This window comes from Phyllostomus discolor, chromosome 12 (genome assembly GCF_004126475.2).
Source record: "Phyllostomus discolor isolate MPI-MPIP mPhyDis1 chromosome 12, mPhyDis1.pri.v3, whole genome shotgun sequence".
Lineage (NCBI taxonomy): Eukaryota > Metazoa > Chordata > Mammalia > Chiroptera > Phyllostomidae > Phyllostomus > Phyllostomus discolor.
Genome location: NC_040914.2, coordinates 45,541,408 through 45,651,353, shown reverse-complemented (window position 1 = coordinate 45,651,353; position 109,946 = coordinate 45,541,408). Strand labels below are relative to the sequence as shown.

At 56.8% G+C, this 109,946-nt stretch overlaps 3 protein-coding genes and 1 non-coding gene across 6 annotated transcripts; 1 reads left to right on the top strand and 3 right to left on the bottom strand.

Moving 5' to 3' along the window:
• Nucleotides 1-6,859: 6,859 nt before the first annotated feature.
• MORF4L1 (mortality factor 4 like 1) lies at nt 6,860-27,322 on the bottom strand. 2 transcript variants are annotated; one of them, XM_028502319.1, is made up of 13 exons: nt 27,094-27,299; nt 23,258-23,304; nt 21,596-21,663; nt 18,886-19,002; nt 17,557-17,643; nt 16,538-16,618; nt 14,036-14,061; nt 13,473-13,561; nt 12,162-12,263; nt 10,720-10,808; nt 9,843-10,015; nt 9,228-9,312; nt 6,860-7,595 (listed from the first exon to the last, which is right to left on the bottom strand). In XM_028502319.1, the coding sequence occupies exons 1-13, from the start codon at nt 27,131-27,133 to the stop codon at nt 7,511-7,513; spliced, it is 1,089 nt and encodes a 362-aa protein (XP_028358120.1). In that variant the 5' UTR covers nt 27,134-27,299; the 3' UTR covers nt 6,860-7,510. The 2 variants fall into 2 exon arrangements, with proteins under 2 accessions (XP_028358120.1, XP_028358121.1); XM_028502320.2 differs by lacking the exon at nt 18,886-19,002 and having other exon boundaries at nt 7,096-7,595; nt 27,094-27,322.
• Nucleotides 27,323-30,569: 3,247 nt separating this feature from the next.
• TRNAK-CUU lies at nt 30,570-30,642 on the bottom strand. Its single transcript has one exon. It is a non-coding gene; the product is annotated as a tRNA-Lys (tRNA).
• A 3,091-nt stretch (nt 30,643-33,733) lies between these two features.
• ADAMTS7 (ADAM metallopeptidase with thrombospondin type 1 motif 7) lies at nt 33,734-58,912 on the top strand. The gene is made up of 24 exons (XM_028502458.2): nt 33,734-34,052; nt 38,372-38,727; nt 39,426-39,591; nt 40,604-40,800; nt 41,442-41,525; nt 41,758-41,882; nt 42,469-42,618; nt 43,684-43,827; nt 46,777-46,921; nt 47,344-47,436; nt 47,767-47,912; nt 48,880-49,049; nt 49,248-49,387; nt 50,306-50,429; nt 51,826-52,070; nt 52,300-52,441; nt 52,925-53,051; nt 53,359-53,572; nt 53,737-54,966; nt 55,715-55,867; nt 56,196-56,369; nt 56,462-56,608; nt 56,935-57,097; nt 58,577-58,912. The coding sequence occupies exons 1-24, from the start codon at nt 33,950-33,952 to the stop codon at nt 58,720-58,722; spliced, it is 4,884 nt and encodes a 1,627-aa protein (XP_028358259.1). The 5' UTR covers nt 33,734-33,949; the 3' UTR covers nt 58,723-58,912.
• A 16,568-nt stretch (nt 58,913-75,480) lies between these two features.
• On the bottom strand, nt 75,481-105,423 carry TBC1D2B (TBC1 domain family member 2B). 2 transcript variants are annotated; one of them, XM_028502457.2, is made up of 13 exons: nt 105,064-105,423; nt 91,520-91,673; nt 90,014-90,179; nt 88,201-88,361; nt 86,353-86,591; nt 85,435-85,830; nt 84,772-84,882; nt 83,612-83,805; nt 81,982-82,476; nt 80,783-80,900; nt 79,490-79,675; nt 78,080-78,201; nt 75,481-76,666 (listed from the first exon to the last, which is right to left on the bottom strand). In XM_028502457.2, exons 1-13 carry the CDS (start codon nt 105,385-105,387, stop codon nt 76,471-76,473), a joined length of 2,862 nt encoding a protein of 953 aa, XP_028358258.1. In that variant the 5' UTR covers nt 105,388-105,423; the 3' UTR covers nt 75,481-76,470. The 2 variants fall into 2 exon arrangements, with proteins under 2 accessions (XP_028358258.1, XP_035869176.1); XM_036013283.1 differs by having other exon boundaries at nt 86,353-86,540.
• Nucleotides 105,424-109,946: the final 4,523 nt, after the last annotated feature.

The following is a 109,946-nucleotide window of genomic DNA, read 5'->3' as shown; positions in this document are numbered from 1 at the left end:
TCCGTTTTTTCACGACTGCACTATTCAGATCTTAACAAGTTAGCTTCCATAAACTTACCATTTATAAAGGCTGGATACTACTCCACGATGGGAATGTGCTCCGGCTGGGCTGGTCCCTGAGGGGCAGGAGAAAGCCCCCCGGAGGCCCCAGCAAGGGGAAGATCCTATTCCCGGCTGTCAGCTTCCAGCCTCCCTGTAGTGCCCCCTACTGGCAGGACCTCACAAGAAGCCCAGAAAGGAGACAGAATTGGGAGCCCCAGCCCCAGCATCTGAAAGCCGGGTCCAGAGCCCAAGTCCACCTCGCCCTCCCGGAGGGTGCTCAGCATCCACACCCCACTGCCGCCGTCAGAGCCAGCACCGCGGTTTCACTGCCACGGAGCCTGCCCTTCACACCAAGGACAGCACGCACGCCCGCCCACCAGAGGGGAGAGGCACCCCGACCCCAGGTGCCCTGAGAAAAGGAACCTCGTGGTCACAGTCCCCGTCTCTCTAGTCCTCACAGGCGTCGGCTGGCCTTTGAAAACTTCCTTCTAGTCCGATTCCTTCGCTCCCAGCCAGCACCTCAGCTGTTGTCTTTTTTTTTTTTTTTTCAAAGAGCCTCAGCCTTCAGTGGTCTCATCTGCCCCTTCATTTTTATAGTTTCCTATTAAGTGTTTCCTAGGGGTGTGTAAGCACTGAGAGAGTCCCAGACAGGGGTCCCACGACCCCTCGTTCTCCAGTCACAGGCCCCACAGCACGGCAGCTCCCCTCCCCCAGCGCCACAGTGGGTGCCCAGTCCTGGGGGAACAATGTGTCCCTGGAGAGGGCATGTCTCCTTGGGAACCAGCAGAATCCGAAGCTGAAGGAACAGGGAGCAAACCCGGTGAACGCGGTGGGAGACGCCACACCTGTGCATTCTGGGGTCTCCAGCGCGCACGGCTCTCCAGTGGATGCACAGCCCACATCCCCCCAAGGGCAGACCCTCAGCCGTCCAGAGCTCACCCGGCACCGGCAGCACGCCTGCATCTGCAGGGGCCCATCCCACCCGCCTCGGGCTGGCAAGGCAGGTCGGGAGCGACACCCTGTGCAGGACACCCTGACAGCAAGCGCGAGTTCCTGAGCCCACGGGCGACAACGCTGACAAAGGGACTGCAGAGAAGGCAAGTCCATACCGAGATTCCTAGACACGGATCTACTCCCTGAGTGAGGACAGACTGGTCGCCCTCCATGATGGCAGACATCCAAAGTGATCAGCCTGACCCCCGGTGACCGGATGGTAACCCCGGAACACGGCGCCTCATCAGGGTCATTGGGGGTGGCAGACGGAGCGATCGGTACCGGCAAGCAGCCGGGCGTTCAGGTTACCGGGTGTTGCCTAACCAACCACACTGAACCTCGGTCACTCGCAACAGGGGCACTCGCTCTGCTCACACCTGGGAGGCGGACATGGGAACTCGGAGGGGCAGCTTGTCTCCGTCCCGCCCAGCACCGGCCGGGAAGGGGCAGCAGGGGTTACTTGCATTGTAAGGCTCGCTGACACTGGCAGCACTGAGACCCCCGCGGGCTGAGACCAGTGTCCCCTTCCTGGGGTGACACAGGGGGCCCGTCCGTCACAGGTGCGCTGTTCACTCTGGGTCCATCCAGGGAGGCCCGACTACTCAGCTCTCGCCCACAAACGCTTGCACCAGACTTCCCCATTGTGTCAAGAGCTGGCAACATCGGGCAGGTTTGGGAAACTCGGTGAAGCCGTGTCTCCAAGAACACCAAGCACCGTGTCCACTCGAAGACTGAGCAATGTCTACATAGTGAGGGCAAAAAAAGTCCCTGCGGCTTCCCACTGCAGCTCACCTTCAAGGAAGTGAGGACGGACCCACCTGTTCAGCTCTGGTGCGGGCTCCAAGAGTGTCCGCGACGATCTGAGACAGCTACCCCGAGACGCCTCTCCTGTGCGAGGCTGGGTCTTCTCCGTGCAGAACAGCCAGGACAGCCCTCGGCGGCGGCACACCGAACTTGGGGCCCAGGAGGGTGAGTTAGCTGCTTACTACTCGCAAAGTGTAGAACAATGCCCCTTCACTCAACTTCTTTTGGAAAATAATTCTTAATGATAAATATGTTCCTCATGGTAATGTGTTTCTCATGAATTTTTAAATTTTTCTCCATTTTTATATGGTAGGTGTTGATATGTATACATATAATCCACATGAATAAAAGCTTTTCAGAGTCCCCAGTGGGGACCCCTGCTTCAGGCAGCCCCCTGGGTCCCTCAGTCGATGCAGCACAAACACTCAAATGGCCTGAGACGCCTCAAAACCCCAGGAGGCCCCCCCACTGTCCCAGCCCGTCTCGGGCGCCTCGGCAAGCAGCACAAGCCAGCACTGACCTCCACGGGAACACTCCCACTCGCCCCAGACCACTGCACCCCCAGAGAACACTGTCCAGGTGGCAGCGATCCCTGAATTCTCACGGGTTCACCTCCCACCCCACCCCACCCCCTCTCACAAGGGACCCCATCGGGGCACAGCAGAGTGGCCCTAGGGCCCTTGGTGATGTACCAGTGCGTTCAGCCAACTACATTTTGAGGTGATAACACAGCACAGAGAGTCAAGTAACTGAGACAACCTCCCCCTTGTGTTTTAAAGGTTCACCAGTTTGACAATCTTTTAATTGAAGCATTTGGCCATCTGCATTTAATTATTAATACATTTAGGTTTCAAATACACCATATCTTACTATTTGTTCTACCTTTTGGGGATGTTTTTTCATTCATTCATTCTTCTCAGGTTACTGTTCTTTTAGTGGCTACCCCAGATGTTTCTGCACACTTCACCATTCCCATCTTCCCGGACGAGGGAAAAGGCTTTGTCACGGTTATTCTCTCGATCTGTAAACTCAACACGACAGCACCACACACTTCACACAGCAACACGAGTTCAGCCTCCCAGGCGTCCGTCTCATTTTCTCCGAGCTGCACTTCGTCTTCACCCCCCAGGCCTTCGGTGCCCGATGGTCTACTGGTGTCTTTCCCCAGGGTGGGTTGCTTGTGAATTTCGGCCCATTTTTCCAGCTTTGTGGGAAAGTTATATTCCCTGGTAAGGATGTTCACTGGGTTTAGAATCCGGAGGCTTCTTGAACCTGCAGACTCCGCGTTCCCTCGCCTGTCCTGCAGAGCCGCCAGTGTCCACCGCTGCCCTTCTCCTCCCGCCTCTCCCTCGGCCCCTGTGCCTGCCACCTCAGAGGTCACCACGCCGGTTTCTCCCGGCATCTTCTTTCTGTGTCCTTCGCCACACGCTGCTTTTCCATCTGTTCATCTCTGCCCCCCAAAACACACTCCTTCCCGGCCCACCTTACAATGCATTCTCTCTGCCTGTGTCTAATCTGTAAACCTATTAAATTCCTATTTTAGCTAGCCCATGTTTCGGTTGTATAACACCCCTTTGGTTCTTCTTCAGTTTCAAGTTGCCTGCTTACATTTGGCACCGCAACCCCTCCTGGACACCACTGTCACTCTAAAGCGTCCTGTAGCTCCGACGTCCGCATGGCTGTCATCAGAGAATGACTCATGCTCACTCGCCGACTGAGCCTGCTTCTGAGAGACACGCTTTACTCTGTCCTGCCTCACCCGCCGGCCTGGTGTTCAGTGCCAACCACCACACGTGAACATCTTTTGAAACAGTGACTCATCTCACTCACCCAGATCCCTAAGCTCTAGCCTGGTGGGGACCCCACTCCTTGGCAGGCCCCCCGCCCCACGTCCTGTAGCCCCCGTGAGGCTGTCAAAAGCACCAGTCAGTCTGCCAGGCGCACAATGACCGCGACAAACACCTGCAAGACGCGAGCAGCACAAACCCGGGCTTCTATCCTGGGGCTGTCCCCTCAGAGTCTGGCCTCCCACGCCTTCAGGTGCACCCTGTGCCGGCTGCTGCTCTGCAAAATGGCCCCCCAAAGGGGCTGGTCTGAACCACTGCGGGTGCTGTTACTGCGCCCTGCTGCACCTGAGCCGTCTCTCTCGTTCCCTTTCTCATGTTTACGATTGTTGTTCTCTTTAAATATTTTAAAAATACTTTATATGCAATATCCCTATGTTATCCAGGTTTATGGTAGAGAGACTTTGGGGGTTTTAAACTTTTTAGTCTCTCCTTTTTGTGCTGATCTACGTATTTCCAAGACATGTTTAATGTTTCATGTCTAGGCATTCTGTAGTGGGGGCAGTTTCCAATTAAATATTTGCAACTACTACACTGCTATGAAACAGGTCTCCAGGCCTTTAAAAAAAAACATGCACAAAAGCCCTGAAACACATTATCTTTAACACACTGCAACAGCGTTATCCCCTTGCGTTTTTCAATCAACATGTGAAAGCAAGCCTATAGGCAAACAAACAAAACAAAACTCAAACCCCCACCACCCCACGCACAGGAGGGTGAGGACAGGGGAAGCTGTGTTACCGAGGAGTTTGGCCCTAGCCTAACCTGCCTTCACGCCCACAGTTCACACGCTACCAAAGAGAAAACCAATTGTTTCAAGGAGGGAAGCAGCACGACTGTTGTGAATAAATGCTGGTGACAGCAGAAGAATGAACGAACAGGGGAAAGTAGGAAAATATAATAATGTTAGGGCTTGAACACTATTAAAATAAACATTCCATGATAATCACGAGAGAGAGAGAGAAAGAAAAGACAGAAAACATTTAAGAGTTAGTAAGACTTGGTGACGGAGAAGGGATGGGTGTCCGTGGGGCCGGGAAGTGGGGGTGTGGGGTCAGAGGGGCAGTGTGACTTCCTGTCCCTAACGTGCATCTGCAGAAACGGGGCGGCCGTTACTTACAAATGCCTACGAGACCCACAGCAGCTAAGGGCTGCAAAAAACCACGCTCGGCTAACGCCAAAAAAGGACAGAAGGGGACAGACAAGAGCGAAGTGTCTCAATTTCGAGGAAATGATTTCCAAACCTCAGAAATATCACCACTGATTGAACAAGACAGAAATGTCTCCTGGTGCCTAAGAAGCGAACAAAGTCCCAGAACACTGACACCCACTGATGTGCTGGACGTGCCAGTGGCCAATGCTGACCTCACCCCTCACCCCTCGTATGGCACGAGCGCCCACAGCTTAACACGCCTGCGTCTCCGTCCACGGGGGCCGAAAGCACCCCCAAGACAGAGCTAAAGCATCAGAGCGCGCCATTCCACCAATGACTTGAAAAGTTAACTTTAAGAAAACGGCATTATGAACATAAATGTCGAATCACTGCACTGTACACCTGAAACTGTCAACTACACTATGTGGGACAAATGCAGGCTTACAGAGGTCAGTACGTGGAACAGTTTATTTCTGCGTTGTTATTTATTAACTACTGTGTAATTTTCCCTACGAACAACTGTAAACCTATCTTGGCCGACCCTGTATGTCCATGCACCAACAAAGCAGCGCCCCACCGGGAACAGCCCTGACCCTTCCGACGACGCACAGCAGGAGCGACATGGAGAGCAAACTGCACTCGGCCTCCCCGTCAGCAAGGCCCCTCCCCGCCCTTCCAGTCCACCACGCCCGTGACTTGGATGGGTCACCAGGGCAAGGAATGAAACCAGACTACACTTCTAGACCACAGGTGGCAAACACAAGGCCTGCGGACTGAATCCGGCCCAGCTCCTTGTTTCTACCTGGCGGCAGTGCCGAGCTCTCAACTGTTAAGGAGCAGCTACATTTTGTGATGTAATTTTGTGTTCTTACACAGTCCTGAAATTACACCCAGCCCGTGGAAGGCGACCGCGAGGCTGATGTGACCCCCAGTGAAGATGAGTTTGACGCCCCTGGCTGAGGTCACAGCACGTGAGGAAGCTGAAGCAGAAAGTCTCAAACACGGCTGTGATTCCAACTGCACTGGCTGGTTTCATACATACTGGAAGTGCAAATATTCAGAAATAAAGACCTATGTTTTTAAAAAGTATTAGCACAAAGTGGTTCAAAAACTTTTAATAATTGATTAAAAATGAATGTATGGTAATGGATATTAGACTTTTTGATCATTTCACAAGCTGTGAATATCAAATCACACTGTACACCTGAAATTAAACTGTGAACACCCGAATAAAAAATGGTCTTAGCATTAATCGGTTTCAGTTTCTGGTAAGCAACGTCAGCTCGGAACCACCTTGACCTATATTTAACTCCACCTATTGTTACTGCACATGTTATTTGGGAGCAACATTTAAAATTAGTAGGAAATAAAATAATACTGCCCCGCTGGTGTGGCTCAGTGGATTGAGCACCAGCCTGCAAACCAAAGGGTCACCGGTTCCATTACACGCCTGGGTTGCAGGCCAGGTCCCAGCAGGTGGTGCTAGAGGCAATCACCCATTGCAGTTTCTCTCCCTCCTCCCTCCCTTCCCCTCTAAAAATAAATTATTTTTAAAAACAAAACCAAAATACTAAAAAATACTTTATAAATTTAATGTCCATGGGAGACATTGCCTTTGTTAGTATCAGGGAGCAAACCTACCATTATTCTATTCTTTTGCTATATTTAAATGGGGAGGAGCCTTAATGAATAATTCAAACGCAGAATTTCAGGCATTCTGAATGTCAATAAACACCCTAAGTAAATAATTACTGACAGCAAGCTGTCACACAGGTAAAAATTCCCTTAATTCTCAAAGTTAGCAACAGTTTAGAATAAACAGGTTCAGAGTCATGCAAACCCGACTTCTTGGCCAGAACGCCAACAGAACTTGAGAGCAAACCGCCCAAGCCACGGTGGGTCAGAGGCAGGTCCTCCACCCGAGCTTCTCGTTCCAGAAAGCAGGACTGAACACCCCCTGAGGGGCCAGACTCACACAGGGAGGGCACACCCCACACAACGCATCCACACAGGCACAGTGTTCTTTGAAATTTAAAGAAAAAATTTATTGAAGATCTGAAAAACAATTCCTAAAAGATTGGCTTTTCCAGAAAACTGTAGCTACACAAGGCATTGCGTCTATCATGTTAAAACGTGCATTAGACACAAATACAAAAACCATGAACAAGCCACCACTCTTCCACAATCTGAGCGAAGATAAAATGCCTAAGGAACAATGTGGGTGACTTGCAAAGGATAAGCTCTTTACTTTAAGCACCAATAAAAAATAAAAAAAGCACAAACGGGTGAGTGTGATCAGTTATATACACTGAATCAAACCTTTGGCACTAGATCAGAGCATCTGTCATACAGCATCAACACGTATTACAAAAGTGCGTAGTGTCAAAGGAAGAGGACCACCAGCATTCAAAGCAGCTTTGTCAACTAGGCAACAGAACACTCTACAGTATATCTCTCCGCTGTCCATCAATACACTGGTAGCAACTTTAAAATGATAAAAAAAAAAGAAAGAAAAAAGGAGCTGTAACCCCTTTTATTTTCTCTGTTTAAGATCAAACAGAAAACAAACATCAAGTCAGTTATACACTAACATTTCGAAGTACAGCTTGTGTACAAGAGGAGGACTAAGAACAGGAACGTGTCACAGAGACCCACGCCAGGCGAAGTGGGCGCCTCACACGGCCTTCCGGTGGTACTCGGGAGGGGCCACTTCGTAATCGCTGGCACTGAACAGAGTCGCAGAGTTCTTCGCCAGGTACCTGAAAATAAAATGTTATTCGTCACAAATGAAAAACAAAGATATACTGATCCAGGCCTCTTCTCACTTATTACGTGCACAAGCCACACAAAACACTTCCTGACACACACTGTACTGAAACAATCACATCTCAGGTGGCAGCTCACACACCAGGTCACACGCGTAAGGGGGTCCAGCCCACGACGCCTCTCACTTCACATCAGGAATGACAGTCACCTTCAGAACACCAACCTGAGAGCTTCAACTGTCATCTTTTAGAAAACAGGTGGTGTTGGTGTTTCGTTTAGGTCTTTAAAACTCAATTATGATAAATATATTCAGAAACTATTAAATGTATTCTGAAATTGACAAACTTGAAGAGAACACAAAAACCAAAGCAACGGAAATGTCAAGGAGTAGGGCCATTTCATGTCATAAAGAAATTGAGGTAAATCTGTCACTGGTAGAGTGAACAATAAGACCTGTTTAGATTCCCAGGCTCATGCTGCAATTTTGAACTCATTATAAAATATTGTGTTATTGTTAAAAACCTCAATTACAGAAATCTGTAAAGCGGAAATGGAAAACTCCGCTTTTCCTCCCAGGATTATGCCCAAGAAATGACCCCCGTTAAGTATGAGCCACACTCCTCCTCTTTCCCAAACACTGAACACACTTCTCTGCACACGAGTTTATCCTCACACACTCTCCACCGCAACCTGCCTGGAAATCTGTCTGCACTTCAGCAGGAAGAATCTCCAGAAGCCCAACTCTCTAGTGGAAGATTAAGGGAACTGACTGACAAAATCCATGCCCCCGCCCCCAAAACCGTGTGGGAGCCCCTCCCTGCTGGCCAGCCGGACACGAGGCACTCTGCCGAGATGCTGACCATTTCTCTGTGTTTCCACGCCACTGGATCCCCAGTGCCCTACCCGTCACCACTTTGCTCACGCCCTCTACCTGCAAGGCCTCTTCTTTGTGTGTCAAAGGTACCGGGTCCTTTATTGTGCACACACCATCTAGCCCCTTCATCTTCATCACATGGGATCTTAAGTATCTGTAGCCAAGCCGTAGCCAGGTGGCTCAGTTGGCTGGAGCATTGTCTCATGCTCCAAAATGCTGCAGGTTCGATACCCCGCCAGAACACATACAAGACTCAACCAATGAATTTGTGAGGAAGTAGAACAAATCTCTCTCTCCAAAATCAATAAATTTATTTTTAATATTTAGTCAAATTTACCAATCATTTCCTGTATTAATTGAGTCCAATTTTCAAAAAGACCGTTCTCACTACAAAAACCATAAAAATATTTCCCTACATTTCCCTTCATTATTTTAATAGCTTTTAGTTTTAAACTTGATTCCTCTAGAATCTTGGTGTGTGGCACAGTGTGCATCCAGCTTGGTCTCCTTCCAAAGACGAGCCACTGTTCCCACCTCCCAGAACTGCATCGCTCTCCCATCACTGATAAGCCACCCCAACGTGTGTGATGCACTCACACTTCACTTGTTCCGTTAACACACCTCCTCCTACACCAACACCATTGATGGACTTCAGTTTTATACTTTAATGCCTAGTGTCAATCTATCAGAGTAATTTTTAGCATACTGTACTGATTAATGTTTTTGATTTCAAGCATACCCTTAGACTTACTTTAGGAAATCATGAAGATAATTCAGTAATAAAGCAAGGCTCTTCTCATCCAGAGGTGTGTAGGCCAGCATCGCTCCAATTCGCACTGGGTAGACAAGATAAGGTAGTCCAAGTCACATCCAAGGCACCGCTAGAGGCGTACTTACTTTCATTAGGTGAGCAAATGCCACCATCACCAAGTCCTTCCAACTGCATGACTTTAAAAACTGGACTTTTAGCTCTGGCTGGTGTGGCTCAGTGGATTCAGCACCAGCCCGCAAACTGAAATGTTGCTGGTTCGATTCCCAGTCAGGGCACATGCCTAGACTGCAGGCCAGGTCTCCAGCTTGGAGCATGCAAGAGGCAAGCAATCAATGTACCTCTCACACATCCATGTTTCTCTTTCTCCCTCCCTTTCCCTCTCTCTAAAACTAAATAAAGTCTTAAAAAAAAAAAAAAAGAAACGACTTTAAAAAAAACTTTTAATATTTGTCAATTTTAGATTAAAATTCAAATTGGAATCTTTTAGAATGTTATTTTTATAAAGTGACCCCTTGATATCAGTGAGGAAAGATAAAAATATTAAAGGCCCAAAGGAAAAAAGTAAAATTTTGTTTTCTAACTGACATATATTACCAAACAATCTCAGTAGATGTGGCGCTCCATACACCTGGGACATGGGTGCATCAGGGTGGTCCGCGAGGATCTCAGCGTACTGCGGCCTCTCGAATTTGTAGAGCAGCTGAGTGCCCAGCATCACGTTAAAGTACTCCTTTATCCCTGCCACGACTTCATTGACAGCGTACTCCCTGGCAAATGAGCAAAAATAATTTACTTCCGAAACAGGTCACTGAAAAGAATGCAGAGATGGGGATTAATTCAACTAACAGGAGCATAAGGGATTACGTTCAAGGCTGAACTAATGAGAATAAACCTTCACTGAACAGGTCTTTTTAAAAAGGGATTTAACAAGACCCCCAAAAACCAATTTCACAAATCAAAGATGAGGCAAACAACAGCCCTGGGGCTAAAAGTGCCTTTTACATTTTAAAAGAATTGTTTCTTAAGTGGTTTACGTGTACATATACATAATAGCTTTGATTTTTAGCTACATAATGCACTATTTGTAAGAAAAAGTTTACAGGCCAAATAAATCTGTGTCAAATCAATGAAATTCTATTTTGATAGTGTTTGATGGTATTGTTTTAAAGTAGGTATATGTTTCGATAATTTATTTGGAAATAATATTCAAGGGAAAACGTCTTTAAATATACTTCAGCCCTGGCTGGTGTGCCTCAGTGGGTTAAGTGCCAGCCAGCAAAATGAAAGGTCAAGGGTTCGATTCCCAGTCAGGGCACATGCCTGGGTTGTGGGCCAGGTAGGTCCCCGGTAGGGGGTGCACAAGAATCAACCACACGTTGATCTTTCTCTCTCTCCCCTCCCTTCTCTCTAAAAATAAACAAAATCTTTACAAACTAAATAAATTATATTCCAAACACGTGTATATGCCTACTTATTATCTGTGTTTCCTCGAGATTTCTTGTAATTTGCATAATCCTCCAGAATGGAATCCACGTTCTTCTTGGCAGGAAGATAAAAGAGCTATGAAAACAGAAATGCACACGAATACTAGTATTCTCTTTTTTAAAGAAAAAGTACTCTGGTAAAGTTTTAATACTTTAATGTAACTTTTCTAAAGCCGTGATGATAAAAGATCACTCATTACTATTACAAAAAGGGAAATGCACTGTTCAGCACTGGAAACATCTAATGTGGCCAAGGAACTGAAATTTTAAGTTTACGTAATTTCAACTAAGCAGCCACAGATGGCTGGCGACTGCTGTGCTGGACAGCACGGGCAGGACACTGCTGACCTACTGCACACACACCGCCACCACTGCATGTGGGACACACCCCACACACACGTGCCTCCGTGTTATCAGCCATCACTGTGTGCACCGCATGCACGACACCGTCTGAAGCACTGGCACTTACTTTTCATCCTCATGTCGGCTATGAGGTAGGTGCCATTACACCACCACGTGTGAGCCCCTCACACTGTAAACGGCAGAGCCAAGCTTCCAGCCCCCAGCAGGTCGGCCAAACCCGAACTGGGCTCCACACCGAGCCCACGTCTGCACAGGACCGACGTCTCTCAGTCTCACGAACCTCAAGCAGTCCCTGCCCTTCCATGACCCTGCCCGTGCGCTTTCTTGTAAGAAACAGGCTCACCTGTCCTACGAGTGCCTCATTCTGGCGTTTGATGACTGCCCGCATGGTGTTACACATGTACCTCACGATGTCCCCGTGTCCTGTACATCAGTGGGGTGTCCAACCTGCGGTCCTCGGGCCACATGCAGCCCAGGATGGCTATGAATGTGGCCCAACACAAAATTGTACATTTACTTAAAACATTACAAAATGTTTTTCTGATTACGTGTCGCAATGTATTTAATGTGTGGCCCAAGACAACTCTTCTTCCAATGTGGCCCAGAGATAACAAGAGGTTGGACACCCCTGGTGAGGCTGAGGAGCTCGAACAGGCTCCAGCTCTGTTGGAGGTCACGAACACCCAGCAGGTGGCACTGGGCGCTTCCTGTCACACTGCACTAGTAGGGACATGTGTGAGGATGTTCCATTTTTTAGTAACAGTGAGACAGGAAATACATGCTTGTCTTTACCAATTTTCAGAATAATGATTCCTGTTCTGGCAACCCCCCAAAAATGAGTTATTTCCACCTTTTAAAAAAATCCTTATAAACTTTCATGCATGTACTTTGTTTTATTCTTCTCCGAGTCGCTCCTTCTGATGACCGAACTGTCAGTCAGTCTCTGCAGTGAAGCACTCATCAACCACACCTCAGTATTCCAATCTACACGGCTTTCTCCTTTGAAAGTCTTTTCCAAACTAGAAGGAACGCACACAGATCGTCACCAGTGCCACTCTCCAGATACCTGTTTCTGCCGGGTAATGAGGTCCCAGTCGTCCACAAGCCATGGTTTCAGTTCCTCAGGGATCTTCACTTTGACTTCAACTCTGTTCATGAATGTTTCCTCCTATGTGGGAAAATAAAAAGTACTTAAAGATGGCTCTTCCTGCTGAACTAGCTACTCTAAAACACAGGGCTCCTCCCGCCCTTTAGAAGCACTGGGTATAAATTCTCTGAAGTGCACAGACAGGCTGCCGTAGTGTCATCCCACAAAGCAGAAACAGAAAGACTGTGAAGCCGGCTGGTGGGAAACAGGAATCTTAGTGCGATTCACGGCTGTTTCGTGTGAAGGCAAAAACTCCTTAGCAAATCTCATTTTCTTCTGTAAATGAGCACTATTTTAGTGTTTGTTGTACTTTTAGTGTTTTCGTTTTTACTGTTGATATTCAGTGACCGTCCCAAACACATCAAGTTACATCTTTAATATGCACAAAACTAAATGTACTAACTACTAATGAAATCTTCATTAGCCATTCAAAGGTACCTGATCTCAGAACACACCACTTTGTAAGCACACCACTGCTTTATAACCCAAGCATCAAAAATGTAAAATGTCAGCTAAAAATTGTAACCGTGCTTTCAGGGTTATAATTCCTAACTTTGGAAGCTGTAAATATAATAAATTAGAAGACTTTTCACCACACAGCAAGACTTCAACTCAACTCTATTATTAAACCTCCACGGCATCGAATAGGTTTTCACATTATGTTTATGGGCTTAGTGGTCATCCTGGGACACACTAAGCCATTTACTGTGAACTAACACGTCTACAGAGTAAGCCCTCATTCAACGTTGTCAGTCAACATATTCTCTGACTTGAAGCAAAACAAAGTACAACACAACCGATGTGACCAGAGACTGACTGACGTAAGTTCCTCTGACATCTCGGCAACACCCTAACAAAACAACGGTGAAGGAAAAAGATGGTATTTGAGGCGCTCCTACATGGTTCAATACCAAAAAACCATGTGTTCGTGTGCATCTTGTACACGAGCAGACACGGGACGACCAGCTGGGGTCAGGGGTGTGGGATTGAGCAAGGACACAGCAACAGTCCCAAGTCATGTATCTGTGTGTGTACATATAACTTGTATATACATTATGTACATTTATACACACGTTTCCTGTATCCAAAAAATGGGGGAACACTTCCATTTCAGTAGTTAACCATGTTAGCAAAGCTTTGGAGACTCACAGTTCTGACCATTTCAATGTGCTATAACATGAGTGAGACCGAAACTTCTAACACGCTACTCACATGTAAGGAAAAACTCACGTTTTCAACAGTGGGATCTACTCGAGCTCTCTTCTTGCGAGGAGGCTGAGGGGTCTCACTGGTACTGCCGCCATCTCCATTCCCAGGTGCTACAAAAATTTGAGGGTGAGGGAGATTCTTAACTTACTAAAAGAGAAATCCTTAAGAAAAATAATCTCTCGTGACACAACCTTCTTTTCGTTTGTCCATGATATAGGTGTTACTGAATCAATGTTACAGAATCATATTCCAACCAAAATTTTATCAGTTTTTATGAACTCTACATAATACTTACTATGAAGCAAAATTTAGTATTGCCATCTTACATTTCTGAAAAAAAAAGTGATCTTTGGGGTTAGTCACTATGAATGAAGAACATTAAAATAAATAAATGCTTCCAAGTTTCTCCATGGTAAAAAAAAATAGAGTTAGGCTGGTACCACTACGTACTTATAATAATGATGTGATTCATGAAACCATCAATAAACATAGGCTTACTCTAAAAGCTTTGTAACTTTTAAATTTTAAGTCAATGCAAAATTCAGCGTTATAAAGGTAAAATAATTTTAACAAAAGATGCTTACTTTTCTGTTTGTTCTTTTTTGTTTTCCTGAAAAGGGGAGGAAAAGGAGAAAGATAAATAATTACTGCTGGTAAAATTGCCTCTGTTTCAACTCCCTTTTATCACAGATACGTTCCTAGAGAAATAAGGCCTTGAATGATAAAAATCAGGCAATTAATAGTTTCCTGCTCAGACACAAGATTTTTATTGATAATTATTTAAATTCACACCTCCCTCCACATAATACAAAAATCAACCAAGAATATATCCAGAGATTTCCATCCAAGGTTATACTATGAAGTTATAAGGTTACTATAGTAAGTCACACATACAATTTATAAAAATTTATACTAGTTCTACCTAAGATAAAGTTCCAATTAAAATATGTTCCCCAATTACTTTAATACCAGCATAATTTGACTAGATTTCTAGGTTTGAAGACCTAGAATCCAATCTAGGTCTTATCTGTTCATTACTAAACTCACACTGATCCAAATTATGATTCTCTCCTTTTCAACACCAAATACTCGCATCACTCACATGCAGAACAGGGCGGCATCTCCTGCTTGGTTGTCATCTCTCATAGCAATTTATGTCCATTTATATACTGCCAGCAATGAATTGCTAATTTTTATTTTATTCACATTTATTCCTAGAATTCAGATTTGCAAACCCCATGATGATGAATTACATCTAAGTATTCTCATTTTTCTATAGCTTTAAATAATATGTGTATAAATGTTTTTAACTTATGTCTGATTATACACACAAAAATCTGGCCATCTGCAAGTGCACAGGTTTTCCTTTTCTCTGGGGCTAACTTCTGTGACACAGACAGCACTGGTTTCACAGTAAACCATGGACATTTACTTGTCAACACTGGGAACCAAGGGAAACAAAGAGTATTAACGTGCATTCCTTATCTACTCACCCACAGCACAAAATTAAAGAAACATCGACAGCTGATCCCAACTCTACAGAAGAGACATGCACACTCTATTTCGGCAAACCCCAGCAGTAAGGACGCCTGGACATTCGTCCTCCTGCTTGTACTCATGAAATCTGCAGGCTAGTGGTTTGCACTGCGCACCAGATTTCATGCAAGCTGCTGGTGTTCTGTTTGTATTTCTGTTTCTAAGCCCTACGACTAGATAGTACAGTCAAATTATAAGCTCTGAGAATCAATTTACTCTAAAGCAGAACTGAAGCCCTAAGTCATTCTTAAGAAAAATCGTTTACTAAATAATTAACCAGAAACAGGCAAAATGATAACAAAATTCACATGTATTCATCACTGTTCCTTTAGAAAAAATAAGCATCCAAGCTGAAGGACCTAGAGGTCAACAAAGTAAAGGCAGGCCAAGGATTTCCGAGAATGGCTGACCCTGACCAACAGGAGGGGGGGGGTTGGAGGCACCAACCCCCCAGCACAGCCAAGAGTCCTCGGAGAACTTTTGGCCCCCAGAACTTCACTCCAGTCATCTCTCGGTTTCAGAGGGGGACTGCTTCCAGGCCCCCCCACCAGATACCAAAACTCAGCATGCTCACATCCCTTACGTCTTTTAGTTTGTCACTTCTGATCCTTTAACAAGGAGCACATGACCAATAATCATTAACATTACCTGGTCGTAAATAAAAATACTCAAAATGGTAAGTGGTAAGAATTAAAACAATCTTTCAATGCTTTCTTTTTTTCTTCTGTGAGTTACTATTCCTACGCTGGCCTTAAAGCACAGGTGCTGTATACGTGCCCCAGTGTGCGAATGCACAGGACTTCCACACCACAGCTTCCCACCCAGGTGACCTGATCTTAAGATGAACAAGAAATGACTTTCCTTTTCTATGGGAGAGGGAGGTAACTGGAAACTTTAACACTGAGTTTCAAGAGATGAATTAAACTAACTTTTTTAGCACTGCTGACAAAACAATCTACTCCCTCTAAAACCGCAAAATGTTCTAATAATTCAATCTACGTTTTCAAAAGAAAACATATTACACAAACTTAAAAGGGTTGTGAATATACTTCATACCACTGAATGGTTCACATGAGTAAGTGGTAAGTGTTGACTATTCTACAGCAATTAAAGAGGGGATTAAAAAACCTGCTAAGGAAAATTACAGACTATACATTTTTCAAATACAGTTTAAACAACTCGACATTCAAGAATGGAATTCCCATTAGCATTTTCCAAGCCACAACAGCATTCCAGTTTCTGTTTTGTTTTCTTTTTTTAAAGATTTTAGTTATTTGTTTTTAGAGAGAGGACAAGAGAGGAAGAGAAACACTGATGTGTCGTTGCCTCTCACATGCCCCCTACTGGGGACCTGGCCAGCAAGGCTCACATGTGCCCTGACTGGGAATTGAACCAGTGACCTTTCAGTTCACAAGCCAGTGCTCAACCCACTGAGCCACACCAGCCGGGACCCATTTTCCACTTTCAATAAATCCTAATACAAGGTAACAGGTATCAAGTTTGAATCTCACTTATAAAACAGTACACAAAATTAAAACAGAGTTTCTTACACTTCAACGCTTTTCTGTTGCAGACCCGCTGTCTTCTTTCCTGGGGCAGCCCCTCTCATCTTCCCCTCTGCATACTGCTCCCTTCAAAAATAATTTCAATTAAGTCATCACAAAGTAAGTACTTATGTAGAAAAATAAATTCTGACAACTTGATTCCATTTTGAAATTTATATTCAAATTGAGGTCCCAAGCCTATTTCAATCCCCATCCACGGCCCTGCGCTTCTTCAGAGTGCAGGAGAGAGAAACACTGATCAGTCCCCGGCACACATGCCCGGAACAGGGATGGAGCCTGCTACCTAGGCAAGTGCCCCAACTGGGAGTCAAACCCTCAACCTCTCGCTTTACAGGGTGATGCTCCAACCAACTGAGCCACACCGGTCAGGGAGCAAGTCTATGCATACTCTGATACAAACTTTTTAACAACTTAAGAAGAGAAACGTCCACGATTTTGCTCTATCTACCAAAATTACAATAAATGTAGTAAAAATAACTACAATGACTTTTTCACATAATTGAAAATTCCATTTCTGTTTTGGAATTCAATAACCCCAATGTTTTCTCTTATTTAGTCTTTTTTATCATTTCAATGTTGACACACATTTCAGCTTTGAAATCCAAACAAAAGGAAACGATCCCCCTACAGACCACCTTCTCCTCCTCCTCTCCACGTGCTTCCGAAGATGACGAACAATGGGGATGCCCTTCTCCTTGTTCCCCCCACCACTGCAACTCTCAGAGCCCGAAGGAGGAGATCATAGTGCGTTTGCCAGCTACAGACGTTTCCAACAGCATCCTGCCCTTTCCTGCCCACATCTAAGGACAGACTTGAGAAAAAGCACGGGCACTCCCTGTTCTCCTGGGAAAGCATCTCTGAGACAAAGCCACAGCCCAGTGGATCACAAGTACCAAGAACCATTTTACAGCCAGGCAGCCCACATGATTTCCACTGTTCATTCCATTCCCCAAAATTAATTTGCAGGCATTTCTTCTTACAGTCTTGTTGCAAAACAAACTTACTGATTGGCTTTTTGAAGTTCTCGCTGTTTCTGCAGATTGGTGTCCACGTATTTGAGTACTCTGCTTTCTGGGACCCATTCATCCCAACTGGAAAAGAAAAGTTAAAACGTCACTCAAAAATATTTTCATTTTTATTCAAATTCTGTTCCCCCATTATTTTTTAGAGATCCATGAGGCAAGACTTTGGATTTTTCTTAAATAATCCAATGAATGGGGACTACAAATCCATTATCAACTGAAGTGAAAAATCTCTGTTCTGTACAGTACATCAACTTCATATTCCCAAAAGCAGCATTCCAACTCGGAACTGTAAGGGTCCAAAAGCAAATCATTCCAATCATTTTTCAAAAGAGCAGGAGAGCCCAGGCTGGTGTGGCTCAGTTGGCTGGAGTGCCACCCTGCAAAATGAAAGGTCACTGGTTCGAATCCCAATCAGAGCACACGCCTGGGTTGCTGCTGGTTCAGTTCCTGGTCAGGACAAAGTACCAAAGGCAACTGATAGATGTTTCTCTCTCACATTGATGTTTCTCTCCCTCTTCCCCTCTCTAAATAAAGTTTGAAAAAACAGCAAAAGAGTCCCTCAACAATTATCCTTGTAGAATAAAATCACCTTAACAATTTTTAATTTCAAAAAAAGCAGCACTGGAGACCATAATAAGCTGACTTTTGAATAACTAGAACTAACTGGTTACTCAGCTACGTATAGCAGCAAAGTCACAGAGCTCTCTGTGCCTTGGTTTTATCACCTGTGAAATGGGGAACAGTACTGATGCCACAGGACTGTTATGAGAACTATGTAATCCACATAAAACACTTGAGAACGTGACACAAAAAAACACACACTCGAGGCATGTCAGAAACATGAGGCGGTCCACACTGCTCACGTCCCATCTAGACAGACTCAGCTGTGACTGCAGATCGAAGCCTCACAGTGGCTGATCAGACTACACCATTCGTAACCCTCACCAACGCACAAATGAGTACATCAACTTCCACGCGAAACAAGATGGCTTTCCGAACATCCAAAGCACCCACTCTCTTAAAACATGTAATTGCTAAGGCATTGTGGCACTTAGAAACAGCGCCCTGAAAACACGGTTTCTGATGTTTTCCAGGGGGGGAAACAAAACAAGGCACTTCTCAGGGAACGCTCCACTTCCCGTGCCAGGGCCCCTTTCCTCCTGCTGACGGAGCTCCTCTAGTGACACAACGAGGTATGTCCTGAATTTCCCACCTTCGACCTCGTATATATGATAGCTGAGAGGTGAATCAAATAAAAAGAAATCCTCACAATGATTTCCTAGAGAAAACTTTAAAACATGCATTTACCTAGAGGTCAGGAGGGGGTGGTGTACTGAGGGAGCTCCTTCAGGAACAGGAAAAAGGGCTACAATATCCTCACGTGTCTTCAAAGCTTTTTCAGAGCGCCTGGGCCTCACAGCACTTCTGATACAGACAGCACAAAGTGATCTCAGTAACCAGGTGCAGAATTTAGCTCAAGTGTTAAGATTTAGTCACAAATGAATTATTTAAATGTCTGTGTCAACAAATTCCAGTAAGGCTGTAGAAAATTTAGAAACATCTTACCTATCGTGCTTTTAAAAAACTGTAATATTTACTGAAATTTTAGAAAAATTTCAATTTTCAGATTGGACTTTTGTTGTGTATTTCTTAAAAGTTAGGAAATTATTGTCGAACCTTCAAACCATTGTCAAAACAAAGATTTTATTTTTATTTATATATCTACTTACATCTAGTTCAATTCTCTCTCAATTCAAGGGAGCTGGTCAATTTTTACTTATCACAAAGTTCTATTTTAGAGCCTCGCAAATCCCTCCCCTCAATATAAAAGGCATCTAAACAGGTACTTTGAGCTAAAACCCAAACCCATTCTAGAGTTTCTTCATATGTCAGGAGCTGAAAGCCCTTGCTACACCACAGGGACATGGAATGACATCTTTTACTCTGAGGAACATCACTTCTAGGGTAGTAACTATAGGCCAGACATGCAGAAATGTTTACATGGAGATTAACCATAAAGGAACTGCACGACTTTCTAAAGGTGACGAACTCCCAAGCCCACAGATCCACAGCACTTCTTATACAGCACTAAATGAAAACACAGCGCACACACACTGGGTAATTTTTTTTTAGTAACTCCTCCCCCTTTCAAAATGGGTTTATTTAGTTTCTTAAATACTAAAGATGAATTATTTTCAAAATTACATGCATTTATCTACATACCAAATCAATAAATCATACATCTTGATATATTAATATTTCTCAGTATAGCTACAAAGATATTAATAAAGCACTGTAATATTTAATGCCATTTTTTTCTAAGAACCAAATGAATATTTAAAATTAGCTGAAACAAAACAAATTCTATGTTGCCTACCATTTATCTATCTTACTGGACTATAATATAACAAAGGGAAAATTATTAATTTATTTTGAAGCAGTGAAATGAGAAACTAAGAAGAATGTGGTTTTTCACAATTTCTTTTAAACTACAAATGCCACTTAAAACCCAGTCTTTAAGCTATACACATCACCGTGTAATTTTATGTAAAATATCTATTACACACCAAAGAGTTAAGCCCAAAAGCTACGTTCGCAGCTAGTAGGTACTGTGTCACTAGCATTACCTACCTATCATATTAGAAATATTTCGACTGTCACTAACTGGGGGGAAAATTCCTAGGTTGTCAGAACACGCTTTTTACACATTTAGATTTCTATCTTTGTACAATTATACTAATGAAGGAAATGTTAAGGGTCTGGTATTTCTTTTTAGCTAAAAGCGTTAGTTTGTGAAAACTTTTTTCTCAGACTGGATGAACTGTGTGAAGCAAGCCCAGGCAGCGGTCGCCCCAAAAAGAACCCATTCCGGAGCAAGCAGCACGCCAGCCTCAGGCTCGGCTCCAGGTACACGGAGCAGCAGAAACAACGCCTGAGGAACTACACTCTTTCTGGCAGCACAATCTTACAAAAATAAAATACCACTACTAAAAGTAATTTTTAAAAAACCTCTCACGGTGAAAACCACAGGCTGTTCAGTTACAAGCCTGGACAAATGAGTGAATCATCACACGTGGTGTTTGTGGCCAGATGCTGTCAGACCTGTCCCCGAAAACAGAGCCCCACTGGCCGGACTTGCTAGAAAGTGTCCAGTCTGTGCCTTGTCCACATCCGGCGCAGGTCAGTGCACCACCGCTTCAGAAACGGTCTAACTCTTCAGAGTGGAAAACTAAGTTTTGTAATTAAATTCCCGTTATCCGTATTAAACCGTACAGTAAAAACTTAATCACATGAAACCACTTTGTCAACATTAAATTATTTTCCCAAAGTTCAAAACATAAGCTGGTCATTACTTCCAAATCAGACAACCTTTACCTTTTTCTCTCCTCTATGTAGAAAAATTCAACTAATGCCCTGGCCAGTCAGTGGTCTCAGTTGGTTGGAGTGTCATCCCGTAAACCAAAAGGTCTCGGGTTCAATTCCCTGTCAGAGCACATGCCCACATGGTGAGTTCAGTCCCCGGTCAGGGTGTGCAAGAGGGGCAACCAAAGCAGTCAACGTCTCTCTCCCTCTCTCACCCTCCCTTCCCCTCTCTCTGAAGTCAGTGGGCATGTCCTCAGGTAAGGATTACAAAAATAAATTTAAAAAAAGAAAGAAAAATAAACTACCTTTGAGTATAACTGCATAGAATAATGTACATAGTTAATGAGTTTGTGCTAAAGCAAAAAAAAAAAAAAAAAAAAAGGAAGAAGAAGAAAAGAGAAGAAAAGAAATAGGAGCTGGCTGGCTGATGGTTACCAGGCACTACGCTGGGACACAGAAACACTGGGCAGACATCCAGGGGGAGCGGCCGCACACCCTGAGGCCTGTCGCAGCCCCACCGCACTCAGAAGGCCCACCCGTGCTGCAAATGCCCAACATTACAGCTACACAAGAAACAGGAGGCACTTTTATGCCTGTCTATGACACAACTTACTTTGTCAGTTATAAAAGATTTCTTTTAAGATTGAATACTCACTTTTTATTCCAGCCACTGTAATGTATAAAGTATTTCACTTGTTTGTCCTTTATGGCCACCTTTACACACTGAAATAAAAAATAGAGATTTTCACTTAGAAATGTTAAAGAAGACAGAAGAGAGACTACCTGAATGATTTTGAACTATCCAATCTTTCAACGACACTCTCTACACTTAAACTCTTTGGTAGCCAAAATGATCCTCCAAAAAAGCGATTCTCCACAAGAACGTTATTTAAACTTTTGTAAGTACTGAGTTATAAAACTGAATTGTCACAATTTGTTGGAGTCGGTCCAACAAGTCAGAGAACCGTAAGCATGATGGGGCACCACCCACCTGAAAGCAACAGGCTGGACAGGCCCTCCAAGCAGAGCAAGTGCATGCTGCTTCGTGCTTTCTCAAGGTCTAACTAGTCAGAAGCTATAATTTCAGAAACAAATTCGACCAAAGAAAAATATTTACAACATATCTGAAAGTTTTATTAGCTATGAAAGGCAATACACTGTTTTGCTGCAGAGTGCCAGCAACTAGCAAAGACACAAATTAAAAACGTTTTCTGTTCTTAACAGCAGCCAAACAAATCAGTACGGGCAGCGGAGGTCGTAAGCTATGATAAGTGATAACTATCGTTTTACATTCTGAAATCTTTACCAAGAGAACCACAAAAATTTAAGCTATTCCAACAGCCATTTAAAATTTGCTCACTGGAGTGTTTCTGCTGCCAGGAGAAAAACCTGCCAGTTTAGTAGTCTGCTGGAAGCAGCCACAACAGAAAAAGGATCTGGGGACACAAATGACCAGCAGGGTTCACAACGTACTTATGAGCCGTGCAAGCACTGCAGCGCTGAGATGTGTGCACACACGGGAAGTTCCTGGCCATCTCCACAAATCCAAAGTCAGTCATTTTAGAGCTTTAAAAACATCCATCCATGTTTACAAAACAGGTAAAAAGTAGTGAAAATGGTTATTATGTACTCATACACTATGACACTTGCACAGACACAAACTATTCACCAAGAATGTATGTAGAAATTGTTTATAAGAAAATTAGTTTTGTATAAATTCGTTTTGTTAAAAAACTATAACTGTTAAAAACAGTCACACCCTAGTATTTGTCCTAAAAAAGTCAACAGAAAGAAAATACTACAAACAATTCTGAGTTTGGAATGTATTATCCCATTCATCTTTGGCTAAATATAAAATGTTTTTTTTTTTTTTTAAATGACCTGAGCACACACCCAGAGAGGAAAGGGAGCCTCCAGTATCCAAACTCTGGCAAATAAACCAACAAATAAAAGTAAGTATACTCATTTTTAATAGTAACCTGTATCTGTAACATAATCAGCTCAGCACTTACTCGGCATACTGCAATTGCACTTTGTAAAATTGACCTTGGTAGTGTTTTCTCACAAGTCATTCGTTACACAGTGCGATTTTTCCCATCGATAATCAATCTTTTCCCCCTCACATGCTACTTCCAAGTAATGGATGAAAGGGGCCAAATAAACGCCAAGTCAAGAACGCTATATTCGATCGACTACGCAAGCATAAAACTCCCAGTAAGAGAAGGTGAGGAACCCCACAAACCCATGAAAAGGTAACTTACAAAGTCAGATCTAACCAGCAGTTTCAGGTAACTTCCCAAAGAAAACGGTTTCATACCTTTGCTTCATAAAGAAGAGGCCCATGGAAGCACAGCACTCGCTCTCCTGCAAAAGTGACAAAGGCATGGGTTAGCTGCAAAGTTTCTTCCCACAGAAGACTCACACCTGAGAGCCGTCACACGTGTCTGGTGGCACTCCTCAGTCAGGAAGGTGGGAAAGGCCACGCGTGGATGGACGCTTCAGATCAGACTTCAACAGGGCCCTACAGTGAAACCCCTCAGTGTCTCAAGTAAACAACAGAAACGAATAATTATCATGTCAAACCACTTAGATCATCAAACCGGCTACTACCTGCCAAGCAAGTAAAATGTACTGTCCACCTACTGGCAGGGTTGATGTTGTTTTTCAGTGCACATCTGCAAAAACAGTGTTCAAGTTACGTCCCAAGTTTAGAAGCATATGCTCTATCTATAGCTCTGCTCCCAACTCTTACTCAGTAAACTAAGTAACATAACATATACATTAAAATTTCAATGTGCATCAGAAATGGCTGAACTTTTTAATTACTGCTGATTTGAAAACAGTTTTCAAAACTGACAACTTACAAACCTTCAACACGAAATACTGCTATCACACAGCAAGTCTGTATATTCACTTTCGACATATTTACCCAGTGTCTTTCATGTGCCTGCCTGTGCTGAGCACTGTGAAATTAATGGACGGCACTGATATGTAAGCAGTTTTGTACAATCCCCTGGATTTCACATTTTAAAAGTGACCAATGAGCTGCTGTGCAGGTCACGGGGCAGGAACGACTGCGGGGAAAGAACTGGTACAAAAGCAGAAACACATGCTAGGGTGACATTCCTGTTTACATATACACAGTGCTCAACCCCTGGAGCACAGGGGAAACATATAAAGGTAGAAGTGCAAATCACAGATCACAGAATGCTTTATATGTCATGTTATGAAATCTGGACATTTTATTCTGCACAGGAAGATTCCAAAAGGTGACCAAGAATCTCTAGGAGCGGTTTTTAACACCACAGATTTCAAGCCTCACCAGGGAACTGCATTAGAATCACTTCAAGTAGACCCAGGAACTTGATCCTCCAATTAGAGTCCTTCCCCGAGGAACCACTGCCTGAGGGTGAGGGCCAACGCAGAGCCTGGAGACTGAAACTAGGGAGACTGGTCAAAGACTTCTATCAACAACCAGGGGTGAGCTAACAAGGCCCAAACCAAATTTAAGTAAAAGACAGCTAAGCAAAAGTACAAAGTGTTCAGACTGGCTTCTGGGAGCATTGAGCAGGAACAGGAAAAGGAGGGAGGGGGCTCAGATCCATCTTGGAACATGTTGGTGATTACAGCACATAAAACGGAGCCATCTCGGAAGCAGCCGAGTACCCATCTGGAGGCAAGAGAGACCTGGGCTAGAGCCAGAGCTGAATGCTGTGGGCAGAGAGACCCTGGGGACAGACTTGAAGCAGAGGTGATCAACAGCAGCACCAAAGGTCAGACCCACATCTCTTATTTCTCTCCAGGTAAACTTTAAAGGAACCCTGAAATGGCCTTACTCCCCCTCCTTTTGGCTGCTGTCACTGCAGACCACTGCAAGGAGGCGAAGGGGCCCTCCCTTCTAGCTGCATGGCCCTAGCCTGTTGTTGGGAAAAGGTAAGCCAGGGTAACAGATGCCTAATTTCCATGGCAGGGGAAAGACTGGCAATTGGGGACAGAGCAAACCACTGTTTAGATGTTTTCTTAAAAGCTTTCTCCACTCTTAGTTCTTTCTCACATGAAACTACAAAGGTAATTCCGCCCAATGCTCTCAAATCCTCCCTTACTTGGAATATCACTCAAAGGCCAGCATCAGCCAGGCTCCCCATCCCCAGCAAGGCAAAGGGCCCTCCCTCTGACAATGGAGTGCAGGCCCAAGTTTTCTCTGTACTAGGTTTTAACAGAATGTCAGGTAGAAGGCCAAGTGCAGTGTGGAATAGTCACTGTGATTCAAACTGCTTATATATAGCATATGAGGTACAAATGCCAAATGATAAAAACTTTCAAGTTTAAAAAATTATCAAAAAAAAAAATACTTCTGATCATTCATATCTCCACCACTACACAAGCTCAATTATTCTGCAGTGTTTTATTACAATTCTGTTAAAATACTCCTCTCTCCTTACAAGGTACTCTCTACACATGTCATGTAAATAACTCTCATTTGTTAATGACTTTACTCTTGTTCGGCTTTGCCGCAAGAGCAGAAAGCACATTTGGAGAGTGCTCTCATCGTGGCTCTAAGGAAGGACACCTGGCTCCCAGTCTCCTCTAGTTCACCACCACACCCCACGAGGCTCCACCCACCACCTTCCCGTTAGGGATTAAAGCGCTGTCTCCAGAAAGCTGTCCCAAACCTGTGACTTTCCTCCGCTGAGGACCTGCAGGAGGGATTAACTTTTCCAGTCACCCTGACAGTCTCCGGAAGCCTACAGGCCTTTTCCTAGAATGCTTTCATAAATGGTAAAACAATGGAAACCAACTGTATTCAAATACTTAGCGAAGCATTTTAAAGACCATGTTTTATGACATAAAGTGAGTTCAGACTCAAACATTCAGCTGCTGACCCAGTAGCTACCACAATTATGGAGTAATGAGGAGCACGTTCCCTCCACGACTGTAATGCTGGAAGATGAAAACATACGGCTAATAGCACTTGGGGCTTTTCTTCACGGTGGGCAGGTGCTACATAAAATTTTTTCCACAAGTTCATGAATCTTGTGACTCTAGTTGAAGAATCCCTGCTCAAAAACGCCTAGTTAAAAAAAATTAATCCACACTAAGTAGTCACCGCTTCTCGAGACGGAAGATATCATCAAAAATACCCTTTAAAACAAAATCTACAAAGCACTTGGGTTTCAGAGGTATGACTCCCCAAGGAATTCTAAAGCACAAAATGCGAAAATCCCTACCACAAAAATTTCCTGCAGCCGTCTGGACATCTACAGTTAAGTAGCACGTAAACTCCCAGCAACGAAGGAATTTTAAAGCGTTGGTTCCAGGGTTCTGCGTCCATTTTAGCCGACGACCGGACCTCCCCTTTAATACCCGGTGACGGATGCGTTCATTGTGACATTAAAAAACTGTCTCCCACTGGGGGCCAGGCTCTACCGTCGGCCAAAAGCCTTGTCCGCCAAAACCACAAATCAACAGAAGCTTGCTGAGCTTCCAAACCTCTGTTAACAAAACGTTACCGCAATGAGTCCATCAACGGCGGCATTTAAAGGATGGCGTTGGAAACCACGAGACTTGTAAACCGAGGGCTTCTAACACTGCTTTCACGCGGCTTTATTCGTCTTTTTACGAGCGGCCGCACAGCGAGCGCGCGCTCGGCGTCTGGAGCGCTGAGCGGTGCCCGCAGGCAGCACAAAGCCGCCGCCGCCGCCCGCGAGGCTGAGATGGGCGCGGGGAGCCGCCGGCGGCCATCTTGCGGCGGCCATTTCACGCCGCGGCTCGCCCGCCCGGGCCCCGCGCCCGTCCCGCCGCGGCTCGGCGCCCCCACCCCCTGCCGCCGCCCCAGGCTCGCGGCAGCCTCGAGCGCTAGCTGTTGTCCACCCACGGCAGGCCCGCGCCGCTCCCCGCCGCCCCAGCGCCGCCATGGCGCCCGGCCCTCCCACCACCGCTCCCTCGCCCGCGCCGCCGCCTCAGAACAACAAACGCTGAGGGAGGCTCGCCGCGCCCTCGCCGCCTGGCCCCCGCCGCCGCCCAGCGCCCTCGCCGCACAAAGCGGTCTCCCGGGCCGCGCCCAGACCTGAGCCGCAATGCGCTTCTACACAAAGCGCCGCCCGCCCGTCCGCCTCCCCGCCGTTAGCTGCCTCGCCCAAAGCCCAGACTCACCCTCCTGGAATTTAGGCTTCGGGTCCTGCTTCGGCGCCATTTATAGGGATTCGCCGCCGCCTCCTCCTTCTCCCACCACCCCGACTACCGCCCCCCACTCGCCACCCCACCCAGCTCCGCGTCAGACGCCGTGGGCAGCACTAGCTCTACATCCCGGGCGCGATTTGCCGGCGTCCAAACAACTCACGGCACCGCGACTGCGCAACCGCAACGGCCAACCGTCCCCCACGCCGCGCACGCGCCCTGCGCCACGCCTCCCAGGGCACGCCGGGAGCGGTAGTTCCAAACCGCTCCGGGGAGGAGACCCGTGCCACTCTCTCCTCCCCGCTGATCCCTTCCCATCCCCCATCTCTTGGGGTCGGTGAAGCCCGGATTGATCCTAGGAGGCTTAGGGGCGCGGGAGGGAGGCGGTAAAAAAAAAACGAGAAAGGCCCAGTGGACACCACAGGCCACCATGGTGTGGCGAGAGGCGGCCTGCAAGGACTGGTCCGCGTGGGGCCGGGTTAGGCCCCGCGGCCTGGCTACACATGTGCGCGCGCCCTGCGAGGCCACGTGGCCCGCCGACCCCCAGGGGTGAGAGCGGACCCTCAGGATGCAGGAGCGAGCTGGGCCTTGGAGCTCAGGGAGCGCTCGACCAGCCACTGAAGGAGGTTTAGGAGAACCCCGCCACGTACCACCCAGTCCGGGGCCCCGCCACCTTGCGCGTGCATGCAGCCTTTGTCGCCCGTCTCCACAAGCTGTTACCTAATGTACACCCAGCGTGAACGGTTGTCCTCACAGCATTCTCCTGTTCGAAAGGCCTTTTTTGCTCAGCTGCAAAACCGGTGTACTGCGAGAATCGCCCGGAAAGGCGGTGAATACGTGCTCCGCAGCGTGATGGAGAATAAAAGCCCTTGGACAGAAGAAAGGGGCCACTTACCCTGACCAGCTCTGGGCCGGCCTCACAAACTCAGGGGCCCAAAGTAACCACACGGGATAGTCTGCAAGTAAAACTTTCTAGTAAAAGCGAGCCATGGCGGGTAGTCCCGTCTTGGGAAGGTGTCTTCCCTGATTCAGGTCAACCTTTACCTTCTTTTTCATCTATAACATGCCTCCGGGGGAGATGTCCGGGTAATTTCCTTTTTCCAGACCCCCCAGGGCACAATCACTGCACCAGAGCAGAGGCTACAGATGCCCTCATTGTTATTATCCTGTTAAGTGTTAACTGTCCTATGCTCACCAATTTAAAAGAAATGTGTATCTATTCGTTTTTACTTTTTGTCCAACCCTGGAGATTCCCCCTTTGCTTTCTTCCACCTCCCTAATCTATCACCAATGGATTTCGTGTAACCCCCTTAAGCCTCCTTTGATTCTGATGTTTAAAATAAAATGCAAAACTGCCGTTCTCTGGAGGATTATTTTTCCATCTAAAACGGAGTTTTTGTGTCTGGCTGGGTAGCTCAGTTGGCTAGAGCATTGTCCTGCTATGCCAAGGTTGTGGGTGCTATCCCCTTTGGGGGCATCCGTTGTATTACCCAGTTTTCTGCATGTGAGTGTGTGTGTGTGTGTCCAAGTGTCCCCTTTCTATAAAGACACCAGGCACAATGGATTAAGAGCCCATTCCTCTCCAGTATGACCACATCTTAACAAATTACATGTATAACAACCTTAGTTTCAAAGAAGGTCTCATTCTGAGGCCCTAGAAGTGAGGACTTCTACCTATGAATTTTACGGAAACAATTCCACCCCTGACACCAATCTTTGATTTGAAATGAATGTATGATATCTCCATTGACTTCTCATTAATTTACCAGGTTGCTTTTCTTGGCTGGGCTCTGCCTTTTGAAAGCTGCTCCCTTCACCTCCCATCACCTAGAGATTCAGTGCTCATCTCTAATATGAGTACTTCAAAAGGGGGCATTTAGAGACCTTCATTTCTGATCCTGGAAATTTCCAGGTGTTTCTTCCAAAGTCTGAAACTGTGGGTTGAACTGATGATAAAAACATATGGTAATTGTGAATGATGCTTGAGAATCACTGGGAAGGATGGAAAATATGCAAAACAAGAAAGGAATTTGCAGATGTCAACACAAAAAGTGTTGCCCGCAGACATTGAGTTATTTTAGGAAAATATAATTGTTTGCTTTGAGATATGCTTGGAGACTAAAATGGCCAAAGGAAAATTTTCAGCTTGAATCACTAGTTTAGGGAAGACAAAGGATAAAAAGGTCCTAAGGGAGTGTTCACAAGATCCACCTGATTAACTAAAATCCCTAAGCCAAGCCTTACAATGTTTTTTAGGGGGTGTTGGGTCCTCAGTCCTACCGGCTTTCAGGGATAGAGGTTTTCTGGGAGGTGCCCTGAGAAGATCTAGAGGAAATTCATCAGCTCTCCAGGTGGGCACTTTCAGAGTCGTGTTCTCCACTGATTGGTCAGTGCCAGGCCAGGGGTCACTCGCTGGTCAGTGTGCTACCCTGGAGCACACTGATGTCAGCCTTGGTGTGGCATGTCTGGTTTTGCTGCTTTTCTGGCCCTGGAGCAGAAACACGATGGGGGCCTAGGTGTACTGAATATTTGATGTAGGTCAGAACCTCATTGTCCTAGGGGCTTAATGTTTAAAGGGATATCCTTCGGCCCCCTTCTTCCTTTCCCCTCTAAGGGGGGCTAACCTGCAAGACTAGCAACAAAGCACCCGGGGAGGAAATATCAGCCTGCGGGAGGTCGTTGTTTTGCAAGATTTGCCCGTTGCTAGGCACCCGGGGCTTTCCTGCCCCATCATTGCTCTGCCCGTGTGTAACTGCCCACCACAGTTTAAACAGCCCACGACAATCACGAGCCCTTCCCACAGGCAGAAAGTACATGAATTTAAAGGAATTCACAGATATTTACAGATATGCTTGGCTCGGGTGGTTGAGTGTCATCCGGCAAAGCAAAAGGTTGACGGGTCGGTTCAGGTCAGGGCACATTCCTGGGTTGCAGTCCTGGTCCCCAGCTGGGGGCGAACGAGAGGCCGACGATCCATCCATGTCTCTCTCCCTCGTTCTCTCTACCTCCCCTGTGTCTAAACACTGCCGGTTAATTAATAAATAAATAAATACCTTTTAAATATATATATATAAGCATAGTACACCCTGTGAAGCAGAGCTGATCTCCAAACTAATCTTGAATATCACACAGCATTAAGTTAAAAACATACATTTCAAAAGTTTGGACAAAGATCACCTCAGCAATATTTATGAATTCCACAATTTCATAAATTTTCATGTCTTCGTATTCTCTTTGGCTTTAACACTGCCCTTCAATACGTCACTCGTAACAAATATTTTTCCATACCAGATATCTTATTGTGTATTCATAAGGCAAAGTTGCTCCTTAGTTTCACGTTTCCCTGTTGGAACCAGTTTAGTGTTCATAGTTTTTACGTCCTGAATTGTTTCAAAATGAGAAACTCTGAATGACACCTGAGGTTGAACTTGAGGAAGAATTAAAAGTCAAGCCGCCCAACGTGGGGCTCGAACCCACGACCCTGGGATTAAGAGTCCCATGCTCTACCGACTGAGCTAGCCGGGCAGTTGGAAATCAGCTTCTCATCTAGGTCCCTTCAAAGGAAACAGACTATTTTCACTTCCGCTGGGCCGGATGTTCTGCATTACATTATTTTTTCCCTAATGTTTGGGTGGGTAAAGTTTTTTCACTACTTTCAAATGTCTGTCTCATGACTGGTTCTGTTACGAACTTAACTGTTCCGCAAAGCCCACAAGCGGCCCTCTAGCGGTCAGCGGGCGAGCGGTGGGTGCAGGTGGCCTCGGCCCCCTGCGGAGCCCCGAGGTGCGGGTGCACGCTGAGATCCGGGCGCGGCGCGCACCCGCGGCGGGGACCGGGGGTGCCCGGTGCACAACCGGGAAAGTCCGTCGTCGTGGCTCCCGAAAAGGCCGGAGTCCAGAGCGTGGCTACGGAGCTGGCCTCTCTGCCCTGTGTGTGTGACTTTGAGGTTCCCGGGGTTTTTCTAGGACCCCCGCCCCAACCCCCATCCCCCGGTGGTTCACCTCATCCATGCCCTACGGTTCACACAAGAGAAGAGGATTTATAAACCAACGCAGCCTCTGAAATCATTGAAAATATCATATAGCGTTTGCTTACACGCAAAACTGAAAGGGAAGATGTTTATCCCGCCGACTGTTAGCACCTCGGTGTGGGCAGGGACATTATTAAAAGTCTCTCCCCGCTAAAACGGAAAACCAGAGATTTATTCTGTGTTTCTAAGAGGCTCTGTCGTTCCCAATCACCAAATAGCCCCAGTTCATGAGGGAGCACTCTACTTCGGAGGGGGAAAAAGATAAAAACAAAGACATGTAGGACTGGCAAAAGCATAACCCTTATAAGTGAAGACTATCAACTCTTCAGTGAAGTTTTATGAAGTGCACGAAATCTATTATTTTATTCTAGACAAAAAATGTTTCACAGGAAGTAGAGAGGGATGAGGAAGTGGATGAATGACCAAATCAGGAGAGAAATTTTGTAGGATGATGGGCCTAGTGTCTTAAATAAGGACTGTCTTTTTATTTGTGTTTGTTTCTTTACAAGTATTCTCTTTTTCAGAAATGATTTTTGCCATAATAACCAGATGCAATAGGTGATTCTGGATTGGATTTTATTCTGAGTAAACCAGATATAAAAGAGATTTTGGAGTAAAGTGGGGAAATCTGAATATAGTTTGAATATTTGATGAGATGAAGATTTACTACAATGAAAAAGGGGAGGTGAGGCCCTGGTGGGGTAGCTCGGCTGATTAGGGCAGTGTCCCAATATACCAAGGTTGTGGGTTCGATCCCCAGTGAGGACACATACAAGGAGCAACCAATAAGTGCATATAAAGTGGAACAACAAAGTTGATGTTTCTCTCTCTCTCTAAAATTTCCCCAAAAATTTACAAAAAAGCAGAGATAATTGGAAAAAGCAGATTGCAGATCCAAGTAATCTCTCACTTAGCAAAAATAAGACCATCTACTAAGGTAATAATGTTTGATACTTTGAAAATGTTTGCTTGTCTTGATTTTCTAACTTCCTATAATACATGTGAATACTTGCATAATCATAAAAAAGGTTATTTTTAAAAACACATGAAAAAGGAAAAATAAAGTAAATCAAGGGTTGGACTTTAAGATGAGACCTACATGTACATACCGCTTTACAATGAGGCTGACAGAAATGAGACAGAGTGAGTGACAAGTCAGGAAGCTCAAGGAAGAGGGGGTCGGTTGAAGGGTGTGAGGGTCCAGGGGAGGAAGAGACTACAGTCCCCTTTTCGTCCCTTCCCAGCTGTGTGGACTGGGGCTGATCGACTGAGGAAGATAATGCTAACCTGTGATAACAGGGTCCCAGGGGGGAATTCACCAAGTAACGAGGGGGAGCCCTCAGCTCTGCCTGCCCTGGAGACTTGCTGCTGCTTCTCCTTCCTCTCCTTCTTCCTCTTCTCCTCTGCCTCCTCCTCCCCCTTCTTTCTTTTTGTTCTTATTACTGTTGCTATTATTGAGAGGCCAGGCTGAGCCCGGTTTTGCTGAAGGGCCAGGGATGGAGCCATGGATGCAACCGGGGAGGGAAGTGGGTGCAGAGCAGATAAAGGGGACAAGGAACTGGAGGGAGAAAAATACGCAGAGTGACTGTCAGCGCTCTGGGGGAAAGACAACCGGCTCTGGTCAGAGATCAGGCATCTGATCTTCAGTTGTCAGAAGTCCGGCAGCGGCATCAGGCACCACCTAGGCCATGGCCCTGAGAGCTGGTGGCTGAGGTGGAGTGAAAGGCCACCCTGGAGGAGGTCAAGGAACCAAGTGGCAGGCTGCTCCACAGGCCCCCCGGGAGGGCAGAGGGGCTCTGGGTGGAGCTTGGCAGAGTGACGGTTAGTCTGTGGGCCTCAGAGGGCAGAAGCTCCACAGAGGCTGGCCAAGGTGAAGAACAGGAGGGGAGGTCCCAGGAGGTGGAGGGTGAGCGCCCTAGGAGCAGAGCGGAGAGGGAGCAGGCAGCCAGAGCCCTGGCAGGGGCAACCACAGGACAGATGGCAGAGGGGTGGAGGCAGAGGCAGGCCTGGGATGTCAGGCTGGGGTTGGTGGGACTCCAGGCTCCCAGAGGGCCCCTGCTGAGAGGCTGGGGGCACCGGCCTAGCCACATGCAGACATACACTTGGAGTCGAGGAACTGGGGACCCCACTTCGCGTGGGAAAAGGCTGCCCACTGGAGGCAGCCAAGGCCTCTCTCCTGAGTTGGCCTTGAAGCAGAATCACCTTGGGACCCCAGGGACCCTGCTGCCTCCCTGTGAGCCCCCCAGACTCCCAGGAGTCCTCCGTGTCCTCTTCCTAGGAGGGGTAGGGCTGCTTGGCCGGGACACACACCGAGGGGCGCCTACTCGAGCACAGCTTGGGGACCAGGCAGGAATTCCAGAAATTCCAGATTCTTTGGGGGTCTCTGAGTGCCCAGGCTGGGAGAGCCGGCTCAGCTCCACCAGCAGAGGGCGCCCTCGGCTCACGGGCGGTGGGTGTAAGTCTGTGGTGCTGACCCCGCGTTGCCCCTGGGTAGGCCGGTGGGGAGGAACGGGGCGGGGGCAGGAGCCCAGAGCGGGGCGGGGGCCAGCGGCTGCCCCTCCCTACCGCCCTGCCTCCCTCCCACCTCCTTTCTTTTCTTTCTTTCTTTCTTCTCTTTCTTCCTTCTGTCGCCCCTTCTGCTCCCTTGTCTTTTCTTCGCCTCCGCGGAGGGCGGGTCCTGAAGCCTTTGTTGCACGCGGGCGGACGCGAGCTGCAGGAGCGCGGCCGGTGGTGCGTGTCCTGAGCCGGACGGGACCCGCAGGAGCAGAGCGAACGCGCGGAGGAGCCTGAGGGGAGGCCGGCATGCCCCGCCCGGGCCCCCGCGCCCCCTACAGCTCCACGCCCCTACGTGCCCTCCTCCTGCTGCTGTACGCGCTGGCGCCCAGCGCGCCCGGACCCACACCAGGTGGGTGGGCGCCCGGATCCCCGCCTCGACCCGGCCCCTCTCTCCTCCACCGACTCCTGGCTCGCCCCTCGCCGCCCCCGGGTACGAGGAGGGACACCGTAGGGTGGGGGCCTTCCAGATCCGACTCCGCCAGCGGCCCTGCCTGTGCGGGAAGAAGTCTCTCTGCCCCTCGGGCTCCAGCGTCCCCAGCTTGGGTGCTGCAGCGTGCGTCTCTCCTGGAGTCTCTCGTCCGAGGGGCTGCACGGAGCACGGTCTACACGCAAAAGAGTCGGTTTCTCACCTTCCTCTGTGCGCCTGAGTGAAAAGCGGGCTGCAAGGCGCTGCGGTCCTCCGATCCTCTGGCTCCCCGGCCCCCCCCCCCGCCCCCCCCCCCCCCCCCCCGGCCTCAGGACGGCCGCCGCCCTCGGTGGGGTCCGGTCTTGCACCACCCTGCACTTCCTGCCTCCGACGAGCCTGGCCGGCCTCCGACGAGCCTCTGGACGTGGAGCGCCTGGCGCGTCCGGAGCAGCCGAGGAGCTGGCCTGGGGATTTAGGAGCCTGGGGCATGGGATCCCCTGGTCCCGCTTGCCTGGGGAGCTTCTCGTCTGATGGGGCAGGGCAGTGGGGAGAGCTGAGCAGGAGAGGCCTGAGGACGATGATCTTTGGGTGGGGACTGGAAAGGTGTCCAGGGGTAGGGGCTGGTTTAGGCCTGCATGCTGGAGGTAGGGAGACCTGCTCCCTACTAGGGAGGCGGTGCTTTGGGGAGCCGGTGAGGGAGCGGAGTAGCTGAGGGGAGCAGTGTGGTAGGGGTTTTGTGGGCAGCAGAGTGTGGGACGTGGAGGAGGAGCAAGCAATCACTGGGCGTTTACTGGGTGCCACCCCGCCTGGCAGGTGCTGGAATGTCCTTTATGGATGAGGGGGCAGGCTCATTAAGAGTGACCTGCTAGCCCGCTCCTGGGCAGCCGAGGGCTGGCTGAGGGTGAAACAGGTGGTGGGGTGCCGGAGCAGGAACATGGTGAACCTAAACTTGGGTCCAGCTCCAGCAGCAGCTGTGGGAAGAATGCGAAGGAGGGGTCCCCTGTGGTTAGGGCCTTCCCCACATCCACTGCAGGCTAGCTGACCTTGGGTGAGCATGGCCACCCTGCTGCCTACAGGGGCTGCCATTCGCCCATTTGTCCAATGAGGGTCATAGGTCTCTGGTGAGGATTGAGTGACAGCCTGAATGACCTCCACGTGGTGGCCGTTATTTGTATGAATCCACCAGGCAGACCCAGGAAGATTAGGGAGTCCTTGGGAGCTGCCATTTGGGGGAGCAGGCAGGGCAGGAAGCCCCCCATGGTAGAGTGTATGTAGTGGGGTGGGGGGGCCCTCCCGTTCTGCTCACATTCAGGACCCCTGACCCTGAGGCCCTGAGCTCTCTGCTACTGTCTTTGCAGATGCCACAGGAGACCTGTCCAGGGCTCTGCCCACTGAATGCAAAGACTTCTTTGGGGCCAAAGCACACAACTTGGGGTCACTTTTAGGGACATGTGACAGTCAGAGGGACTTGGAGCTGCCAGGGCTGGTGCCCAGCCATGTCCCCACCAAAAGGCTGAAGCCCACACAGGAGCCCTGTGGGCCTCACACCCGCGCCCACACACAAACACACACGCACACTCACCCTGGTTATTTTTTCTCTTTGGCAGGAGCTCTGGGTCGTTTGAAGGGCTGGACCATGCGTACTGCAGGTTCTTGATGGTGGGGGGGGTTACACACCCGGTTGGTATTTCCCTGGTAGAAGCTCCAACATGACAATTCTGTCACCTAAGGGTGATAGTCAAAGTATTTAACACCCGCCAATCAGAGCAGCTGTGGCCACAGGCCACTGGCAGTCCCACTGAGTGGCCCCTGCTCTCATCAGCCTTGCCCGCCCCTCAGATACACCGAGTGCCAATCTAAAACAGGTCTTTAGAAAAATGGCCAAGTGTGCTGGAGAACTTCTCTTGCTAACTTTCTGTCATACTTAGCTCACTCTTGCTCTGGGCCACCTGCTGTTCTCATCCCTTACGTATTAACTCCTTTAATTTCCACAGCCTCAGAGAGTGGGTATGGGTATCACACCCATTGTATAGCTGGAGAAACTGAGACTGTGAGCACTGGGTATCCCAGCTGGTGGACTGGCTCCCCCACGCAGTCATCTGAATGCCTTGGACCTGCAGCTTCTCTGTCCTTGGCCTCTGACACATTTCTGAACCTAACTGGCTGCCTCCGTATAGCTCACCTTGAATCTGTCCGGCAGTGTTGGCCCAGGGCCTAGAGCAGGAATTTTCAATGGGAATGTATGTCCCCAGGGACATGGGTCCTTCCCCAGGGACACTTTTTTTGCAGTTCTGGGGCCCATTTTTCCCCGGTGATTCAGATTCTCCAGTGGCAAATGGACCTCCCTGCCCCACCAACGTGCATTCGGGGACACGGCTGTTACCTGCAGTGTGTCACGTAGCTCCTGCCCCCTCAGGACACTGAGAGCTGCAGGCCCGATGGCATCTGTCCCCCACCCCTGGGACTGTCCTCAGCCTCCAGGCCACACACTGTTGAGTGGCTGAGTTGGGGCCCAGCCAGGTCTTCCTCTGTTCAAAGCTCACATCTTTGACAAGACGCTGTCCCTCCGGCCTCTCATTTTCCAGGACATGTGTGTGGCCCACACTTACCTTCTGGCCCCTCGTACCTGTACTGCTGTTTTTTTTGTCTTTTCTAGGGGTCTACCACCAAGGCGTCCTCCTTGTTTTCGTGGTTAAACATGCCAAGAGACACCTCCCACGTCTCTGCGAGGTGTCTGTGATGAAGCTTTTCTCCCACCTGTCTATCTGTGGGTGTTCCCTCCGCTCACTTGCACCTTCTCAGCACCGTGCCGGGGGTGATGTTGCCAAGGGCTCTGCACCCTCTGTTTTGAGGGCAAGGATGGTGCCTCGTACATTTTCCTGGGTGTTGGGGCACCTCACACTCCTTCACAACCCAAATGCCATGACTAGGCAAGTAACAAGTGTAGACAAAGACAAGACTAGTAGGGAGACATTTTTCTTGAAATAGGGGGTCTCTTGACCCACCTCTTGTTTTCTCATTGTTGTTAGAGATTCAGTTCTTCACTGAATGAAATACAAGTGTGAAGCCAGAGGGTGACCTGTACTCAGCTGCAGTGTCGTGGGAATACAACAGGGACTGGTGGGGACTGAGGCAGCAGGGGGAACAGCAGCCTGAACTATGGAAATGCTTCTGAGAAGTGGGCATGGAGGCCTAACTGGGAGAGATGAGTATTGTCAAGGAGATTTTGGATGTATAAGGACATGCAATTTAAAAAATAAAATACCCTCTCCTGAAAATAGGTTTATTGATTTTAGAAAGATAGGACAGGCGGCAGGGGAGGGAATCATTGATCACACCCCCATACATGCCTGACTGGGAATCAAACTCAAAACTTTTTGGTGTATAAGGCAACACTCCGAATAACTGAACCACCTGGCCAGGGTGAGAACATGGGATTTTTTAACATTGATGACTGATTAAATATTTTCCAATATTTGTGTCAGCCAAAACAAACACCCCCGCAAAAAAAAAAAAAAAAAAAATCAATGAACTGACAGAAAACAAGCCTGCAGGCAGCTGTTGTAGGATTCAATTCTAAGTGCCCTCAGGACATCCGAGCTACAGTTTCCTTAGATTATCCAGCCCAGTGGCTTCCAAATGCCAAGCTCCCACACAGTTACATCAGGACCCCCTGAGGCCTTGGGAAAGTACCCGAAACACCATTCTGGAGAGCCCTGGGCACCTACAGGCTTGCAGAGCTCTCCAGGTGTTACTTATGTTCAGCGGATAAACTTCTAGTGGGGATTTCCCAACTTCCCTGAGGCTCTTGGTCAAAACACAGCTTCCTACAGGGTTTCCTGGAGATGCTGATTCAGTCCGTTCCTCTGGGACAGGGCATGGAAATTTGTTTGTTGGGAATTCTTATCTGAGAAGTCTGGAAAATCCTTGCACTGCTGTCCTGAAATCAGAGATAGGGGTGGTGGTTCAATCACTCAGTAAGTCAGTCACCAAAACCAACCCTGCCTCCTGTGTCCAGGGCCGTTCTCTTGGAGCAGTGTACCAGAGGGCTGGCCTGGGGTCGTGGTAGGCAACGGGGTAGGGGGGTGTCCTCAGCAGGGGCACCCCACCGGTATGTCCAGGGCATTGGGCAGGAGGTCTGGCAGGACGCAGACTGCAGGCCAGCTGCGTTTCTGCAGCCTGGCCTAGATGGGGCTTTGGGCTGGGCTGTGAGCACAGGGTGGTTTCTGGTCCCTGGAGACTTCACGGTTTTCTCCCCGCAGGGCTGGCGGCCGAGGGCCTGGAGGCGCTGGACATTGTGCACCCGGTACGCGTGGATGCGCAGGGTGTCTTCCTGTCCTATGAGCTGTGGCCACGTGTACTGCGCAAGCGCGCCCTGTCCGCGCAGCCGACCGTGCACGCCTTCTATGAGCTGCAGTTCCGCGGGCGCGCGCTGCGCTTCCAGCTGGCCGCCAACACGCGCCTGCTGGCACCCGGCTTCGTGAGCGAGACACGCCGGCGTGGCGGCCTGGGGCGCACGCACATCCGCACGCGCATGCCCACCTGCCACCTGCTTGGTGAAGTGCAGGACCCTGAGCTGGAGGGTGGCATGGCAGCCATCAGCGCCTGCGACGGCCTGGTGAGTGCCCCCCGCCTTGCCTCGGGCTCAACTGGTGGCTTTGGCCGATTCACTTCCCGTCCCCAAGCCTCAGTAGCCACCTTGAGAGTGAGAGCGCAGGTCTCTTTGTTCCAAGAGGATTGGGTCCTAAACTTTAGTCAGAATCACCCGTGGGCCATCTTGAAACAATGTCCCACAGGCTAGGACTGTGGGACATTTGTGACAGCCTTCCAAAGGGTGCTGGCGATGCAGGCCCAGGGACCCACTTTCAGAACCGCAACATGTGGTTCATGCAGACGAGGAAGCTCAGAAAGCAGCAGAGCTCCTCTTCCTTTGGAGTGTGGCTTTCCCTCCTCTGGCAGGCCCTGGGACCAGGGAAGAGCATGTCCGGCTGGCCATGAGCATCTCCAGAGGAGGTTCCTGGCTGCCCAGCCAGCACGGCTGCCTGGGACTGCGTGGGAGACACCGTGTTGCTCCATTGGGACCAGACCTAACGCTAACCTAACCCTCCAAACGGGGTGAGGGGCGGGCGGGCGGGCGGGTTCGTGGAGAGCAGCTTCAGCCCAAAGCCTCTAGCTGCTTGACAGGGCAAGAAGGACATTCCAGGCAGAGGGCACAGAGTGAACACAGGCCCAGCGCATCCGCGGCCAGCCGGGAGTGGGGACAGGGAAGAGCAGCCAGGGCCGGCTCTCCCTGTGTGACCGGGAACTTCTCCCCAGAAAGGTGTGTTCCAGCTCTCCAACGAGGACTACTTCATCGAGCCCCTGGAAGGTGTCTCGGCCCGGCCCAACCGCGCCCAGCCCCACGTGGTGTACAAACGTCAAGCTCCCAGGGGGCAGGCAGAGCAGGGCAACCCCGGGGCTCCAAGCACCTGCGGGGTACAAGGTACGGTGCTTGTGGCTGCAGGGCAGGCGCATGGAGGGCCTTTGCAGAAGCCTCTGTGCCCATCCTAATGCCTGGCTCCCCTGGGGCCAAAGGGACACAGAGGGACCGACAGACACAACTTACAAGCATGTTCCCTCCAAGTGTGCCCCTGGCCTGAGGCCTCTGCCTCTCAGGCCTACTCAGTTCAGCTCCTACACCAACCCCTCTCACTATGGCCTCCCTGGCCCCGCCCAGCTTGGGGGCGTGGTCTCTCTGTGCCCCGCCCCTCACTGCCCGCCATTATTCCTGGAGTCCCCAAGCCAGGCCAGGCTCGGCCACACGCACCCCAGCAGGGCACCTAGCCAGGAGCCTCCTCCCTCCCCTCCCCATATGGGTCCCACCCGAGAATAACTGACCTCTGGTACTGGGGACCCAGTGCAAGGGCCAGGGCGGGTACGGAGCTGCCCGCCAAGGGCTCCCAGGGCTTGGAGGCCACTTGCCAGCGCGCCGACCTCAGAAGCTGCCACAGCTCAGGGGTTCTGCTGGAACAGATAAACGCTTCTTGGCCTTGGTTTCCCCAGCTACACAGAGTGATTCCTCCCTGATCCTCAGCCTGGTGCAGAGAGGCAGGTCTGGGGGCGGGGGGTAGCTGGGGGATAGGCCCGGGCCTGCATGTACTAGGATGCACTGACCCCCAGAGGGTGGCCACGTGGGGAGACAAGCCCAGGACCTCCTGTCTCCTGGGCACAGTGCTTTACTGTGTTATGTCCACCATGTCACTGGCCCCTGGGCTCACCTTCTGAGGCTGATTGGAGTATTCCTATGTCCAGTTAGTTACCCCCAGGGTCCCAGACCAGAAGTAACAAAGTCATGGTCACATGGTACAGCTCAGGGGCAGAGCCACCCTGGGCGTCCAGGCCTCTTGCTTCTGACCCCAGTGCTGTCCCTGAGAGGGGCTCACTTAGCAGAGGCCCTGGTGCCCTGGGCGCTGGCCTGCCGGACAGCTTCCCCTGCGCTGCTCGTGGCCCTGCAGAGTCCCTGGAGCAGGCGTCCTGGTGGCAGTGGCGGGAGCACTCAGAGCAGCAGCGGCGCCGGCGGCTCAGGCATCTGCACCAGCCCTCAGTCAGCAAAGAGAAGTGGGTGGAGACCCTGGTGGTGGCCGATGCCAAGATGGTGGAGTACCACGGACAGCCTCAGGTGGAGAGCTACGTGCTGACCATTATGAACATAGTGAGTGGCGGTGGGCGTGGCCATGCGGAGGGGTGGCGCTGGCGGGTGTAAATAGTGGGGGGGGGGCGGTGGCAGGAAGGCTGGCAGGCTGGTCCCCAGGCCCAGGCCCCCAGCAAGGAGGGGGACAGTCTCCAACCTCTTGGGTCCAGGGAGTCCCTGGGAGGGAGCTGGGCACTAGTGAGGCTTTGAGAGGCTGCTGGCATTTGGGAAGCAGTGTTGACCTGTCATCCCCATTATCAGGGGCTCTCGTGTCCTTGGAACAGAGTGTGTTTGGGTCACTCCTATTGGAACTGTGTGCGTGTGGATGGAATCCCTAGAAGCCAGGTCACAGCTGGCCTAGCCTGCCCTCCCTGTCCCCGGGAAGCCTGAGGCCTGTCCCCAGCTGTGGGCTGGCTGTTCTTGCTCTGAGGGAGCTTTAAAAGAGCAGAGTGCTTTCCCTGGCCTGTTCCCGGCACCTTGCACCTCTTCTGTCTTTGGGGGTAGCCTTCTGTCCTAGGCTGAGCCAAACCCCCCCGGGGAAATGGGGGAGGCCCATGTGCACTGGGGAGCTCCCCACCCTGTGAGCCTGGTTGTGGGCCAGGAGTGGGGAGCAGCTGCCCATGTCCTAGGACCAGGGTGACAGCCTGACCGCTCTCGGGCAGGTGGCTGGCATCTTCCACGACCCCAGCATCGGGAACCCGATCCACCTCACCGTGGTGCGTTTGGTCCTCCTGGAAGACGACGAGGTGAGAGGCTGCGCATGCGCACGCACACTGCCTGAGTGCAGAAGGCAGAGTGAGGGTCTCCATGGCCCCGGGAGGTGTCACCTGTCCCCCGGTCCCTGCTGGAGGAAGGGGTGCCATGCTGTCCTCCCACTGCCCTCTCTGGGCGTCGAAGTCCTGCCTCTGCGAGGAGGAGACTGGGCCGGGCCTTCGGAGCGCAGGGGCAGGCATGAGTGGCCTCGCTGTCCACCCACAGGAGGACCTAAAGGTCACACACCATGCAGACAACACCCTGAGGAGCTTCTGCAAGTGGCAGAAAAGCATCAACATGAAGGGGGACTCCCACCCACTGCACCACGACACCGCCATCCTGCTCACCAGGTGCCGCCAGCTGGGGGCGCCGCCGCTCAGGGAGCCCAGCCCTGCTCCCTGGGGCTCGTTCTGCCGGAGTCCGCTGGTCAGCGTGCGGGCCGGTCTTTCTGTTCGGAAACAATTGCGGATTCTCGTGCCGGTGTCAGAAACGATACAGCGAGACACGTTGTAGCGTCTGGCGTCTCCGTGGTGCGCTGGCCCAGCCAGGAATGGGCACGGAGCCGGGCACAGGTCTCACTCGGATTTCACCAGGGTTGCGCGCACCCACGTGTGTGTTTAATTCCAGGCGGTTCTGCCCCGGGTGTTCGGCTGCCAGCCTGTGCAGAGGCAGCGTTTGTGGTTTCCACACGGGGCTCTTTTCCCTCAGCCAGGCTGTGGCAGACCTGTGCAGGGTCCATTCCCCGGGCCCACAGGGTGTTCAGTGGGGCCTCGGTGAACGAGGGCACCCACGTCCCCATGGCTGCCGTGCAGGCCCAGTGCCTCGGAGTGGCGGGCAGGCGTCCCTCTCACTCCCTCCCTGGGGCCCCTGGCTCACGTGGGCCTGGCGCCAGGCCAGGCCAGGTCATCCTGAGTGCCCTTCTCTCTGCCCGTGCAGGAAAGACCTGTGCGCCTCCATGAACCAGCCCTGTGAGACCCTGGGCCTGTCCCACGTGGGGGGCATGTGCCAGCCCTTCCGCAGCTGCAGCGTCAACGAGGACACGGGCCTGCCGCTGGCCTTCACCGTGGCCCACGAGCTCGGGCACAGGTACCCACAGCCCCTCGGCCAGCTCCCGACTCGGGGGCACTGGGCAGCCGGGCCCACAGGCGTCAGAATGTTAAGGAAGGGGTGCCCTGGCCATCCCTTGTCCCCTCGTGTCCCCATCCACAACCCGGCTACTTCCCTGGGGAACAGGAGAGAGGCCCTCGGGCAGCTGGAACAGGTCTCCTTTGACCTGTGGGTCAGAGACACTGGCCACCCCTCCCCCTTGCCCTCCGGTGCCACATATTTGGCTCGAGGGTCTCCCCACACATCTGTACTTCCTGCTGTGTGGCCCGAGGCCAGCACTCTGCCCCCTCTGGCCCTGTGGGTTGAGTGGTGGTGACTAAGGCTCCTCCATGTGACAGGTCTGCTTGAGGCTCATGCCTAAACGTGGCCTGTGCCGTCCGCTTAGTGGGTGAATGTGGCAGCATCTCTGACTATTTGGGCCCAGTTGGTCCCACTGGTCAAGGAGTGGGGGTCACCACCCAGACGCTGTGGGCTCCCCGGCTCACGGCCACACAGGCAGGGCCTTGAAAAGCTGCCCCTGATGGTAGAGAGGATGCTTGCCCCCAAATCCGCCTCCTCCTGGCTGTGTGGCCTCAGCCTACGGGGCCTTTTGAGGACTGAATGAGGTAGGGGTCCTGAAAGTCCTCCATAGGATGCCCGGCGCATAGTAGGTTCTCCTCACGTCTTTCCTAAGGACGGTCTCTGGAGGAGACCCCTTTTCTGTGAGGCAGCCGCTCAGATGCCCTTAACTCAGGGGCACAGCCTTGGGACGAGGCCCTGGGAGTGGGAGGACGCGTCACACTGTTCCTGGCAGCAGGGGCCACGGTCGGCAGCCACTGCTGGGCTGCTGCGCCTGGGGGCCACGTGGGAGAATAGCCCCATCACGTCCACTTTCTAGACTAAGGAAATGGAGACTCCGAGAGGGAAAGTGCCTTTCCCAGGGCCACACAGCTGTTGGGAGGATGAGCCAGCCCCGGGAAGGGAGCAGGCACCTTGCGGGCCTGGGGGATGGGTGCCTCCAGCGCGCTCCCGCTCACTGGCCCGGGGGCCTGTGCTCTCACGCAGCTTTGGCATTCAGCACGACGGAAGCGGCAATGACTGCGAGGCGGTTGGGAAACGGCCTTTCATCATGTCTCCACAGCTCCTGTACGACACCGTGCCCCTCACCTGGTCCCGCTGCAGCCGCGAGTACATCACCAGGTTTCTCGAGTGAGCACCCCTCCCCCACCCCACCCCCCTGCCCTGACCGGGACAGCCCGATAGGGGGCGCGCAGGAGGCAGCAGGCTTCCCACTGCACTGCGACCTCCACGGGAGCAGTGTCTTCTCTCGCCTTCCCGAGATTGTTACTTACACGGAGTTTCTTCCCTGCTCCCCACGGGGTCTCTCTTTCACCTGTTCCCCTGTCGCCTCTTCCTTGCCCTTGGTCCTCGTGGATTTTTGCCTTCACTGCCAGCATGGCGGGGTTCCGGAAGGCGGTGGGGAGAAATCTCACAGCGCCATGCTTTTCTAGAGGTCGGCCCCTTGTGGGGTTTGGCCCTCCGACAGCCGGGCGGGGGGCTGGGCTGAGAGCGGGACTGGACGCAGAGGAGGCCTGAGCCGCGTGGTTCAGAACCTGGCTCTGGCCCAGAATTCCAGCCCTGTGAGCAGACGAGTTACCAGTGCCCAGGCGCCTCAAGCACGGGATCGTGCCCTCCCCGGCTCTCGGGGGAATGTCAGGATTCACTGAGTAAACGTGTGACGCGAGTTAGGCAATGCCGACCGCGTGCGGTTATCGCCGCTAAAGGCCAGCGATGAGAGGAACTGAGCCGGGGATGGGCCCGGGCAGGGAGCTAGCAGGCCTGAAAATCCCCAGGGAGCGTGGGCCGCCTTCCCCCATGGGGGCAGAGCGGGAGCTGCAGAGGGGAACAGCGGCGCCCCAGGGCTGCTTCCAGTTTCCACCCAGGGCGCCGCCCAGCACCCTGGGTCCTGGACAGACAGACAGACGAGTCTCTGTCTCCCTTCAGCAGCAGGAATGTGTGAGGCACTTGGCTGGGGGCCTGGGCGAGGGTGGGAGGAGAGGGTGGACGCCCGAGCCCCCTGGCATCCCAGGGCCTTGGCCAACGATACAGACACGTGCGGCCAGTGGAGGGGGAGCCTCACCCACCTCGGCCGGCCCACGCCCTCCTCACCATCCAGAGGGCCAGGCAGGCAGGGGAGAGTCACAAGGCCCAGGACAGGGGGAAGGAGTGGGGTGTGTGGACAGAGATCGTGACACTAGCCTCCCCTTAGGCCCTGTGCCCTCTGTCTTTCAGCTGGGGGTGGGATGGCAGGCAGAGGACCCACCCCACCCCACCCAAATGGGTCGGGGGCAGAATGAGCGAGATTTGGACGGTGCCGAGTGGAGTCAGGCAGGCAGTGTTCCTGGGTCTCCAGGGAGGCTCTGAGGCACTGGGACAAGGCGGCCCGCCATGGCCATCCCTACTGGACTCTCCTCGGAGCCTGCACGTAGCTGGTTACCGGCCTTGTAGCTGCTGGTGTGAGCGATGCCCACATGATCTCAGAGTCACTCCCTGTGCTCCGGGAACAGCAGTAAAGGATACAGAGGAGGCCCGTCCCACCCGGGGGGCAAACGGGGGCAGATGGCCCCGCGGGTGTGGAGGAACCTGGAGAAGGGCGCCAACCCCTCCTGGGGTCAGAGAGGTCGTCTCTGAGAAGGAGCCTCGAAGCCGCCCTCCACACTTACGACTCATCCGGAGGAAGAGGGCACTCCAGGCAGAGCTCGGGGCGTGGCCAGGGAGTATGTGGGGACAGGCCTGCTCTCTCCCGCCCTCGGAGCCAGGGTTCCTCAGGAGTGAGTATCCCATCCCGTCCTCTGCTGCGTCCCGTGTCCTCACTGACCGTCAGCTAGCTGACCGGGACTAAAAGCAGCAGGGGGAGGCCCCTCCTCAGGTGGTGGGCAGCTCTGTGCTGCGTCCTCAAGGCCGGAGCCAAGCCCTGCCTGCTCTGTCCCCTTGGGGGCCCACCGGCCTGCTATAATTAGAGCAAGAAGGGGCCTGAGGGGAAGGGCTGACAGGCCTGGGGTTCCGGGCGTGTGGGTCCCCCACAAGGAGCCATCCTGGCTGGCGGGGAGCCGACCAGAGGAAGGAAGTGCTGGCCGCCGGCCGCCAGTGCGCCTCTCCCCAGGAGATGCTGCTGTTTCCACCTCTGTGGCTGGAGGTCCTGCAGGCAGCATCAGCCCCGTGTGTGCGAGGGCACAAAGGCCCAGAGAGGGAGAGGGATGGCCAAATGCCACACAGCATCCACAGTCGGGGTCAGCCTTCAGAGTGAGAATCAGCCTTCTGACCCCCGGCCAGCTCTGGGTCCCAGCCAGGAAAGGGGCTACCTGTGGCCTGGGAGCCCCCAGGCTGGGTCTGAGTTGGAGGTGGGGGAGCCCACAAGCCCCCTTCTTGAAGAAAAGAAGGAACCCCAGGACAAGCCGACCCACCAACCCCCCAGCTGACACTCTGTCCCAGCATGCAGGCCAGGGAACCCCCAGAACCCTTGTTTCTCCCTGCCAGGCCTCAGTGCCATGGCCCTGAACTTACATTTGGGGTGAAGCATTTGAGGTTGGGCTCTCAGCAGGGTGGGGGGAGTGGCACTGGGGACAGCCCAGTGAGTAGACACGTAGGAGCACCAGCAACCTGGACCTGGCCTCCGACCCTGCCCATCATGGCCCCCACGGCTCCAGGCCTTGTTGCAGGAGGAGCAGGCTCTCCATGGCCTGGGCCTTCACCCAGGACAACCCTCCTGGGGCATTGGCTGTGCCGTGACGCTGCCCAGATGCCCGTGGGACCTGCAGGCCCTCATGCAGGGCTCAGCGGGCACAGGTTTCTGGGGAGGAGCCTTTGGGCTGGATCTGGAGGAGAGGAGCTGCAGGTGGAGAGAGAGGAGTGCTGTAGGGGACGGAACTGCTGTGCCGAGGCCTGGCCCTGCGGAGTGGGTGCAGGTTGTGCGGCTGGGGGGCCGGTGGGCTGCGCTGGGGTCGCAGGACAGGCCGGGGTGGGCGAGGATGCTGAGTGCTCCTGCAAGCATGGGCTTCTTGCCCTTCCTGTCTCCCCTCCTCTCCAGCCTGCAGGGGGCCTCCCGGGTTGGTCCCTCAGGCTGTTCCCCTCACCCATCCTCCTGTCCCATCTCTGCAGCCGGGGGTGGGGCCACTGCCTGGATGACCCACCCCCCAAGGACGTCATCGAGCTCCCCTCGGTGCTGCCCGGTGTCCTCTATGACATGGACCACCAGTGCCGCCTCCAGTACGGGGCCTCCTCCGTGTTCTGCAAGGACATGGACGTGAGTGTGGGGCACCGGGGTGGGAACGGGGCGAGCCAGCCTGCAGACCCCCTGGAAGAGGCCGCGGGTTGGGCCGTCCCGGGCTCCGAGCTGAATGCTGGCGGGACTGTCAGCCACTGGGGGACTGTGGGCAAGCCCCGCTCGACAGAGCTGATTCTAAAAGATTAAACCAAACGACGCTTCTGGGTCCTGGGGAAGGTCGCTTGAAGCGATGGCCCCGGGCTTGTCACCCAGACCTTGTGTCATCCTACACGGGCCGGAGGCTGTTCCTGCCAGCAGAGCTGAGCCTTGGGGCCCCTGCAGCACCGCCCGGTGCAGAGGGTGCAGAGAAGGCAGACGGGGCCCCGGGGACTCGTGGGGTGGCAAGCAGGCGCTGGCGAGGGTGACAGTGTGGCCTGCGTCCTTCTCCCACATTCCCACAGAATGTCTGTCACACGCTGTGGTGCTCTGTGGGGCTCACCTGTCACTCCAAGCTGGACGCGGCTGTGGACGGCACCACCTGTGGAGAGAGCAAGGTACGGGGGCCACGGCCGGCCATGCCGGTGGGAGGGGCCGACTTCCCGCAGTGTCTGGGCTGGGGGTCGACCTGTAGCAGACCCCCAGCCCTCTCCAGCCCTCCTGCCCATCTGCAGAATGGAGGCATAGGGGCCTCATTCCGTGACTCTCCCCAGCGTCTCCAGCTCAGAGTCAGCCCCTGGGTCCCGTGTTCCTGGGAGGGGACCTCCTACCCCTTCCATCCTACCCCTCTCTGCCTTTCCAGACCTCCCACCCACGCCCGTTTCTTACTAGGGTGAGCATGACTGATTCGTTTGGGGTGGCTGCCCTACCTCCCTCTGTCTCGGCAGTGGTGCCTGAATGGGGAGTGTGTTCCCGTGAGCTTCCAGCCCAAGGCAGTGGACGGTGGCTGGTCCGGCTGGAGCGCCTGGTCCACCTGCTCGCGGAGCTGCGGGGTGGGCGTGCAGAGCACAGAGCGGCAGTGCACCCAGCCCGTGTGAGTGTGGGGCCCGGCTCGGGGGCCAGGGAGTCAAGGGTGCTGAGCAGAGGCAGTTGACTGAGGGAGCCTGGCTCTGTCCCTGTCTCCAGCTGCTGGAAGGGTCCCCACAGAGGCCATGCTTGAGTGTCCAGCCACCCCGGGCCAAGCCCAGAGACTGGAGGGACTCAGCAGAGCACCCAGGACAAAGCAACAGCTGGCTGGAGGGGGTCAGGAGGGGACAGGGGCCAAGAACTTAGACCCTGGCCTTCAATGGAGCAGGGTTCCAGCCTCCCCTCCATGGCTCACCCCTTCTCGGGGCCTCAGTTTCGGGGGAAGCCTCATGACAGGGTGCCAGTGGAGCCGTGGGTGGGGTCAACACAGGTAGTCCACCTCGCACTCAGAACACAGGAGCCGCTTGGTTGTATCACAGTGGATCTGAGAGGAAAGCAGGGGCAGCTGAGAGGAGTGGCCAGCAGGAGGGTGACCTGGGCCTCAGGCTCCCCATCAAAGACAGTCACGTGAAGATTCTGTGGCCTCCCCTTGGGGCTGCCCCCAGGCGCGGGGTTCAGAGCTGGCCCCATCCAGGGCCCTGTGTGTGTCACGGACTGTGGCCGGGACCCCTGCCTCACCTCGGCCCCCCAGTCTGAGCTGGGTGGGTGTGCTCACCAGCACATGGGCCACCCAGGACCCGGGGTCCCATCAGCGGGAGACTCAAGCAGCCAGTGCTGGTCAGGTCTGCAGCGTCTCAATAGCCCTCCGCAGAGGCAGCCCCAACCCCGTGTTGTAGGATGTAGATGAAGAAGCCAGTCCAGAGAAGTCAGCTGTTTGCCCAGGGTCACACAGCAGGTTGGGGGCAGGGCCAGGCTCCCTGCTGGCACCGACGCTTAAACAGCCAGAGGGGCGGGCGGCCAGCAGGGGGCAGCGTCCACAGAGGTGGGGGCAGGTATCTGCGCCCGCACTCAGCCCCACCCGGCTCTGCCCACAGGCCCAAGTACAAGGGCAAATACTGTGTGGGCGAACGGAAGCGCCTGCGTCTCTGCAACCTGAAGAAATGCCCGGCTGGCCAGCCCTCCTTCCGCCACATCCAGTGCAGCCACTTCGACACCAAGTTCTACAAGGGCCAGCTGCACACGTGGGTGCCCGTGGTCAACGACGGTGAGTGCTGCAGGCTCCCCGGGACTCAGGCCGGGGCTGCTGCGCCCTGGCCACTAGGGGGCCCCCCTTGCTGCGCCTGCGGCATTTCTGTGCTGCTCGCCCCAGGCGGCCCTCCCTGCCCGTCCTGGAGGTGGGCTTCGTGCTGGCCTGTGACTCCTTGCCCATTGTCCTTCATGGCTCCTGCACTTGGGCCCCCAGAGAGCCCCTGTGAGCTGCACTGCCGGCCCGAGAACGAGTCCTTTGCCGAGAAGCTGCGGGACGCTGTGGTGGACGGCACACCCTGCTACCAGGGCCGCGCCAGGGCCAGCCGCGACCTGTGCATCAATGGCATCTGCAAGGTGAGCTGCAGGAAGGCTTTTCCATCTGCCCCGCCCCCTGGGAGGGGCTCCTCTGCAAGCCCCGCCCCAGGCCATATTATGCCACGCCCCCGGGAGGGGCTTATCCTGCGCCGCCTACAGCAGCTCCGCTTGTCTCTCCTGGTCCCCTGGGCATTCTCCCCAGGCCCCACCGTTGGGTTTCCCAGCTGTGCTGGCGACACCTCTGCTGGTCCCCCCTCACTTCTCAGCGAGGCCCCTCACTCCCGGCGCCCTCGGGATCAGGCCACACCCGCTACCTCTGCCTTCGAGCCTCAGCCTCCTGGTCCCCTCTGCCTGCCCTGGGTTCTGATGAAGGCACCTCACTCACCTCGTTGTGGCACATCCCCGCCAGGACATGACAGCCCAGGCGGGGGCTGGACCTCCTCCTGGCTGGATGGCCCCCAGGCAAGGTTTCCTGTGAAACGGAAAGGGGGCCGTGTCCACATCAGCAGGTCACATGAGGTCACTCACAGGTGGTTACCATCTGGGACAGTCAGGGCTCGGCGCCTGGCACTGGGCGCCAGCATCTGCTGGTGGCTCTTAGTCACTTCCAGCAAGAGCCGCGGCCTCACCTCCATGACATGTTCCAGCTGCTTCCGGGAGGGGAAGCCACGGAGGCCTTGAGGCCTGGGCTCCGAGGCAGGGAAACAGGAGGGCCTGGGACGCTGATTCCTGTCCACACCAGTCACCCACAGAGTGCCAGCTCCCCTGCCCACCGCCCCTTCCGTGGAACCTGTCCCCTGTCTGTCTCATGCAATCTCACCATGCGCCTGTGCCGCTGGGGTCCGCCTCCCGCTTCACAGCCCAGGAAACCGGGGCAGGGAGAGGCAGCGGGGTGGACCTGGGTGCCCTCTGGAGCTCCACACCCCAGCACCAGGGCCTCCCCTCTGTGCGTTACAGAACGTGGGCTGTGACTTCGAGATCGACTCGGGTGCCCTGGAGGACCGCTGTGGCGTGTGTCACGGTGACGGCTCCACCTGTCACACTGTGAGAGAGACCTTCCGGGAGGCTGACGGTGACAAGGGTACGGGGCGGGACCCCTGGTGGGGGGACCACTGGCCGTTCCTCATGTCCCCAACTAGGCTGGAGAGGGGGAGCAGGGAAGCCGCCGGGCTTGGCTCAGGATCCAAACAGGAATCAGGACACTTGGCCCTGGGGCGTGGCCTGCCCTCACCAGGCGTCTTCCTGCCCCAGGGAGCCCAGGTTGAGCCCATCAGGTTCAGAGGACCCTCAGCTCCACCCCCTTACCCCAGGATGTTTTGCATACATTATTTAAGTGCCAATTATATATCAAGAGGAGGGACAGGAGGTGATGTGCTCACAGTCAGACAGGGGGACAGAATCTTTTAGCCTCACAGATGCCACAGAGGGAGGCCCAGAGATCTGTGAGAGCCCGGGGAAAGAAGTCTTTGACCTCGAGAGATCAGGGAAGACTTCCTGTAGGAGGTGGCAGCTGAGCTGAGTCACAGAAGACTCAGAAGGCAGAGACAGGACCCATGGCTTGGCGGTGGAAAGTGCTCGCACCAAACAAAGCCCAGAGGCAGGAAGTGCTGCCTCTGGGTGTGTGAGGAAGACAGGGCTGCCCTGGGGCCGTCCGTGCTGGGCCAGGCCGCTGAGGCCTTATTCCAGAGGAGCCGCCTGGCACGGCGGTCAGAGCTCAGACCCCCCTCCAGCCCAATGCACAGCCCAGCAGACGCTCCACTGTGCTGTGCCTCAGCCTCCCCACCTATGCCATGGGGTCGTGACCGAGGCACTTACCTCGCAGGGTGGTTTCACGTGTGAAGTGCTAGGAGGAGCTGTCCCAGGCGAGGATGGACACTGTGAAGTGAGAGGACACATGGCCTGCATGGAGTGAGGAGGGTGTCGCAGGGACAGGCCCTTTCCATTTGTCATTGTGTTTTAAAGATTTTTATTTATTTTTAGAGAGAGGGGAAGGGAGGGAGAAAGAGAGGGAGAGAAACATCACTGTGTGGTTGTCTCTCCTGCGCCCCCTACTGGGGACTTGGCCGGCAACCCAGGCAGGTGCCCTGACTGGGAATGGAACCTGCGACCCTCTGGTTCACAGGCCGGTGCTCAGTCCACTGAGCCACACCAGCCAGGGCGACACTGTTGTTTAGAACGGTCACACCAGCCCTGAGAGCAGGGCATGGGCCAGCTGTGTGGCGAAGACCAACCACGGTCTCTGGGACAGGGTGATGGGACCTGGGTCTTGGGGGCAGCATCCGACGACCCCTTTGAGGTGTTGGCAGCCTGGGGCAGATGGAACCCTCTGCCTCTGGGGAAGCTCAGAGTCTTCAGCTCGTGGTGGGATCCTTGGCGTTGGCCAGCAGGGCTGGCAGGAAGAGCGGGGTGTGGGGGGGAGCCAGAGGTGGGGGCAGCAGCCGGCGGCTCACATCCGTCCACACCACCCTGGCCACCAGGCTATGTGGACGTGGCGCTGATCCCGGCTGGTGCCCGGGACATCCGCGTCGAGGAGCTGGCCGAGAGCACCAGCTTCCTGGCCCTGCGGAGCGAGGACCCCGAGAAGTACTTCCTCAACGGCCACTGGACCATCCAGTGGAACGGGGACTATGAGGTGGCGGGCACCACCTTCACCTACGCACGCACGGGCGAGCTGGAGAGACTCACGTCCCCCGGGCCCACCGAGGAGCCCGTCTGGGTCCAGGTGCCTGCACCCCGAGGCCGGGGTGGGGGAGCGGAGGTGGAGTCCCAGGGACCTCGGGGCCAGAGAAGGTCTGGGGCAGCCACGGAGCCTGGCTCCAGCCCACCCCTATGCTGGCGCCTCTGCCTCAGTTTCCCACTTCTAAACCGGCCCTGGGTCCTAGGGGTGGCTGGGTGGGCTCCCTTAGGATGGTTGTCTCGTGCTCACGGGCCCCCTCTGCCTCGCCTCCCAGCTGCTGATCCAGGAGGGCAACCCCGGTGTGAGCTACGAGTACACCATCCACCGAGCGGCCGATCCCCATGGGCTGGGCCTGTCGCCCGAGTTCTCTTGGACCTACGGGCCCTGGACCAAGTGCACAGTCACCTGTGGCACAGGTGAGGAGGTGGCCCTCGCCTCTGGGGCAGGGACCCTGGCTTCAGCCTCCAGCTCACTGCTAATCGCTGGGGCCGCCATCAGCCTGGAGTTTGGTTGCTCTGAGCCTCAGTCTCCCCATCTGTAAAATGGCGCCACCAACAGCCCATCTCCTGGGTCCCTTGGACTTGCAGGATGACAGCGGCAGCTGCCACCTGTGGAGCTCTGGCCACGTGCCAGGCACGCATGTGACTGCCTGTCATCCTCACGCCAGGCTTCCAGGCAGGGGTGACGGTCACTCCCATTTACAGATGGAGACTCTGAGGATCAGAGAGGCTGCCGCCCAAGGCCTCCCAGCTAGGAAGCCCCAGCCCGTCGAACCCCACACTCGGCTCCTCCCAGGGTGGGTGCCCGGGGTTGGGGTGGGGGGTCCTGTTCTGGGAGGGCTCTGGGCAGAGAGGCCGTGGCCCTGTGTCTGGGTGCCACCGAGCGCTGTGGCCCCCCAGGCATGCAGAGGCAGAGTGCGTACTGCACCAAGTGGCAGGCAGGGCCTGTGGACGACAGGTACTGTGACCCCGTGGGCCGGCCAGATGACCGGCAGAGGAAGTGCAGCGAGGAGCCCTGCCCCGCCCGGTGAGCCCCCCCACCAGCCATGGTCCCCCAGGGCTTCTGACCCTCAGGACCAGGCTCCACGTCAGGGGTGCAGAGGGAGGGGTTCTTGGGCTCTCTTCCCAGGGCTGCATCTCCACCCCGGGGCTACCCCCACCTGGGCTGGACGCCCCTGGTCACTGGTGTTTGGGGACCTGTGGGGGCGCAGGTCCCCTGGTTAAGGGTGGCGGGAGCAAAGGGGCACTAGGCTGTGGGGGGCCGGCCCAGACTGGACACCCTGGGAGTCCGGCCAGCCACACGCGAGCACCCCCCTGCACCCTGCACCCTGCAGCTGGTGGGCCGGAGAGTGGCAGCCGTGTTCCCGGTCCTGCGGGCCCGGGGGCCTCTCCCGCCGGGCTGTGCTCTGCATCCAGAGTGTGGGGCCGGAGGAGCAGAGGGCCCTGGAGCCGCCCGACTGTGAGCACCTGCCCCAGCCCCCCGCCGAGAGCCCCTGCAACGACCACGTGCCCTGTCCAGCCTCCTGGGCCGTGGGAAACTGGTCTCAGGTCAGCATCGGGACGGGAGGGCCCTGCCCCCGGCACCGCTATCAGTCCTGGGGGGCTGCAGGGAGGCAGCACCGCCTCAGGAGGGCCCTGATGGTGGGAGGCTGGGCCCTCCCCGTCCAGCCCCCCCCCCCATGGCATGACACCGCCCCCGGACTCCCCTGCAGTGTTCCGAGACGTGCGGGCCAGGCACTCAGCGCCGAACGGTCACCTGCACCCACGACACCAGCGTCCCCTGCGATGAGGCCCAGCGGCCAGCCAGCGAGGCCGCCTGCTCCCTGCCGCCCTGCCCTCGGACCCCGGACCCTGAAGGCTCCGGCAGTGGCTCCTTTAGCCAGAATCTGTACACCGAGGTCAGCTTCACCCACCACCACCTGGCCCCCCACACTCCACCCCCTTCCCCACTCAGCAACATCATCGAGGAAGAGGAAGAGGAGGAGGAAGAGGAGGACGCCTCGAAGCTGGGCCCCCCAGGGCCCGTCTTCGTGGACGACTTCTACTACGACTACAACTTCATCAGGTTCCACGAGGACCTGTCCTACGAGCGCTTCGAAGAGCCCGGCCCAGACCCAGGGGGCACAGGGGACTGGACGCCCCCACCCCTGAGTGGCCCCACCGAGCCCCCTGCTGAGCCCCCCACCGGGGCCCCTGAGCCAGCCACAGAACGTCCTAGGGACGAGGACCAGAGGGCAGCGGGAGATCCGTCCCCTTGGCCCGGCCAGGCTGGCCACTCCACGCCGTCACCTTCGGAGCAGATACCCTGGAGCCCCCTGGGCAACTTGTTGCCTGAGGAAGACACCCCCATGCTGGCCCCTGATGTGGAGCCCCCCAGCTTACCCGGGCCCCCCACTTTGGTCAGTGAGATGCCCACTGCCCCTGGGAGCCACCACGAGTTCCCGGTCAGTGAGCAGGGCCCGAGCCAGCTGCCACCCCCGAGGTGGGAGGTGACCAACGAGGTTTCTGAAGATGAGGAGGACCCCGAGGGCCGCCCGGTGCCGCCCCTGCCCCAGACCCCCACTGCCTCTCAGCCGGAGGCCGGGGGCTGGGACCACTCCCTGGGGCCGGGGACACCCACGTCCCCGGCCCCAGGGCTGGCTCCACCAGGCCTGCCCAGCCCGGCCCCACCTGAGACCTACCCTGAGACCACCCCCACGGGCCCAGGGCACAGGCTTTGGGGGGCCACCCTGAGTCCAGGACCCTCGGGCCAGCCCCAGCCCCCCGGCCCTGAGGAGCCCCCACGCTCCGCGCTGCCGCCCGCACCAGCCTCGGACAGTCCCGCCAGCGGCAGCAGAGCGCCCGAGGCCCAGACCCTGGACCCCAGCCTGGCCGGGGAGGGCCCCCCTTCGGACCCGCCCCCAACCAGGAACGCCAGCTGGGAAGTGGGGAACTGGAGCGAGGCAAGTACCAGGGCTGCCGAGGGCCTCGCTGCCTCGGTTTCCCTTGTGAACGGTGGGGGTGGGCAGGGGGGGGCATCTTGCTGTGTCCCTGGAGTCCCCAGAGGCCCTCCCCTGGGCAGCTCGGGGCCCCTGAGGAGGCAGGGCTGCACCCAAGAGGGGCAGACAGGAGCCTTCCTCCCCCCACCTTGGGCTCAAATGCCCCGAGGACCGGTGCTCACCCCAGAGAGCTGGGGTTCCGGGGCAGCCCTCCCCGGCCCCGGCCCCTCCCTCACAGCCGGGCCCAGCAGGGCTCCCGAGGCTCACCTGGCTCCTCCGTGTGCCGCTGTGGCCCTTCCACCTGGCTCTCCCCTCCCGGCTGCACCCGGCCCTCTGGGCCTGCAGGGGTCTGAGTGGCAAGGAACCAAGCTGTCCCCCACAAGCACACACAGGGTCCCCAGTTGTCACTGCAGCGGAAGTGAGCTCTGCTCAGGTTCCCGGCGTGGGGGCAGGAGGGACAGACTCCCTGCCCAGGCGGTTCTGTCGGCACAGCTGGGCCCCTCAGCTGTGTTTCCCGTGGGCCGGGACCGTGGCGCCCAGGGGACTCGCTGTCTCCTCGGGAGGTGGGGGGAGGAGCCCGTTTTGCAGATGAGGAAACCGAGGCCCCGGCTGAGCAGACGCTGTCTCCTCGCCCGCTTAGACGGGTGGTGCAGGCGGTGGGGCGGGGCAGTGGGAGCTGCCCCGCCCTCACGGCCTCTGGCCCCGCCCCCAGTGCTCCACCACCTGCGGCCTGGGCGCGGTCTGGAGGTGGGTGCGCTGCAGCTCGGGCCGGGAGGACGACTGCGCCCCTGCTGGTCGGCCCCAGCCTGCCCGCCACTGCCACCTGCGGCCCTGCGCCACCTGGCACGTGGGCACCTGGAGTAAGGTGCGTGAGTGACCGCAGTGGGGGTGCCAGAGCCGCGGGCCTCCACCTCCCTGCGAGTTCCCGGCCTGTCCTGTGTTCGCATCTTTGCTGGTGCCACCCTCCCCAGGCCCGGCCCTTGCTGGCCGCGTCCTTTTCCCTGTACTCCCCACCCCTGGGACCTGAGTCTCACTGATTCTCCCTCCAGCCCATCGTGGGTGGGCAGCCCCCGCCTTTCCCTGGAACTTGGAGAGCCAGACCCCGGTGAGGGGTGGCCCGATGCGGGCCTTATGCCACCGTGGTCGGGCCGTGGCTTCGCAGCGTGCCCACACGCCTGTCCCTCGGCCCCCAGTGCTCCCGCAGCTGCGGCGGAGGCTTCTCCGTGCGGGACGTGCAGTGTGTGGACACGCAGGACCTCCGGCCGCTCCGTCCCTTCCACTGCCAGGCGGGGCCTGCCCAGCCGCCCGCCCGCCAGCCCTGTGGGGTGCAGCCCTGCCTCACCTGGTACACCTCTTCCTGGAGAGAGGTGAGGCCTGGGGGGTGGCGGGGAGGCGGAGGGTGGGGTGACGCGGACCCAGCCCTGCCCTGACGCCCCCGCCCCGCGCATCCTGCCTCCAGTGCTCCGAGGCCTGCGGCGGCGGAGAGCAGCAGCGCCTGGTGACCTGCCCAGAGCCGGGGCTGTGCGAGGAGGCGCTGAGACCCAACAGCACGCAGCCCTGCAACACGCACCCCTGCACGCAGTGGGTGGTGGGGCCCTGGAGCCAGGTGAGGGCGGCCGTGGCCACGGCGGGGCCTCAGGCGGGCGGCCCGCCTCTGCTGCTGGGAGGTTCCGGGCTCTGGTCCTCCTCCCTCCGCTGCGGAGTGGCGCTGGGCTCTGAGTCTCCCGCGGTAAAAGGGGTCATGAGGGTTTTCCAAGGGAACACCCGGCACAGGGCCCAGCTCGGGTGGGCCCTGATGAAACGTGTTTTAGGGCTTTTTAAAAACATCAGACCCCAACTGGGAAGAACGGAGCCTGGCGGGCCAGTCAGTCCACCGGGAGTCGGGTGCAGCGGGTCAGGGGGAGCTCAGGTCCCTCCCTGTCACCCCCCCAGTGCTCGTTGCCCTGCGGGGGTGGCGTCCGGCGGCGTCTGGTCAAGTGCGTCAACACCCAGACCGGCCTGCCGGAGGAAGACGGCGACCAGTGTGCCCACGAGCCCTGGCCCGAGGGCTCCCAGCCCTGCGGCCCGGAGAACTGCGAGCCCGCGGAGCCGCTGCGTGAGTGTGCCCGCCCCCCGCCCCCGCAGGAGAGCTGGGAGTGGGGGATGGGGAGTCAGCGGCTGTGGCCCCTACAGCAGGGGCCTGTGCCAGGACTGGACAGGGGCGCGGGGTGGGGGCCCGGCTTCCTCTGGCTCGGGAGGGATGGGGACAGCGGCGTCAGCCCCCAAGTCACTGTGTGAGGTGGGGCCAGCTGCCTCCGTGTGGGTCTCCGAGGTGGGTCGGCTCACCCCTGAGGGCCCCCACCCCCTGCTCCGGCCAGAGGACAGCTGGCCTCAGTGAGCAGCGCCGCCCTTCCAGGATCCTGGAGGAAGGGCCTGGGCCACAAGCACTGGTGGACACACGCACGCACACCACAGGCATGCACACCACACACACCCCACACGCTTCCTGCGGCTGGGACCCCAGCGTTGCCCACGCAGGAAAATGGCCTGGAGGCCACCTGGGCCGCCTGCAGCTGTGTGGCCTGGGGCTGCACTTCCTGGTCCCTAAGGGCCGACAGCTCCCCTCCCTGGGGGTGGGGGAGGAGCACCCATGAGGACTCAGGGGTGGGCAAAGGGCCCCAGGAGGCTCAGGGAGTGTGGGTGTGTTCCCGCAGAGTCTGTGGTGATGCTGGGAAGCGGGTTCAGGGCTGCCTGTCACTTGAGGGAGTCAGCCGTTTGCCCCCGGCCCCCGGGACAGTGGAGGGGGTGCCTCAGGACTTTGGGACTGGCCCCAGTCTGCCCGGAATCCCTGCAGACAGGCCCCCCACCCGGACCCTGCCCTCTGCATTCAGCAACCCCAGCCCCCGGGTACACCGGTCGGGTGGCTGCTGGTGGTGGCACTCGACTTGGGGGAACAGTTGGGTCACTGCCACTCTGAGCCCCTCAGGCTGAGGTCGGGTCAGCGGGGGGCAGGGTGGGAGCCGAGGTCCCCAGGTCAGCGGGGGGCAGGGTGGGAGCCGAGGTCCCCGGGGGGTTAGACCAAGGACAGGCCTGGCCAGGAGGGCTGGGTTGCTTTCGAGGGTCGGTCAGGTGGCTGAGCCCTGAGCTGTCCCAACAGAGGAGGTCAGTGCTGGAGCCAGGCGGGAGGTGACTCGGACACCGAGACCCCGGAGTCCCCAGGATATTGTGATGGTTTGTGGGGGGGCCTCTGGGAGACCCAGAAACTCCGGGGTGTGAGGTCACGGGCCGAGGCAGCTGACAGCACAGAGAGGGGCAGGGACCAAGGAGGGAAGCTCCCCGCGGGGTTAAAAAAGGAACAGGGCAGATGTGTGGCTGGGAGCTGCTGTCTGAAGCCGGGTGCCTGCCACACGCAGATGGCCAGGCCCTCGGGATGTCTGCGGGCCAAGCAGGGCCTGGTGGCAGCTGAGCACACCCAGCCGGCAGTGGGGGCAAGGTCGGCCGGCGGTGGGGGGTGGGGGCGAGGCTTGGAAGCCAGCCACTTCCTAGAATAGCCTTGAGCACAGGCCAAACCCACCAGGCCCCTCCCACCCCCCAGGCTGCGAGCGGGACCGCCTATCCTTCGCCTTCTGCGAGACCCTGCGTCTCCTGGGCCGCTGCCAGCTGCCCTCCATCCGCGCCCAGTGCTGCCTCTCCTGCCCTGCACCCAGCCGCAGCCGCCACCGGCGGGCCGCCCGCAGCTGATCCCCCGCCTGGCCGGGCGAACTGACAGACGGACCACTGACAGCCGCACAGACCTCAGTGCCCACCACCCCCACAAGCCCCCACCCCTGTTCGCGCCCTCATGGTGCTACCCCGGCCCCTGCCAGTGGCAGGCTGGGGACCCCCTCTCAGAAAAGGTATTTTTTTATTCTAACAGTTTGTATAACACACTATTATTATTATTATTATTAATTATTATTATTATTATATAAACAAGTATCTACCGTCAGAGTGCAGCCTGGCTTCCTCTTGGGTGGTGGGAATTTCAGGTGTGAAACCCTGCCCCCTCTTCCCACCGAAGACGGGGCCAGTAGGGGTCCTGGGGGAGGTGTGTCCAGGCCCCTGCTCAGGTGGCCAGCCCCGCCCCCTCCCATGCCCCCTACGAGGTCCGCAGACCCATTTTCACAGGGACTGTCCCCAAGGCGAAGGTGGCCCTGTGTCCTCCGCCCACCTGCACCTGGGCCCAGGGCGGCTCAGCTGGGCTCTTAGCCCCCAGTTGGAGGGAGGGAGGGAGGAGGGGGAGACCCCGAGCGTCTGTCCCAGCATCTCCGAGCTCAGGGCCCAGGGTGGGTGTGTGGGGCTGGCCCGGGGTCCCACCACCTGCACCTGCCCTGCCCCCCACAGCCCCTTCCTGCCGACCGGCTCCCAAAGCCCAACTGGCCCTTAGAGCAGGAGCCCATGGGCCGGGATGCTTCGAGGTGCCCTGGGCCCTGTGGCCGCTCCTGGCCGGTGTGTATTGGGCACAGAGGGGACACTGAAAACCACTCCTTGGGGGTCAAGACCAGAGGCTGAGGCGTCAGAACCGGCCCTTCCGTAGAAGGACCGGGAGCCTGGCCACCCCCAGCAGTAACCCCAGGTTCGGCGGGGCCCTGGTGCTCTCTGAGCGCCCCTCACCCCATTTCCGACCGGAAGCCCAAGGCTCTGAGGGAGGGGACCGGCCCAGGGCACACGCCCAGCCAGGCCACCGGGGCCTGGAGCCCCACCCGCTGCTGAGCTCTGAGCGACCAGGCCAGGCAGGAAGATGACCCTGAGCGGGCCCCAGGGCGGCTCCGACAGCGGGCAGGGAGGCGAGTCGCTGGGGCCTCGGGAGTCCAAGAATCACCGCCTCCGTGAGAGTGGAGGGGCGACAGGCTTGCTCCCTGCCCCTGTCTCCTGACACTGGCTGGCCCAAGGAGGCCCCGGGGACCTGCCCCGAGCAATGGCTTCCCCGCCCCTCAGGAGAGGCCGTCAGCAGGGCTTCTACTTGGGGGTCCGGACCCACGAAGAGCCGGGGGGCGGGGGTTGCCAGCCCCGCTGGGCCCCTGCGGTGGTGCCCGGGAGCTCAGGGACCTGCAGCCTCGCCGCCTCGCCAGGTCCTCGCCGCCTGCGACTGTCTGCGTATCCTCCCCGAGCCCCCTCCCCCACACCGTGAAAACAACTTTGCTCTTAATCACTCTGGTGTGTTTTCCGACCACGGGGGGGTGGGGGCTGGTGTCCCCAGGGGCAGCTGGGCCTGAGCTGTCCTCCCAGCGAGAGGCAAACAACCCGTGACTCAGGCAGGGCAGGTCGCAGACGGTGGGAGGAGGGCGCCTGTCCTCGCGCCGGGGGGCTGGTCGGCATCCGGCAGTGGCTCCGCGGTCAGGCCTGGGTCCTCCACCGTCGCCGCCGTCCCCGCCGCCGCGGGACGGGCTCTGAGCAGCCTGGAGGGCTCGAGGGGACGCCTGCGCCCACCTGGCCATACACCCACCTCCAGCGGGAGCATCGCGGCGGTCTCGGGAGCCTGTGCCCTTCCTGCCTGTCACCGCGCCCGCGGGCCGGGGCTGCGTGTACAGCGCACAGGTTACCGTCCAATCACGGGACCCGCCCCCACCCCCCTGCTGGCCGGCGCTTTAAGGAGAACCTAAGTGACACGAAGCCCAGGCCGGGCTGGGTTTCCAGCGCCGATCCGACGCCACCCACCGTCCTGGGGGTCACAACAGGAGCTGACTCCTCCAGCAGTAAAGGGGGCTCCCTCGCGCCCCCTCCCCATTCTGTAGGGACCAAGGCGCTGATACCCACAGAAACCCCAGGAAGGGCTGTGGTGGAACAGGCACGTCCCCGGGACTCCTGTCTCTGTCAGGGAACAGCCTGGTTCTGTTGGGACGGGTTCGGGGGTTCTGGGGACGGGAGGGGCACATAAGTCAGAACACACACACCTTCTACTTAGACCCCCGGCCCTGCGAGAGGCCTGACTCCCACCCACAGGATCCTCCTGCAGGGAGGTAAAAGGCCAGAAAGGCACTTTAAATGCTGAGTTCCCAGAGTACCTTCTAGAACACGTGAGGCGGGAGGAGAGGCCTGGACACAGTCCTCAGCGTGGGCTGACCAGGTCCTGCCTGCAGCTCAGCTCAGCTGACGGGCTGGGAACGGGGACCAGGGCCACAAGACCAGCCCGGGTCCTTCAGCTCTCAGAGCCCCCTCCTGCCCGCCCCTCTCATGAAGGAGTGGGGTGCAGCCCCACCTTGGCCACAGAAAAGCACCAGAGGACATTCACACTCCTCACTGACACCTTCCGTCGGGGGCTGCTGCCTGAGGCGGGGCGGGGACCACAGCCCCTGCGTGGCCTGGACGTCGGTCCAGAGCAGAGCAAGCACCCTGTGTCTTGCTCTGGGTGCAGAGAAGCTTGCTCTGCGAGCTTGCTTCTCACGCACGCAGCGAGAAGACCACGCTGCGTGCGTGAGAGGCCCCAGCGTTCCCCCATGCAGACACAGGTGGGTCCTGTCTAACCCGACGTCCCCTGGACACACCTGACTCAGAATTCCTGCCTGCCGATTTGTGGCACCGAACACTCAGCTGCAGAATCTGTGTGCTTGGAGCTGAGCACACGGGGGCCCAGTGCGGAGGGGCGCCTGGGGGGCGGGGCGGAAGGGCACCCGCAGTCCTAACCGCCCCGGAAGACCCTCTGCAGCCAGCCCAGCACGTGGGTGCCTCTGGGAACTCCTGATGGAGCGACCCAGAGTTCCTGAAGCCAGTGGCTGGGGACGCTGACCCCGAGCCCTTTGACCTTGCTTATTGCTGGAGGACCTGGCAATGCATTTGGCTCAGGGAAGACCGACTTCAGTTAATTCTGAGAGTTCGGTTAAGTCTGGGAGGAAAGCTCAACACTGCTGCTTTGTCATCTTGAGCTCCAGACCATTGTGCCTTTTGTTTCTGTTCTGCAGCCTGCAATACCACTAGTGTCCACAAGACGGCAGCATTTACTTGCTGTCTAAAAAATATACCCTTCCGGGGGCGGGAGGGTAGGGGGAGCGGTCATCGACTTGGTTAAGAATCTTAATTGGTTTCCAGGAGGCTTTCGAGGGCAGTCTGTTATTTTTTAGTGTGGCTCTGCAAAAGCAGCCTCCTGCTCTGGGCCTTTGTCCTTGCTGTATCCTCACCCTGAGTCCTCTTCTATCATTATTCCCTGAGTCTTGGCTCTGGAAGAGCTTGAGGTCGGCGGACCTGGCAATGCGACCGGCACAGGAACGACCGACTTCAGTTAGTTCTGTAGGTGCTGCTACGTCTACAAGGGAGGAGGGTGGACCTAACCGCTAATCTGGTTATAGACTGGAACCTCGGTTATGAACTTAATTCGTTTCCCAAGGCTCTTCCAGAACCGATTTGTTCGAAAACCAAATAATTTCCCCCTAGGCAGCTGCATGAAAGGATTGTCGGGTCAAGAACCAAAGGTTTGTTTCATAACTGAGACATTTTCTTTTCTGTGAAAAACTGTCCAGAACCGAAATGTTCAACTGTCTTAACTTGTCCCTGTTGCGCTGGCTGCAATACCACCTGTTTCCACAAGGTGACAACTTTGACCTACTTTTCAAAAACATCCTCTATGGGAAAAAGGACAATACGGTTATAAATTTTGCTATGGGCCTTGAAGGCTTCGCAGGAGTCTAGGAAAGTAGTGGGTAATTTATGGGGGGGAAGGGTCTTGAAAACTAGCCCAGCTACATCTTCTCAGGCTCTTTATATTGGCGTGGTCAAAAAGCTCATTTTTTTGGCAAAAAAAAAAGATTTTTCATTTTCATCCATAACTTTATTGATTTGGGTATTTTGAGTATGTCAGCTATCTCCTGTGGGGTATAACGTTGATTATTCTCAATTAATGTCTTGCTTTCATCGCTTTCAACTTCAGCTGGTCTATCCAATCGTGGAGCATCATCCAGTGTAAAATCTCCAACACGAAAGTATGCAAACCACTTTTCCCACGTTTGATCAGTCGCACAGCACCTCTTCCAGGCACTGCACAAACCTTTTTTTTTTCTGTTTCAGTAGTATTTTTGGCTTTATTGAAAAATACAGCATAATATGCTGAAAGTGTGGCATATTTTCTTCCACCTTCAATATTAAAACGGCTACAATAAAATTTACCAATTTTTTTAGAGTTTTCTTTTTTTTAAGATTTTATTTATTTATTTTTAGAGGGGGAACAGAGGGACAAAGGGAGAGAGAGAGAAACATCAATGTGCGGTTGCTGGGGGCAATGGCCTGCAACCCAGGCATGTGCCCAGACTGGGAATCGAACTTGTGATGCTTTGGTTCACAGCCCGCGCTCAAACCACTTGCAATGCCAGCCAGGGCAATTTACCAATTTTGACAAGTTTTTTTAATGCACAATGATATGACAGCTGTACACTATACTCTAAGAAAAGTGTTTCAAATGAAGTGAAAACAGCTAAACCCAACCACAGGCATCTCAAGGGAAAAACACAAAACACGAATATTTGGCCAACCCAATATTTACTCCTGCCTCCCCCTTAATGCTCTTTATATGGTTGTTTCCTTAACGCTGTCTCTGGAGTGGCTCATTCCTAGAGGACCTGGCGATGCAGCCGCCGCAGGCAACACTGAACTCAGTCACCTCTGCAGGTTCTGTTAAGTCGGGGAGGGAAGCAGGACACACTTAGCCCCTGATCTGAGCTACAACTGTCCCATTGGTTTTGTTCTGCGTCGTGCAATACCAAGTGAGTCCACAGGGTGGCAGCACTTAACTTTCTTTTTAAAAAGTCTTGGCCGACTTTGCTAGGAATCTGGCCTGGTTTCCGGAAATCTTCAGAAAATAGTCTGTTGTTGTTATTATTATTGTTATTGCTGTTGTTGTTATTTCGTAATGAAAAGCTTCCATTCCCTGTGTGAGCTGGACTTGGAAAACCGCAAAACTTTACGGCTACGTTAAAGGACAGTCAGATAATACGCTGCAAAGCCTGTGAACCATCCCAAAGCACCTGGGTATACCTACATCCACAACTAGTCTATGCAGCCCGTCCTGTTTAGTTTAAAAGTCAGCCCCCCCCTTATTTGTTGTTCTTTCACTATGTTTTCAGAAAGAAGTACTGCTAATAATGTATGTATGCCATTCTAGAGAAACAATAGGTGTGAAGAATTATTTTCATAAGTCTTGGATGTTGTAGGTAATTATTAAGAACTTAAAATTATTTATTTGTTCCTCCTTAATCTGAAGCTCTTCCAGCTCGTCTTCTGACTGTAAAGAAGTGTGTTCCGTCGGCACTGAGAGGCGTGTGGATGGGGGAGGCGAAGCTGGGCCAGAGCGCATGGTTTGGTTATAACTACTGACACAGTTGACAAATAGTTAACAAGCACTATCTCATCTGCCAAGCGCCAGAAATGCCTTTACCCCACGACTCCGGAGAACATCTAAGAGGGAAAACTGACTTCAAAAACAACTTCTAACGAAATCCACAGATAATTTTAAGACCTGCACATACTTAGGGTCTTAGAAAAGGTATTTTCTCTTGTAAAACATCATTGATTAAATTAGTAGGCTGCTTATCTTAAAGAGGATGCTTCATTCTCAGCATCATAAAACCATCTAATCTTCCTACTTATTTTCTCTAAATTTTGCTACTTCCATCAGTTTAAATAAGAAAAGGATGCCTCCTGGACTAATCAACTGTGATTGTTTTGTTTTTTTTTAATAACCTAAGACATTTGAAACTATTAGGCACACCCCAGTTACAGTTCATGCAGTGCTCTGGCATATCATACCCATGGAGTGGTACAGATCGTCCACTAAGTCCATTATTTTATTTTTTTAAAGACCTTATTTAGAGAGAGAATGGGAGGAGAAACAGAGGGAGAAAAACATCAGTGTGTGGTTGCCTCTCAGGTGGCTCCCATTGAGGAGCTGGCCCACAACCCAGGAATATGCCCTACTGGGAATTGAACGCATAGTATTTTGGTTGCTCAATCCACTGAGCTACACCAGCCGGGGCTCAACTTGCCCATTTAATCTAAAAGATTTACAGCCCAAGCCTATGGGCTCAGTTCGTGGGAATGGGGTATGCGGATACTCCAAGGTCGTGGGTTTGATCCCTGGTCAGGGCACATACAAGAATCAACTAATGAATGCACAAATAAGTGGGACAACAAATTGACCTTTCTCTGTTTCTCAAAAACAAAAACAAAAACCACAACAACAAACCAAGGAAGGAAGGAAGGAAGGAGGGAAGGAAGGAAGGAAGGAAGGAAGGAAGGAAGGAAGGAAGGAAGGAAGGAAGGAAGAGAGAGAGACTTACACTAAGTACTCGAACATAGAGCCAAGAAGAGCTGAGGCAGCCTGAGCTGCGGACACAACCCTCGGCAGCTGCACACTTGCTGGACTCCGGGCTCCAGAGGCCACTGCCCCAGCTGTGGAGCCAGAAGACTCCGTTGCGCCCGGCGGTCCCTGAGCTGCTATTTGTGTGTGCGGGTCTGGAGAGATTCCCCGCCTACCCCTCCTCGGGGCCGCTGTGCAGTGGAACCTCGGTTCTCGAACTGATTTCCTCCCGCACAGTTGTTGGAGAACTTCGTTCGAAAACTGAATCATTTACCCCTGCTATCAGCATGAAAAAGTTGTCGGGCAAAGAAGTGATGTTTTGTTCGGCAAATGAAACATTTGTTGTTTTTTTTCTGTGAATAACTTGGTTCAAGACCGAACTGTTCACGTTCGCAAAAGAATGGAGGTTTCACTGTACAGACACAACACGTATTTGTCGCGGTCCTGCCGACTGCAATACCAACCTTGTCCACAAGGCGGCACCACTGACCTACTTTTCAAAAATACTGACTGCGGGGGGGGCGGGGGGCAGCGGATAACCTGAGTGGCTGTCGACTTAGCTTCGGGCCTCGATGGCTTCGCAGGAGTCTAGGAAAGTAGTGGGTGATTTATGGGTGGGAGGGTCTTGAAAACTAGCCCAGCTGCATCCGCTCTGCCCTTCGTACTTAGCATTTCCTCCCCATTAATGCTCTTTATGTGGCTGTTTCCTTAAGGCGTCTCTGGAATGGCTCATTCCTGGAGGACCTGGCAATACAACCGGCCCAGGAAAGACTGAACTCAGTTACCTGTGCGGGTTGTGTTAGGTGTGAGAGGGAAGCGGGAGACACCTAGCCCTCGACCTGAAGACAGAGAGAGGTCCCATTTGTCCCTGTGCTGCCGACTGCAATACCAACGGTGTCCACAAGGCGGCACCACTTACCTACTTTTAAAAAATACCGACTATTGCAGGAGTCTAGGAAAGTAGTGGGTAATTTATGGGTGGGAGGGTCTTGAAAACTAGTCTAGCTACATCTTCTCAAGCTCTTATTTTGGCGTGGCCAAAAAGCTCATTTTTTTGTAAAAAAAAAGATTTTTCATTTTCATCCATAACTTTATTGATTTGGGTGTTTTGAGTATGTCAGCTATTTTCTGTGGGTTATAACGTTGATTATTCTCAATTAATGTCTCATTTTGATCACTGTCAACTTCAACTAGTCTATCCAATCGTGGAGCATCATCCAGTGTAAAATCTCCAACATGAAAATGTGCAAACCACTTTTCCCACGTTCGATCAGTCGCAAGCACCTCCTCTGGTCACTGCACAATTTTTTTTTTCGTTTCAGTAATATTTTTGTCTTTATTGAAATAATACAGCACAATATGCTGAAAATGTGGTATATTTTCTTCCACCTTTACTACTAAAATGGCTACACAAAAATTTACTGATTTTGTAGAGTTTTCTTTTTTTTTAAAGATTTTATTTATTTATTTTTAGAGAGGGAAGGGAGGGAGAAGGACAGAGAGAGAGAAACATCAATGTGCGGGTGCTGGGGCCGTGGCCTGCAACCCAGGCTTGTGCCCAGACTGGGAATCGAACCTTCAATGCTTTGGTTCGCAGCCCACGCTCAATCCACTGAGCCACGCCAGCCAGGGCATATGTACCAATTTTGATAAGTTTTTTAAATGCACACTGATATGGCAGCTGTACACTACAATCTAACAAAATTGTTTCAAATGAAGTTAAAAACAGCTAAGCCCAACTATAGCCATCTCAAGGAAAAAAAAAAAACAACACAAATATTTGGCCAACCGGATATTTAGTACTGCCTCCCCCTTAACGCTCTTTATATAGTTGTTTCCTTAACGCTGTCTCTGGAGTGGCTCATTCCTAGAGGACCTGGCGATGCAGCCGCCGCAGGCAACACTGAACTCAGTCACCTCTGCAGGTTCTGTTAAGTCGGGGAGGGAAGCAGGACACACTTAGCCCCTGATCTGAGCTACAACTGTCCCATTGGTTTTGTTCTGCGTCGTGCAATACCAAGTGAGTCCACAGGGTGGCAGCACTTAACTTTCTTTTTAAAAAGTCTTGGCCGACTTTGCTAGGAATCTGGACTGGTTTCCGGAAATCTTCAGAAAATAGTCTGTTGTTGTTATTATTGTTATTGCTGTTGTTGTTATTTCGTAATGAAAAGCTTCCATTCCCTGTGTGAGCTGGACTTGGAAAATGCAAAACTTTACAGCTACTTGAAAGTACGGTAAGATAATACGCTGCAAAGCCTGTGAACCATCGAAAGCACTTGGGTATACTTACATCCAAAACTAGTCTATGCAGCCCGTCCTGTTTAGTTTAAAAGTCAGCCCCCCCTTGTTTGTTGTTCTTTCACTATGTTTTCAGAAAGAAGTACTGCTAATAACGTATGTATGCCATCCTAGAGAGACAATAGGTGTGAAGAATTGTTTTCATAAATCTTGGATGTTGTAGGTAATTATTAAGAACTTAAAATTATTTATTTGTTCCTCCTTAATCTGAAGCTCTTCCAGCTTGTCTTCTGACTGTAAAGAAGTGTGTTCCGTCGGCACTGAGAGGCGTGTGGATGGGGGAGGCGAAGATGGGCCAGAGCGCATGGTTTGGTTATAACTACTGACACAGTTGACAAATAGTTAACAAGCACTATCTCATCTGCCAAGAGCCAGAAATGCCTTTACCCCACGACTCCTTAGAACATCAAAGAGGGAAAACTGATTTCAAAAACAACTTCTAACGAAATCCACAGATAATCTTAAGACCTTCACATACTTAGGGTCTTAGGAAAGGTATTTTGTCTTGTAAAACATCAATGATTAAATTAATAGGCTGCTTATCTTAAAAAGGATGCTTAATTCTTAGCATCATAAAACCATCTAACTTTCCTACTCAGTTTCTCTAAATTTTGCTACTTCCATCAGTTTAAATAAGAAAAGAATGCCTCCTGGCCTAATCAACTGTGACTGTTTTTATTTTTTTTTAATAACCTAACACATTTGAAACTATTAGGCACACCCCAGTTATAGCTTGTGTAGTAGTACCCTGGCATGTCATACCCATGGAGTAGTACAGATCATCCACTAAGTCCATTATTTTATTTTTTTTAAAGATCTTATTTAAAGAGAGGAAGGGAGGAGAAACAGAAGGAGAGAAACATCAGTGTGTGGTTGCCTCTCAGGTGGCTCCCATTGAAGAGCTGGCCCACAACACAGGCATTTGCCCTGACTGGGAATTGAACCCATGATATTTTGGTGTCCAGGCCAGTGGTCAATCCACTGACCTACACCAGCTGGGGCTCACCTTGCCCATTTAAAGGAAAAGACTTACAGCCCTACCCTAGGGGCTCAGTTGATGAGAATGTGGTATTGGGATACTACAAGGTTGCGGGTTTGATCCCTGGTCAGGGCACATACAAGAATCAACTAATGAATGCACAAATAAGTGGGACAACAAACTGGCCTTTCTCTGTTTCTCAAAAACAAAAACAAAAACAAAAAACACACAACAACAAAGGAAGGAAGGAGGGAAGGAAGGAAGGAAGGAAGGAAGGAAGGAAGAGAGAGAGACAGAGAGAGAGAGACTTACACTAAGTACTCGAGCATAGAGCCAAGAAGAGCTGAGGCAGCCTGAGCTGCGGACACAACCCTCGGCAGCTGCACACTTGCTGGGCTCTGGGCTCTGGAGGCGACTCTCCCAACTGTGGAGCCAGAAGACTCCGTTGCGCCCGGCGGTCCCTGAGCTGCTATTTGTGTGTGCGGGTCTGGAGAGATTCCCCGCCTACCCCTCCTCGGGGCCGCTGTGCAGTGGAACCTCGGTTCTCGAACTGATTTCCTCCCGCACAGTTGTGGAGAAGAGCTTCGTTCGAAAACTGAATGATTTCCCCCTGCTATCAGGATGAAAAAGTTGTCGGGCAGAGAAGTGATGTTTTGTTCGGCAAATGAAACATTTGTTGTTTTTTTTTTCTGTGAATAACTTGGTTCAAGACCGAACTGTTCACGTTCGGAACGGAACGGAGGTTTCACTGTACAGACAACTCGCGTTTGTCGCGGTCCTGCCGACTGCAATACCAACCATGTCCACAAGGCGGCACCACTTACCTACTTTTCAAAAATACCGACTGCGGGGGGCGGGGGGGCGCGGGGCGGCGGATAACCTGAGTGGCTGTCGACTTTGCTGCGGGCCTTGATGGATTCGCAGGAGTCTAGGAAAGTAGTGGGTGATCTATGGGTGGGAGGGTCTTGAAAACTAGCCCAGCTGCATCCGCTCTGCCCTTCGTACTTAGCATTTCCTCCCCATTAATGCTCTTTATGTGGCTGTTTCCTTAAGGCGTCTCTGGAATGGCTCATTCCTGGAGGACCTGGCAATACAACCGGCCCAGGAAAGACTGAACTCAGTTACCTGTGCGGGTTGTGTTAGGTGTGAGAGGGAAGCGGGAGACACCTAGCCCTCGACCTGAAGACAGAGAGCGGTCCCATTTGTCCCTGTGCTGCCGACTGCAATACCAATGGTGTCCACAAGGCGGCACCACTTACCTACTTTTAAAAAATACCGACTATTGCAGGAGTCTAGGAAAGTAGTGGGTAATTAATGGGTGAGAGGGTCTTGAAAACTAGCCCAGCTGCATCTTCTCAGGCTCTTTATATTGTTATGGCCAAAAAGCTGATTTTTTTTTGTAAAATAAAATATTTTTTATTTTCACCCATAAGTTTACTGATCTGGGTATTTTGAGTATGTTTCTATCTCCTGTGGGGTATAACTTGATTATTCTCAATTAATGTCTCGCTTTGATCGCTATCAACTTCAGCTGGTCTATCCAATCGTGGAGCATCATCCTGTGTAAAACCTCCAACATGAAAGTGTGCAAACCACATTTCCCACGTTCGATCAGTCGCACAGCACCTCCTCCGGGCACTGCACATATCTGTTTTTTTTTTATTCAGTATATTTTTGGTTTTATTGAAATAATACAGCACAGTATGCTGAAAATGTGGCATATTTTCTTCCACCTTCACTACTAAAATGGCTACACAAAAATTTACATTTTTTTAAAGATTTTATTTATTTTTAGAGAGGGAAGGGAGCGAGATAGAGACAGAGAGAGAGAAACATCGATGTGCGGTTGCTGGGGGTTATGGCCTGCAACCCAGGAATGTACCCTGGCTGGGAACCGAACCTGCGACACTTTGGTTCACAAGCCCGACTCACTCCACTGAACTACACCAGCCAGGGCTAAATTTACCAATTTTGATAAGTTTTTTTTTAATGCACACTGATATGACAGCTGTACACTATCATCTAACAAAATTGTTTCAAATGAAGTTAGAGATAACTAACCCCAGTAGAGCCATCTCAAGGAAGAAAAAACACACACGAATACTTGGCCAACCCGATATTTAGTACTGCTTCCCCCTTAATGCTCTTTCTATGATTGTTTCCTTAACCCTGTCTCTGGAGTGGCTCGTTCCTAGAGGACCTGGCGATGCAGCCGCCGCAGGCAACACTGAACTCAGTCACCTCTGCAGGTTCTGTTAAGTCGGGGAGGGAAGCAGGACACACTTAGCCTCTAATCTGAGCTGCAACTGTCCCATTGGTTTTGTTCTGTGTCCTGCAATACCAAGTGAGTCCACAGGGTGGCAGCACTTACTTAGTTTTTTAAAAGTCTTGACCGACTTTGCTAGGAATCTGGACTGGTTTCCGGAAATCTTCAGAAAATAGTCTGTTGTTGTTGTTATTTTCGTTATTGTTGTTGTTGTTATTTCGTAATGAAAAGCTTCCATTCCCTGTGTGAGCTGGACTTGGAAAACCGCAAAACTTTACAGCTACGTTAAAGGACAGTCAGATAATACGCTGCAAAGCCTGTGAACCATCCCAAAGCACCTGGGTATACCTACATCCAAAACTAGTCTATGCAGCCCGTCCCGGTCAGTTTAAAAGTCAGCCCCCCCCTTATTTGTTGTTCTTTCACTATGTTTTCAGAAAGAAGTACTGCTAATAATGTATGTATGCCATTCTAGAGAAACAATAGGTGTGAAGAATTATTTTCATAAGTCTCGGATGTTGTAGGTACTTATTAAGAACTTAAAATTATTTATTTCTTCCTCCTTAATCTGAAGCTCCTCCAGCTCGGCTTCTGACTGCAAAGAAGTGTGTTCCGTCGGCACTGTGAGGCGTGTCGCCGGGGGAGCTGAAGCCGGGCCGGAGCTCACAGCTTGGTTATAACTACTGACACAGTTGACAAATAGTTAACAAGCACTATCTCATCTGCCAAGAGCCAGGAATGCCTTTACCCCACGACTCCGGAGAACATCTAAGAGGGAAAAATGACTTCAAAAACAACTTTTAAGGAAATCCACAGATAATTTTAAGACCTGCACATACCTAGGGTCTTAGAAAAGCTATTTTCTCTTGTAAAACATCAATGATTAAATTAATAGGCTGCTTATCTTAAAGAGGATGCTTCATTCTTAGCATCATAAAACCACCTAACTTTCCTATTCACTTTCTCTAAATTTTGCTGCTTCCATCAGTTTAATAAGAAAAGAATGCCTCCTGGCCTAATCAACTGATTATTTGTAAAAATTAACCTAAGACATTTGAAACTATTAGGCACACCCCAGTTACAGCTTGTGTAGTAGTGCCCTGGCATATCATACCCATGGAGTGGTACTGATCACCCACTACGTCCATTATTTCATTTTCTTAAAGATCTTATTTACAGAGAGGAAGGGAGGAGAAACAGAGGGAGAGAAACATCAGTGTGTGGTTGCCTCTCAGGTGGCTCCCATTGAGGAGCTGGCCCACAACCCAGGCATATGCCCTGGCTGGGAATTAAACCCATGATATTTTGGTTCCCAGGCCAGCACTCAATCCACTGAGCTACACCAGCCAGGGCTCACCTTGACCATTTAATCTAAAAGACTTACAGCCCTAGCCTATGGGCTCAGTTCGTGGGAATGGGGTATGCGGATACTCCATGGTTGTGGGTTTGATCCCTGGTCAGGGCACGTACAAGAATCAACTAATGAATGCACAAATAAGTGGGACAACAAATTGACCTTTCTCTGTTTCTCAAAAACAAAAACAAAAACAATAACACAACAAACCAAGGAAGGAAGGAGGGAAGGAAGGAAGGGAGGGAGGGAGGGAGAAAGGGAGGGAGGAAGGGATGGAGGGAGGGAGGGAGGGAGGGAGGGAGAGAGACACTAAGTATTCAAGTATAGAGCCCAGAAGAGCTGGGGCAGCCTGAGCAGGGGGGCGCAACCCTCGGCAGCTGCACACTTGCTGGGCTCTGGGCTCCGGAGGTGACTCCCCCAGCTGTGGAGCCAGGAGACTCCGTTGCGCCCGGCGGTCCCTGAGTTGTTATCTGTGCGTGCGGGTCTGGAAAGATTCCCCGCCTACCCCTCCTCCGGGCCGCTGTGCAGTGGAACCTCGATTCTCGAACTGATTTTCTCCCGCACAGTTGTTGAAGCGCTTCGTTCGAAAACAGAATCATTTCCCCCTGCTATCTGCATGAAAAAGTTGTCGGGCAGAGAAGTGACGTTTTGTTCGACAAATGGAACATTTTTTTTTCCCTGTGAATAACTTGGTTCAAGAACGTAATTGTTCACGTTCCCAACAGAACGGAGGTTTCACTGTACAGACAACTCGCATTGGTCGAGGTCCAGCCGACTGCAATACCAACCATGTCCACAAGGCGGCACCACTTACCTACTTTTCAAAAATGCCGACTGGCGGGGTGCGTGGGGGGTGGGGGGGAACCTGAGTGGCTGTCGAGTTCGCTGAGGGCCTTGATGGCTTCGCAGGAGTCTAGGAAAGTAGTGGGTGATTTATGGGTGGGAGGGTCTTGAAAACTAGCCCAGCTGCATCCGCTCTGCCCTTTGTACTTAGCATTTCCTCCCCATTAATGCTCTTTATGTGGCTGTTTCCTTAAGGCGTCTCTGGAATGGCCCATTCCTGGAGGACCTGGCAATACAACCGGCCCAGGAAAGACTGAACTCAGTTACCTGTGCGGGTTGTGTTAGGTGTGAGAGGGAAGCGGGAGACACCTAGCCCTCTACCTGAAGACAGAGAGCGGTCCCATTTGTCCCTGTGGTGTCAACTGCAATACCACATGTGTCCACGAGGCGGCACCATTTACCGGCTTTTGAAAAGTTCCTGAGTTGGAAAGTGGACAAATGTCTTTTCAACTTTGCTAAGGGCTTTAACGGATACCCAGGAGTCTCAGATACTTGTGAGTAATTTATGGCGTTGGTGTCTCTGGAGAAAGATCCCATCTACTATAGCCCTGCGTCTTTGCACTTGCTGGTTTTCCCCCAGAATTTTTGTCACTCGGCTGTGAACAGCAAGTGTGGAATGGCTTTTTTTCCGAAGGACTGGGCAATGAGGCTGGCTCTGGGGAAACTGAACTCCGTTTTTTCTGTGGATCCTGGAATTCTGAGAGTGAAGTAGATTTACTTGCTTCTAATCTGAGAATACCAAGAATACATAGATCTGTCCGTGTCCTGCCGTCCTCCACACCTCGTGGCCCGGCTTTCTTGCTGTCCGTGTCTGTGGACACCCATGCCTGCAACGTCAGCCCCAGCCCGGCCCCTACCCCTGCCCCTGCCGTGGTGCCGAGGGACCTCAGGAACCAGCAGCCTCGCCGCCTCCAGCCCCAGGAGGAGACGGCTCACCCGGTCTGAGGTCTGAGCCAGCGAGGATCCTCCCTGGAGCCCCCTGCCCCACACTGAGGGAACAGCTTTGGTCTCAGTCACTCTCCTGTGTTCCTTCACGAGACCCGGGCAGGGCAGGTCACAGGCAGTGGGAGGGCCACCTGTCCTTGTGGCTGGCAGCTGCTCTGGCTCCCAGGCCCCTGCAGACACCCTCATCCTGGCTGCCGCCCCCCACCTGCCGCACGGCTGGCTGGCAGGGCCCCCCAGGGCTGCCCCTGCTGATGGCCACCCTGGCCCTGCCCCCAAGTGACTGCAACTGCGCATCGTGTCGGAATGTCATACAAATTAGTTTATTTTACTCTTTAACAGGGCAAGTCCAAGGCTGAACTGGAAGGTGAACGTGGACGCTGCTGTGACAGGAAAGCAGGAGTGAGCAGGAGTGAGCGGGCAGTGCCGCAGCCCGGCTCCCGGCTGCCACACAGGAGGGCGGGGTGTCGGGGGTGACGCAGACCCCGCGTCAGGCAGAGTCTGGGACAGCTGCCTGCCCGGGACACTTCCCATGTCGATGCAACGTGGTCGAGACCACAGTCTCCCCGGGGACCACGGTCTTGGCTGCTGCGGGACGGCCGTCAGCAGGACCCTAGGGTGGGACCTGGGGTGAAGGGGGGGCCGAGTGGGAGCGAGGGTCCGTGGTGGACGGGCATGCAGAGCCACTCGGGAGGTTCAGGGTCACATAAATATGCACGAGGGAGCCTTGCACACAGAAGAACTTGTTATACAAAATACAGGCATATGAACTTGAAAAACCTTGATAAAAATAGGCTATAAAAATATAAACTGTAGTGAAATATACAAAAGTATTCACGGATGTTCGACCCATAAAAAAAGAAGGCCCAGCAACACAGAGTTGGCACCTCAACACAAGGGTCCTGTGGGCCACGGCCGGCGCCCTGGGTGGCCGCGGAGTCTGGCCTGCCTGGTCCCAGCCGCCCCAGGAGGCAGCAGTGGCTCAGGCAGTGGGACGGGATTGTAGTGCTGGAGGGAAGCGTCGGTGCCATCGGGGCCCCATGTGGACTCAACACCCCTCCCCCACAGAGCAGGCCGTCCACCCGCGGCTCTCACGCCCAATGCCGGGCCACCTGGCATCACGCCGCCGCGGGCACAAGGGCTGAAACCCGGGCCCCGAAGTCACTTCAGGTGCTTGGAAGATGCGTCTTTTCAGAGCCAAGGGGCACCACAGGCCTGTTCCTAAAGGTGGTGTTTCCGCCCCAGGACGGGAGGTCCAGGGGAGATGAACCTGGGAGCCGAGGTCTGCGGGGAAGCTGCGCCCCACGCCCACGGCACCCCCAGGCGGACAGCCCCTGGGGACGGGGGAGGGGGGGCGGGCCTGCTATCCACCCTCCTCCCAGGGCCAACTCTCGAGGTAACTTCCTGCAGGAGCTGGAGCTCCAGCGCCGGCTCCCAGAGACCCCCAGGACGGAGACCCCACTGCTGATGACGGACGGGAGACAGAGGCTTGTTTCTGGCTGAACACAGAGGCCAGCTCCCCACACAGTGGGGATCCAACGAGGCAGCCCCCCCCACCCCCGAACTCGGAGGCTGACCGTCCCCCAATGGCTCGGGTTCGACTCTCGGCCTGAGCGTGTTAGATGGCTGCCAGCCAGAGGCCATCTCCAGCTTCCTCCAGGCAGGGTGAAGGGCTCCGTCCAAAACGGCGTCTTTCCCATTGGAACAACAGCGCCCGCCACGCCGACGGCCCCGGGAGGGTGGCACGGCATCCCCTTCCTTGTGCAAAGACTGGGGGTTCAGAGAGGCGGCTCTCGGTCTCAGGGCCCCTGGGACCAGGTGGTGGGTCCGGGGAAGGGGGGGCACTTCCCAGCGCCGGCACCGGGGCCCCAGCCAGGCGAGGACACAGCGGGCGAGCCGGCAGCAGCTGCTGCTGCGGGGGAAGCCACAGATGCCGCCCTGCGTCCCCCGTGACCGAGGCCGCCCGGGGCGGGCCCGGCTGGCGGGATGCTGAGCCAGCCTCCCCGGAACCCCGTCTATCTGTGCTGGAGACGCCCCGAGAGTCGTGGCCCAGACACGCGGAGAGCTTCCCGCAGGACCGCGTGTGGTGCCCGGTTCTGAGTGGCGACGTGCTTGCTTCTCCTAGGAAGTCGCTCCCCTCGCACTGACGGCAGGCCACGGGGCGGCCACACTCCGGCCTGGGAGTCTGAGCACCGGGCATCCTCCGTAGTGCGGCCGCCCAGACGCTGCCCGCGGCCTGTGGGAAGAGGCAATGGCCCACCTGGGGCTTCCTCAGGGCTCGGACCCCCGCGGCCGACTGGTGCGAGTGGCTGCTGAGTCCCCAGGACGGACGCCTGGGGGGCAGGTGGCTGTGCACCGACGCGAGCCGGCCGAGGGCCCAGAGGAGCGCAGGCCGCGGTGTGCCCTGGACGGCTGCCCGGCAGACCCCCCCAGACCCCAGCGGAGACGCTCTGTCTGCAGGTCACCCCCGGCTGCAGGGCGGGCGCTCAGGTGTCCTCCTCCTCGTCGCTGACCAGCGCGCCCTTGTCGGGGCTGGTGTCCCGCTCGCGCAGGAAGTCCTCCCGGATGGCCTCCAGCTCCGTCAGCTCCAACCGCACCTTCTCCAGGTGGTAGGCGCGCCGGTTGCGGATCTGGCGCAGGGGGAAGGGGTTCAGGTCCCCGAAGGCGATGCCGATCAGCTTCCTGGGGGGACACGGGACGGAGCGTCAGCATCAGCGGGGCGCAGGTCCCGCCGGGGGAGCGTGGACGGGGCCCAACCCTTGGCCCCAGAGTCTGTGTGTTTGCAGCTCCACACGTGGGGGCCCAGTGCCGGGGGGGGGGGGGCTGGGGGGCACCCACGGTGCTAACCGCCCCGGGAGACCCTCTGCAGCCGGCCTGGCGCGTTGATGCCCCCGGGAACTCCTGACCCAGTGACCTCGAGTCCCTGAAGCCAGTGGCTGGGGACGCCGACCCTGCACCCCCAACAGGTGGCGCCAAAGGAGCAGCTGGCAGGTCCCGCCCCCTCGGCCCGGAGCTGCACCAGACAGCGGGGGGAGGGGGGCGGGGTGGGATGGGGGATGGGGGGGCAGGGTGGGTCTCTGGAACCACAACGCCCTCCACCCCCCGGGAGCCGCGGCAGGGAAGTCTGCCCAGTGCGCCTGCAGCCGACCCCACGGGAGAGTGACGGACACTCTCGGGCCACCCGGGCGCAGCGTCCAGCTTTCACTGGGGAGGGCAGTCTCAGAGGGCTCCTCCGCCTGCCCAACTGAGACCGCGGGCGCCGACGTGTCCTTCGCCCCCAAAGCTCCTTCAACATCGACTTTCTGAGTAAAAGACGCTGCGAGCGAGAGCACCACCTCGCGGTCCGACAGGCGCGTCCCGGCCTCCCGGGCAGCAGCAGGCGCTCAGGACGCCGCCTGGCGGACGGGCCCGCGGTGGCCAGGGCGCACACGGACCACAGGGCGTGCGCGCAGCAGCCGGGAGGCGGGGGCGGGGGGCGGGGGCGGAAGGATCTGCGAGCACCGCGCGGCCCGGCCAGAGCGGCGGGGTCTCCCACGCTCTCGGGTCTGCCCCCACCCCTGTCTGCTCGCTCCTCCCGCGGACCCCTGGCCTCCCAGAGCAGCCGGTCCCGCCCCACCCAGACAGGCCCCCTACCCTGCGTGTACCCTGGGGGGACACAGACCCTCAGGAAGAAGCGGAGCCCGGCAGCACCTGCGGGGCCCGAGCTCGGTCCCTGCCGCAGGGACACCAGCCCCGGCCCGGCCGCGTCACGGCTCCCCCCACACTCGGTCCCACGTCTCCGCGCTGGCTCCGGAGCCGCCCTCCCCGGCCCCGGTCCGCCCGGCTGGCTTCCTCCCTCTCAGCACGGGGCGCCCCCTCCCCGCCGGTTCCTCATCTGCTGCCCTCGGTGGGCACTGACAGCTGTCACCCAGGTCCTCCCGCAGCCGTGGGGGCCGGGCGGGGCCGGAGTGTGCTGGGTAGCGGGGGGAGAGCCCTGGGCAGGCCCGAGTCGGAGACGCGAGGGGAGGGCAGCCGCCGTGCGGGGCGGGCAGCGGGCATCGGGCCCCTGCCGTCCTGGACGCGGGGGGGGGGGGGCTGCCCGCCCCCGGGACTCACCGGGCGTCGAGGACGGTGCGCGTGAAGTAGCGCAGGTACTTGAACACGGACATGGAGTCCTGCAGCTTCAGGATCTCCTCCTCCTTGTACTTGAAAAGCGCGAGGGCGAAGCGGAAAATGACCTGTGGGGGGAGGGGCAGGGCGGGTGACCCCAGACGGAACCGGACACGGTTTCCACGCAGGGTCTCAGCCCCGACGGCTCCGCACCGCCACGCGGCAGCTTCTGCCTCGCCGTGAGGGCGGCTTGCGAATCACTGACTGGCTGGTGGAAACACGCTCATTTTTACTGGTTTGTTTTGGGGACGCAGCACCTGAGGCCGAGGGACGGGCTCCTGGTCGCCCTGCAGGTCCAACCGGCCTGGGGAGGAGCTGCCCAAGAGCATGCAGTGGCCGGGCCCTGGCTGAGAGTTCCCTGCAGCGCCCACAGACCGGGGTGCAGCGCTGCGTGGGCCGCTGCGGGGGGCGCACACGCTCGCTCTGCTGGCGGGACCCCTCCTCCGTGAGGCCCTTAGCAGGGCGACTTGTCTGTGAGGGCGCAGACAGGTCCACCCTAGACCCCGCACGTCCACTCCCAGGCCCACAGGTGCACGTGTGGAAGAGACCTCATCGGGGCCTGTTATGTGTACTTATTTCTGGTTCATCTGTATACAGTCAAAAAACAAAAACAAAAAACAAAAAAAACCCAAACCCAGATCCATATGCCCTGGTATGAAACTATCTCCAAGACGGTTTTTTTAAAAAAAGCCTGTATTTTAGCCCTGTCTGGTGTGGGTCCGTGGATTGAGCACCAGCCTGCAAACCAAAGGGTCACTGGTTCAATTCCCAGTCAGGGCACATGCCTGGGTTGTGGGCCAGGTCCCCAGCAGGGGGCGCATGAGAGGCAACCACAGATGATGTTTCTCTCCCTCTCTTTCTCCCTCTCTTCCCCTCTCTCTAAAAATAAATAAACAAAATCTGAAAAAAACAGCCCACATTTGAGACACACACAAAAGACCCAGAGACACGTGATGCACCGAGAGGCGAGACCAGGACAGGGGGGAGGGGTGGAGAGAGCAGCTCCGTGCCACACGCCTGCAGCGCCCACGTCTCCGTCCCCTGCCCACTCCCCGTCACAGTCTGAGTGCACCACTCGGTTCCCGGAGAACTGAGTCTTAAGCAGACGGCAGACGGTGTGGGAGGCCCTCGGGCACAAGGCTCCGCGGTGGCCCAGGTCCGCCCCCGGCCGTGTGAACTGACCGCTGGCCCTCGACAGGGCAGCACTACCGTCCGTCTCCTCGGGGGCAGCGCAGCCCACGAGCCGGTGAAGCCCCCCGACCCCCCAGCAGGGCTAGTGCACGAGGCGCACTTCCTATGACAAGCCCGGGGCTGCCCCGACCCCGGCCCCCGGAGCTGCCGCCGCCGCCCGCCCACCTTGGGTCCCTCGTACAGGAAGGAATCCCAGATCTTGAAGAGGACGTCGCTGACGACGCTGTCCACGAAGACCACCAGGAACCAGTTGAAGGTGATGAGGGTGTAGTCCACCTTGTGCTGCTCCAGGTGCGCGTGCAGCCGCGGCAGCTTCTCGCTCATGAGGTCGCGGAACACGCGCTGGTCCACCTGCACGGGGCGGAGGGCGGAGGGCAGAGGGCAGAGGGCAGAGGCAGGGTGACTCTGTCCTCAGTGTTCGGGTGACAGCCGCGCCCCTCCTGCCTGACCGAGGGGAGGCCGGGCGGCCGGGCCAGGGGTGCCGGCGCTGGGTCCTGGCGGGAGCGACAGGCAGGGGTTTGCGAGCACAGAGCACAGGGCCGGGTGAGCACACCCGTCAGAGGGGCGCAGCCGGACCCACTGCAGGCCTTCGGCTGAGGACCTGCTGGACGGGACCTGCCCACGGAGACGCGGAGGGCGCTCGGGCTGCCGAGAGCCTGCCTGGCTGTCTCCCGACACTGAAGTGTGTCAGCGTGAGGCGGGAGAACAGAGGACGGGGAATAACCGAAAACGCTCGTTCTCTCTCCGGAGAGCCATCGCTCTCACCGCGGGGCGGGGGGGCGTCTCCTCAGAGGTCACGTGTTTGCAACACACGGGGTGCAGGTTCCCTCTCAGACCCACACCTAATGAAGGCCTCCCCGGGCCTGTGACGACGTCACTGATAACAACGTTGCTGAGCTCCCACCGCACAGTCGGCGGCGTCGAGCTTTCCATGCGTCGTCAGAATCCAACCTCAGACCCCCTCACGGATGGGGGATGGGGGGGACTGCAGCGGGGGTGGGGGTGCCATGTGGAGCCGAGCCGCACAGCTCCAGGCAGGGAGGGCCCGTGGCCACGGCAGAGCTGCGAACCCCAGGGCCTCCCAGCCGGTCACCACAGAGGGACTTCCCCCCGGCGGGCGGGCGGGCGGCCGCCCTGGCGACTGCAGCGGAGCAGCCAGGCAGCTGAGGGCGGCGGCCGGAGGCCGGGACAGGAAGGACCCCCAGGCCGCAGCGCCCGGAGACACAGGGAGAGAGTGCGGAGCTGTGACCAGGAAGAGCGGTCGGCCCGGGGCCTGGCCCTGGGCCAGCTCTCGCTGGCTGGCGGACAGCAGCCCGACACCTCAGCGTGTCCCCACGGCCCCGCCTCCTGGGCCCCACTGGGGCGGCCACGGCTGAGCCTGGCCCACAGGCCTCGCCCCGGCTGCCCTCCCGCTGCCGCGGCGCAGGTGGCGGGCAGAAGCGGGTGTGGGCGCCGTACCTGGGATCCCAGGAGCGTCTTTGTGTAATAGTCCCGGGGCATGAAGACCTCCACGATGGTGACCAGGCACCAGAAGGCGTCCTCCTGTTCCAGGTACAGCAGGGCCACGGCCGCCAGCCTGCAAGCGCAGGGAGACGCGGTGAGCGCGCCGGCCGGGGCGTGTCCATGCGGCCATGGCCCCTCCCACACGCGGAGCGGCCCCTCCGCACGGCCGCACTCCCGCCCCCCGCGCTGGGGCGCAGTCCCTGGCTGAGGACAGTGCTTCCCAGCATCCGCCCGCCTCGCGAGAAGGAGTCTTCAGGATCAGACTTCCGCTGCGGCAGCTAACTCCTTGAGTTTGTGGTTCAGGCGTTCGGACGCATCCTCTTCTGCACGAAAATCCCAGCGCGGACGCCAGAGGCAGACACCGGAGGTTTCGCTTAAAAAGGAGCTTCAGACCCACGGACGCCATGTGGACAGGTCCGGATTCGCGATGCGGACTCGGGTCTGGCCGCCGACGCTGTCCCGAGCCCCGGGGGTGGCCCGTCCGGCTGGGTGCGCTGGGCGGGGGAGGGGCGGGGGGGGCGGGGAAGCCCCTCTCCGGGAAGTCCAGACCCCCAGCCCAGCCCGCGAGGGGGGCTCGTGTGCGCGGCTCGCGGGGAAGCCCTGAAGCCGCTTCTCCTTTTCCTTCCGCAGGTGACATCACAGTGTCATCGGGTGAGGCTGACGGGCGATGGAAAGGGCGCAGGGACAGCCGGCAAGGGGCCCCGGTGGGATGACGGCACCGACGCGCGGAGTGGGGGGCGGGAGCAGGGCCAGCCGCCGGGCGTCCGAGGTCACAGCTCGGGCACGCCGCCGGCTCACAGGGAGTCGCCAGGGGGCGCTGTGCCCGCCTCGTCCCCTGCCCGCGGCCCCCACAGCCCGGCCGCCTGCCGTCACGGCACAGACAGGGCTCCGCAGCGGTGGCCCCTCTCTCTCTCTCCCTCACCCACTGCCCCCCCAAATCAACACCCGCATCCTAGGGTGAGGATTCAAAAAAAAAAAAAAAAAAAAGCGAAAACTAGCTGACCACAGGCAGCTCCTTCTTTGCGCGAAAACACTGGGTTTTCTCGGCCAAGCAGGAGGGCAGGGGGCTGCAGGCAGAGCCCAGGGGCCAGCGGCCAGCGGCCAGTGACCAGCGGCGCGGCCGGCCGGCGGGGCGCCCCGGGGCGGGCACGCACCTGTTGAGGCCCTGGCAGTAGCCGATGTCCGGGTTCCGCCAGGAGAAGGCCAGCAGCACGCTGCGCAGCTTCTGGACGCCCTCGGAGGTGGGGCAGGAGTAGTGCTTGTTGTTGGGCAGCGTGCGCAGCAGGTCCAGCTCGATCTGCTTGGAGGCCGGGTTCTGCTTCTCCAGCGCCTTCTGCAGCAGGGCCGGGAAGTAGCCGGGCGGCGCGCCGTCCCTGAACTTGCGGGTGTGCAGGTCGACGCACCACTTCCACACGGCGGAGCGGTGCGCGTGCGGGATGCCGGCGCGGATCAGGCCCTTCAGCTCGGGCGAGCGCGCCATCTCGCGGTTCACCGTGCCGGCGAAGTAGTTCTCCCACTTGACGCCGGTGGACGCCTCCTGCGCCTCCGTGAGGTGCAGGCTCTTCAGGTCCAGCGCCCGCACCCTGGCCACCAGCTGCTCCTCCTCGTCGTCCTCCGGCACCGTCCTGAACCCGTAGATGTCGTACTCGCTGCAGAGAGGGGCGGCGGGGAAGACGGGGCGGTGGGGTCTCGGCGGCAGGACCGAGGGGAGAGCCCGGGGGTTGGGGGGGGGGGGAAGCTCCGGCCGCTCCCCGCACAGCCAGGCCTTCCGACCCCGCGAGGAAGCCAAGTGGGGCCTGAGCAGCGTGAGAGCGGCTGGCTCTCTGCGTGGGAAAAAGTGACACGTGACTCTTTTTTTTTTAACCCTCACCGGAGGGTATTTTTTCCGCTGCTTTTCACAGAGACAGAGGCACCACTGGTTGCCTCCTGCACTCGGCAGACCAGGGGTCGAGCCTTCAACCTTTCAGTTACAGGGTGCCGTGGCAACCGAGCGAGCCACACCTGCCAGCAAACATTACATTTCTCCTTGATATGACACAGTAAACGAACTGATTCTGGCCCTGGCTGCTGTGGCTCAGTGGATGGAGCGTAGCCTGCAAATCAAAGGGCCACCAGTTCGATTCCCAGTCAGGGCACAGGCCTGGGTTGTGGGCCAGGTCCCCAGTAGGGGGCGCATGAGAGGCAACCACACATGGATGTTTCTCTCCCTCTCTTCCTCCCACCCTTCCCCTCTCTCTAAAAATAAGTAAATAAAATCTTTAAAACCAAAAACAACAAAATAATTCTAGATGGTTGAAAGCCCTGAAGGTGAAAAGCACAGGAGACACCAGCAACCCCACAACACGGCTGACACACTTGGCTACATGAATGTGTGTGTGTCATGCATGTGCATGCACGGCTTTTACGTTGGAACAGCGACGGCGCTGTGAAAGGCACAAAGACGAGGGAGAAAACCGTTCAGGAGCGGCCCAGGGCGGGGGGGAGGGCACTCGGCCTGCTGGGGTGTTGTGCCGTGGCAGGGGGCAGGAGGGCCTTAGCCTGGGGGGGGGGGGTCATCCTGAGGGGTCAGGTGGGCCCAGCGCCACCAGGGAGCCCTCGGGGGCAGAAGCCGGCCAGAGAGGCGGCTTGGGGCCCTGGCAGGCCCGGGTGAGGGAAGAAGGGGGTGCTGGCCATGGGACACAGGCTCGGGGGGCTGGGAAGGGCTGCCCTGCCCCAGACAGCCCACAAGGGGACAGACACCTGGCCCCATGACCACACCTCCCGGCGGCCGCTGCCAAGAGTTACCTGACGAGGTGAGGCTTGACGAAGGCGTGCTCCGGCTGCTCCGCGCCCTCCACCTGCAGCGCGTCCTCCAGGAGCTGGGCAATGACCTCGCGGGCGGGGCCCGGCTCCTCGGAGCACACGGGGGTCTTCACCTCCTGCAGCAGGATCAGGTACTTGCTCTCTATCTGGCACAGCTTGGCTTCCAGGCTTGAGTACTGCGGAGAGAGGGGCCGTCACCTCCACCGCCAGGGCGGCCTGCAGGAAAAGCCAGCCTCCCGCCCCACGGCTGCCAGGGCGGGGCAGGCCTCTGAGTGCTGGGGAGGGAGCCGGAGACGCTGATCAGGGCCGAGGGGCAAGTGCAAGCCAGAGGCCGCCAGTGACGCCTGTGACGGGGGACACTCCCTGCCTCGGGCTCCTCCCCCCGCGGGGCCTGGCGCACAGGAGGTGCTGCTGCTGCTCAGAGGCCAACACCAGCGTCCGCTCTGGACGGGGCAGAGGCGGTCGCAGAAGGCTGGCCACGTGCCCGCCAGGGAGGTCAGGGGGAGGGCGCGTGGCAGCCGGGCAGCCTCCGAGAGCTACGTCGACACCTTCCGAGGACAAGGACCCGGGACTGGCCCCCACCTGCCACCGCACCAGGCAGATCACACACAACCGCCCTGGGTGGGGGTGGGGTGACACAGAACGAGGCTTGGGAGGTGGCTCTGGGGGTGACCCGGGGGGTGCAGTGTCCCGGAACTTCACAGGACGGTCCCTGTGGCGTCGCCACCCTTGGGGAAGCCGGCTGCAGCCCCAGCGGCGACCGACCCTCTGGGTGACCCTGTCGCCCCCCCCCCGCCCCCCGGGAGGCTGCATCCTCCTCACCGGCTCGTTGGCAGAGAACACGCAGACCCCCCCCCCCCCGTCCCAACAGCACGAGTCCCAGATGCAGGCGCCCTGAACCTGCACACTCGGAATTCCACGTTTGCTTCCGTGAGCTCCCTTCCACGGGTCCACGGGCGGCCCCCACCGCGGACGGCGAGGCGGCAGCGCGCCCCACACTGCAGCTGTCTTACGGAGCTCGTGGCGTCCGAGACCACCTCCCTGCCAGCCCGGGCGCTGAGCTGGGTTTCCGGCATCTTCGTTCTCCACGGCCCCCGAACCTCACCTGCCCCAGGTAGCAGGACACGCCCACCCTGACCCACCTTGGCCAGGAGATCCCTCTCCCTCCTTTCCGCATTCCTCCGCAGCGCCGAGAGTTCCAGAATTTCCTTATTGAGGAACTTATTTTGGGTTTTGTACCCCTGCAGGTTATCCTGTCGGGAAAAGAAAGTGCACCGATTCACACTGGTTGAATGTTGACCTGATTATTCTCACCGCTGATATTCCGCTGCCTCACCAAACAGCCCTGCTGCGCCGCGGCCGGTGCTGAGGAACTGAAAGCTGATTACCAGGCAGTTTCCGAGGGGCCTTTGGGGCCACCCTTGCCGGCGGCCGCGGGCAGGCAGGGCCCGCTGCTGTGTCGGGGCAGAGGGGGAAATGAATTTATTTCATGTGGTGATTTTCCTGAACTGGCCGCAGAGGGGCAAGATGCAGCCTCTGTGGGTTATGTGGGAGGGGGAAGCCCTAGGGTGTACAAACAGATATCTCAGCGGAGCTGGAAGCCAGTGAGGGGAGAGAGCTGAAACTGCCGGAGCAATGGCAACATCGCTGGGCTGCCTCCTATTCCCCGGGGAAGCTCCCCAGGAGACTAGCAACTTTGTGGCTGTAGCTCGTGGCGGCCGGCAGCCATGGACTGACATCCACGGACACTGGGGAGGGGTGTGGGGCCTCTGGTCCCAGCAGTCAGGGCCCACGCCGGCCCTCACCTTCAGCCGGTCCAGCTCCTGCTGGTCCCGGCCGGCAGGGGCGGCGGTAGGAGAGGCGGGCGGCCAGGTGGGGGAGGCCGCGCCGTCCTCACACTCGCTGAGCTGCCGTGACAGCTTCATGATGACCTCGTCCTTGGCCTGGATGGTCTCCATCAGCATGCCCAGCTTCTCGTTGAGCTCGCCCACCGCGCCCTTCAGTGTCCGCAGCTCCTGCCGCAGGCTCTCCTTCTCCAGGCCGCACTTCTCCAGCTGCCCGGCCAGGCCCAGGATCTGCTCGTCCTTCTGGTGCAGGAGCCCCAGCGTGTCTTGGGCAGCGCCGTCGCAGAGCCGGCTGCTGGCGAAGTACTTGTCGTACTGGGAGGACCGCACGGTCTGCTGCAGTAGCCGCACCAGCTCCTGCAGCGAGGGGGGGGAGGCGGGGGGCGGGGCCGTGAGGGGGCCGCAGGGCGCCAGCGCCAGGGCCTGAGCCAGCGCAGAACCGTAGTTACTGGGAGCATTCCAACACCAAACTTCCTCTTGGAGGACCTCAGAACCGAAGAGGAAAACCCCTACTCCGCCAAGGCCCACGGCGGCGGGGGACAATCACAGGAAACAGGAAGTGATGGACGCACACTCTGCAATCTGCGATGGTTCCGGGCGGGCGCCCGCCCGGGCCCGACGCCTGGAGCCTGGACATCGAGCCGCAGGCCTCCGAGCCGAGCGACGGAGGGGGTCGGGTCTCAGAGCTCAGAAGGAAAGTGTTGTTTGAGGAGACGCGGGAAGGCGTCTAGTTACTGTTCCTGGGCTCAGGGTGAGGCTCAGTGCAGGAGAGAGCGGGGTGCAGACAACACCCCCCTCTGGCCACGCGAGGGGTCCGCGATCCCCCGGGCAAGGCCCCAACGCCACGACGTGGGAGGAGGGGGTGAGGGGCAGAGTTACCTTCTGGCTGCACAGGTCCTTCTGCAGGCGCTCCAGCTCCTCCTGCTGGCTCTGCACCTGCAGCTGCACGTCGGAGGCCGGCCGGGCCCCGCTGCCTTGGCCCGAGGTCCCCTCGGGGGCAGGGTCCCCGCCGCCGCTGCCGTGGCGGCTTTTGTATGAGCCAATCATGTCTCTGAGGGGGCGCCTTCCTTTGTAGGGAGCACGTCCAAAATCGAAGGGAAATCCCGAGACAGTTATCCCTACGGGGAAACAAAACTTGTTTGTCAAGGGCGGCCCGGCCCCCCTCTGGGAAACCCCCACAGCACAGGCCGGGCTGCCTGCCGCCCCCCCCACCACCCGGAGCTGCCCCTGCCCCCTCCGTGCCGGCAGCAGCCGCGCCTGAGTCAGACGCGCTCCCCCACGGAAGAGGCTTCCTTACAAGACTCCGCCCCGTGGCCACTTTAAAAGAACCCTCGTCCTCCGATGGCCCAATCTCCGCCTTAAGACGGGTGAGAAGGGCTGAGCGCCCACGGGCACCAACGAGGAACCAGCGACAGGACGGAGCAGACGGCAGCTCTCCCAGGATTCCCTGGGAGCACTGTCGTTTTGCAGGGTCCATCAGTACTTCCAAAGGCCCGCGGCTGACCCTCTGTGTGCACGCCACGGGCACTCTCGGGAGCACGGAGGGTGGAGGCCCGGGCTCTCGGTGCCCTCAGCGCCGTGGGAACACGGCGTCCCTGCCCCGGGAGGGTCCCTGCGAGGACGCCCCGCCCAGGAGGCTGGGTGGCAGGCCCCCGGGCAGGGCTCAGACCTCGAGGGACCCTTGGCCTCTGTCTTTGTTAATATGTTAATAGCTCCTTAGTGAGAAAAGTAGCACAACAATCCCCAAAATGTATGTAACAGTTATAGACGCATGTTTTAAAGCACGATTACATTCTCTTCCTTTAAAAAGTGGTACCTAAGCCCTGGCTGGTACGGCTCAGTGGATTGAACGTGGGCCTGCAAACCAAAGGGTCGCTGGTTCGATTCCCACTCAGGGCACATGCCCGGGTTGCAGGCCGGGTCCCCAGTAAGGGGGCGTGTGAGAGGAGAGGCAACCACACATTGATGTTTCTCCTCCTCTCTTTCTCCCTCCCTTCCCCTCTCTACAAATAAATTTAAAAAACCTTAAACACCCATGTGAACAGATTGGGCTGATCCCTCCCTGCTTTTCCGGATGTGACGCACGCCACCCACCCTCGCCCCTCGCCCCTGGATGTGGGCCGGCCTCTGCTCTAGCAGCACGAGATACTCTTCAAGATTTACGGCACCTGCTTTTAGGTACAATGACGAAGTTGTTTCGTGGTTATGATTTTTTTAAGGAGTCCCTGTCTCGTCTCGTACAGATACACACTGAAATGTTCACGGGCCCTGGGCTGACACCTAGAATCCCCCCGAGGATGAGCCACTGGTGCGGGCTGCAGGGCGGGGGGAGCTGAGAGGACCCAGGGCAGCCCGAGTGCAGGGCCGCGGAGGCTGGCGGGGGGTTCCCCGGAGTTCACGACACCTGCTGTCTGCTCCCCTGTGCATGTCACACCTCTGTGAATGAATGACCTGCTGTGGTTTTTTAGCCAACATTTCTGTAAAGAGCACTGTGGACATCCTGACGCCTTGAAAAGTTTAGGAGCCTCCGGAGGGGCGGTCATTCATTTCCTGTGGCTCCTCTTTTCTGGGCCTTTAGGTTTCACCCCCCACAGAGAATGCACCCCTCCCCCAGTGGGCCTTGTGCTTCTCCAAACAAACACCTGCCGGAAGGTCCTCCGCGACCCTGGGGGCCGACGGGTGGCCGCGCAGGGAAGCACCGGCCCGGGAGCCGGGAGCACACCGCACCTTTGCTGCCCTCGGGCGGCTGCTTCTTCCGCTCCTCCTGGGCCGCGGACTCCTCCAGGTCCCTGGGGCTCGGGTCCAGCAGCTCCCACTCCTCGTGCGTGTAAAACACGCTCTTCCGGCTCTCGTGCCCTCTTCCGGGGCGCAGAGACGACATGGAGTTTCTGTGGGGAACGAGGAAGTGTTATTGCGAAAACACAAGCGCACCTGTCAGGGGCTGGCCGCAGTGCGAGGATCTGCTAACACCGGACGCTGGCGAGGGCGCTCTGCCCCGAGGCCGGGCGGGCACGGGCACACGCTGCCGCCATGGCGGCTGGTCCCGACACAGGCCAGGCCACGGCGCCCGCCTCAAGACCCGGCGTTTCCCGGGGAGGTCTCGCACGTGTGTGTGCAAGAAGCCACAAGCCAGAACATTCGTTACAGCTTAGCAAAGGAGTGCAACAAACTTCCATCAACAGGGAAACTGACAAACCACAGCACATTCACACAAAGGTTAGGCATCTTTCGAAATGAATGCGTTCCTTCAGCAGATACTTCCTGCGTGGCTACAATGTTGCAGGCATTCAGGAGGGGGCAGCGACAGGATAAAAATGCCCGCCCCTGCAGAACGTCTTTTCTAGCTAACGCTGCACGTGTCATACAGATCAATATTTTTTAAATGGTGAGTAAAAAAGAAATTACAGAATGAGAGATGCAACAGGGTACTGTGTTACATTGTCAGGGTAACACTATTAAGAGACTATTACAGACAGACACGCAGTAAAACTTTTTAAAACCTGCGCGTGAACAGTGACCACCACGCAGACGCTGGGCAGCTCTGAGAAGGGCAAGGGGGGAACTGGATCGCGGGGCGGGGGGGGGGGGGGTGGGGACAGGGCCCGAGCTGTCTCCACGGTGCTTCCACTGTCTCTCAGGTGCAGCAGAAACACGACAGCATCGTCCGGCTGGCAGGGCTGCCCAGGTAGTCTCCGTGCTACACAGTCTATACGTGTGTGCACGCTTGAAACACTTCAGTGGAACTTTCAGAAACCGGGTGGGGACGTCTGCTTCCCGAGGGCGCGGAACGAGAGGGGCCAGACCCCCAGTCCCCCGAGAAAATGGGAGGCTGAACGAAGCGGAGGGAACAGCGATTCTCGGGCTGGGACCCCGGCAGCGGCCTGAGGGGGAGGAGCGAGGGGAGCCCCGCCCCCAGCCTGGAGACCATGTCCAGGCGCCGGGCAGGCAGGGAGCCCAGGGGGCACCCGCGGGGCGCAGTGCGGGGCAGAGGAGAGGCGGACAGAGAGGGGGCGCGCCTTGGGGCTCCCCAGTCCCCAGCACGGGCCTGCAGGCTGTGTGTGAGAGAGCTCCGAGGCTGGGAGGGGACCCCGGGGCGGGACCCCCATCCAGGCTCCCCCTGCCCCCGGCTGCAGCGGGCACACCCCTGTGCCAGGGGCACCGGGGGGAGCCCTCCCACGCCGGGCGCTGACGCTGCCCCCCAAGGCCGCGCCTGCCCCACCCAATGAAGCCCAGACAGGAACGTCCAAGGCATCCAACTGCCTCTGAGAGATCACAGCTCGTTCCAGAGCAAAGTCCAAGGGAATTCACGGAGCACGAAGGAATCCAGCACCTGGAAAGGTGCGGACTCACACGACAGCTCACGCGACAGAAGCAGCACCGGGCGCGCAGAGAAGAGCAGTGAAAACGCCCCGGACCACCGCGGGGAGGAAGAAGACCCGTGACTGGGAGCAGACGCGGCCGCGGCGGACGGAACCACAGCCAACGCCGCCAGGGCCAGCCCCTACCCCCGACCCCCCTGCCCAGCGCCCCCGACACTCACTTCAGCTCGGCGCCCCACTGCTTCAGGGAGAAGTTGATGGAGTTGGGGGGCCCGGGGGCCGGCTGGCTGGCAGCCTGCTCCCCCACCAGCTCCCCGGGGGCGGCCTCCACAGCGAGGACGTTCCTGGCTTTCTCGGCAGAGGCATCTGGGTGCGGGTGGGGCAGCTCTGAAAGACGGACAGACGGAGGTCGGGTGCCGGGTCAACGCCCCTGCGCGGGACTCGGCACCTCCCAGGAGACACTGACCCACACGCTGCGTGAGAACCGGGCCCAGACACACAGCGGCGCGGCCTGGGGGGCGCGGGGCAGAGGACCGGGTGCAGCTGAGCCTCGCCTCACAGCCCGAGTGCAGAGCACCTGCACTGCAGGGGTCTGCCGATAGACTCGCTCCGTCCTTTCTTTAACTCCTCACTGGAGGTGTGTTCATTCATTTTACAGCAGGTGCGGGGGAGAGAAACCTCGATCGTCTCCCTCCTGTGCACGGCGTCACCGGGAATCGAACCCGCAGCCTTCTGGTGTGAGGGACGACGCTCCAATCGACCGGGCCACCGGCCAGGGCAGACCTTCCACGGTCTTTGCAAACATTTCTACACGCCCGCACTGCAGCCGGGCGCGAGCGGGGGAGCACGGCTGTCACACTTCCCGGTTCCGGTGCCGGCACGGCCTCGGCTCCCGGGTCTGCGGGAGCCCGTCCCACAGGACGTCGGGGGGGGGCCCCTCCCCCGCTCCCCCATGGCCTCCAGGGGCCCAGAGCCTCTGCCGAGAGCACGGCTTCTTTCCATCAAACGCTTGAGGACAGTGGCTTTTAAAAAGCTCAGCCGACGGTCACAAATCTTGGGACCCGAACATGGAGGCTGCAGGCTTGGGAACGGGGCACCCGCCCCCCGGCGCGTGCCTGCCGTGTGGGGGAAGTCACCATGGCAACGCCCCCACAGGTCCCACAGGAGGACGACCGGTGGGCGTGCGGCACGGCCAACGACCCCCACGCGCCGGGGGCAACCCCGCCAACAAGGTCTTGACTGGTGAGGCCAGGCTGGCGGGACACTCGGGGTTTCAGGGGGAGAAGACACCCGGAAGTCAAAGGGGCCGCTTGTGTCCCGGACAAGCCGGGTGCCCACAGGCCCAGGCACGTGGTGGGGCCCCCTTGACTCGGGGACGTGCACAGACCTGGAGGGACGTGGGCGGCTGGTGTTTGACAGAGAAACCCTTCCTAGGACACGTCGCCGGTCACCGGTGACCGGTCACGGAGGGCTCCGGGGGCAAGCCCGCCCAGCTCTACGCAGCCTCCAGCGAGGGCAGAGGGCAGAGGGCGGAGGGCAAGCCTGGCCTGGGAGCCACGAGGTCATGGCTGGAGGCTGGGACCCACGTCCGGATGCGGAGGGAGGGCGGAGAGCTGCCCGTTCACGGGGGCTGTCGCCGCGTGTTTGAGTTTGCTCTCCGCTCCCCTGCTCGATCCAACCACCGCACCCCGGACCCCCCCACACACAGCCCCTTGGGGCTGACTCACCTGTGCTGTCTCGGGCCACCAGGCCCTTGGAGGAGTCCCCCGGGGTCGGGGAGGCCCGGCTGGCGCGCTTCGCCCCGTCCAGGCCGTTGCAGTACTCCCACCTCTTCTGCTGCAGCTCCTGCAGCCAGTACGTCATGAGCTGGCGGTTGGGCGCCTGGACGGAGGGGGGAGGGAGAAGTCACGTCACGTCCACGGACGACACGCAGGCTTCTCGGGGTCAGGCTGAGCTCCTCGCCACCCGAACCGGTCGGAGGGTTTTCAACGGCAAGATCAGGGGCTTCTGCTCACAAGCTGTTCAGGCAAACAGCAACCTTGACTATGAAGAGTATCCCCTCGCAGTAAGAAGTCCCTCTGAATTCTAGAGTCACGGCATGACACAGCACGACCTTTTTCCTCGAGGGGTTGCAGGGGGTTGGAGGGGGCACCACCCCCTCACTCTGAGCGCCCCTACGCTCTTCCTCGCCAGATCCCAGCCCCGGGGTGGAGGGCGGTGTGTGTCTGGGCGGGGTCCCGTCCTGGGGGGAGACCACCAGGGCCTGCCCAGACCCTCGCCTCCCCCACGCTTGGCCCCACCACGCCGCCCACACTCTGCTGCGTCCCTCTGGGCTCGGAACACCCGGCCGGCCCCTCACTGCCCCACCCCCGCCAGCTGCCTCCTGCAACGCAGGCCCCTCGAAAAATCCGCTTGGTAGGAGAAAACCTCCCCCATGGACACCTCTGAGTAATAAATCCAAATGGGGAACAATTAGTAACCTGTTAATCATCCCTCACTAACTTCCCGGGGCAAAAAGAAAAAAAAAAAAACCCTTTCAGGCCACATGTTTTCAGTGGCTGACATATTATTCACGCCACAGAAACCTGGTCCACAAGCCGGCAAAACACCTCGAGACGATGATTAATGGCTTCCTTTCGTTTTTTTGAAAAAACTGGAGACCGCCAAGAGCATCTGACTGCCACCGCAGCAGCTGCGGAGGGGCCGGCGCCGCCCGACGCACGTGGCTGGGGCGAGTGCGGGCAGTGGGGGGGGGGGGGGGCAGGCTGAAGCCCGCACCATCCCGGGCGGGGGGCGGAGCTCGCGAGGCCCGCCCACCTCCAGGGACCCCGCCCCCCCGGGCCCCCCACTCGTTGCCTTTCCCTCCCACGGACACTGACGGGTCCCGCAGACGCAGAGCCAGCGGCCAGTCTCGCTTCGAAGCGCGCAGTCCGGCACCCGCAGGGGCCTGCTGAGCGAGCGCGTGGGACGCGGCGGGGACCGCGTGGCGACGTGGTCTGGACTCCGACACAACACGGCCACTAAGGCTCATCCCAGCTGCGCACCGCGGGCACCAGCCCGGCGCACGGCTGACACTGAGCGTGCCCCGATGATGGGTGCTGGGCCGGGTCAGACGACCGACAGGCTCCACGGGGAGGGTGGCGGTGCGGGGGACGCCCAGAGGGAGAGGAGGGGCCACCACGTGGGGGTCCTGGGGTGTGGGGCGGCTGAAAGGACCCCCTTCCGTAGGCTTTACGACTCCAGACACCCTCACTGCAGCTCGGCACCCCGAGTCCCCACCCCCCCACGCGGCTCAGTCGGCAGAGACGCTGGCTCTCCTGCAGGGCCACAGAGGCGGGAGCCGGCTGGGCGGGCTGGAGGGGCCTTCACCGCCCCGTGAAAGCAGGGGCAGCACAGGGGCCGGCAGGACCTTGGGCCGTCTGGGAGCCCTGGGCCAGCGCACTCGGCTGGTGACAGCGGACCCAGCCTGCTCCCTCCACCCGCCCAGCAGGGGGTCCCAGCACCGTGCGGCCCCGGGCAGCAGGGCCGTCCCTGTGACCTGCGGTCCCCGAAGGCGGCTGCGCTGCGGTTCACGGTGCCCAGCGCAGATGGCACCCTGAACCCCGCTGAGCGAGCCCTCGAAGGGCCTGGCCGCCCTCTCCTCACACAGTTAAAACCCTGGCGCCAGCCGCCACCAGCCCCCACACCACAGACCCCAGGGAAGCGCTTCGGAGGTCCCCTGTGCGGCTGCAGGAAGGCGAGGGGCAGGCGAGGGCTGGGGGGCACCTGGGAGCCGCCCTGCGAGGTGCCCGCTGCGAGGAGGACAACCGGGCCCCCTCGGGCGGCCCAAGTGGGCTCAGCCCCTGGCAGCTGGCTGAGGGTCACGTGGCGCCCCAGCTGCTCCCGCAGCCCCTCCTGGGGAGACGGGCTCCAGCCACCTGTCCCTCCTGGGACCCCAGGGGCTCCTTCCCCCCAGCCCCACCCCCTCCTCGCTGCTCAGGGAAGTCCCGAAATGAAGTCATTTGATCACAGGCTCATTCCCCGCCACACGCGCTGACTGGGCCCGGGCAGTGCCAGGGGAGGGGCCGGAGCCCACTCGGGGGCCAGGCCAGGGCCTCGGCCTGGTGGTCACCGCACGACTGCCCCAGCTCTCCCCCCCGCCCCCCCCCCCCGGGGCTGGGACAACGCTCATCTCCTGTGACCCCCAGCCGTGTGGCCAGGACCCTCTCTGGACTAATGCGAAAGAAGGAAAACGGAGAACACCGTGTACACAATCCACTCGGCAAACAGTCACTGAGGGCCCACCCCGGGCCAGTGAGGGGTCAGCCCTGGGGGCACGGAGCTGGGTGACACTCTGAGGCGCCCCCCCCTGCCCCGGGAGCAGACGTGCCCTCGAGGCCAGCAGACCACGAGAGACACGCTCCCAAGGACAATTCAACACGTACAGGCCCGGGCACACGCTTGAGAAATCCTCCCGCATCACAGAATCATAACAGCCTCCAGCCAGAATTCTAGAAGGTGTTTTCTTCAGAGGGTGGCAGAGAGATCATGACATTCATTCACAGTTCAGCCTCCGAGAATCCTGAAAAGATTCGTCAGGTTCAAAGCCCGGCTGTGCCCAGCAAACAGGTCGGCGTGCCCTCGAGAAACAGCAGCTACGGCGGCACGGCGCCACCCGAGACCCCAGACACACGGGGAAACACGCAGAACACGCGTGTGTGCGGCATTTCAGGTCAAGTGGGTGCCAAGAGTACTCATCACTAAACGGTGGGACGAGCAGAGCCGGCTAAACACGTGGACAGAAACGAGGGCGTCATGACTACGACCCAGGCAGTGAGACAACCCCGTGTGACACCGAGGATGGGCCGGGCGCCCGCACCCACCGCGCATGCGCGAGCTCCCCCGGCCGCGGGGCTCCGCCGGGGGGCGCAGCCGGGCCTGGGCGCCGTGTGCGTCCAGGCGAAGAGGGAGAAGTGCCCGTTCGGGACAGAACGCGCCCTCTCAGCGTTTCCACGGGAATCAGAAGTTCCCCCACGTTTCTCTCCAAGAGTGAAACCCCGGTGGCCCCGGCCATGCCCGACTGAGACCCCGGCCAGGGCGCTGGCTCCGCGGCCCAGACGCCTCCCGTGCCTCAGAGGCTGGCCCTCTGCACCTCGGGGTCGGAGGGGGGGGGTCCCAGCACGCCCCCCGCAGGCCGTGAAGTGCACACTGCTGCTCTGAGGACCCCCTGACGGCGGGCTGCGGGGGCAGGAAGGAGCCCGCACCTGGAGAAGACAGGTGGGGTCCGGCACGACAGAGTCCCCAGGCCTCCGGTCCGAGGACCCCGCCCCCCGCCCCCCAGTCTCCCTGGTCCACGCTCCCGGACATGCTCCCGCTCCCGGCCTGCGTCTCTGCAGCAGCGACCCCACTGGCGTGGTATCCTCTGACCCCGCACCCCAAACCCTCCTCTTCGATCCTCCCGTCCCATCCTGTGCCCCCTGCCGGCACCTCTCCGGTGGCCCCCGCCGCCCCGTGCGCCCCACGGGACTGGAGCCTCCTGTCCGCACAGCGGCGTGTGGACGCCGGCCTCCACCACCTGCCCCGGCTGTGCCGGTGCCCCTGCACACCCCCGCACACCCCCGCTCGCTCCTGGAGGCCCAGGCCAAAGGTCCTACCTACGGGCCATCAGATGTCCCTACAGAACCGCTCCCTCATCCCCGCAAACGCCACGTGTGATGACACAGCAGCTCAGCTCCCGCCTTCGGGTGACCTCTGGACTCCGCCCCAAAGGTCGGGGCCAGCAGGGGCCACCAAGAGGCAGGCAAGTGACCGTCCAGATGGGGAAGTCGCCACCGGAGGGAGGGACAGGGGAGAGAGGGAGGGAGGGAGGCAGGGTGCCCACAGGCTGCTCGGAACGGTGGTGGTGAGGGGGACGACTGCTGCTTCTGGCACTCGCGGGGGCAGGTCTGGGTTTCGGGGCCGGGTCTCAGGCAGTCCTCTCACGCCCAGTGACAGGCACGAGAACGCTGGAAGCAGCTCGAGAAAGCAGAACGAAGCTCAGATGAAAAAACAGGCCTCGGGGCCGTGCAGGGCACTCAGCTGGTTGGCGCAGCGTCCCAGCACCCCAAGGCCGGGGGTTCGATCCCCGGTCCGGGCACGCACGAGAACCAGTGAAGGGAGCCACCAACGAACGGACAACAAATCGATGTGTTTCTCTGTCTCTCTCACATCAAGTAATACAGATGTGAGATTTTTAAATAAAAAAAAAAATAGACTATCATCCCAAACTGATAAATCACTGTAGGTTCCACAGCTCCTCCCGAGTGTTTCAAAATCACGAGCCTGGAAACAACCCCGAGGGGCCTGGCCCGGCACCAGCAACGAACATGTGACTTTTCCCTGGGAGGGTTTTGAAATCTCGTGTGTCAGCCCAGCGACCGGCGCGGGGAAGGGAAGTGGCCCCGGCTCCCCTCCCAGCTGCGTGGGGCCCCCCGTCCCTCCCGAGAACCGACAAACCCTGCTCCCTCTGTTTAAGCTGCCGTCTTCACGCCGACATACTCGTGGCTTTTATTAAAACAATTACATGAATTCTGAACGAAATCCCTGGAAGACTGAGCAGGAAGCCAGACCCTGCGGTAGGGGTGGGGGTGGGGGTGGGGGGACGTCCTCCCGCTCACCGCCCTGGGAGGGGAGGTGCAGGAAGGGCCCAGAGGCTGTGCCGCCCCTAACAGCCAGCGCCCTCTTCTGAAGAGCACACGCCACGAGAGAAAAGCTGTTTTGTGGACCCATCCTCCGAGAACACCTTCGTTAGCTTTAACGATGTAGCAGAGATGAGCGGCTGGGGGGGGCAGACTCGATGTGGGCCCACAGCCAGGACGGAGACCAGCCCCCCCACCCCAGAAGAAGCGCAACAAGGACGCCAGGGAGGGGCCAGCCTTGGCGAGGCCACCTGGGCGACAGGTGTCACCCTGACCTGGTGGAGGACGAGGCCGCTCCCGGGCCTGTCCGCACGCCTGCCGGTTCGGACGGGAGGGAGCGAGCGCGTGGCCTTGAAGCGACCACAGGCCACGTTCCCACGGCGCTGGCACGGCCGGCGGGAGCCCGGGTTTATGAGCTTGGGGCAGGAAAACGCCGGGCACCGCAGCCTGCAGGGGTTTCCACACCCCATGCGATACCACGCCACTCTGGCTTAGTGTTAACCTAAAAGGGGAACTTGTGAGCCCCGGCCGGGTGGCTCATTTGATCGGAGCGTCATCCTGATACTCCAAGGTTGCGGGTTCGATCCCCGGTCAGGGCACATATAAGAATCGACCGATGTGTGCGTAAATAAGTGGAACGACAAATTGATGTTTCTCTCTCTCTCTCTCTCAAATCACTAAAAAAATTTAAAAAGCAGGACACACGAACAACGGACTTGCAACGGGATCTTAGACACTGGTTTGGGAGGGGCTGACTCTGAAGCTCCGCCCAGCAGAGGTTGGGGGTCCGGGGAGCCTGATCCCAGGCACCTGCCTGGCCCAAGAGTGAATTTACAGGACAGCCCGGGAGGCACGCAGGCTCCTAACAGTCTTGTAAGGCAGAAGTGGTGTCTCAAGACGGTGCCAGGTGAATAGGTGAATGAAATCTTAGGGGGGGAAAAAAACAACCCTGGCCGGAGTGGCTCAGTGGGTTGGACATCGTTCTGCAGGGCGCAAGGTCGCCGGTTCGATCCCCGGTCAGGGCACGTGCCAGAGGCAGGCGATCGATGCTTCTCTCCCTGTCTTTCTCCTTCCCTTCCCCTCTCTCTAAAATAAGCACAATCTTTTGAAAGGAAGTGTCAGGTGGTTCTCCTGCATCCCTCTGTCATGCACCCGCTCCGGGGGCAAGCTGGGGGCTGTGAGGACCTGCGGCTCTGCAGGGGGGCAACCACGAAACTCTCCCCACCAGGGACGCCAGGGCCCCCAGGAGCTCCCTCAGAAAGGCCCAGGGGACGACGCCAGTGTGCGGGGGGCAGCTGTGACAAGTGACTGCCTGGGGACAGAAACCTCAAGGCCTCCGGGGAATGGTGTTGAGTGGGTATCAGGCCCCAAAGCCGTGCTCTGCAGTGAGAGACTCGAAATGCAAAGAGGATGCACAGATGAAAACCACAGAGTGCCCCTGAGGACCAGGGCCCGGCCGCCGGTGCTTCCCCGATGCCACCCAGTTCTCTTCCGTCCTCTCCCTCACAGCCACAGAGAGCTGTCCCTCAGGGGGGACGGCACAGAGGCCCGCGGCCGCGGTGGGCTCGGGGGACGGGCAGAAACGCGGTCCCTGAGCCCCGGCCTGGCCTCCCACCTGGACCAGAACCTGCAGGGACCCCTGGGGGCTTCGTCCTCACACAGGTGCGAGGAGCCCCCTTCTGGGGCAGGTGGAGCCGGGCCCGCACGCTGCCCCGGGGGGCGAACACGGGGGTGCCGTGCACAGGGTGCTCGCTACACCAGCCTTGTCCGCGGCTGCAGGGCGAGGCCCTCAGAGACGCGGGTGGACGCACGCGGAGCCACGCCGACCCCACCGGCCATTCCCGGCACCGCCACCCGCCCGCTCCCAGCCCACCCCCTGGACACTGATCACCCACACCGTTCACTTCCAGCCCTCGGGGACTCACCGTCTGCGACCCTGCCACCGCCCCAGTGGGGGCAGGTGCGCCTGGAGAATCTCGACGCAACACCCGAAAACTGAATGAGCCCCATTTCCGACTCGTGGCTCACGGTGGGACACACAGCGAACACCGGCAAACGGCTGCAGTCACAGTGTCACTACGGTTCTCGTGTCCGGGAAAGGTTCCGGTGCCGGAGCTGCCGCCCCCCCGAGCGGTGGCACTCGGTTTCCTCACTGGGTCGGGCGGGGACAGGGCGGGCTGGTCCCCGAGGGCCCCTTGGGTCCCGACTCGAGGAGAGTGTCCCTGGGGAACAAAGCTCAGGGCCCCTCCCAGCTCACAGAGCCACTCACAGGCAACCCAGGCCAGGTGGGGCTGCGTCCTCGTCACAGCCCAGAACGGAGCGGGACAAGCTCCCTGCGGCCACAGGCGCCCCTCCACTCCCGCCCCTCGCCCTGTGCCCAGCAAACCTGCTGGCGGAGCAGCTGACCGGCGGCCGCACTGCCCTCCTGCAGTGTGGTCAGTGTGGTCGCCTTCCCACAAGCCCAGCCCCGCCCCCGCACAGCAGAGGGCCGCACAGGGAAGCACAGACTAGGCTTGCTGCCAGGAAATTCCTCTTCTAATCCAAGACCAACCTCTCTGATAACACAGACCTGCCCGCCTGACACCAGAGGCCTGGCCACCTCCTACAGGCAGGTCCCCAGGAGGCAGGTCCCCACCGTGGCTCTGATGGCTCGGGGGTGAGGAGGCCCGGGCTCCCCACGCCCGACTCCCCTTTCTACACCGGAGTCCTGTCATCCCAGCAACCCACCAGAAGAAGCATTAAAAGGAGTGGGGCCGCCCTTGCCGGCGCGGCTCCCTTGGCTGGAGTGTCGTCGTCCCCTAAACTGAAAGGTTGCAGGTTCAATCCCCAGTCGGGGCACGTGCGGGAGGCAACCGATGGATTTTTCTCTCTTACATCAACGTCTTTCTTCTCTTTTCTCTTTTCTCCCTCTCTCTCTCCTCTCTCTCTTTATTTCTTTTCTTCCTCCCTCCCTCCTTCTTTCCATCTCTCCCTCCTTCCTTCCTTCCTCTCGCTCTCTCTCCCTTCCTCTCTCTCTAAAAGCAATTAAAAAAAAAAGTCCTTGGGTGAAAATTGAAAAAAAAAAAAAAGAGAGAGGGATGCTGAGCTCGTGTGACAAAGAAGACAGCTTAGTGGCCCAAGGAGAACCCAGTGCCTGAGCAGCTCACAATTCTACCGAAGTCTGACCACCGTGTGCTTGTCCTCTCCGGAGAGTCCGGCTCGGGAACCAGCAAAGGCAGCTCTCTCCAAGTCCGCACCGCCCACAGCACTTCCTGCGCGGAGCACGGATTTCTGGCTCGGGGCCACCTCCCAGGCGAGACTCCCCTCCCCTTCATTTGCTGTGGACGGGCGCCAGACCTCCCAGAGAACCGAAAACCTGGTGGCCATCTGATACTCCCGAGGACGGCGGACAAATATGGTTTCTCTCAAAGTTGTTTTTTTTTTTTTCTTCCCAAGGCCCTTGCAATTTTTTGATTCTATCAAGTGCTGATCTATTTTTAAAGTCTTGGTGCTGTTGTTTCTTAAGTGAACAGAAAATTTCCCCCCGTGTGTGCAGAAATGGCGTGATGCTTGCAGCACAAGCGGATGTCAGTGCATTTGCTGAATGAACGCACGCAGGGGAGTGCAGCCCACACCGCCCCGCCCCGGCTGCCTCGAGGACACCAGGGCCCTGACGTGGTCTCTGGGCGCACCTAGCGCGCCCTGACTGTGCTCTGAGAACAGGGGCGCGGCGCTGAGCCACGGCCAGACCTCGGCCCACGGGGAGCTCAGGTTCTGCTGGGACTGCAGCCCCGGACGACCCTCCGCTGCACGGGGCGACCCACTTCCGGGGCAACCCCAGTCCCGATCTCCGGCTGACCTGGGGTTCCCAGTGCTGCTGGGTCTGCTGCTCTTCGCTGGGCGTGCCCTCGGCAGAGGGCTCTGCTCTGCACAGACGCTGCCTGCAGTGTTCCCCACCGCCGCGCTCTCCCGGAGTCAACTCAGCAGACGCTTGCTCATCGGAAGCAGCCCTGCCGTCCACCTCGCCATTTCCAGGCCACAGTCGCCCTCCGAGGGCTGGGCCTGGGAGCATGGGGTCACCCCTGACGCGTCACTGAGCCCCGCTCTTGCACGAACCTCTAAAAGAACCGACGACCCCGATCAAAACTGCCCGCCCGGGCCCAGTCTGAGAGTCCTGCCTCAGGGGCAGGTTCTCCTCTCTGGGGGATAGGGCTGCACATGCCAAAGCCCCCGCCCCAGGCGCACTGCCTGCCCCGCAGGAGCCCCAGTGAGGCCACCTCGAGCCCACCATCTACTTTATACACCTGCACGCCAAGAGCGGCCCTCTCATTGTTAAGTGTTTGTAAAAAAAAAAAAAAAATCGAAAGCACGATAGTTTGTGACACATGAAACTTATGTGAAATTTCGGCACCTGTAAATACAAATGCTGGGAACACGGCGACCTCACTCTGCGGCTGTGTGATGGCACTCGTGCAGGAGGAATGCCTCTCGCCGCGGGGCCCTTTCCACGGCACACCCGCCCACCGGTGCGCGTGTGCTCGGAGCCCAGGCTGCGGCACCAAATACCAGAGACCTGAAGGCGCAGGACCGGCCGAAATGGGGGTCGGTCGTCCCTCTTGGGCCCTCGATGCTGTTCCCTGAGTGGCAGCTACCTGCATGGCACGGGGTGACAATGGCGTCCGATACACTCGAGAGTTCTGGCTGACTGCTTCTAAGGAAGGGGTCGCCGCTCACCCCAAAACCGGTGCGCGCTGGGCTCCCCGGTTCAACAAGCAAGCGCCTACTGGGCGCCTGCTCTGCGCCAGGCCCGGGGCTGGACGACGAGGACAGACAGACAGACAGACAGACACACACACACACGCACACGGCCGTCCTCGGGGGCTGCGCCACAACCAGGACTGTGTGCCAGGCAGCGATGTCGCACCTGTCGCTGTAGGGCCCTCGCGGAACTCCGTGATGCGGGAGCCGCGGCGGCCAGGAAAAGTCCCACCTCCGTCACAGGCCGTCCGTCCAGACCCCGGGGCTGTTGTCCCGCGCACCCCAGGAGCCCGGCCCGCCACACCTGGCCTGTGCCGAACGCACCACGGTCACCCAGGCCGACGAGTGTTTGCCATTGAAGCCGAGAGCGGCTTCAGCACCCCCGAACGCGCCTTTTCCCCACACACGTGGCTTCAGCATAGGAATGCACGGGTGGCTGTTCGGTCACGCGTGACTTGGGGACCAACGCACGTGTCCGGCGGAGTACCGGAGCCCTCAGGAAAGGGGGCGGGGGCGGAGGCCTCGCCCGCTGCCCATGCTCCCTGCTCCAGACACTGCGCAGACCTGGCGGGGCGGAGCCGCCGAGCTTCACCCGCCGTCAGCCACGAGCTAAATGCGGGCAGCCCACCACCGCCTCCGCGCCTCGGGCCTCAGCAGAGCTCAGCGAGAAAGAGGCCTTCCGCCCCCCTGCACCCCCACAGGAAGCATCGGCCTCTGCCTGAGGGTTGCGGCGGTCCTTCCTACACACGCTGGTAAGACGGCCCCGGTGCTTTCTCGCAGCACAGAAAGCACAAGGCAAACGCAGTGGCAGAGAAACCGCTGCGCCGTATCTCGGCAGCCGCTGCTCTCCAGAGTCTGAGAAGGCAGATGTGTCAGCACAGACCACGCATGCGCGCACACACACACATGCTGCATTTCGGACGCCCCCTGGTCGCCAGTCTGTCCTTGCAGAGAGGGTCTGGGCCTGGGTTCACGACCGCAGGCCCGCCCGCCCCCACCCCTGGCGTCCAGCCCCTCCTCTGTGAAATCAGGCGCTGAACCAGGTCCCCGGGCTCAGCAACAGAGAAGCTGACCAAGAAATTCCAGTATCAGCTTACGCTGGGAGTCAGGCAGTAAAACGTCTTGTAGAAGCCCAACAAAACCACAGCTTCTCCAGAGAAGGCGGAAAGACGCTGGAAAATGAGAAACATATGCTCGCACCAGAAGCGAATTGCTGATTTTTCTTTTCTTCTCTCCTGAGCCCATCTGTCAAAGGAAATGGTGTCTGCACAGTTACATGCAGCTAGCTGAAGTCTCAGCAGGACCTGCCCCCCCTCCCTTGAAAGGCTCCTGGGAAATCAGGGTCCCCCACGGCAGGGGAACCCTGACGTGGAGGGTGAGTCAGCCACTGGAGCTGAACGGCGAGAAGGAACATCAATGGCTAATGTCCACTTTTACCACCACAAGAGTGTTCTTCTCAAAAGGAACTGCTGATCACTAAAATTCACCCTTCCTAAAACACACCCCCACGCTGAGACGCCACATCTGGACACCCCCCTTCCTTCAGGGAGGGGGCTTCTTCCGCTCCCAGTCCCATTGTTTTCAGAAAGCAGACCGCTGGCCTTGGGCACGCTGTCCCAGTCTGTCACTGAGCCAACTGTACGTGTCAGAATAGTCCTGCCCAGTCAGCAACCCACCTGGAAATCAGTTTCTTTTTTTAAAAAGAAATATTCTGGCCCTGATGAGTGTGGCTCAGTGGGTTGGGCATCATCCTCCAAACCGAAAGGTCACCGGTTCGATTCCCAGTCAGGGCCCGTGCCTGAGTTGTGGGGCAGGTCCCTGGTTGGGGGTGTACAAGAGGCAACCAAGCAAAGCTTTCCTCTCTTTCTCTCCCTTCCTCTCTCTCTACAAAGGAAATTAAAAAATCCTTTTTTTAAAGGAATATTCTGAACACACTAAGACGGACCCAATAACATCATGAACACTGGGGTGCCCACCACCCAGTCCTAGAGACACACTGGGAGCCACCCGTTCCCACGCACTCGCTCTCTCTTTCCAAGTGGACTGCCGCCCAGGCCCAGGGCTCACCCCCGCAAGCAGGCCTCCCACCGCCCGCACGCCGGAGACAGTCACACCATCTTCTGAAACCCCCGCAGAACCGGTGTCCTTCTGCATGCAATGCCTCCGTCAGTAAGTACGTCTTTCTTGCCAAGTTTGCGTGTGAGTCCTTCGTGTTCACACCCACAGCTCTCGGTCCTTCATGTGCACCTGCTGCCTCGTATTCCATGACGTGAAGACAGCACGTGCGTGCCCCCGACCCTACTACAGTTTCCCACGGCTGCCTGGTTGTGTGTGCTCCCCGCCAGCCCCTTCCCACAACATCCACCAGGACCCCTCCGGCCACCTGAGGGGGAGGCGCGATTCCCCACTGAGCAGAGGACGCCGGGACGACCTCACCCGCATGTGCGAGAGGCGGGCTCGGGCTGCAGGTTCCAGCTCCGGCCGCTTTAAGGCCACGCTTGCTTCCCACACGGCACTCAGGGCCCCAGGTACGCAGACAACTCCGCTATTCAAAAAACCCTACACAGAAAACCCGATAGCGGGCTCCAGAGCCATCCGAGAAAATCTGATGCCGGAGGCTGTTTCCTCTTCTCGCCAGCCAGCCAGCCCACAGCGCCCTGTCGAGCAGGGAGGCTCCACGTGCAGTGAGGACAAGCCTCTCTTTGGCATGCCCAGCTTCACGCAGCCTCGCTGGGGCCGTGCCCAAGTTCACACAAGCGCTTTCTAAGGAAGCCGCAGGAGCACTGCGACCCTGCGTGGCTTCCTTTGCAGAAGCGGGCTGTCTGCGCCCACTCGGGGACAGGATGTGGGGGTCTGCTGGAACGCCCTGGGGACCAGCCCCAGCTGCTGTGGCTCCGGGGTTCCGGGAACAGTGCTGTGCTCACAGGGCCGAGGCAGCAGGCACAGCTTACTCTGCGCTGCACTTGGCCTGCTTTCCAGAAAGTTGTCATTCGTCCCAGCCCAGCCCTGCTGCTCTGGGGGAAAGCCCAGCTTACAACACGCAGGAGAAATGAGAAAGAGGAGTGAGGGAGGGCGGGGGCGTGCAGCCACCAGGCTGGCGGCAAGCGCGGGAGAGGCCGGGGCTGGGGCCCCGAGCTCAGTGATGGGGCCCCAGGGCCGGGGAGGCCTCTGCACCTCGACTGTGGCCTGTGGCCTGCAGACTGCAACCCACATTTCTGCATTATCTCCCACACCTCCTTCCTTCCGACAACCAGGAAGACCTCATGCTGGTAGCAGCAGCCCAGTCCCAACTTCCAGCCAAAATAAGGAGCAAGAAAACAGCTCTGCCCGGGCTGGCTGTGTGACCTCAGCTGGGGGGGTCCCTGCCCCACTCTGTGCAAGACACTGATGGCAGGGACACTCCCTCGGCAGTCTCACGGATTTGACCGCTGTTCCTCCCCGTCCTGGGAAGACACAGCTGAGGCACAGGGATGTGCGGTCACTCAGCCAAGGTCAACAAGTCTGCAGTCCTGGGCCACGGGGAGGGGAGCACAGGACACGCCAGGGAGACGGGAACACAGAGCCAGGTCAGGAAGGTCAGAGGACAGTGGCCACCAGGTAAAGGGCATGAGATGGGACTCGGGGACAGAGTTTGGGGTAGAAGGGGGGAAACGAAGGCACCCAGGCCTCAGAGAAAGGAAGATGGAAGGGGAGGGTTCAATGGGCAGACCTGCGTGGGGCTGGGAGTCGGCCAAGGGGCGGGGGTGGTTCTAGGCTGAGGTGCGGGTCTTGGGTGTGGGCTGAGAGGGTGCTTCTGAGGTGCAGGCTGCGGAGCGGGCTCTAGGGTGCGCGCCCGGGAGTGGGTTCTAGGGAACGGGCTCTAGGGTGCGGGCTCCCACCTTGAGCACCGTGACGGCGCCCCCGCTGTGCACCTGGAAGTGCGCGGGCGGCTCGGCGCCGGGCTCCGCCGCCTCGTCGGGACCCTGGTAGCTGAAGCAGGCGTCGGCTATGTCCAGGTGGCCGAGCGGCAGCGCGTCCTGCGGACTCTTGAAGTAGTAGAGGTAGCAGCGCCGCGCGTCGAACACGAACCAGCGGTTGCGGTAGCCCCGCAGAGGGCCCTTGCCGGACAGCTTCTGCAGGTAGCCGCACAGCCGCGCGGGCTCCCGCCCCAGCCCCGCGCCTTCGCCGCCGCCCTCATCAGCGCGGGCCCCGGGCCCCGGCATCGCCCGCCGCGCGCCCACTGCAGCCCTGCCGGGCGCTCGCCCGCGCTGCCGCCGCCGCAGCCGCACCCTCCTACCCGCCCCGCCCTCGCACGCAAGGCGGCTTGGGACTTGTAGTTCCGCCCCCGCCACGCCCACGACTTGCGCGCGCAGAGCCGCCTGGGACTTGTAGTCAGTTCGCTCCCACCCACCCCTGCCCCCCACCCCCTAGTCCCGGGACAGGGCCAAACCGCGCAGCCCCGCAGCCCAGCAGGCTCCTTCCGGCGGGCTACCCCGGCCCTCGCTGCCCTCTCGTGCGGCACTGTTGCACTGCTGCCTTAGGAGTGTGGGTACACGGGAGTGTGCGGGGCTCGAAACCCAGCGCAGTGGCCTCTCGGCACCGTGGGTGCAAGAGCGTAGGTGTAAGCGTCTAATGCCGCCAGATTCACAGACTCGTAGTGCACAAATGAGAGCCTGTTGCCGGCGCCGAGTGGGCGGGTGCTCGGTAAATATTTGTAAAGTGCATGAATGAAAACCGACGCATGTCCCGCCTCTCCGGACCTCATTTCTGCATTGACTTAAACAAACGTTCACCGAGCGAAGGCCATCTGCTCTGCACGCCGCGTGCAGGTGCGGACACTGCAGGTCGCCGTCGTGTCCCCGAGACGGTCTTCGAGGAAGGGGCAAAGAATACACGCGCGAAACCGGAAGACAGACTGTGTTGCGTAAATGCTGTGGTGACATTTGAATAAGGTTTACTCTTAAAGCCAGTGCTTCAAATGTTAACTTATGAACTCGCACAAACCTCAAAGGGCAATTAGGGTGGTTTCCCAATAAAGTAAAGAGGATGGGGGGCCTTGAGTGTCTGCCCACTGCTGGCGCCCAGGAGAGTGGCCCAAGCCTTCCCAGGCCTCATACGGCCTCCGGGACCAAGTCTCATCAACCCGCAGGCCTCTCCCAGGCCACCCTGAGATGCTGGCGACCTCATGAACCCACCTGCGATGTCTCGCCCCTCATTCCTGGGGCGGAGGGCTGGAAGGGGCTCCACCACGGGGCTTTATCTCCTTGATACCTCCCCACCCCACCATCAGTTTGGACAATTTTTATGATTTATGTAAAATTCTGAACAAATGCAGCTTCAGTCTCTCCCCCCGCCCCCCACTGTTTCTGACCAGGTCCCCCCTCAAGGCCCTCCTATGTGGAAATTTGGGGGCTGCCTCTGGTGGCTCTGAATTCCTTGGAACCCTTCTTCAATGGCTCCTGGGCATGTTTCAGTCCTCAGGGTCTCTCGGGTTCAATGTCAGCATCCTGCGGTCAGGGGCCAGCTTGACACAGCCCAGCTGGGCCCCTCCTGTGACTAATGTGGGTATGCTTGGTGCCCGAGGGCCTGTCCCCTCAGTCCTCTAGCAAACCCAGTGACCAGAAGGAAGTGGCCAACCCAGGGAAGTGGCTGCTGTTCACTGAAAAGGGGAAATTTCGGCAGTGACCTTGCTTGCCACACTTCCCACCCTTACTGATGGGTGGGGAGGGGGGTGCCAAGGGCTCTGGAGGTCAAGGGAGGGTTCCAAAATAAGGGAGGGGCTGTGTGATTACCTGGCCTCCCTGTGCCTCAGTTTTCCCACCTGTGGGATGGCCAAAAAAAAAAATCAGTTACCTCCTGGAGCGGTTGTGAGGCTTACACACGACAGTAAGTACAAAAGACTTGTCCCAGTTCCTGCTGTGCAGTAGCCTGGTAGCTAAGTCAGTCCACAAACAGCCGCGGCCTTGCTCTTTGGCTCTGCTGGCCGTCGGTGGTGCCCAGAAAAGGACTGGATCTGGTTCCCGCAGCAAGAAGCTCTCAGAGTAGGCAGGGGGCGGAGTTTCCGAGAGATTCCCCGCCAGGAGACCCCCTGCCAGGATGTGCTGGCTGGCGGAGGGGGTGGTGCGGGGGGGGGCCGGCTGCAAGAGGCCTCATTTCCCTACCAAATTGGCAGGCAAATCTACACACCTCATGAGTCTCTCTTAGAGCGAAGGCACCTGACATGCTGACCAAGTTTCCACCCCCGGGGACCAGGGAACCAGGGCTGGGACAGGTAGAGGCCTGGGTGCCCCTGGGGGCTGGAGGGCGGGCAGGGCGCTCCCCACCACTCCCCCGCACACTTCGGGGTTCTTGGGAGGTAAGACGACCGACCTCCAGACCATTTTCAGATATGATGGAAGGTTTACCAACACTACATGAAGCTGATGCAGTACGACATTGTGTGGATAGTTCCTTATACATTTGTCCATTTTGATTTTGTAATTTTTAAAAAGATTTTATTTACTTTTAGAGAGAGGGGAAGGGCAGGAGAAAGGGAGAGAAACAGCAACGTATGGTTGCACTCGAGTGCCCCCTACTGGGGACCTGGCCCGCACCCCAGGCCTGTGCCGTAGACTGGGAATTGAACCCTTTGGTTAGCAGGTGGGGTTCAATCCACTGAGCCACACCAGCCTGGGCTGATTTTGTACTTTTGTAGTTTTAGATTTTGGAGCCAATACTAGTATGAGTTTTGGGGTTTTGGTTTGTTTTCAGGTCTCAGACATGTGCTACAGGCCCTTGTCAAGTTCCCAGTGCCTGGCCCTTGTCCTGGGAATAACACAGAAGAGGCTGTGCTTTGTGGGGAGGGTGGCTGGAAGGGGCCTCGCTGGGCATCGCTGTCCCACCCCAGCAGCCACGCTGTAGAGATGACAGGACGAGCTCGCTCCGTGACATCGAGGGGCCACACCAAAAGAGTCCCAGAGACATAGCCTGTGAGCATCTTTCTGGAGACACCTGGGTTTCCTCGTCTGAGGGTGAGCCAGACTGAGCACCCTCAGGGAGAACCCCTTGTGGACAGTCCACGATCATCTACTGGCCCTAGAGGAGAAGCGTAACCTCGAGGGAGGAGAACCCAGGACGAGGAGGTTTGGATGAGGCAGGCAGAGACTCTGGGTGCCGGGGACGCCCCAGCCCGGTGGTGACTTGGAGCTGGGCAGACACCTGCAGCCTGTGTACACTGGCTCCCAGCCACTGTTCTGCCTGGCCCGGCTCCCAGCTCCCGAACCGTGCCAGGTGGGTCCTTTTCTCTCCTCCCCGTTGTTCCAAACAGAGACACCATGGAACCCTAAGCCCATTAATTGGGCTCCAGAGCCCAAAACCTCTTAACTCCTCGTCTACACCTCAAGGCACCTCAGGGTGGAGGAGGGCGGGGGCTGCTCCTGGGTTCCCAGTCCCTGGGCCCGCCGCCCCCCTGCCGTGGGCAACCACACGGATGAGCTGAACAGTGGGAAGCAGAGCACCATGTGAGAGTCACCCCACCCGCCCTGCACGGAGCTCCCATGATGCCCCAGGTCGGGGCTTCACCCTCCTCACCCACCTTTCTTCCGAGTGTAAATTTAGACCCCTGTTTATTTACCTGACTTCAGAATCATTGTCACCCCTGTCCCAGGGTGTCCTGGGCTCTGCCTCCCCTCCTGTACACAAAACCTTTGTCTCCGTATGCAAACGCCCAGGTTCCGCTCATAAAAGCGTCCGACCTAAGAGGAAGGTGGAAAGAGAACACGTCATTGGAAAATTACAGCAGTGCATTTCTTTGTATTTGAATACTTCCAGGACTGCGTGTTGGCAGCCGCCCGACTCTGGGTCTGACCCCGGCTCCCTCGGCCTCTTTCGCGCTGTCCACCACTTTGGGGTCTGGTAAAGCCACGGACTTCTCAGAATAGGGTTTTTATATGTGCAAAACGAAATGCTTAGAATACCAGAGGTCAATAAATTATACCGAAAGGCAGTTGTCAAAATATTTGTGGTACACTGCTACGATGTGCTTCTTATTCGCATGTTCAATAACAAGATCCAGCATTGAGTCTAATTACTGTAATCTTGAGGTAATCACGAGCAAAAATGATGTCTCCAGACGTCCTCAACAGCTGTCATGCGACACAGACATCTCTGCTATTTGTGTTGGTGGCGGAGCCACGGGGCAGCAAACCCTAAGGTTTGCTCCCTGCACCCGCCTTGGAAGGACATGTGGACGTCGGTCAGAGGTCAGAGAAGGCAAAGATGTGAACCACCCACCCGCCTGCCCCCCTTTGGGAAATCACAGTCCTTCCCAGCGTGGGACTGGGATTTCCAATCTGACCCCAGCGCATGCCTGGCTCGTATCCATGGCAGAAACACCCAGGAGCAACTGCACGGTGGACGGCCCCCTCCGGTGGCTCCGGGCTCGAGCCCACACCTCCCTGTTAACGCTGGACTTTAACTGACCATAAAAGTGACCTTCACCGGGGCTGGCCCTCCGGAAACACTTGCTGTGTGCCTGTGTGGACAGTGTGGCCTGCAGAACTTCACTCATCCGCCCGTGAGGCAGGGGGATGCTCCATTCCCCGGGTCCAGGTGTGGCGCTCGACCCTTGGACGGGGAAGGCACTGCCCAGGCTGAGGTCCCGGCGCTTCATGCCCTGGCCTTCCCGCTGAACTGCACGCACCGCACATGGGTGTGTGTGACCCAAAAGGACCACGGTGAAGGTGGGATGACAGGAGACAGTAATGATGACAATGGTTACTGGCTGGGGAGGACCCAGAATTGT

Bases quoted from the DNA above. Each gene is read 5' to 3' on its own strand.
- MORF4L1 (XM_028502319.1), bottom strand. From the start codon at position 27,133: ATGGCGCCGAAGCAGGACCCGAAGCCTAAATTCCAGGAGG. The intron at 19,003-21,595 runs GTGAGTATTCAA...TGTCTGTATCAG, and splicing joins TACAGTGGCTGGAATAAAAA to AAGTGCTGTGAGGCCCAGGC. The intron at 12,264-13,472 runs GTGAGTTTTTCC...TTTCCCACATAG, and splicing joins TAGATCCCACTGTTGAAAAC to GAGGAAACATTCATGAACAG.
- ADAMTS7 (XM_028502458.2), top strand. From the start codon at position 33,950: ATGCCCCGCCCGGGCCCCCGCGCCCCCTACAGCTCCACGCCCCTACGT. The intron at 34,053-38,371 runs GTGGGTGGGCGC...TTCTCCCCGCAG, and splicing joins CGCGCCCGGACCCACACCAG to GGCTGGCGGCCGAGGGCCTG. The intron at 56,370-56,461 runs GTGAGGCCTGGG...TCCTGCCTCCAG, and splicing joins ACACCTCTTCCTGGAGAGAG to TGCTCCGAGGCCTGCGGCGG.
- TBC1D2B (XM_028502457.2), bottom strand. From the start codon at position 105,387: ATGCCGGGGCCCGGGGCCCGCGCTGATGAGGGCGGCGGCGAAGGCGCG. The intron at 84,883-85,434 runs GTGAGGGCCGGC...TTTTCCCGACAG, and splicing joins AGGAGCTGGACCGGCTGAAG to GATAACCTGCAGGGGTACAA. The intron at 76,667-78,079 runs GTGAGTCCCGGG...GTGTCCCCCCAG, and splicing joins CGCACCGTCCTCGACGCCCG to GAAGCTGATCGGCATCGCCT.